The sequence below is a fragment of the Hyperoodon ampullatus genome (genome assembly GCF_949752795.1).
Source record: "Hyperoodon ampullatus genome assembly, chromosome: X".
Lineage (NCBI taxonomy): Eukaryota > Metazoa > Chordata > Mammalia > Artiodactyla > Ziphiidae > Hyperoodon > Hyperoodon ampullatus.
The window spans coordinates 60436150-60558764 of NC_136913.1; the positions used below are offsets into that span (position 1 = coordinate 60436150).

Genomic DNA, 122615 nt, shown 5'->3' on the forward strand with positions numbered 1-122615 from the left:
AAATACAAAATAAGTGAATATTCCAAGCAGCACATAGGACATGAGTAACTGGAGGAATTAAGGAAGGCTTCCTGGAGGAGGAAACATCTGAGTTTGACAGACATGAAAAGACAAACAGGAATGGAAATGGGGAAAGGTAATTTCTTGCAGAGGGAATAGCATATTTAAAGTCATCCAGATAAGAAACAGCATGATATTTTTAGGCAATTATCACCAATTCAGGTTGTGTAGTGGAAGTGCTTAGAGAAGTAGCCTGGCTGGGGATGGGCAGATGAGGATGATCCTTCTATATTAAGCAAAGGATCTTTGGTTTTATAATGTAGACAATAAGAAGCCACTGAAGGATCTTCAACACACACACACACACACACACACACACACACACACACACAGAGGCATGATCAGATTTGTGTTTTAGAAGGATTATTTTGGAGGCAGCATGGAAGATGTATCTGAGTTGAGTGTGACCAATTATGAGTATCTATTGATACAGTAGTACTTGGAATCAGATGATGGTGGTGGGAATGGAGAAAAGGGAGGAGAGAAGGCTGAGACTGAGGAAATAAAATAGATAGGAGTTGTATCTGATAGATATGGTGGTAGTATAGTGTAGGGCTTAAATGTGTGAGCTATGGACTTAGGCTGCCTGGGTTTAGATCATTGCTTCCTAGATGTATAACCTTGAGCATGTTATCCAACAAGTTTTCCTCCTCTGTAAAATGGAAATAAGACTAAAAGCTACCCCTGGGGCTTTTGTGAGAATTCAATGAAATAAAATATGTGCAAATAGTAAGTCCTCAGTAACTATTAGCTATTATTACTATTTGATGGGAGAGAGAGAAAATAGATAAAATGACTCCTAGGTTTCTGAGGTAGGTAACTATGTGGATTGCTGGTATCACCAATCAAAATTGGAATTACAGAAAGAAGAGTGAGCTTGGGAGGGAAGACAGTGAGTTCAATTTAGATAAATCTGGGGTGTCTGTAGGACATCCAAATGTCCAGGAGGCAGCTGGAAATACAGGCCTGGAGCTCGAGGGTGTGACTAGAATTAGAGATTTGGGAATTATTAGCATAGAGTGTAGAAAGAAAAATGTGAAGAGGCAAGGACAGAATATTTAAAAATTGATGAAGGCATGCAATGTTGATGAGAGTGTAAATCTGTACAATCTTTCTGGGAGGCTAATTGGCAGTATGTATTTTTTAAAAAAAGAAACCTTTGACCTCAGGAAACTTGTAATACTGGTTGTCTCTGGAGAGCAGAACTGGAGAACTGGAGTCAGGGACAGCAGGGAGAGTTGTTTTTCATTTTCATTTAATTTATGTTTAAGTGCCTTTGTATTGTAAAAATATTTTAAATGGGAATTCCCTGGCGGTCCAGTGGTTAGGACTCAACTCTTTCACTGCTGGGGCCCGGGTTCAATCCCTGATGGGGGAACTGAGATCCTGCAATCCATGGGGTGCCGCCAAAAAAAAATTAATGTTATTTATCAAAACTTTTGGCTCAAAATTTTCACCTCGATCATAAAACTCAGTGTCTTGTGTAAATGGCCAAATTCAGGGTTCTCCTATGTATCCATGTAAAATAATGTTCTTATATTCGTTGATATGGAATGATGCCCACGAAAAAAGTGAAAAAAAGCTGATAAAAAAATACTGTAGACCATGGCGGTCAGCAAGAACAAGCGCCTTACAAAAGGCAGCAAAAAAGGAGCCAAGAAGAAAGTACCATGATTGAAGCTCACGTTGACGTCAAGACTACCGATGGTTATTTGCTTCATCTATTCTGTGTGGGTTTTACTAAAAAATGCAACAATCAGGTTCAGAAGACCTCTTATGCCCAGCACCAGCAGGTCCACCAAATTCGGAAGAAGATGATGGAATTCATGACCCAAGAGGTGCAGACAAGTGACTTGAAAGCGGTGGTCAATAAATTGATTCCAGACAGCATTGGAAAAGACATAGAAAACACTTGCCAATCTATTTATCCGCTCCATGGTGTCTTTGTTAGAAAAGTAAAAATGCTGAACAAGCCCACGTTTGAATTGGGAAAACTAATGGAGCAACATGGTGAAGGTAGTAGTTCTGGGACTTCCCTGGTGGCACAGTGGTTAAGAATCTGCCTGCCAATGCAGGGGACACGGGTTCGATCCCTGGTCCGGGAAGATCCCACATACTGTGGAGCAACTAAGCCCGTGCGCCACAACTACTGAGCCCACGTGCCTGGAACCCGTGCTCCACAACGAAGAGTAGCCCCCCACTCTCCGCAACTAGAGGAAAGTCCGCGCGCAGCAACAAAGACCCAACACAGCCAAAAATAAATTAACTAATTAATTAATTAATTAATTTTAAAAAGGGGAAAAAAGGTAGTAGTTCTGGAAATGCTACTGGGGATGAGACAGGTGCTAAAGTTGAATGAGTTGATGGATATTAGCTGCCAGTCCAAGAATCTGTTTAAAATTCAGACTTTTAATGGTGACAAGTAAAAGATCTTATTTGTGAAAAAAATATTGTAATATGATACCATTTGTATTACTGTATATGATATATATAATAATTTTTAAAAACTAGAAGCATATAAATTAAAATGTTAGTGGTAGTTACCTCTGTGTGGTGGTGGGCTTTCAGTTTTATGTTTTTATTTATAATTTTCTAAAGGACCTGATTTTTAACAATAAACATGTACCTTTTTTAATCAGAAAAAATAAAACTATTTCCATCTGGGAAAAAAATTAAAGGACAGGCACAGGAAGAGAAGCTTGTGAAGGAAACCCAGGAAGGAATTTTCGGAGAGGTAGAAAGAGAACCAGGAGACAATAGTGATCTGAAGGGGTGGGATAAAAAATGTTTCCAAAAGGAAAGTAGGTGGTTAACAGTGTTTAATACAGTAGAATGGTCAAATAAAACCTGGGAAATGTACACTCAATTTGACAATTACCTAAAGATGAGAGGTTTGGTAGAGCGCTGGGAGTAGAACCCCGATTGCAGCAGATTAAGAATTGAATCAGAGGTGAAGTGGAAACATTTAGTACAGACTATTCTTTAAAGAAGCTTGCCCAAGATTTGAGGAATGTGGTAGCTAGAGAGCAATGCATTGACAAAGAAGGATTTGTTTGTCTGTTTGTTTAAAGAGAAAGGAGGCTTGAATATGTATAACGACTGGGGTGTGGGGGGGAAGAATTTCATAGAAAGAGAGAAGTTGAATATACAGGTAAGTAATAGGAAAAGGCTTAAAATCAAATAGCCCTTGGAGAATTGCGAAAGTTAAATTCACAATGAGGTGTAAATACACGGTCTTTTTTTTTTTGAGAAAGATTTGATAAGGTGGAGAGGAGAGCAGCAGGGTACTGGGCTAATTAAATCTTTTGCAGTAATAATGCAATTGACAGCTGTTATCAGCTGGCTCCCATACACACACACACACACACACACACACACACACACACACACACACAGAATAGAATAGCCAAGGCAAATCTCTTGGCAAACAGGTGACATCAGAGCATGATGTGAGAGCAATGCGCGTTTTCCTCTCATTGGATTTCTTTGACTATGTTCATTCTTTGCCAAAAGGAGTCCAGTGTTGGGAGGGGAATGAGAGAGATTTAGGATCCTCAAAATGGAAGGAATCTCATTAGTTCATCCTCCTGCCCACAGGCAATACTGGACCTTAATCAAACATACATCTATCCATCTTTCTGCCTTTAAATTTTTCCCAAAGGAGATTGCACAATTTCCGAATCAGTCATACACAATCATACTGACAAGAACTTCTTTCTAGTCTCTATTCAGACTGTCCTGAGGAATTGGCAAATCAAGAGCCCCTACAATTTGGAGTGTTTGTGTTCTTGGGAGCAGGGGCCTGGAACTGCAGGGAGGGAGTAGGGGGAGGGTCTGAGTGTAAAAGAGGTAGTGCAGAGAGGAAATCCAGAGAGCAGGGCTCATGACATACGGTCTACTCCAGGGAATGTTGATCCAGAGTTTACCTGCCTTTCCATGGAGCCCCGCTCTCTTTCTGCACACATCCATCCAACTGCCTACTACTAGTAGTGACTTCTCCTCTTGAAGTTCCTTTAACCCTAATTTCACCTGGTGCCTCCCTAGGGATCGTCTCTACTTTAACTAGATCCCTTCTGAAAGTTGGATGAAATGTTAATGAAACATTTCCAATGTTGATGAAAAGTCCTTTAAATACTCAACTTGTCTACTTAAGTTGGTGACTGTATTTACTTTACTAAAGTATCTCTCAATCGCCTAGGGGTGAGGGCAATCTGAGGAAAAGTGGTGTGGCCTAAGTGTGTGAGTATCTATGCATGTTTATCAGGTGTTACTAAAGACCTAACCCTTTAGCTGACAAGAGTTTCCATACAGGTGTTTGTTAATTATATAATGAATCATCTAGCAACAATAAAACCTGGAAAGATGATAATGTTGCAATTAGCCAGCTTTCTTCCCTTAATAAAAGCTAACATTTATTGAACACTTACTATCTGCCAGGCACTCTTTTAATCACTTTATGTATTTTAACTCAGTTAATCCTCAGGACAATCCTATGACATAGGTGTTATTTTTATAGCTGCATTTTACTAATGAGGCACAGGCAGATTAAGCAATTTGCCCAAAATCACACAGCTAATAAGTGGTAAAGTCAGGATTTGAACCCAGCCAGTCTGGTTTTGGAGCCCAGGTTTTCAACCTGCCTCCCAGAGAAGATCCTTTTAGCCCATACAGGGCTAAAAAGGAGTCATCATAAAAGGAGTAAGATGGAAAAAGAATTAGGAGAGGAAAAAGGAGAGAAATAAAGACCAAAAGAAACTGTTTAGGGGGTAGAATGTCACTAACCACAGCTTAGTAACATTCTGGTGTAAGTTGCCTGCTCCTGCCTAGTTGTTCTTCATCTGGCCTTTAATCTGAAACTTTTTGTATTGAAGTCTATCTTCTTAATACCTATGATAACTTCAAGCCTATTTAATTTCTGCCCATCCTTCAAAGCCCAGTGCAGGTCCCACCTCCTCCATAAAGCCTCCATATTCATCTAGTCTACAGTAATCTGTACTTTTGAAATTTTTTACAGACTTCTTGTCTGTAGTGTTCATTGGCTCTGACTCGCATTTTTAATTAGTCTTGTGTACATTTATGTCTCATCTTACCAACCATACCGTAAACTCCCTAAGGGAAGAGACTATGACTTTTATTTCTCTTGCATCGTGTATCCCCCATAATGCCTAGCATGGTGTATCGCAAATAATAGGCACTCAGCAAATATTTGTTGGTTAACTAATTGATTGGGAAAGGTCAGAGACTACATCAAATCTTGGTTAACCCCTGAATCATTAGTGAAGAACTATGCACTCAATGTGTACTCAATAAACATTAATGATGATTACAAAATCATTCAAAGAGTTTTTATAGAGCTTCTACAGTGTGTAGAGAATGGTGTGTGGGGATAGAAATTAAATACAGGATACAGCTTCTACCTTTGAATACCTTAGCTTAGTCTTTTCTTACTACTTCAATGCACACTATCTCCTTTCTCTGAATTCCTGCTGCATTTGAAGTCAGGACTAGCTATCACTCAGTTGTTGTCTCCCCCAATTCGATTGCAAACTCCTTGAAGGAAATGGATAACACTGTGCTGGGACCATAATGGAATCACTGAATTAGAAAGGACTTTCGAGATTTCCCTATTGTCAAACTTCCCACCCAACGCAAAAATCCCTTTTGCAACAGCCCTGATTCAGCTCTTATTTAATTATATACTTCCAGTATCAAGAATTAATCAATATAGGAAGCATAGGAGGAAGAATAGGTTCAGGAGCTACATAATGAGTTGGATTCTGACTACGTGCAGTTTACTGTGATTGTTAGACAACCAAGTGGAGACAAACAGCTGAAATTCAAGTCTCAATCTCAGGAGAGATGTCAGGACTGAAGATAGAGACTTGGAGTCTTGGGTATGGAAGTAGTAGTTGAAACACTAAGATTAAGACTACTAAGGACAAGAGAACAAAGCAACCAAGGACAAAATCTCTGAGAATTCCTCTACTTGGAAAATGAGAGGAGAAATCAATGAGGTGAGAGAACTGGAAGATGAAGAAGAGAGTTTTAAGCAGAGACTGGTCACCAGAGTCAATGGAGGATGGATCAATGAAATTAGAAAGGATAAGACTGAGATAAGGTTATTTCATCTGGTGATTAAGAAGCCAGACGTTTGATGACCTTGAAGAGAGAGGTCTCAGTGAAGTAGGGTGTATTTTGACTTTACTCTTGTTACCTATAATGCCTAGTTCAATGCCTGGTTCAATACATATTTGTTGAATAACTGAATAAATGGTTGGAAGAACTGTAGTTCCTGCTAAAAACAGGAGCTAATGGGGAAAAGTAAACAAGTTAGCCTTTCTTTTTCTCTGAAGCAAGAGGAGAATATGGGTCATAATATAGAGAAATGTTAAGGTGAAAAAGAAAGGGGCAATGATTTTCCCCCCAAAGTGTGAAGTAAGCTCATCTGAGATTCTCTCACAGGTTTGATGGAATAAACTCTCAACCGGTAACAACTATAAACTCTGGACAAAATACACAAAATACACACACACACACACACACACACACACACACACACACACACACCTGAAAGCTCCAGAGAGGAAACAAAAGTAGGCAGATATTGGATGGAGGTTGGAACTTAGAAGAAGGGAACGGCAGGGGCCAGGAGTCCCATTTTTATGGATTTAGCCTGAGGGCATGCTGTAGTCATCAGCCACAACGCTAAAACTACTACAGGAAACCCTCATCTTTCTAGCCTAAAGAACCAGAGGACAGGATCTGGGGAAACGACAGTCTCTAGAAAATGAGGGGGTATATCAGAAAGACATCCTGAGGAGGAGCCCTAAATTATCTGTATAAATTCCTCCCAAGACTTATCCTAAACCATGCATGCACAGGGTGGACTGAAAACAACTTTCATCTAAGACTAAAAGAATGGAACTGAGATTTGAGCTGCCACCCACCACAGGCAAGGCAGGGTTTTTAGTTTGAATCTAACCAAGTTAATTGCCTGCTGAAACAAATTCATCCTCACTCTTCAGAGAAGTATAACAGTATCCAGAGACTCCACAAGATAGCATTCACAATGTCCAGTAAACCCTCTAAAATTGCTCACTATATGAAGAATCAGGGAAATGTGGCCCATTCTCAAGGGAAAGACAATTAATGGAGGCCAACCCTGAGATGATGATGCTCGATGAGGAGAGGAAAAATGCCCTGGTAATGAATGAAGAGATAGGAAACTTCAGCCGAGAAATAGAAAATATAAAAAGGAACTACATGGAAATTCTAAAACTGAAAAACACAATATCTGAAATTTAAAAAATTAACTAGATGCACTTAATAGCAGAATGAAACACCAGAGGAAAGAGTAAGTGAACTTGAAGGTACAGCAATAAAATCTATCCAATCTGAAGAAGAGAGTTGGTTGAAAAAAAATGAATAGAGCCTTATAGACCCATGAGAGAACATCAGTGGTCTAAAATATGTGTGATTAGCATCCCTGAAGGAGAGAAAAGACAGAATGGGGCCAGAAACACTATTGGAAGAAAAAATGGTTGAACACTTCCCAAATTTGGCGAAGGACATATATTTAAAGATTCAAGCTCAGCAAAGCCCAAACAGGATAAATATGGAGAAAATTGCCCCTATGTGTATCATAGTCAAACTGCTGAGAACCAAAGATCAAGAGAAAATCTCGAAAGCAGCCAGAGAAAAACAGCACATTACATATAATGATTCAAATAACAATGGACTTCTCCTCAGAATCTATGGATGCTAGAAGACAGTAGGAAAACATCTTTAAATTACTGGGGGAAAAAAATCACTGTCGACCCAGAATTCTATGTTCAGTAAAAATATTCTTCAATAACAAAGGCAAAATAAAGACTCTCTTCAGATAAAGAGAGTCTCTCTCATGCTTATAAGCCTTTATTCTTGCTGTTCCCTGTGTCTGGAACACACAGTCTCTCCTCTAGTCCCCTCCCTATCTTCAGCCTGCTAACTCCTACTCATCCTTCACAACTAAGCTTAAGCACCACTTCCTCCAGGAAGCCTTCCTGATACCCCAAGTCCAAGTTAGGTGTCCCTCACTAATACATCAATAGCCCCCCACATTTTTCCAATCTTAGCATTTATCATGCTGTATGTAATTACATGAGTTGATTGTCTGTGACCTTCACTAGACTATATGTTCCATTAGGGCATGCACCATGTTTTCCTTATTGGTGTATTTACAGTGCATGCAATAAGCACTCAATTAATATTATTGAATAAAGAAAAGAAAGTCTGATTCCAAAGTATTTTTTCCTTTCTACTATGCCAGGCTGTCATCATCGAGAGGGAGGTCCTGACACTACTATAAGACTGACTACTATTATACTGCCTTAAACTTTATGGAGAAATCTACTGTGCTTTGAAAAACTGAAGCTTTCATTGAACTATCATTTTCCTGTGATTTCATGGGCAATTACTGTTTGGAGGCTATCCATATGTGCTTAACATAGATCCTTGGTAATCAATGCTTGTGAAAATCCTCATTCAATACCACTTCAAGCTAAATGACGAGTAACGTGGAAATGATTAAACTATGGTGCATTCAACTTATAGAATATTATGTAGGCACTAAAATTATATTTATAAACCTGTGTAATCATTTGAAAACACACTTATATGTTAAGTGGGAAAAAGACAAAACCAAAAATACAAAATTGTATGTATAGTGTGATTACATTGTTTTTGTAAAAAAAAAAAAAATCTATGTGGAAGGGAAAAATAATGCTGGAAAGAAATATAGCCAAATTATTGGCTGTGGTTTTCACTGGGTGATGGAACTACAGTTAGTTTAAACAATTCTTTTCTGTATTTCACAATTTTTCTTTAATAAACACATTATTTAAGCAGCATTATTCCTATAGTGAGTGTGGGGAGACTTTCTTTTTTAAAAAGTTTAAAATAGAAAGTCTAAGGGTAGGTAGAGGTCCCCTGATATACCAGACGACAATCACAAGTAAAACAGGACTGTGTTTAAGCCTCCTTTCTCTTTAACTTGTACCTTAATGGCCTGATACCACTCATAGATTAACTAAGTGCATGACCTTGTTGAAGGATGCTATAAGACTGGCCTCAGGAAAAGAAGAAAGGGGATCAGCAGTGGAAACTGCCAGAGGCAGAAGGAGAAAGAGACTAAGCAAAGAGATCAGAGAAAGTAAACATAAAAGAACAGGAAACGGGAGGGGGGAGGGAAAGATAAGAGGATAGGTATATGTATATACATACTTTCATACATTGGCACCCGCATGAAGAAGAGGAGCTGGTCATGGATTTTTATTACAGGCATAGCTAGCATATTTTTCATGTTATTTTATTATTATCTGTATTAAGAGTATGTGTGTTTGTGCCTCGTGCCTCACTATTCCCCAGGGGCACACTATGTATTTCTTCAGCCCACATGTGCTGTCATATCTGCCTGATGTTGCCAGGGAAGATCAACTGGACACTAGGTCTGGACATTCTGGAGCCTACTCTGGGAGCAAATTGCATAACCACGTGCCTATCTACGTGAGCTATAGATTTAGCAGACTATGTGGGACAGTCGGGAACATTCTGGGTGATAAAGGAGATCTGGATGGGGATTCGGGAAGTCCCAGAGGCATTTATGGAAAACAAGAAAGTAGATTAGTTCTCTCCGGGTCTAAACCCATTTATGACAAACAACTCGACAGCTCATAGCCAAGATTGTTTTTGTTAAGATATTCATATTATTCTGTTGACTTTGTATATTGCTTCCGTCATCCTTGAGACTTTGACTGGGCTAGTGGGATGGCTGATGGGGGGGGGTTCGATTATTAAATGTCATGCGAGAGTGTTGGAATTAGAAGTTAATTTCTACATGGTTTGGTTTGAGTATAGTCATTTCCCAGAAAGGATTTCTAGCAACCTTGTCTTTTCTGTATGATAATCCATCTTTTAACCCACCTGGAAATCAGGAACAAGGAGACTTAAAAGTAGGACATGTAAAGGGACTAACACAAGATCTTACATCATTCATTGACCTTTAGAGGGTGGATGCAATTGTCTTAGAGCCCCTGATGATATAATTTGTAGGGTAAAAACTGTGGCTTCCATTACCGTACGCTAGAGTCTTGCACCATCCAATACAGTAGCCACTAACCACATGTGACCAAATTTAAATTAAATTAAAACTTCAGCTCCTTAGTTGCCTGGCCACATTTCAAATGCTGAATAAGCACATGTGGCTAATGGCTACTGTATTGAACAGAGCATATATAGAATATTTCCATCATCATAGAAGGTTCCATTGGACAGCACTGTGAATCTAGACTCACAGGATGGTGATCTGAGGATCAGGCATCTCTGCGTCTGCATGTAAAGTGACTTTTAAAAAAATTTTATTGGGGTATAGTTGATTTACAATGTTGTGCTAGTTTCAGGTGTACGGCAAAGTGAACCTGTTATACACATAATATATCCACTCTTTTTTAGATTCTTTTCCCGTATAGGCCATTACAGAGTACTGAGTAGAGTTCCCTGTGCTGTACAGTAGGTCCTTATTAGTTCTCTATTCTATATATAATAGTGTATATGTGTCAGTTCCAATCTTCCAATTTATCCTCCCCCCCCCTTACCCGCTGGTAACCATAAGTTTATTTTCTATATCTGTAACTCTACTTCTGTTTTGTAGATAAATTCATTTGTAGCCTTTCGTAAGATTCCACACATAAGTGATATCATATATTTGTCTTTCTCGGTCTGATTTACTTCACTCAGTATGACAATCTCTAGGTCCATCCATGTTGCTGCAAATGGCATTATTTCATTCTTTTTTTATGGCTGAGTAATATTCCATTGTACATATGTACCACATCTTCTTTATCCATTCCTCTGTTGATGGACATTTAGGTTGCTTCCATGTCCTGGCTATAGTAAATAGTGCTGCAATGAGCATTGGGGTGCATGTATCTTTTCGAATTATGGTTTTCTCTGGGTATATGCCCAGGATTGGGATTGCTGGATCATATCGTAGCTCTGTTTGCAGTTTTTAAAGGAACCTCCATACTGTTCTCCATAGTGGCTGTACCAGTTTACATTTCCACCAACAGTGTAGGAGGGTTCCTAAAGTGACTTATTTTTTTTCTTACTTCAGTTTGTCTCTTTGCATCAATGTGCTCCGAGTGACACCAGGGAAACTAAGGCAGTTTAGCAGACCTACTAACCCTCTTGCCACACACACACACACACACACACACACACACACAAACACACACACAGATAAGAATTCTCGCTTGGGGAATGGCTAAATAAAATGTGACATATTCGTTAAATGGAATACAATACAGCAGTTACAGGGAATGAGCTAGAGGTATCAATAAGGATAGATCTCAAAAACATTTTTGTGTGAAAAAAGTCAGTTGCTGAATGTAATCATTTATTGCACACAAAACAATACTACATTTTTACTATGTAAGAGTATTTTTTTAAAAGGTCTAGAAGAGTACATATCAAACTAATGACAGTGCTAACTTCAAGGAGGGAGGAAAGGTGAATGGGATAAGGGACCAAAGGGATTTTTTTTTAAAGGGATTTTTAGATTTTTCTGTAATGTTCTAAAATTTTAAAGAAAATCTATTTATGTATTACTTGTGTAACTATAATTATTAAAACAGGACACAAATTTATATACATAACGTGAATATAAATATGTAAAAATATGGTGGTGAAAAAAATAAGGGAAGTATACAAAAAATCCTAACGATAGTTGTGTTAAGATGGTGGGTTTGTGGGTAATTATTTTATTCTATTTCTCTATTTTTTAAAAGTTTTTTTTGTTTTATGGCTGTAATGTTAATACAATAAAAATTCTTAAATAAAAAATGAATCCAGGGACTTCCCTGGTGGCACAGTGGTTGGGAGTCTGCCTGCCAATGCTGGGGATACGGGTTCGAGCCCTGGTCCGGGAAGATCCCACATGCCATGGAGCAACTGAGCCTGTGTGCCACGGCTGCTGAGCCTGCTCTAGAGCCCGCGAGCCACAACTGCTGAGCCCGTGTGGCACGACTGCTGAGGCCCGCGTGCCTAGAGCCCATGCTCCGCAGTAAGAGAAGCCACCACAGTGAGAGGCCACGCATCGCAACGAGGAGTAGCCCCCCGCTCGCTGCAACTAGAAAAAGCCCCCGTGCATCAACTAAGACCCAACACAGCCATAAATAAATAAATTAATTAATTAATAAAAAAAAATGAATCCACCTTTATTTTGCTGACATAGTATTATCACACATTAGATGTAGTTCTTAAGAGGCAGTGGGCTCTGGTATACAATTAGTGCCAGAAATAACTGCTCAATCTCACTTATGTAAAAAATTTCAATTGTCCTTGGTGACAGTCTCCAAGATTCAATTGGTCAATATAAAACCCCATTCTGCAGCTAATTCATACTGGCAGACACACTGAGACCCTACAGTTCCTAAAAACAGAGGGTCCATTGGAATATTTACGAGAATTCCCTTCTTATGCCCAGGACACCTGACTGGTTATGGGCTTTGAAAATTGTTCAGATCAAAAATGCCTCCTCTGGGGGCTTCCCTGGTGGTCCAGTGGTTACGACTCCGCACTTCCAGTGCAGGGGGTTCGGGTTTGATCCCTCGTCAGGGAACTAAGATCCCACATGCCATGTGGCATGGCCAAGGGGGTAAAAAAAAAACCCTCCTATGTGGTGTGGAACTCAGTTCCAAAAGCTGTTTCCTAAGAAAAATCTGGCTTCACCTGCACCCTACCTCCATGGGGATGCAAGGTCAACTTCCATGCAGGCAACAACACTGGTCAAGCTTCTCAACTTTCAAGCCAGAATGTTAACCCTGTCACCCAACCACCTGTTCATCTGGCTTCCAAAACATATGGATCCTGCCTCAGTCAACAGCAGAGCATACCAACTCTTCTGGGCTTCATCAGAGAATAAATGTAGTCAGCCTCTGAGGTCCTGTCAAAACATGGCTGTGAGAAGAGATATTTATGGAATATATTATAAGGGACATTCTATCCATCCACTTCTTTAGGTGGCATTTTAAGTTGTGTCTTCAGATCAAGTTAGAGCACCAGAAGGTTACATGCCTGAACCATATTAGCTCGGCCCCTGCAGAAATGCTTTAATGTTATACCCTTGGCTTTTAGCCAGGGCAGTTACAAGAAAGTAATATGAAAATCTCTTCTGTGTGCATTATAAAACTGTTACTGAGGACATTGTCCCTTATGGTAAATCCCACATGAGAAATTTCTTATGGAATTTAGTGTCAGCGATGAACCATTATGTAGCTGTTAAAAATTGTAATTCTAGAAGACTGAATATGAAAACGTGTTTATGATATGTTCATTGAAAAAAAAAACACAGAATGGTACATAGAGTCTAATTGCAGCCATGCAAAATTATTTGTGTCTGTGAACAAGGACGGAAAGCTATAGGCAAAGATGAAAATTGCATGAGGGCAATGGGATTACAAATCTTTTATTTTTTTCAAAAAATTTTGTTTGCTGTAGCCCTGTCTTTTCAAGTGAGGGAAAAAAGAATTTAGTGACGAAAATCTCTATCTCTCTTGAGGAATTGCCACGTGTCTTTCTTTCTGATAAGAAGAATTGTGTAATTTACTGTGTTTTCCCCATTCCCCTGGGCGGCCCAGAAGATTAATTTAATGTTCAGTCATCGCACATTAGCTGCTTTTTCCTCTACATGCCTCTGATGTTCTACTTCTATAATCTGATGACATTTGTACTGTTTTTTTTTTTTTCTGGTAAAGTGCCTCAAATCCCTTATAGAAAGAGCAAAACATAAGGCATTTCCCACATTTTAAAAGTTATACACAAAGAAAATTGGAAAAATATAAGAAAGTAAAAAGAAAAAATAACCACTGTTAACACTTTTGGGCATTTCTTCCTATTTTTTTCTCAATGTATTTTAAACAAAACTATGAGCATATAGCATATAAAGCATCACATCTAGCTCTTTTCATGTACTTTTAAAATACAAGCATCTTTTTGTGTATTGGAAGCTCTTCTGGTAATAAGCCTAGTAAGTATCATGCCATTAGAAGGTTGAAACCATAGAGGCCTATAGGAATGGTTAATGAGAAAGCTCAAAGGTCGGTTGAAAGAGCCAGAAACCTGAGAGATGAAGCTTTGTGGACCTTATTCCTGCAGGGGGCCAGGACAGAATTTGTGTGGGTGTGAAGTGTAAGCTCAGGGCAGTCTAAAGCCAAAAGGGCAATCTGGAGTCTTGTACCCATATCAAACATCACAGAAAATAGGATTTTAGACCTAGGAGAGACTTCAGAGATCACCTAATACAGTATTCCCATTTTACAACGGAGAAAAACAAAGCCAAAGAGGTGAATTGATTTGTGTAGGCTCTGGAGTCGGATGGCCTGGATATGCACCTCTGCCCTACCACTTAGTAACTCTGGATCTTAAGTAGGTCCCTGTACCCTCTCTAAGTCTCATTTTCCTCTGTGAAATGAAAATAGCAATAGCATTTAATTTACATGCTTATTGTGTGGATTAAACCAGATAATCCATGTAAAGCACTTGACACGGTGCCTAATACATAATAAAAACTCAATAGATGTTACTTATTAACAGTAGTGTAATTATCATCATTATTCAACTAGTTTAGTGACAGAACAGCGACAAGGACTCAGATCTCCTGACTCAACCTAGTGCTCTTTTTACTACATCAGACTGACTTCCAGGGTTTGGAAAGGACTGAAAGCTGCCTTGATCTTAGTAGTGGTGCCAACTCAAATCTACTTGGGGCTAAATCTTAGGACTTTAGTCTGGGGTGTACTTTATGCAAAAGCACGTAGCCTGGTGTCTGGAAATGTAGGCTCTTACGAAATGTTTATTAACTAAAAAGATTTTTAAAAACAACGACAGGGTTGGGAGGGTGTTGTTGGCTTCTACAAGAAGAACAAGAAATCTTTCACGGAAACACATAAAAGAAGGATTTAGGGAAGAGGGCTACAAAAACATGGATGTTCCATACACGTCTGTGAAGACCAGGGACAAGCTGAGGTTCCTTGAGCTTTCTCATTGTTATTTTTGTTAACCCCTTCATCTTTCTCTGTAGTTACTAGCAAAAACCCTATGCAAACCCTAGATGGGGGGAGGGGTGTTTTCAAAGCTGGGCAGGGTAAGAAAAAAGTGGGGAAATGTCTATCTCAATTCAAATGAATAAAGCCGGTTTGGCAGCAGGCTTGGGGGGTGGCACCCAGGTAGAAGAGTGGGTGGTGGCAGTGAAAGAGGCAAGAGAGCCAAACACCTTTGACCTTCAAGAGGAAAAAAACACGTGGGAATGGGGAGCCAGTTGAGATCATAAACTCTGGGCTTGCAACCGGGAAAAAGGCCTGTGCCCCCCATATCCTACCATATTTCTGTTTGTAACTTATAACTATAGCAGTTTTCTGGGGGCCTGCTGTTGGTCCTCTTTTTTTTTTTTAGTTTTATCGGAGGATGGTTGGCTTACAATGTTGTGTTCAATTTCTGCAGTACAGCAAAGTGACTCAGTTATACATATATATATATATATATATATATATATATATATATATATATTCTTTTTCATATTCTTCTCCATTACGGTTTATCACAGGATACTGAACATAGTTCCCTGTGCTATACAGTAGGTCCTTGTTGTTTATCCATCCTATATATAATAGTTTGCATCTGTGTTGGTCCTCTTTCATGACCAATGTCTCTTCTATTTTCCAAGGCCACCTTGCTGACTCTCTCTCTTGACTAATATATATTCCAACACTGCCACAGTAATGAAGTGCATAATTCTGACCTCTCTGGATTCATGCTTTAAAGTCTTGGTGTTCTTACCATTCCATCGATCCTTCAGCTCACCCTCCTAAAGCATCTGGAGGTCCTGTGGTTTATGATCATTTTCATCTGTCCGGAGTTACAAGGTATACCTTCATCTTAACAGTAAAGGCTCAATAAGCATTTGTGGATTGACTGAAGAATTTATACTCTAGTTGGGGAGACAATATGCCCTCATGAAATGAAAAGCCATGTAACCCTAAGCACAAAATGAAAGAATACAAACTGAGTTCATAGAGGCTCAGGAGATGCAAAGTTGTTAAGTGATCTGTCGGGTTGGGCTAGTTGGGGAAAGTTTCCAAGAGCATGTGAGCTTTGAGCTTTGAATTGGAAATTTAAGGTGATGGACATGAGTTGGTAGAGAGGTGGACCTTTTCAAACAAATGCACAAGGGGAGGCAACACAAGATATAACTCAAGCCACGACAGGTGCCTGCCCCACCCTGCCATTTCCCTGTCTCAGCAGCTCTTCATGATCTGCCACCACACCTGTTTCAGTTAGAAGAGAGCTCCTTGTGACCTAGTGCCCACCAGCCTCCCTCTTCTACCAAATTCACCACTCGTGCAACACTTTCCAAGTACTCCAGGCTGTGCTGGAAGAGGCGTAGGCAGGAAATGTTCGCAGGCATTGTGAGCAACTATCTCCTGTCCCTCTAGTCTGGACCTCAGGTGGGAATACACAGTCTTCTGTTTACCCTCTATATGACAAATGCGTGTTGGAGTAGAAGAAGGCAGGAATACGTAGAACCAAGATGGTTATGTTACCATGAGCAGACTAATATCACTTTGAAGGTCTAATGTGCTGCGGCCTCTGAAAAACTCCAGGTGGTATGGCTTTACAACCGTGATGGGAGGAAGGCCTGGTCATCACAGGGCACGTATCAAGCAACACTGCCAATGGTATAATGCTAGGCACTATACAGATAAGTTAAATTACAGTCCCTACCCCTAGGAGCTTGCCGTCTAACAGGAAAAATGGGACATGGCCAGGCAGTAAATAAATATGATACGTTTATTAAAACGTTATCAAATGCACAAGTGCAATGGTCACTCAATTCCTGACCTCATTCATTCAACAAACATTTATTGAATGTCTGTTATGTGGGCTCACAGAGATACATAAAACTTGTCTCTGCCTTCAAGGAGTTCACAGTTTAGTGGAAGAGACATACATACACATAAGCAAATAATTACAGTATAATATAGTTTATGCTATATAACACAAGCCTGCACAAAATGCTTGGGAATGCATAAAACAGAGAACTAACTGTACCTGAGGGAGACCAGGAAGGCTGAGTAAGAGTTTTCCAGAAGAAGAGAATTGGGGAAGGGATGATGAGAGGGAGGACATCCCTCTGGAGGGAAAGGTATAAAAGGGTATGTATGGCATTTCCAGGAAATTGTGTGAAACTCAAACTGGTCAGAACTTAATGTGCCCAGTGAAAGAGGAAGCAGGAAAGGTGGCCTGAATCTGGAGAGACCTGTATGCCTTGCTAAGGAGTTTGAACTTTATCACATAGGCAATGGGGAAAATCAAAGGAAGTTTTAAGCAGGGAAATGCTATGATCACATATAGGTGATATTCCAGTTCTCCTGCCTCCTAGCTGTGTGACTTTGGGCAAGTCACTAAATCTCTGAGCATTAGTGTCTTCGTCTGGAAAATGGGGATGACAGGGGTACCTACCTCACAGGGTTGATTTGAGGAGTAAAGGAGCTAGTTTATATAAAGCAGTCAGCACAGCGCCTGGCACATAATAAGTGTTCCATAAATTTTAGTTATTACCAGGAGTGTTTCTTAGAAAGGTTACTTTGTTGACAGCACAGAACATAAACTGCAGTTGGGAAAAGATTCATGGTGGGAGGTCTGATTAAGACGATGCTGCAATTTAGTCCAGTGATAAATAAGATCCTGAACTGGGATTTGGATGTGGGAGGTTAGGGAGATGAAAAGATGAAGGGTAAATCTAGCTTAGGAGACTGGGTAGATTAGGACAACCATTAACCAAATTCAGAGATAAGAGTATCCAGAGGATAGGGGTGTGGGTGCAGGAACAGATAATGAGTTCTGTTTGGAACCTGTTGAATGAGAAGTGAAGCCGCCGAAGATGGGAACCTGGAGAATATCAATATTTGAGGAGAGGCCAGAAGAGCCAGTGGAGAAAACTGGTTAGCAACCGCACTATCAATGGGAACTGCGTATGGGGAGTCGAGAGCGGTGGGGGAGACACCATCATCAGCTAACCATTTGTTTATGTTCCCCAAGCCCTCCGCCCATCTCCTCAACACGAAAACAAGCCTATTCTTTAGTCAGTTCTTTGCTTCATGCTTCTCGGTTTTCTGCTTCTTGCAGGGACCGCATTTTTTCCTTTTGCCCTCTTCTGACGGAAAGACGGAACGGTCTAACATCTCTCGACACGCTCATCTAGGCGATCCCGAATCACAAGGGAGGAGGGGGGAAGGGGAGAAAAGGAAGAAAATGATTTTTAAAGAAAAGAAAAAGTCTGCGACGACCTCTAATAATTAATGTTCCCCCTCTCTATATCCTGCCACGCCGCTCTCCTGCCACCCAGATCGGGCTCCTGGCCGCGAAGTAGGACGGGAGATGTAGTCCCCAAGCCCGACCAGGCTGGCACGACTAGAGAACTCTGTTTCCCAACCCGCTCTCCAGGCGCGTGCGCAGATGGCTGCCCCGGCGAGTGGTAAACAGAGACGTCAGGCGGGGGCCGCAGCTTGGAGCAAAACAAAAGGGAAACCCGGGGGGCGGGGGGTGGGGGGGGTTGATAGGGGGATTGGTGCGGGAATTCAAGAGGCTGGGGCCGCGGGGACGTGGACCCGAGTAAGAGGTGGGGGGAGGGAAGAGGCGGGGGGAGGGGGAGTCAGGGGAGGGGCGAGTGACGCGGGGGAGGGCAGTGATCCGGGTGGAGGAAATTCGGGAGGAGTGTCCGGGGGGCAGCAACTTAAAAGGGGGAGGGAACTGCGGCTAAAGAGACGTTCGGTGATGGGAGCGCGATTTGTGAGGGGATACGGTGCCTCAGGTTTAAAAGAGCAGGAAGCTGAGTGAGAGGTTGGGGAAAAAGTGCCTTCGCTAGGCGAAGGTTACAGGTGGTGTCTCGGAAAGAGCTCCGAGGCTGCAGGCTGTTGTGGAGGAGAGGATCAGAGAACTAACTGTGTGCAAGGGACAGCTTAGGGGCTAGCGTCCAGGGGCGAGGGGGAAGTTCGAGACTTTCTGAGGACTGGCAGGAATGTGCCTCCTGGCCCTCGGTGCTTCCCCCCTGGGGGGAGGCATCGCGAGGGACTGTGGCAGGCTCCTCTGAACGCTGAGCGGCGGAGGTCCAACTCCACGTATGGATCCAGTGAATGAGAATTCAGCCAGAGAGGCTGCCGCGCTCGTAGACCTCGATCCCGACTTCGAACCCCAGAGCCGTCCCCGCTCCTGCACCTGGCCCCTTCCCCGACCAGAGCTCGCTCCCGAGCCGTCCGAGCCGGCCGAGGTGGAGTCAGGTCTGGGAGAGAAGGTACACACGGAGGGGCGCTCGGAGGGGCGCTCCCAGCCGACCCTGTTGCCCTCCCGGCTCCCTGACCCGGCAGGGGGCCCCCAGCCTGGGATCCTGGGGGCCGTAACAGGTCCTCGGAAGGGAGGCTCCCGCCGGAATGCCTGGGGAAATCAGTCATATGCAGAACTCATCAGCCAGGCCATTGAAAGCGCCCCCGAGAAGCGACTGACACTAGCCCAGATCTATGAGTGGATGGTCCGCACAGTGCCCTACTTCAAGGACAAGGGTGACAGCAACAGCTCAGCAGGATGGAAGGTAACTATGACCCCCTTACCTCCGTCCCAATACCCGTCTGCTCCTGGTCCCCCCAGTCTCCTTACCTTTACTCTGGGGCCCCTTTTACACCCCTAGCCCAGAGGTCCACCTTCCGTCGTCATTTAGACAAACATTTACTTAAGACATAGTATATGCCGCTGGGTGCTTGACGCTGGAGGATCACAGATGAATAAGACACTGTCCTTGCCCTGGAGAAAATTGAATTCTCTGCTCACTGCTCAACACTCCCAGCACTTTGGCTTGGGCTGCCCCAAACACTTATCCCCACAGAGAAGTCTTTATCCTATGTACAGCAGGAACTGTGTGGATTCCCCACAGGAACCTAGCCTTCCCTCCTCCCCCACCTCCCACCCCAACACCTTTTCTCCCATTCCTGTGGGATCACTTGGATTCCCTGCTTGCCTCCCAATACCTCAGGGTAGAAGTACTGTTCTAGGACTCTGCTACCCAAGAAGATGGAGTGAAGTGGCGAAAGGTAAAAAGAGTGATATCCATGTGGTAAGGTAGCAGATCTTATGCACTAAGAAAAAAGGGGGGGGCTGCCTCGGTTTACCCTATATAATGCCAAGAAACTCTCCTTAGTAAGGGGCTATCCAAGTTGTGGGGGGAAGTTTTCATTTACTGTTGAGGAATATTCACGGAAAAGATAGATAGGGCTCTGACTTCAGAGCACAAGGTTGGGAGTTCCCTTGGCCTTCCATGAGGAAACTGCGAGGAAAGATCTCGCTAGATGCTCTGAAAGCTTGTCCTGAGAAATTTGGGACTCTAATCACAAGATTTGGGAGCTTTAACTCCTTTTGACGCCTTGTGCCCCCATAGGTGGTGAGATCAGCATGCAAGGAAATACAGAGGGTTGAGTGAGCAGAGGAGGGTCTTCTCCTAGGTATAAGAGATCAAGGGATCGGATCCGCAGTATCCCTAGGGGTTGGGCAGAACAGAAAGCAGGACAGCTGACTGAGACCCTTGGCACTATTTCTGGGTAGACTGCCACGCCACAGTCTCAGCTCATACAGAGCTCCCCTCCTTGGACCCAGCCTACACAGCTGTTTTTCTTTTCCCTTAGGTTCATTTTCCAGGGTAGAAGAAATAACCATGAGTTGTTAGTTATGCTGTGGTAGTGTAGTCCCTCCTTAGAATTTACACGTATACGGGGTTTTTTAGTTTACAAAGTAATTAAAAATTTTAATTTCATTTATCTTCACAGCAATTCTGAGATTCCACATTTTACATATTAGGAAACTAAGGTGCAGAAAGGTTAGGAAACTCGCCAAAATCGATACAATGAGGACTTGAACTCAGGTCTAACTATAAATCATATGCTCTTTCTGCTAATTCATGCTGCCATGGAATGATGGCAAAGCCAAATCAGGCCAAATCTGGGGCCTCCAAGGCCCTCACCTGCCAGTCCCCACCCCCACCCCACTCCAAGGGGGAGACCTCAAGACTGAGCTGGCTTCCCTGGTGATGTGCCAAGGTTACTACCACTCCACCAGGGGGCGGCACTCACCTAGAACAAGAAGGCTTAATTTAGGTGGCTGGGGGAGCAATTAGCAGTCGCCCCCCTTCCAACAGGTTAGAACGGTAGACTTCTAGGGAGCCGACCTCTCCAGGTAGGAGGCTGTACAATGTACTAGTTCCAAGGCCTAAAGAAGAGGGGATGAACAAATGGCACTCGTGGGTACTGAGTAGTAGGGAAAGGAATGAACCTTCTCAGTAGACCCAGAGTTAGAGGATGGAAAGGCAGGGGGTGCGGGGGGGTGGGTGGGAAATCACAGTGCCAAAAGTCACTGTGGTTCTCAGTTACTAAGAGCCCAGGCTGGATGGACAAGTGTGATTCCTTGAAGGAACCAAAAACACTAACGCAGCCAGAGGAGTTGGAATGCCATTACTACAGACAATGACTTCTAAAGAGCCCTGGAGCAAGAGGCTGCTTAAGCATCTTTCCCCAGGCAAAGGGTCTCCTTATCTAGAGCATCAGTCTGAAGCACATGAAGTGATTTCTGACTGTCCATAGCCTCAGCCTGCTAGTTGCTCCAAGCCCTTCTGGCCTCCTCCCAAGTTTCTAAACACTAAAGACCTTTGTGTGGGAGGTCAAATGCCCCTAAGGTTGGAGATCCTATGCACAAATTCCTGAGGAGAAGTGGGGAAAAGGAGATAGGAAAGAGAAGGGAGGTTCCTGGAGGGTGGGGTGGGGCGGACACAAAAGGATGGTGTAACTAGCCTGGAGCAGCCAGTAGAAATAAGCTGCTCTGGGGGCTCAAGAAGCTGCCAATCTCAGCTCCCTGGGCCCCTGGAGAAAAAAACTTATCTCTAGCAGAATATCAGCAGCGAGGGAGGAAGGAAGAACACAGCTTCTAATACTCAAGGCACTCAAGAGCTGACGGAGCCTCAAGGGGAGATTCACCATCCGTCACCAGAGGGCCACCCACCAATCAGGCAACAAATATTGATTATGTACTGGGAGATTGGCATTCTGAGGGGGGCACTGCTGGGGGCTGCCGACTTGGACAACATGTCCTGGCATTTACACTTGATAAGACGAATTACTTGAAACCATCAACAGCATAATATAGATTAGGGAAATTTGCGGGGAACAGATGAAAAATGCTGTACAAGAAATTTGGCTGCAGAAGTCAAGCAACCACTTTAGAAAAGAGAGAGGACTTCAGCTTGATCTTGACAAGCTAGTAGAATTTAGAGAGGGGAGATCCTTCCCCGGGAGAAGGAGGGAGGGAGGGGAGGGATGGGCCTGGTGTATTTGAGGCACAGGGAGAAGCCTGGCCTGAGTGTACTTGAGGGTGTGTGTCCAGGAATTGGGAGAAATCAGAAAAAAGGAATCTGCCAATCCTATAGAGAGCCGGGGCCCAAATGCCCTGTACAGAGTGGAGCCAGTTCAGAGGACTGGCTCAGGACAGGGTGGGTCTGTCCTGGGCTGCTGTTGCACCACTGTCCTGTAAATTCCACCCAAGCCTGCACTCAAGGAAAGGGGTGGAGCTGTGGAACGCTCTTTCCCACTTGAGCCTAGTTCTTGCTGAACCAGGAGTGCGTCTTCCCAACGCCCACAAGCCCCAGACAGCCACCAGAGACTTGGGAGGGGTAGAGCGCTGTGAGCTCTTGGGGGGGGGGGCGGGGAGGGGGGCACGGTGCCCTCTGAGTAGCTCATTGCTCGGGTGGGAACTGTGTGTGGTCTCATCCCCTGCCACCATCCCCCACCCCTACCTTCGCCTCTTTTCCCCCTGGATTTGACTAGCTTTGCGTCTCCAGGAATGCCCCCGCTGCATCCCAGCGTCCTTTTAGACTGCACTGCCGGCCGCTGACCTCCCTTTCCTGTTGCCTCTGCCCCCTCCAGAACTCGATCCGCCACAACCTGTCCCTGCACAGCAAGTTCATCAAGGTTCACAACGAGGCTACCGGCAAGAGCTCTTGGTGGATGCTGAATCCAGAGGGAGGCAAGAGTGGCAAGGCGCCCCGCCGCCGGGCAGCCTCCATGGATAGCAGCAGCAGGCTGCTCCGGGGCCGCAGCAAGGCCCCCAAGAAGAAACCAGCTGTGCTGCCAGCTCCGCCCGAAGGTGCCACTCCGAGGAGCCCTGTTGGCCACTTTGCCAAGTGGTCAGGCAGCCCTCGCTCTCGAAACCGCGAGGAAGCTGATGTGTGGAGCACCTTCCGTCCGCGAAGCAGTTCGAATGCTAGCACTGTCAGCACCCGGCCCTCCCCCAGGAGGCCAGAGCCTGAGGTGCTGGCGGAAGAGGAAATGCCAGCCTCGGCCAGCAGCTATGCTGGGGGTGTCCCTCCCACCCTAAAAGAAGATCTGGAGCTGTTAGATGGGCTCAATCTCACATCTCCCCATTCCCTGCTGTCTCGGAGCAGCCTCACTGGCTTCTCTTTGCAGCATCCTGGGGTTTCAGGCCCTTTACACACCTACAGCACCTCCCTCTTCAGCCCAGCAGAGGGGCCCCTGTCAGCAGGAGAAGGGTGCTTCTCAAGCTCCCAGTCCCTGGAGGCCCTGCTCACCTCTGATACGCCACCACCTCCTGCTGATGTCCTCATGACCCAGGTAGATCCCATTCTGTCCCAGGCTCCGACACTTCTGTTGCTGGGGGGGATACCTTCCTCCAGTAAGCTAGGCACAGGGGGTGGCCTGTGTCCTAAGCCCCTAGAGGCTCCAGGCCCCAGCGGTCTGGTTCCCACCCTTCCGATGATAGCACCAGCACCGCCTCCAGTCATGGCGGGTGCTCCCGTCCCCAAGCCCCTGGGGGCTCCTGTGCTCACGCCTCCTACTGAAGCTCCAAGCCAAGACCGAATGCCTCAGGATCTCGATCTTGATATGTACATGGAGAATCTGGAGTGTGACATGGATAACATCATCAATGACCTCATGGATGGGGGCGAAGGACTGGACTTCAACTTTGAGCCAGGTACGGCACCTCCGAATCACGGTAGCATCTCACAACCTATACCTCCTCCTAGGTGTCCAGCTAGTCCTGTGATTGAGCAAAGGAGAGGTAGAACAAGGGGTAGCCGGAGGTCCCGGGGAATTGGAGGGACGATGTCATGTTAGAGTGGCATAGTTTCCAGATGGGACCTCCAGGCCCCTCAGCAGTGCTCACCCCTACAAGGTAGCATGGGAGAGGTGGGGAAGGGGCCGTCTCTGTTTTCCTTGGTGTGGACCTTGATGGTGGAAAGTTGTCATGCCCCAGAGGAGCCTCTTACGTTGTCCTCCGTCTTCTCTTCCCACAGATCCCTGAGCCATTGGCTGGCAGCTTTATTCCCTGCTTCAGAGACGGAGCCAGGCGTGCCCATATCCACTCTTTACCCTTGACCCCTCCCTGGGAATTTGGGACCCTGCTTTAGAGCTAGGGTAGGGTCTGCTCACCTGGGTGTTGAGGAAATTATAAAGCTGGGGGTGGGGAGGGAAAGGGGAGGGGAAAGGGAGAGGGTTTATTCTCACTGTGCCAATTAGGGGGTAAGGCCCCCCTCTCAGGAGCCATCCTCAGGCCGCCCCCCATTCCCACCCCATAGGTTTTGTAGCAGGGGCGGGCAGTACTGTTGGAAATGTGAAGTCACCAGTGGCCTTACCCCTGCCTTCGGGAGCAGGATTTTTTGTAGAGTCTTATCTGAGCTGGTCCAGGCTGGGTTGAGCCTGGGATTTTTATGCAGTGGCCCCTTGTGCCAGTGGTGTGGGATTGTGCGGGGGTGGTAATGGGGAGCTGGAAGGGCCAAGGTCTGAAGCCTGGAGTGGCTCAGCAGGCCAAATCGCCCTTGGAAGGCTACAGATAACAGAAAGGCTTTTTATAAACTTTTAAAGAAATATAAACACAAATATAGAGATTTTTAACAGTGGCAAGGTGCTAGTGATGGGGAGAATGCTTTTTTCTTTCTGAAGGCTTTGTCCTAGTGACCTGATGCAAACACTACAGACATTACTCCGGGGAACATGGGGGAAGTAGGGGAGAGAACCCCAGGTCAGCAGAGAGCAGGGGGCAAGGGGAAGAGCTCCCGTGAGGACCAGCTGTAAAACACGGCCTACACGGAACTAGCTTGGAGTTTCCCTAAGCCAGGTCCCCTCACTCTGTCACCTTGTGCCTGGGAGTGTGTGGCGTTGGGGCACAGTCACACTCTCGCGTGACCCCCTGTGGGTTCGCGCTGTGGTGGGAGAGTGCGTTGAGGGCCAGGAATGAGTTTGTGGCCTTGGAAGGGGGTGGGAGGGGGGAGAAGTGAAGGAGGGAAGGATTTAGGGCGATAAAGTTAGGCACAGAGACCTCCCTGTTCAAGGCCCCAGACAGCTGTCCCTGCCCTTCTTCCCCTTGCCTGACTGCAGGGGTTATGTGGAAGTGTGTGCAGTAGCAGGCAGGGGGAGGGGCGGAACAGGGAAAGGGGAGCTGGGGAGCTTGGCTGAGGGTCTGGGAAATGAGCAGGGATGGAGGGGAATGTGGATCAGGTTTACTAGCACCTGCTAGGAAAGGCCATCTGGGGCTCCTTCTCCACCCTAGCCCCCAAAGCAGCCCCTCCCCCAGTCCCCTCTGCATTGTCCCCTCCCCCGCCCCTGCTGTGGGTTCCCATCATTTCCTGTGTCAGCGCCTGGCCTACCCAGATTGTATCATGTGCTAGATTGGAGTGGGGAAGTGTGTCAAATCAATAAATGAATAAATTCAATAAATGCCTATAACCAGCTCTGGTTTCTGCTGCCTCGCTGTTCCCCGCGGATATCGGAGGGGGAGGTAGGGACTGCCCAGAGGCAGACTGGTGGGGGGGTGGGGGAATTTCAGACGGGGACTTGGTGGAGTGTGGTGGGGGGAGGGAAGATGCCCATCCGTCACCTAACCCCAGCAGGAGTAGGCGGGCTGTGATAGGCCTCCCAGGGGGAGGTAGTCTGGTTGGAGAAGACCCCACCCCCCACTCTGTCCCTCAAAGGCTCATTGTGCTGGACTTCGCTGTCTTTCCTCACCCCCCACCCATGTGCTCGCCCTCGCTGCTCCTACCCACCCTGAGCGCCTCCACAATGCCTGGCGCAGACTTAAGCCTTGGTGCAGATATTGGGAGAAGAAGTCTTTCTTGAAAAAAGGAACCTCACGTTAAATGCCAGTAATTTCATACCTAGTATCGCTGCTCTCACTTGGTCACTTTATTTTGTTAGCAATTTTTATCCCTACTACGGATAAAGTTCGCTCTGGCCTTAAAGAGTGGACCACTGCGAGTGGTCCCCTCTTCATCTGAGTGTCCTGATGACTTGGACTGGAAAAGGATAGGGTCAGTAAGTAGAGAAAGAGGCCCCTGCAGGGAAGCTGTTTACAAACTAGGGCCGAAGGCAGGACAAAAGAGGTGAGAGGCAGGTCTTGGGCATGGATGTTGGATTTGGAAAGGAAATTCATCCCAGAGGGCCAGGCTGGAGGAGCCTTCGGTAGACTGGCGGGGAAAGGAGGCTGCCGGGACAGACCACGTTTGGGAAGTGTTACTGGGAGGTTCACTGACTGGAGTGAACTGGAGCGACTTTCTTGGCTTCTTGTCTTCTATGCATTTTCATTTTACCCCTCTGCAGGAGGTCACATTGTGTATGCAAGGCATCTAGGAACCAGGAAGAGGCACCCTCACCTCTGAGGACTGGAGACCTTCCCTTCCCATCCTGTCCCTCCCATCATTCAAATGATCACTTGGAGTAACCGGGCCTAAAGCTAGGCTGAGGAGTGACCTGAAGGTGCCTAAGCTTTGCTCTTTTCAGTGGCAATCGGGACACCAAGACTCCAAGAGCGAAAGGTGAAGGGAAAGATGGGACTGATGTGGTGGGGATAGGGAGATGTACTGAGGAGATGGCTGAGAAACAGCGAGGAGGGATGAGTGACACAGGCACACTGCACCTGATTTGAGCTAAACCTCCCTTCTGAAGTGGCCCTAGACCCTATTCCCCTTTTCCTAGGATCTTGTGATCCTACCTGATGGACTACACCAGCCCCACCCTATATTCTCCATCACCCACCGTTATACGGTACCCTCCATGTGCCTTCTTCCTCCATCACGCTCCTTACCAATTAGCTTGGGTTCTGGGGTCTTCAGGAGGGGCACAAAAGCTCTGTAGACATTCTCAAGTCCAGTTCCTGTGAACACGGCAGTGCACGATCCCCAGCCCCCGTCACCCAGCCTCCACCCTTCCAAAGCCCAAGATTTCAGGACCCTAACACTCAACACTACCTTGAGCTGGTGTACCTTATTTTCTCCCCTCTGGTCCATCCCTAGGTCAGGTCAGGGGAGGGGGGGAGCGGTGCATAGAATGTGCTAACCTAACCAATGTCATAGAGGCAGTGCCCTTCCTTAGGCTGACTAGAGACGGTCAATTTGGATCTGGTTGAGGGGCCCTATTTGAAGGACCAAGTCCACAGTCCATCTTTGGGGCCTTACTCTATCTCTGGGGAATGCTCCCAAGCCGCTACCTGCTAACCCATGCTCCAGCCTACAAACGTAGTAGGTGTTTCGAGCTGTGAGGAATTTGTTGGCATAGTCTCCAAGGGTCTTCATCAGGAAAAACAGCTGCATCGTCCCCATTGCATCACACAAATCGATGGTGTCTGGAGGGAGACCACAGGGTAATTGGGGCAGCTAAGGAGGGAGAGAGGGAGCAAAAGAGGCCAGTGATCCTATTCAGAACGTGTTGGAGGAAGCTGTCGGGATTCAAGGAGCTCTCTTCTTGCCAGGAGGAGGACTCGAGGGCTAGAGATGACCCTGCTACTTCTGACCCTTGGCCATGAGTCCCCTCCCCACACTTCTCACCTGTTTTAGGCAACCCCACTTCATGATGGACATAATGCAGCAACAGGAGGACAGAACAATTAGTATTGGCCAGAAACTGTTGATTATCTGAGAAGAGATGGCACACGGGGCATGCGGTCCTTCCTCACTTATACCATCTCTGTGATCTCCACTGCCCTCCAACATCCCCAACCCTACACATGGACTCCAGCTCTGTGATACCCCTCACCTCCATGTTTGATAAAGATGAACATGCTCTGAAGATCTTCTCACTCTTCAGAGAGTCTTAGTAAGTCATGGCAGAAGGAGGGTGTTCTAGAGGCCTTGGGGGGGCCAAGTGGGCCCATAAGGTCGGGGAACTGGAGAGGAAGATGCATTAAATTGGCTGAGGAGGTCCAGACTGGGCAAACAGGAGAGAGCTATGGGCAGTTGTGGATAAGCAGCATCCCTAGGGGTGGGGCCTGAGGCTGCAGCTGAGGGATTATGAGGTCAGGAGTGGTATGTGTGACAGAAGGTGAGGTAAGGCTAAGGAGAGAAGAACCTGGGTGGGGTCTATAAAAGATTTGTTAAAATGGGGGCAACAACAGCAACAAAAGAAAATGGGGGCAGCATGGTAAATCTAACTCTAAACTGGCCCTTAGAAGGAGTGTAGGACACATAGAGAAAAGTCCGTTTCTGGAACAGCACTCTTTTCGAGTGAGTCTGTAGTGCCACTGCCGCCGCGGCATGAGTCAACCGCGCCTCTTTCCTCCCCTCGGCACCATGCCTCCCACTCGCATTGCACCCCACGTTTCCCTTGCTCCCCCCCCCACAACAGCAGACTTCCTTGATGATTATCAACAGAACTTTTATTTCTCATTCATTCCTGGAACAGTTGAAGGGTAGATGGAAAGGGGGAGGGAGGGAGGGACAGCAGAAGCAATGCTGTGAGGAGGAAGGGCTGGGCTGGGGGAGATGAGAAACATGGACAGGGCAAAGGGGCAATTCTCAAGTAGGAGATATTGAATGAGAAGGCAGTTATAGGGGGCACAAAATTCAAAATCAGCCACAGGGGGGCGAGGTGAGCACTGGACCCAGGTTGGTTGGATGAGGGCAAGTTAGTAAAATTTAGGGCTACAGGGCCCTGGGGTTCTGTCAGGGTGTCAGGGCTCAGGTTTCAGGGTGTAACATGGAGGAGCCCAGTAGGGGCTATGCTGGCTGCAGGGGGAGCCCCCAGGCCCTTCCCCTCCTTTTGGGGGGATCTCACTGACGTGGCAGAGCCGTTCACTGTAGTCTGGCTGCAGACTTTCTGCCAGTCCCTTAGACACACCACTCCAGGCCTAAAGACAGATATCTCCAGGTCAGGGCTCAATTAGAAGCAGGAAGCAAAAGACCCAGGCTCTGTGCCAGGGGAACTCTCCCAAGATCTGCAACCACTGTGATTACAGAAGGGACACACACACTCCTGGGCCCTCAATACCACTGTTTCCATCTGCCTCAACCAATCTAGGATCAGTTCTTCTGGGTGTCTCTCTGCGTCTAGCCCATCCCCCAACTGGTCGGCCACATCCTGTTAGCGCAGGCCTCCCTCCCCTCCCCTCCCCTCTGCCCCCCATGCTCTGTCTGTCTAGCTGGCAGGCGGTTGGCCATTGACAGACCGCAGTCTGCCTATGACAATGTTCTCACCGAAAAGTTCCCGTGGTATTCAGTAACCAGATCCTCTAGGTTCTTGAGGGTAGGAATTCGGGGCATCGTCCTGAGTGGGGAGAAAGAGGGAGCAGGAACACATCGGTTACGCTCCTTTATTACCCTTCTCGCAGTTCTCCCACATGGAATGAAGTGATTCTGTGTTGTCTGCGCCTGCATCTTCCTTCCATCACCTTGCCCACTTGGGTGATCCCTCATTCCTTGCTGTCCCGCCCTCTACTCCTGGAGACCCGGTAATAACCCTCTTCCCCTACTCCCAGCCCCCACCTCATTTTTCTGGGATTCCGAATTCTCACCGTTCCAGCCAGCAGTACAAACAGATGAGGATCACGATGAATGCCATGGAGACAAGGGGGATCAGCACAGTTTTCTGTGCAAACAACGAAGGAGTCTCAGGATTCTCAGGATTCTCTATGGAAAAGAGGAAAGGAAAGGAGACCGAACATTTGTAGTGCCCCTACTACGTGCCAACATTTAGAGCCCCAACTTGGTGCCAGACACTGTGCTAAACGCTATCTGTATACTTAATCCTCATAACTCCTGAGCGGGGCGGGGAGCAATTATTATCTCCATTTTACAGATGAGGAAACAGAATCAAAGAGGTGAGTGATGTGCCCAAGGTCAAAGACGTAGGAAGTGGCAGAGGCAGGTTTAAACCCTAGATTTGCCTGATTCCAAAGCCATCTTTACCATGCAGGCTTTCCGGGAATGCTGCAGGGAAATTTTATACATTCTGTATCCCCTTTGAGGACCCCCTCAGCCTCCTTCCCAATCCACACCCCTACTGTAACAACACACTGATCCAACCCTACACAGAAAAATCCTGCTTCCTGGGGGTTGGAGTTGAACAGGGAGGGGAGATGAGCCACCAAGTTTGGGGGCTTAGGGGTAGGGAGGTAGGGCAAAAGACAGTGGTGCTAGAAAGGTTCCTGGGCTCATGGGTCGGGGTGATGTATTAGGCCCATTTTACCCTTTGAAGTATTGCTGCCCCAGTGGATGGGGCAGCTCCAGTCACTCCAATGCTGAGCGCTTCCACAGAGTGGGTTATAGCGGCTTCGAACACGGAACATGTAGAATTTCTGTGCATCCACGCTAGGCAGAGAGAAGCTGTGTCTGTGACCCACGGCTTGTTCCTTGAGGAGAAAGAGGGTGAGGGAAAGATGGGTGTCTATAAAAGAAGGGAGAATGGAAACTGCTGCCCCCCACCCCCACCCCAGGTCATCTTCTGGTTCTTCCCAGTTTCTCCCTCCTCTCTTGACTACTCAAGCCACACTGCTCCCTTCACTGCCTAGAATTTAATGCCTCCTTAAAGGCTTGCTTTTGTTTACTTGTCTTTCTGGCTTTGGGAAGAGCATGGGTAGGGAAACCTTGAGGAAAACTCACCGGTGATGAGAGGGAAAGGAGTCAGAGGAGGGTGGAAGGTGGGCAGGGGAACTGGGAGGCACAGAACAGGAGCTGGGGATCAAACTTGCCTGTTGGCTAATTGAATCCTTCATCCCCACTTGCTCAGCCTGAGCTGCTATCCCCACGCACTCACAGTCCAGCTATGGTCCCGGTCACTCCGGTACTGCACCAGGTGCTCCAAACAATGGTCCAAGTGTCTGTTGCTCCAGCTCAGTTCTAGCTGGAATTCACTCAGGTTGCGAAGTGTCAGGTTCTCCGGAGCCCAGGGGATCACTGGAGATATGTGTGCGTGTGTGGTCATTCCCCTGGCCTAGACAAGTCAGGATCCTGAAGGTAGTGTGCCTGAGCCCTCCTCCCTTCCCCATTCTATTCCTCGCCTCTTTTCTGCCGAAGTACCCTCATGGTGAAAGAACACTAGTTTATATACCCCTTTCCTCAATACCCCACAATATACTCTGACCCTCCTTTCCAAATTACCCAGATCCTGCAGCTTTAGCAACTGTTCGGGCTGCCTCCTGTGTTCCCGTGGGTCCTGGAGCTGGACAACAAATGTTTGGTAGAGATGGATCTCCTTTTTTCCAAACCAACAGCCAGAAGTGATCCCTTCAGAGAATAGATAGAGGCCACACTCTTGGAGTTTATCATCATCATTAAAGTTCTTGTACCTAGAGAAAGATTTCAAGGAAGAAGAACAGTGGGGTAAACTTGGGTACTCCGGATTTCCACAGCCCAGCCTCAGCTCCTCTGAACTGACTTATGACTTACCCCTTATGAGAAAACAGGGGGGAGCCTGGGATACTCTTGGCCCCCACGCGGTCTCTCACACCTAGCCCACCTCCTCTTCCTCCCCCGTGCGATCCCCTCTCCCCTTCTCATACCCATAATGCAGAGTCAGGTTGGTGGGCTGGGGCTCAGAGCTGCTGTTCCAGGTGCAATTCATGTACTCGACATTGAACACAAAACACTGAACCTTTGGGAGGGGCAGAGTGGGAACACTGAGGGTCCCAGGGGGTGTAGAGGTCAGGAAGAAGTCTAGGTTGGGGAGAAAATGAAGTGGGGGAGGGGAAGAGAAGACACGATGGTCAGAAGCAGCAGCGTGAGGCAGGGAACCCTTCCCCTTGCCCTCCCCATGGTACACTTAAAACTCTGCCCGCATCCTTCTAATGTCCAGTGGCAGGTTCCAGAATTCAGTAGGACCCCTTCCCACAGCTCCCCTTCTCACCAACCTCCTCCAGTCCCAGGTTTCCCACCAGCTGTGATGTCTTCATTCCCATTGGGCGTGAGGACCTTTGGCTTCAGCCCCACCCCCAGCAGAGGCAGCTGCAGGAATAAGAGGGATCTGAGTGGCAATGGTGGCTTCAACATGGCGCTTACTCTTCGTTCCCTGGGTGTAGACTGTGTCAGGAACCTGGGCCCCTTACCCACTACCCCTCCCCACCCACACATTTCCTTCTGTCATAACTTCCGGTGGAAAGAACCTTAGAAGCCAGAGCTTTACGGAGGGTGTGGTGAATGTGTGCTATGACACAGGCTAAATCCTCTGGGAGATTAGGTGTTAATCTAATCTGTAGAAGTAACACCACCGCTGTAATGTGGTGTTTGTTAGGTAGAGACTCAAGCTGGGTATCCAATATTGTCACAGACCCAAGAAGCCTCAGACTACCTAGATCCTGGGAAGGATCTGCTCATCACCACCCCTGTTCCCGGCCACCTTCTCATCTAAATTATTTTATCCCATATAGTGGAGGGTCTGAACCTCCCTCCATCCTATGCTATGCTCCTTCCTTGGTTCAGTCACCCTGAAACCGCTATCAAAGCTCTACTGTCTTGGCTGGATGGAAATTGCAGTCTTGGCTCCCATGGGCACATCTATAGCTATCTTTCCTCTGACCTTATCCAAACCAGAATAGCCACCCTTAGCTGTTGCGAGAGCTGGGTCCCCACTGTGACTGGTGAGGGGGTCTGACTTAGAAGTAGATTCTGGAAATGAAGGAACAACAATACTGGCTTCAAACTCCTCATCTTCCCCTGAATCTGCTTCTCTTCCTGTGTTCTGTATCTCAGTTAATGGTATCATCACCCTCTCAGTCACCCAGACTTCAAACCTCAAAGTCATCTTCGATTCCTCCGTCTCTCTCACCCTGAGACTCCTATCAGCTCTACTTCTGTTGTGTTTCTCGCAGTCGTGTCCTCCTTTCCATGACCACAGCCACGGTGCTAAATCAGCCTTTCATTCCCTGTAGTCACGATTAGTACTAGAACCCACTAACTGGCCTCTCTTTCTAAAGGCCCCCTGCTCTCTAATCCACTCTTTATTCTGTTGCCAGATGTATCTTCCCCCAAACGCAGAGCTGATTGGAGACACTATTTACACAAATAGTTTATTTAGTAAACATTTATTGAGCCTTTAATATGTGCCAGGCACTGTGCTCATGTTCTAACCCACCCTAATTTTCCGTGGGTTTAAATTCCTCAGGGTTAGCGCAAATGTTACCTCCTCCAATGTCTTCCTCTTCCCAATCAGAATTAATTTGTCTTTCCATTGTGATTCAATAGCATTGTGTTATTGTTACTTTTATTTATGTGCTAGTTTTATTATTTTTTATTTATTGTTATTTGTTACTTTTATTACAGCACTCTATCTTTTCTCTAAAAGGCAATACCATCATAGAAAGAATATCAAGAGTCAAGAAAAGTATGATATCACTTATATGTGAAATCTAAAAAAATACAACAGGGAATTCCCTGGTGGTCCAGTGGTTAGGGCTCCCGCGCTTCCACTGCAGGGGGCACGGGTTCCATCCCTGGTGGGGGAACTGGGGAACTAAGATCGTGTGAGCCGCGCGGCCAAAAAAAAAAAAAAAAGATAAAAATACAATAAAGTAGTGAATATAACAAAAAAGAAACAGATTCACAGATACAGAGAACAAACTAGGGGTTACCAGTGGGGAGAGGGAAGGGGGGAGGGGCAATATGGGAGTAGGGGACTAAGGTACAAACTATTATGTATAAAATGAGCTACAAGGATATATTGTACAACACGGGGAATATAGCCAATATTTTATAATAATTATAAATGGAGTGTAAACTTTAAAAATTGTCAATCACTATGTTGTACACCTGTAACTGATATAATATTGTACATCAAATACACTGCAATTGAAATAGGCAGGAAAAAAAGAACAGCAATGAGATGATATACTACTTTAAAGAGAGAGAGTGAGAGACAAAAATCCTAGTCTCAGCTCTGTTACACAGTAGCCATATAATATAGAGCAAGCAAACTTCCACTCTTTGAAAATCAGCTTCCTTGTCCACAAAATGGACACAGTAATAATCCCTAACTCATAGGGTTTTTTTTGCGGATTAGAGGAGACAATGTCTGAAAAGCATCTGACACTCAGTAGGTGCCTCTTTCGATACAGCGAGGGTTAACCTGGAGTTCATGGACCCTTAGGGGATATGTGAGTGAACTTCAAGAGGGGGTCTAAGAATCTCCCTGCAAAGTATCTAGCATTTTGTATATCTCTACGTGCATTTTTCTGGGAAGAAGGGCCATAGCTTTCATCAGCATTTTAAAGGGACTGTGAAGCAGAAGAGGTTAAGAACCTCAGAGCCGACCTTTCAGGGTTTAATTGCTGCTTTCTTATGCATACATAGTTTCTAATTAAGATTAGAGCCGACCTTTCAGGGTTTAATAGGTGCTTTGTTATGCATACATAGTTTGTAATCTTTGGCAACAGTCCCTTGAAGGTGTTAGTACACCCATTTTTCAGATGCAGGAACTAAGGAACAAAGAAGCGGTTTGCAAAAGGCAGAGTTTCTAAGCAACGCGCAGATGATAGAGCACTTATTCTAGGCCGAGAACTGAGCGAGGCGCTGGGAATCCAGTTCCAGTCGGAGCTCAGCGCCGGGACCGCCTCCCGCCTCGCAGGTTCGTATCCCCAGCGCCTGGCTGGCGGACGTTGCAGGGATCTTGACTGAGTGAAATCGATTCTCCGGCGGCCGGGGCGGAAAAGATCCCGGCGCGCGGAGCTCCGCCCCACGCCGGGCTGGGCCCCGCCCCCGCTGCGGTAGGTATTGTCCGACGGTTCCCGGCGTCCCTCGGTTTCCCTCGGTAGTTTCCGTCAATGATCGAGAGTTGCTAATGTGCCCCCTTGTCTCTCGGCTGCCGTCCTCGCCACCGCCGCCCCCCTTTTCGGCTCCCTCTCCCCCTCCCCCGCGGCCGGGCCCGGCTGGCGCCTCTGGCGCTACGGGCTGGGCAAGATGGCGGCCTTCGGGATCTTGAGCTACGAACACCGGCCCCTGAAGCGGCCGCGGCTGGGGCCTCCCGATGTATACCCTCAAGATCCCAAACAGAAGGAGGTGCGTTCAGAAATCCGGGCTCCCACGGGGCCAGGGGCCAGCGATCGCCATAGGAGGAAGAACTGATGGCTCGGGGAAGGGGGGGGCGGGGCGGTTCGGTGGGAGCGCAAGTCCCGAAAGGGGGAAGAGTAAAGTGGGCTGGTGTAGAAGAGGAGGACCTAGTGGGGGTGGGGGTGGGGGTTGGTTCCTGGGCGCGAACCGGGAGTGATGTTGGGGCCACGCTGGAGGCGCCCCCATCTCCACACACACACACACACCTCAGAAAGTTGTCTGAGGCGGCTGGGTGAGCTACGGCTGCTTGCCAGCTCGCAGGGGCAGAGTGCTGTTGAGCGAGCTCTGGGGAATTGGGAATCTTAGTGAGGGTGGGGTCCAAATGAATATAAGGGCCTAGCTTTAAATCACAATCTGTTCTCCGAATCCTCCTCCTACCTTTTTCCCCCCCTTGTTCCTCCCTCTTCTGTCCTCCTCTCCCACCACCCCCACCCCCACTCCCACCCCCAAGGGAAAAAAAAAGCTAAAATGTTGTTTTCCTGCCTCAGGATGAACTAACGGCCTTGAATGTAAAACAAGGTTTCAATAACCAGCCAGCTGTCTCTGGGGATGAACATGGCAGTGCCAAGAACGTCAACTTCAATCCTGCCAAGGTGAGACAACCCTGCCAGGCTGAAGGAAAAGGCTGGAAGAATCTGAGAAGGAGCAAAGGCCCTGGGTTGGGAAGACTTAAAGGGATGACCTAAATGGCCGAGTTTTCCTTCATAACCTAATGCTACCACATTGGCATTTGCCTGTCAAAGGCACAACCACTTCTTTGCCCCTTCTTCCCACCCTGAGGTGTAGTTTTCTTCCCTCAGATCAGTTCCAACTTCAGCAGCATTATTGCAGAGAAGTTACGTTGTAACACCCTCCCTGACACCGGTAGAAGGAAGCCCCAAGTGAACCAGAAGGACAACTTCTGGCTGGTGACTGCACGATCCCAGAGTGCCATTAACACCTGGTTCACCGATCTGGCTGGCACCAAGCCACTCACACAACTAGCCAAAAAGGTGAGGTACTGTTTCTTGTTCTTCAGGCCAAGGAGGGGAGCGCGGGTACCAAGTACCTTCTGATTCCCAGATGAAGCTACACGGGTGCCAGCTCATGGGGGTGAGAGAGGTCTCAACTATTTGCGATGTCCATCCAGGTCCCCATTTTCAGTAAGAAGGAAGAAGTGTTTGGGTACTTGGCCAAGTACACAGTGCCTGTGATGCGGGCTGCCTGGCTCATTAAGATGACCTGTGCCTACTATGCGGCGATCACAGAGACCAAGGTTAAGAAGAGACATGTCATTGACCCTTTCATGGGTGAGTAACTCCTAATACCAGAGGTCCCGCCACTGATCGCTTTAAGGAGTGGTAGAGAGACCCTTGCAATTATTCTCCTTCCTCATCTGTATTCCTTGCTTCTGCTTGTATCTTGCATTCACTCAATTAGTAAGCATCAAGTATCTTGAGTATCTACTGTGTGCATGTACTGGGCTATAAAGATGACCACTATCTAATCCCTGCCCTTAGGATGCTTATAGTCTAGTAGGGATGCTAAGGCATATGTACGAATCCCATAATTAAATATAGAAGCAGGCTTCCCTGGTGGCGCAGTGGTTGAGAGTCTGCTGCCAATGCAGGACACACGGGTTCGTGCCCCGGTCTGGGGAGATCCCACATGCCGCGGAGCAACTAGGCCCGTGAGCCACAACTACTAAGCCTGCGCGTCTGGAGCTTGTGCTCTGCAACAAGAGAGGCCGCGATAGTGAGGGGCCAGCGCACCGCGATGAAGAGTGGTCCCCGCTTGCCACAACTAGGGGAAGCCCTCGCACAGAGAAACAAAGACCCAACACAGCAAAAATAAATAAATTAATTAATAAACTCCTACCCCCAACATCTTCTTTAAAAAATAAATAAATAAATAAATATAGAAGCATAGTGTCAAAAGTGGAGGCAGAAGGTTCTTTGAGGGCTTCCCTGGTGGCGCAGTGGTTGAGAGTCCGCCTGTCGATGCAGGGGACACGGGTTCGTGCCCCGGTCCGGGAAGATCCCACTTGCCGCGGAGTGGCTGGGCCCATGAGCCATGGCCGCTGAGCCTGTGCGTCCGGGGCCTGTGCTCCGCAGTGGGAGAGGCCACAGCAGTGAGAGGCCCGCATACCGCAAAAAAAAAAAGAAGGTTCTTTGAGAATTCAGTGAACAAAACTATTACTTTCTTTTGGGGACACCTGGGAAGGCTTTAGGAAGGTGGCATTTGTTTCTTTGTTTGTTTTTCGTTTTGTTTTAACTAATTTTTTTGAAGTATAGTTGATTTACAATGTCATGTTAGTTTCTGGTGTACAATGAAGTGATTCAGTTTTACATATATATACATATATATATATACACTCTTTTGCATATTCTTTTCCGTTATTGTTTATTATGGGATATTGAATATAGCTCCCTGTGCTATACAGTAGGACCTTGTTGTGGAAGGTGGCATTTGACTAGAGCCTAAGGGGATGAATAGGATTTAGAAGTATGGTGACTGGGGGTGGGGGACAGAAGGTGTTCTAAGCAAAGGGACAGTATAAAATAGCCCTTTTCCCATCTTTCCCCTAGAATGGACTCAGATCATCACCAAGTACTTATGGGAGCAGCTGCAAAAGATGGCTGAATACTACCGGCCAGGGCCTTCCGGAAGTGGGGGCTGTGGTTCTACTATAGGGCCCTTGCCCCATGATGTAGAGGTGGCAATCCGGCAGTGGGACTACAATGAGAAGCTGGCCATGTTCATGTTTCAGGTAGGAAGAAGGCATGTCGTGTGGGACGTGGCATTGAGCCTGACCTCACACTCTGCCAGCATAGAACAGAATCCGCCTGCCACCTTGCCCAACTCGTGGTTCTCTTCATTCTTTCATTTACTTTCTCTGCCTCATCTCTAATAGTCCCTCGGCAAAACTAATCCTATTCCCATCCCTTGTACCCATAGGACGGAATGCTGGACAGACATGAGTTCCTGACCTGGGTACTTGAGTGCTTTGAGAAAATCCGCCCTGGAGAGGATGAATTGCTTAAACTGCTGCTGCCCCTGCTGCTTCGAGTAAGGCCTAGGATTTGGGGGGTCTAGGGAGGATGTGAGGAGATATAAGACGTGAAAGCAATGTCCCTTGGAGAGAACTGTTTTTTGTTTGTTTGTTTGTTTTCCTAATATTTATTTATTTATTTGGTCGTGCCGGGTCTTAGTTGCGGCTCCAGGGTTCCTCAGTTGTGGCAGGCGAGCTCCTTAGTTGTGGCATGCAAACTCTTGGTTGCAGCATGCACGTGGGATCTAGTTTCCTGACCAGGGATCGAACCCAGGCCCCCTGCATTGGGAGTGCAGAGTCTTATCCACTGCGCCACCAGGGAAGTCCCCAACTGGGGGGTTTTGATCGTCGTGTCTTCACAGTACTCTGGGGAATTCGTTCAGTCTGCATACCTCTCCCGCCGCCTTGCCTACTTCTGTACGCGGAGACTGGCCCTGCAGCTGGATGGCGTGAGCAGTCACTCATCTCATGTGATCTCTGCTCAGTCAACAAGCACACTGCCCACAACCCCTGCTCCTCAGCCCCCAACTAGCAGCACACCCTCTACACCCTTTAGTGACCTGCTTATGTGCCCTCAACACCGGCCCCTAGTTTTTGGCCTCAGCTGTATCCTTCAGGTAGGTACTAGGTGGGCCCATGGAAGTAGTAAAAGGCATCTTGAGAAGACTCAGGTGCCTGTCCTGGAAAATGGAAGTGGTTCTAAATTGGAGGCGAGAGTAGGCACTGAGTACTTGCTTGGAAATTGTTGGCTTCTCATTTCTGGGGTGTTAGTTCCTTTTCAGTTAGTTCCCTTCCAGGTCTAGATAGTAGGCCCAAAGCCTTTTAGGAGAGTGGATGAGGGGAGAGGCTCAGAGATGGAGTGATGCCACCTCAGGGGCTCAGAATAACTTTGGATCAGAAACTGAAGGGTTGGGTCTTATAATGGGCTTCTAGACAGGTAGCCGTGATAACTGAGTTTGACTTAGCTGTTCCTGTCTGGCAGACCATCCTCCTGTGTTGTCCTAGTGCCCTGGTTTGGCACTACTCGCTGACTGATAGCCGAATCAAGACTGGCTCACCACTTGACCACCTGCCTATTGCCCCCTCCAACCTGCCCATGCCAGAGGGCAACAGTGCCTTCACTCAGCAGGTAAGTCTGACCAATAGCCTGGTGCTCCCAGGCAACTGGGATGTGAGAGGCTTAAGTTACTCTTTCAGAAATAGTGACTCGGAGTCTGCTACTGTTCTTTTAGCCTGGAGCCCTGGCCTTTTTCTGTATGCCTTGCTACATCCTTAAAGCCTTCCTCTTTGCAGGTCCGTGCAAAGTTGCGGGAGATTGAGCAGCAGATCAAGGAGCGAGGACAGGCCGTTGAGGTTCGCTGGTCTTTTGATAAGTGCCAAGAAGCTACTGCAGGTGGGTGCCAGAGGACAGACAGTAAGAAGGATGCTTGAGGAAAGGATGGGGAAGGTAAGGACTTATAGATCTGAAAGTTGGAGTACATCGGGCCTCTAGTTAAAGTCCCCTTTACCACGTTTCCTCCTCAGGCTTCACCATTGGACGGGTGCTCCATACTTTGGAAGTGCTGGACAGCCATAGTTTTGAGCGCTCTGACTTCAGCAACTCTCTTGATTCCCTCTGTAATCGAATCTTTGGATTGGGGCCTAGCAAGGATGGGCACGAGGTAATAAGCAAGAAGGGGAAGAGAATAAGTGAAAAACAGCAAGAGCAACAGTATATATGTGGGGAAGGCTTGGCAAGGCATTGAAACCAGAGGATGTCTGAAGAGACAGCCGGTCTTACTGGGCCTAGGATGTTTTAAGATGGGGCCTAGTCGCTGGGAGACTGGAACTCGGTTCTCTGTCCCCAGCTCTACCTTACTCACCCCTTTGGTCTTCCTTTGGTCTCCAGATCTCCTCAGATGATGATGCTGTGGTATCATTACTGTGTGAATGGGCTGTCAGCTGCAAGCGCTCTGGTCGTCATCGTGCGATGGTGGTAGCCAAGCTGCTGGAGAAGAGACAGGCAGAGATTGAGGCTGAGGTTAGGGGGCCCATGGGGCAGTGGCAGCTGGGGTCGGAGCCACACTGAGCTGGTAGTGGGACCAAAGTTGAAGTTGTGAGAGTGAAAAAGGGGTAGAGAATGTACAGGAAAGTTGAGGACATAAGGCAAAAGTAGAAAGGAGTGGATTGATGTCAGAGTTAGAGAAGTGACCAAGGCTGCAGCTGGGAGACGGTAAAGAAAATGGGAGTCAAGCGGGGGAGGGTAGAAGTGAAAAGCTTGGGATGGATCCAAAATAGGCAGTAGTTCAAGGATTGCACATGGGCGAGTGAAGAAACAGGTAAAACCCAATCCTACGGTTTGTTCTCTCATCTTACAGCGTTGTGGAGAATCGGAAGCCGCAGATGAGAAGGGTTCCATAGCCTCTGGCTCCCTTTCTGCTCCTAGTGCTCCCATTTTCCAGGATGTCCTCCTGCAGTTTCTGGATACACAGGCTCCCATGCTGAGTATGGACCCCTGCCACCCTCTGGTTACCTCTGCCTAGACTCACCCATCCCTGTCATCAGAAAGCATATGAAGGGCCTTCTGGATATATTTCTGTCTTGAGCTCTATGCAGAATGACTTTTGGACATAATCCTAGCCTTTGCTCATCTTACAGTTTAACAGAGTAGAGAAATAAAGAGAAGAATAAAAGCAGGAGCATACGATCGAAGCATTTTCACGTATAAATAGCAGAGATGCTGTATTCCTTTATGAGATGGTGTGTGGGGCAGGAGTTGGGGTAACCAACCACACTTTATCCCTCAACAGTTTTGGTTTTATTGTTGTTGTTGTTTTTGGTTTGGCTTTTGGTTTTTTGGGTTGTTTTTTTTTTGAGTCATTGCTATTCTTGCCTACTTCAGGAACCCTAGGAGCACCATGCCTTAGGTGTGTCCCTCTCTCTTTCTGCCCATCTCTTCCGTGCTCCCCTAACTCATCTTTTCTCATCCCCTCTCTCCAGCGGACCCCCGAAGTGAGAGTGAGCGAGTGGAGTTCTTTAACTTGGTACTGCTGTTCTGTGAACTGATTCGACATGATGTTTTCTCCCACAACATGTACACTTGCACCCTCATCTCCCGAGGGGACCTTGCCTTCGGAGCCCCTGGTCCCCGGCCTCCCTCTCCCTTTGATGACCCTGCCGATGACCCCGAGCGCAAGGAGGCTGAGGGCAGCAGCAGCAGCAAGCTGGAGGTGAGGGGGCTTTTCCTCGCCCTAGATCATTTCTTCTGACAGTCCCATCTTCCTGGCTCCTGGAATCCTCTGAGAATCCTTTACCTGGTGACAAGGGTAAGATTTGCTTAGTGCTTTGCAGGTTAGCAAGCACTCTCATGTCAGTTTTTGTCATTGGATCCTCACAGCAGCCCTGTGAGGTATTCTTTTTTTTTTTTTTTTTTTTTCTTTTCTGGCTGTGTTGTGCGGCTTGCGGATCTTAGTTTCCCCACCAGGTATCCAACCAGGGTCCATGGCAGTGAAAGTGCTGAGTCCTAACCACTGGACCGCCGGGAATTCCGCCCTGTGAGGTATTCTTATCCTCATTTTAAAGCTGAAGGAAACCAAGGCCTGTGGAGGTTAAGGGACCAGTCAAGGCTTGCATCTGGAACTGGTGCTTTTCCCAATATGGTCTCCTCTCTTTGACTCCCTGGTCAACTTTTCTAGATGGTGGGGAGCAGCTCCTCGGGGCTAAAGCAGCTTCGCTTCTGTTCTCTGCCCTCAGGATCCAGGCCTCTCGGAGTCTATGGACATCGACCCTAGCTCCAGTGTGCTCTTTGAGGACATGGAGAAGCCTGATTTCTCAGTAAGTTAGATCCTGGTGTGGGAGAATCCAGCTCCTGAGGTCCTCCCGTTATGCCACTTTGGGGAGTTTCTTTGTGCCCCCTCATCCCTTTGTCTTCCTCTAAATGTTCTGCCCTTTCGCCTTTCTCTTAGTTGTTCTCCCCCACTATGCCCTGTGAGGGGAAGGGCAGTCCATCCCCTGAGAAACCAGATGTTGAGAAGGAGGTGAAGCCCCCACCCAAGGAGAAGCTAGAAGGGACCCTTGGGGTCCTTTATGACCAGCCGCGGCACGTGCAGTATGCCACGCACTTTCCCATCCCCCAGGTACCGTTCCCCAACACCTTGCGACCATCTGTTCTGAGCCCAGGTTTCTGTCCAAGGACTGTGCTGAGGGGTTGGAGCTGTTCTTAAGGGTGTGGTATGCTGGGAAGGGCTTGAGCACTGGGGTGCTGAGAGGGGCATGGGGCATGCTTTTAAGAGGAGGGAGAGCGATCCGTGCTGGAGTCTGATGGTGCCGCTGGGATGCAGGAGGAGTCATGCAGCCATGAGTGCAACCAGCGGTTGGTCGTACTGTTTGGGGTGGGAAAGCAACGAGATGATGCCCGCCATGCCATCAAGAAAATTACCAAGGATATCCTGAAGGTTCTGAACCGCAAAGGGACGGCGGAAACTGGTGGGTTTGAGGCGCCTTAAATCGATATCCCCCCAAAAAGCGCCCTAGTCAGTCTTCCCTTCCCCAGTGTAGGGAACTCCCAGTCATGTCCCGATGTCCTGTCTCTTGGAGTCTCCTGAGAGCTCTAGTCCTTTTGAAACTTCCCCCCTCATTCCCCCCCTCTGCAGACCAGCTTGCTCCTATTGTGCCTCTGAATCCTGGAGACCTGACATTCTTAGGTACCTCACAGTAAGCCCCATACTGCCCGCCCTCCCTCTCCCTTCCCTCCCTCAACCTAGCACCTCCCTGTACATATTCCTCTAAGGTCCACATAGTCTGTGGTCCTCCAAACCTTTGCTTCACTGTCCCCTTCCCTTCATCCCTCCCCGCCCCTTCCTTGACCCTCCCTTCCCGTCTTCCCTCTTCCTTCCTTCCCTCTCTCCCTCCCTCCCTTCCTTCCCCTTGCCCCCCACCCCAATAGCCTTCTCTCCACACACCCCCTCCCCGCCCCCAGTCGCCTAGTTATCTTCCCTGTCCCGACTGGTCCCTTTCAACTGTCCCCTCAGGTGGGGAGGATGGGCAGAAGCGGCGGCGCAACCGGCCTGAAGCCTTCCCCACTGCCGAGGATATCTTTGCTAAGTTCCAGCACCTTTCGCATTATGACCAACACCAGGTCACAGCTCAGGTGTGGGCCTAAGTCTAGCCCCCTTCCCACATTCCGGCCTCCTTGTCCCGTTTTCCTTTCCTCCTTGTCTTTTTGCCCCCCTCAGGCAGGCTAAGCCTCCTGGTCTCAACCCCTTCCACTATCCTTTCCTGCTTCCCTGGTTCTTCCCACCTCTCTCCATTCCTGTCTCACTCCCACTGCCCTTATTAGGTCTCCCGGAATGTTCTGGAGCAGATCACGAGCTTTGCCCTTGGCATGTCGTACCACTTGCCTCTGGTGCAGCATGTGCAGTTCATCTTCGACCTCATGGAATATTCACTCAGCATCAGTGGCCTCATCGACTTTGCCATTCAGGTGGGGAAGCTGGGGAGATGAGGGTGGGGGAAGGAGCTTGTGCTGTACAGGGTCATCAGGACAGGAGGAGAGGCTCAAGCCAGTGTCCCAGGCTATTTGGAGGGACCGAAAGACTAGTGTGGGAGGAGTGGCCCATGAGCTAAGCCAGCAGGAGTAGAGACTCAGGTGCTCCCTGAGGAGACCCGAGAGACGGATTAGAGCACTGGGCACACACAGACTGTCCTCCCATCGTGAGGTTCATAGGATTGTATCCCGGAGACTGGTTAGATCACTGACATGGCTTGTCGTTACTAGAATAAGGGACAGTGGCATATGGTACCAGGGCCCTTCCAGGCTGAGGCAGCTCCAACAGGAAGGGGCTCCAGTTTTCTCCCAGGAAGGGGGGTTATGTGTAATACTCAAGGCCTCTTCTCATTTGTCCACCCCTGCTCACTCTGCTCTAGCTACTGAATGAACTGAGTGTAGTTGAGGCCGAGTTGCTTCTCAAATCCTCGGATCTGGTGGGCAGCTACACTACCAGCCTGTGCCTGTGCATCGTGGCTGTCCTGCGGCACTATCACGCCTGCCTCATCCTCAACCAGGACCAGATGGCACAGGTCTTTGAGGGGTAAGCAGGGCTTCAAAATGCAGGGCCCTGGTGAATGCTGGTGGAAGTGGCCTGCGAAGAACATGGGGGGCTCTCACTGTGCGGAAGTGCATGCCATTCAGGTGGGGAGGGGAGAGGGTATTGCCAAGGGACGGGAATCTTTGCGCCCCGGCCTGCCATTGCTTCAGGCACACCTCCCGACCTTGCCCCTTCGTGACAGGCTGTGTGGCGTAGTGAAGCATGGGATGAACCGGTCCGATGGCTCCTCCGCAGAGCGCTGTATCCTTGCTTATCTCTATGATCTGTACACCTCCTGTAGCCATTTAAAGAGCAAATTTGGGGAGCTCTTCAGGTAAGAGAGGTGGGAGGTAAGGGGTAGAGAGTGGGACCTCGTCCCGTCTCCTTCCCATTACTGCCCCACTCAGGAGCAAAGCACAGCCCAGGACCCTGCTGCCTCTGCGGGGTCATTTGGGGATGGTGTCCTCTGCGTGTTCTTGGTTCCTGAGAGTGGGCCTCCTTCCTCATCAGCCTTGCCTCCAGCCCATGTCTGCAGGGCCCACACTCCTCCTCCCTGCCTCCAGAGGCCCCTGTGCCTTCTTCTCACTGGGTTCCTTTCCTGCCCAGTGGGTCTGCTTTGTCCCATTTCCCCTTTTCTTGCCCTAAGGCCCCTTGTCCCTCACATTCTCCTTTTTTTTTCTCCCCTTTCCTGACCATCCCTCTAGCTCACTAGCCCTTCCTCAACGCTGCTCTCTCCTTTCACCCACCCCTGCAGCGACTTCTGCTCCAAGGTGAAGAACACCATCTACTGCAACGTGGAACCGTCAGAATCCAACATGCGCTGGGCACCCGAGTTCATGATTGACACTCTGGAGAACCCTGCCGCTCACACCTTCACCTACACAGGGCTAGGCAAGAGTCTTAGTGAGAACCCTGCTAACCGCTACAGCTTTGTCTGCAATGCCCTTATGCACGTCTGTGTGGGGCACCATGATCCCGATAGGTATGGGGCGTACTGAGTGAGGAATGGGCACCACGCTCCCGCCTGATATTGGGAGGGATGAGATGCCTGGGAGGTACTGCAACCTTGGTTATGGCCGGGGTGGAGATGAAAAGTTAATGAGTCTGAGGTTTTGCCGGGAACAAGGTTTTTCCTGAGGGCATTTGTACTTTTCCCCAGGGTGAATGACATCGCAATCCTGTGTGCAGAGCTGACCGGCTATTGCAAGTCACTGAGTGCAGAGTGGCTGGGAGTGCTTAAGGCCTTGTGCTGCTCCTCTAACAATGGCACTTGTGGTTTCAACGACCTCCTCTGCAATGTAGATGTGAGACTGGGGGTGGTGGAGTGCCGGACACCGGGCATTTCCCGGGGCAGGGGTCTGCTCCCACCAATCACAGGAGCGGAGGGACAGAGTTTTGCAGAGTGGAGGCCAAGCGCTCTGAGTAGCCGCCCTCTCTCCACACTGAGTCCTGGTGTCTGTCTGCTTTTCTCCTCCAGGTCAGTGACCTGTCTTTTCACGACTCCCTGGCCACTTTTGTTGCCATCCTCATTGCTCGGCAGTGTTTGCTCCTGGAGGATCTGATTCGCTGTGCAGCCATCCCTTCGCTCCTTAATGCTGGTGAACTACCAATCCATAAGCCCTAGAATGTCTAGACCCCCCAGTCTCAATACACACTGGACGGCCGCACTCTGGTTGTTCAGTGTGGGGCTCCTGGTGGCACCAGAGGCCAGTCCTGTGGCGTGCCTCAGGCTGGGAGGGGCGTCTTTCTAACCCTGCATTTGCAGCCCCGATCTTTCCGGTTCCCTTCCAGGTACTCCCCTTATACTGGAGAACAGTTTGCGAGCCCACTTCTCCTCCAGTGTTTTATCTCTTCTCGCCTGGCCTCAGCTTCCCTTTTAGCCCCTCACCACCTACAGACCCACATACAGTTCGCCTTCATCCTTTCCCCTCTGCTTTGTCTTCCTCTCTGTAGCTTGCAGTGAACAGGACTCTGAGCCGGGGGCCCGGCTTACCTGCCGCATCCTCCTCCACCTTTTCAAGACACCTCAACTCAATCCTTGCCAGTCGGACGGAAGTAAGTGACCTTGATCCGAGCCGGCCAGCCGTGGAAAGTGTGGCTACCCCACCCACACCGTTTCTACTTTTGCTTCCCCTGACTTCAGCTGTCTCCCCAGACAAGCCTACGGTAGGAATCCGCTCCTCCTGTGACCGCCACCTGCTGGCTGCCTCCCAGAACCGCATTGTGGATGGAGCTGTGTTTGCTGTTCTCAAGGCTGTGTTTGTACTTGGTATGGGGGTAGGAAGGGAGTGGTGCCAGAAGTGTGTATAGGGTGGAGCGCCAGCTAAACTACAAAGGACAGTCTTTCTCCCTCCTGAAGGTGGTCTCTCTGACCTTTGGGGAGGAGACGAGGGAGGGAAGTATATTTCTGTCCCATAGGGCAGGAGCTGGGGAGTTGCTGCTTCTGTGGGTCCGGGGTGGGTCTCCACACAGCATTCGGATCTCACTCTGCCCTCCCTATCTCCTGCCTCTGAACCACAGGGGATGCGGAACTGAAGGGTTCAGGCTTCACTGTGACAGGAGGAACAGAAGAACTTCCAGAGGAGGAGGGAGGAGGTGGCAGTGGCGGTCGGAGGCAGGGTGGCCGCAACATCTCTGTGGAGACAGCCAGTCTGGATGTCTATGCCAAGTACGTGCTACGCAGCATCTGCCAGCAGGTCAGTCTCACCTTCCCCCCACCCCTCCTAAACGCCGCTATATAATATAGTCCTGTTTCCTGCCATGATCGCACCACCTCCCTGCCATACATCATGTCCCTCACCAACCCCCCAGTCCATCCCCCTTATTCCTAACCTGCTTACTGGTTGCCCCAGTCCCCCGATTCTTGGCTTCCTCAGGAGTGGGTAGGAGAACGTTGCCTTAAATCGCTGTGTGAGGACAGCAATGACTTGCAAGACCCAGTGTTGAGTAGCGCCCAGGCCCAGCGCCTCATGCAGCTCATCTGCTACCCACATCGGCTGCTGGACAATGAGGATGGGGAAAACCCCCAGCGGCAGCGCATTAAGCGTATTCTCCAGGTAGGCCAAGGCGATGGGGGTCTTGGAGGAAGCAGTGGGGCCTGAGCCTGGGGTGAAACGATGGGAACCTTGAGAGAAAAAGAGAGAGGGAGTGAAGTAGGAAGGCGAATGAGGATGTGGGTGAAAGGTGGTGAGAGGAACAGCTCCAGCATGGGTTTCGAAGTTAAGCCAATATGGTCTAGACTGGAGAGTGAACTGTTGGGTGAGTGCACAGCTATCTGGAGTAGGACTCTAGCTTATCAGTGGGAGGCATAGCATCTGGGAGGCCTAGTTTTTGGCCTTGTGTGTTTGGCATGTTGGTCATGGCTCTGTCATGAGTAGTAATACTACCGAAGAGCTATTACTTATCGAGCGGCTGCTTCATGTGGGGTACCGTGCTCAGCACTCTACGTAGATGTTCTCATTTACTCTTTACAGCCCTGCGAAGTAGGTAAGAATATACCTATTTGACCAGTGAGGAAACTGAGGCTTGAAGAGGTTAAGTAACTTGCCCAAGGTTCAGGAACTCACACAGCTAGGGAGTTTAGAGTCAGTATATGAGCCCAGGTCTGCCTGTGCCCTTCCTGCCTCACCACGCTGCTGCAGACATTCATGTGACTGGAGGGTGGAAAAATAAAGCCGTTGAGGAAAAGCTAAAGGAATGAGGCCTCTTCAGCCTGGAGGAGATAATGCCAAAGAGAGATTAGCTGAGACTAGCCTTCGGGTCTGTAAAGGACTTTGAGCAGCTGGTTGGAAACAGGAGCGGCGAGCTTCAACTTCAACATCAAAGATTTAGGTTAAGCATTAAGCAGAACTTCCTGATGCTAAGGAATGTGAGGCTCTGGAACAGGAAACGGGGGAAAGATGTGAAATCTTTCCAGAACCGCTTTTAAAATAGGATAGACTTTTCAGTCATTTTGGACTATTTAGGTATGATCTTCCCTAAAGAGGGGACATAGAGGTCCCTTTCAGGCCTCCAGGCATATGTGATTCAAGGTTGTGAGAGATCAGGAGCTGGCATCGGGGTGCTGAGTGGCTGGGATGACACAATGATGACTAGCTTGTGGGTGGGGTCTCTGTCACAGAACTTGGACCAGTGGACCATGCGCCAGTCTTCCTTGGAGCTGCAGCTCATGATCAAGCAGACCCCTAACAATGTGAGTGGTGCCCGGGCCCTCTCTTTCCCATGCTTACTTCCAGCGACACATGTCAGGGAGGTGGGCCACCATAGAAGAACCTAGGTCCTACCTTTGGGTTCTGGAGATCAGAGAGGATGGGAAGATGGCGGACGTTTGGAGCCGATGATAAGGGACACGGGTTGGGAGTGTTGGGGCTCTGGGCCATGGGGAAGGTTGGTGGCGGTGGCCATAGAGGCTGTTCCTGTGGCCACAGCTGTAAGGAGGTATGTAAAGGAGAAGACAGTGGGGCATTGGAGAGGTACTACGAGGTGCTGGAGGACACGACACCCAGCAGAGTTGTGTCCGTTACCCTCCTATCAACCTCCATGGATGCCTTCCTATGTCCTCATCTCCCAGCTCTCCTACCATCTCTTTGCCTTTGCCGCCAGCTACCTATTGAGCACCCCTGTGCCTTTCATCCTCCTCAGGAGATGAACTCCCTCTTAGAGAACATCGCCAAGGCCACAATCGAGGTTTTCCAACAGTCTGCAGAGACAGGGTCGTCTTCTGGAAACACTGCAAGCAACATGCCCAGCAGCAGCAAGACCAAGCCCGTGCTCAGGTTGGGTAGAAACGTCTTAGGACCCATCCCCTTCTGAGTTTTCTCCTCTGGTAGTGTAAATGATTTCAGCCACCTGGAGATGCCAGGCATGTCCATCAGGAAAGGAGAGGATGGGTTGTTCCAGCCTTGCCCGGCTCCTCTGTAACCCTGTGCGCGCCATCTCTCCAGCTCCCTAGAGCGCTCTGGTGTATGGCTGGTGGCTCCTCTCATTGCCAAACTGCCCACCTCAGTCCAGGGGCATGTGTTAAAGGCTGCTGGGGAAGAATTGGAGAAGGGCCAGCACCTGGGTTCCTCTTCGCGCAAAGAACGCGATCGACAAAAGCAGAAGAGGTAAAGCGGCTACGAGGGGGCCGGGACTGAGGGGTAGAAAGGAGAGGAGGCATACCCAGGGAAGAAAAAAAGTTGGGGCAAAGAGGTGAGGATCAAAATCAGAAAAATGGACAGAGGATAAGAGTGATAGTTGAGCAAGAGGCTAGATCTTAAAAGAGAAGAGGCTGGGGCTCAGAGGAATGAGGCTGGAAGTTGCCTAACCTACAACCCACGGTCCTGTACTTTTGTTTTTCTTTTCCTCCCATCTCTAGCATGTCCCTGTTGAGCCAGCAGCCCTTCTTGTCCCTGGTGCTGACGTGTCTGAAGGGTCAGGACGAGCAGCGCGAGGGACTCCTTACCTCCCTCTACAGCCAGGTCCACCAGGTACAGGTCTCTGGGCCCTGGAGCCGGGCAGGAGGACAGAGAAGGATGCAGCCAAGAGGCCACTGAATCTTCGGTGTTTTCTGACAAGAACCCCCTGGGTGCTTTGGCATGGAAACGAGAAGATCCCTGAGCTGTGTGTTGTACTTGTTTTTATCTTAGATTGTGAATAATTGGAGAGATGACCAGTACTTAGATGATTGCAAGCCAAAGCAGCTAATGCATGAGGCGCTCAAACTGCGGCTCAACCTGGTGAGAGACGGAGCTGGGGAGAAGAAGGAAAGGGGTGGGGCTAGGACTGCAGACAACGAAGCCCCAGCCCAGGGAGGCGAGGGTGAGGATGCAGGGCCCAGGCTCTTCTGGGTCTTCACGTATTAGCCCAGCTCTCCTAAAGGACGCAGGACCTGAAAGTGGTTAAGGAGACTGGATCCTTGCAGGGACCTTGCCTCAGTATCCTAGATTCTGGCTGGGCCCGAGAGGCCCTAGACATCTATTGTGAAATGTTGAATGAGATCCTGGACATCCTTTGGTCCAACTTCATCATTTTATAAGTAAGGAAACCAAGGCCGAGAGTTGTCAAGAATTAAGTCGTTGGCCTGAGATCATGTAGCAAATCATAGGTACAACTGGAACATTGACCTCAGGTGTCCCGAGTCACATCCAGCCCAGGTTCTAATCTAAGCTTTCCTTAAATGCTGCACTCCGCCCCTGAGCCATCTGACTGACTTGTTGTGGCCCTGGCAGGTGGGGGGCATGTTTGACACGGTGCAGCGCAGCACCCAGCAGACCACAGAGTGGGCTGTGCTCCTCCTGGAGATCATCATCAGCGGCACTGTCGACATGCAGTCCAACAAGTAAAGCATCCCCATCCCCTCCCTCCAGTTTTGTACCCGAGAGGATCCCCTTCCCTGACACCAGGTGCACGACCCGCTGCAATCGGTGTGGCTCATACTGCGGACTCTGCGGTCCGGGGTTCCCCACACGGTTTTGGTGCCCGCTCCCTGCTCGTGTCCAACCCGGCTGTTTCCGTCTGTCTGAAACTCTTTCTCCTCTGGGTCCGCCGCCGCCGGCTTCCTGCCCCAGTGAGCTCTTCACCACCGTCTTGGACATGCTGAGCGTGCTCATCAATGGGACCCTAGCTGCGGACATGTCCAGCATCTCCCAGGGCAGCATGGAGGAAAACAAACGTGCTTACATGAACCTGGTGAAGAAGCTGCGGGTGAGAGGAGGGGGCGAGGGCGAGGCCTAGAGGCCTAGGGTCTCAGCTCCCGATTCCCTGACCTCGCGTTTGCGGTCCAGCCACAGTGGCATCGTCCTGCCCAGAGCCCGCTACCCTTCCCTTGCACGTCCGTGTTTTCTTTGTTATTCATATGGTAAGGATTTACCGAGTGTCTTCTTCGTGCCAGCTTCTGTGCTGTCCCCTGAGACTTCCCGTCCCTCTTTTCCTGTGTCCTTGAACTCTTGTCCTACCTTTCTGTGCCTGCAGAAGGAGTTGGGGGAGCGCCAGTCAGACAGCCTGGAAAAAGTTCGCCAGCTGCTGCCACTGCCCAAGCAGACCCGAGATGTCATCACATGTGAGCCGCAGGGCTCCCTTATCGACACCAAAGGCAACAAGATTGCCGGCTTCGACTCTATCTTCAAGAAGGAGGCATGTTCCATTATCTTCCCATCCCCTGCTCCCCGCTCCCCCCACCTTTGTTCCCCTTTGGGTCAGAGCCTCCCCTGCATTAACCTCTGTAGCTGCAACAGGCTTATCAGGCTCTGTGGGCTAGAGCCATCCCTGGGGTGTTGAGCTAATCACTTAATTTTCCTCACATTTCTTCTTCCCATCTTGGGAGTCTCCCTCTCTTTCCTTGGTCTCTCCCTTCACCCCTCTGCACCTCCCATCACCCCCATCCACCTTTATACGTGCCACCCATTTCTCAGCACACTACCCTTCTCTTTCCTCTGCCCCACCTGCCTCCCATACTGCTCCACCCCTTTTATCCCTGCATCTCTCTCCCCCCAACCCTGTCAACCCATCTCTGCACAGTTTTCTCTGTCCCCTCTCTTTGTCAGTTGCAGTATTTGTTGAGTAACCATAATCACTGTGTGAGTAGAGGGAGCGGAGAAAGAGAACCCGGAGTTACGCGGAGTTCAAAAGCCAAAGTCCGACCCGTTCATATAGCATTACTCTTCGTTCTTTTCCTGGCTCAGTGTGTCTCTGTCTGTCTTTCTGCCTGGCTCTGTCTCTCTCTCTCTCTCTCTGCCTGTCCCTCTCTTCCTGTTTTTCTCTCTCTCTCCCTGTCTCTGTCTCGCTCTCTGCCTGTTTTCAGTCTCTCACTGCCTTTTCTTTCTCGGCCTTCCTGTCTCTGTCTCTGTCTCCCTCTGTCAACGTCTGTCTCTGTCTCTGTCTCCCTCTGCTCCCCCCCATCTCCTCTTAACTCTCTCCCCTGTGTGTGTGTGTGTGTGTGTGTGTGTGTCCGTGTGTGTGTGTGTCCGTGTGCCTTCCTTTCACCATCTTCCCTGAATATACCCGTGACTTTCTTTCTTCTATTGCCAACAGATACTTTTCCCTCTCCTCCAAGCCCTCAAGTGTTCCAAGTCTTCTGTTTTCCAAGTCTCAACAGCTCACTGTTTCTCATTTTCCGGAGCAGGGTCTACAGGTTTCCACCAAACAAAAGATCTCCCCCTGGGATCTTTTTGAAGGCTTGAAGCCATCAGCGCCACTGTCTTGGGGCTGGTTTGGAACAGTCCGGGTGGACCGGCGCGTGGCCCGCGGAGAGGAGCAGCAGCGGCTGCTGCTGTACCACACGCACCTGAGGCCCCGGCCCCGCGCCTATTACCTGGAGCCGCTGCCGCTGCCGCCGGAAGATGAGGAGCCCCCAGCCCCCGCCCTGCTGGAGCCTGAAAAAAAGGCTCCAGAGCCCCCCAAAACTGACAAACCTGGGGCCGCTCCCCCCAGCACTGAGGAACGCAAGAAGAAGTCCACCAAGGGCAAGAAACGCAGCCAGCCGGCCGCCAAGACAGAGGTGAGCGCCGCTGCCACCTCGCCACAGCCCCGTCGCGCCCCTTCCCCGGCCCCTCTCTCTTCCTGATGCTGTCGAGCGACTGGTTTGTGGGAGGGCTGGGGGCATCTGGGGAAGGGGTACCTTTAGAATTAGAACAGGGAACCACATACATCCAGCTCCTGTTCCCCCCTCCTACCCCACCTGACCCCAGCCCTCTCCCCTTCCTCCTGTGCCGTTCACACAGGACTATGGAATGGGCCCAGGCCGGAGTGGCCCCTATGGAGTGACAGTGCCTCCGGACCTCCTGCACCATACCAACCCTGGCTCCATATCCCACCTTAGCTACAGGCAGGGCTCCATAGGCCTCTACACCCAGAACCAGCCACTGCCGGCAGGTGAGTGCCAGCTACTAGGCACGAGGGACTGACCCGAACATGCCTTCCGCCTGAGGGGCGATGCCACTCCTCCCAGGAGCTGTGGATGCCCGGGGCGCTGAGCAGGGCGCAGAGGGACGAAGAGCCTAAAGAGGTCAGCCTGCTCCCCTTTCCAGGTGGCCCCCGTGTGGACCCGTACCGCCCTGTGCGGTTACCGATGCAGAAGCTGCCGACCCGACCACCTTACCCTGGAGTGCTGCCCACCACCATGACTGGCGTCATGGGACTGGAACCATCCTCCTACAAGACGTCTGTGTACCGACAGCAGCAGCCTGCGGTGCCCCAGGGACAGCGCCTTCGCCAACAGCTCCAGGCAAAGATAGTGAGAGGGGCCGTAGGGAGGGCCGTCAGGGAGAGGGGCTTTTGAGGGTCCCAGGGACTGGGATCTTCACAAGGACACACAGAGTAGGAGATACAAGAAACGAGGTGGCAGAAAGCCCTTCCTGAGTTTGAGTTTGTCTCCTTTTTCCCTCTAGCAGAGTCAGGGGATGTTGGGACAGTCATCTGTCCATCAGATGACTCCCAGCTCTTCCTACGGTTTGCAGACCTCCCAGGTAAGGGCATGAGATGGTGAGAATCGGGGAGCTTGAGGCAGGCTGCACTGCACAGTCTTGACCCTGACTCCGTCTCTCTTCCTTCCCTCCAGGGCTATACTCCTTACGTTTCTCATGTGGGATTGCAGCAACACACAGGCCCCGCAGGTACCATGGTGCCCCCCAGCTACTCCAGCCAGCCTTATCAGAGCACCCACTCTTCTACCAATCCTACTCTTGTAGATCCTACCCGCCATCTGCAACAGCGGCCCAGTGGCTATGTGCACCAGCAGGCCCCAACCTACGGACACGGGCTGACCTCCACTCAAAGGTACCCAAGGAAGCCGGGGGTTGTGAAGACACACTGAGGCTTTTGATTGTGGAAAACCTGGGCCTGGAGGTGATGGGACTAGTCAGAACTTTTGGAGGCGTCAAGAACACTTACCTGGCCACCTGGCCTGTCACCACAAAATCCCAGAGCTGGAAGGGACCCTGGCGGCCAGTGTTCTCACACCTGCTTCCCAACATTTCTTCGAGGACCAAAGAGGGGAAATCATTTATATATGACTATGAGAAGGAAAGATCGGGGGCTCATAGATGCAGTGTGTGGTAAGGAGTCATCCAGCCACTATTAGAGCAGTTTAGTGCTGGAATGGACCAGAGAGCACATTCTCCCACCGTGCTGAATGTCAGTCAGGCCTTAGTTAAGACTTTGGAGTCATGGCTTGAGGCTCTGCAGCTTAGGGTTGAGAACACTGCGGGGTGGACCAGAAGAAAAGTCCCTTACTTAGACGTGCCTTAGGCCCACTGTGTGGCCAGCACTATGCTAGGACCAGGTGGGGTGAGGAAAGCTATTTGAAAAAAATACAAAGCCCCTCACCACAGAGAATTTCTACTATACCTGGGGAGAGGAGGCTTACTCAGAAGAACACTTAGGGAACACAGTGATGAAAGATATAATCAGCTGTGCAGTTGGGTGCTGTGAAGTAAATGGGAATTCAGGAAGAGTACGGGATGATATCATTGTGGGCCTGAGTCATCAGAGAAAGTTCTGTGAAGGAGGTCAGACTTGAGTTGGCCTTTGAAGCATGGCTGTGATTTGGATTTGTGGGGAGGAGGAGAAGGAAGGGGATCCCAGGTAGAGGACGTAGCATGAACAAAGACATGGGGACGCGAATGAGTAGGGTGGCTGGGAGGACAGGAAGGAGAAGAGCTTGGCTGGAATGTAAGACTTGTGCCAGGGAAGGAGTAGGGATAGGCTGGAGTGTGCAGGTTGAGAGAGAGCCTTGAACATTCGGTGAAGGACTGAGACACAATCCCAGAAAGCACTCTTTTTTTTTTAAACAAATTTATTTATACTTTATTTTTTTATCTATTTTTGGCTGCGTTGGGTCTTTGTTGCTGCGCGCGAGCTTTCTCTAGTTGCGACGAGCGGGGGCTACTCTTCGTTGCGGTGCGCGGGCTTCTCATTGCAGTGGCTTCTCTTGTTGTGGAGCACGGGCTCTAGGCATGTGGGCTTCAGGAGTTGTGGCGCACAGGCTCAGCAGTTGTGGCTCGTGGGCTCTGGAGCGCAGGCTCAGTAGTTGTGGCGCACGGGCTTAGTTGCTCTGCGGCATGTGGGACCTTCCCGGACCAGGGATCGAACCCGTGATCCCTGCGTTGGCGGGCGGATTCTTAACCACTGCACCACCAGCGAAGTCCCCAGAAAGCACTCTTTTGATCAGGAAAGTGATGTGATGATTTGGGCGTGTTGAGAGATTAACGTGGAATTCATGGAGAGGATGCGTACGGAAGGTGACAGAAGACTTGAGACGGGCCCAGCCAGTAGCCTGTTGCAGTGAAGTACAGATTGGGGTCAGGAAGGTGTAAGGAGCAATAGAACTCAACAGTCTTCAAGACCCTGATGTGTTACTGGGGACCAACAACAGTGATAAGCAGGACAACCTCAGTGGTGTCTATGGAATGCCTAGCCTGTGCTGAGACTGTGTTTCATTTTCATGAGAGAAAACCAGCTACAACAGAATTGAAAAATTCCTAACCGCGAAGGTTAGGAGACACTAAAATGGGGTGTTGTCTTTGCTCCTTATTCCCCCAACCTAGAAATCTGTCAGAAGCCAAAAAGGCTCTTCTGGTTGGTGACAGGAGGAGTGAATGAAATGGCCTGTTGATGTTTCTTTGGGGTCAGGGACCTGGGGCTCATCTGCCCCCACCTCCCCGCAGCCCAAGCCTTGATCTCTGCGCCTCCTTGTCTTTGTAGGTTTTCCCACCAGACACTGCAGCAGACACCCATGATAGGCACTATGACCCCACTGGGCGCCCAGGGTGTCCAGGCTGGCGTCCGGTCGGCTTCCATCCTGCCTGAGCAGCAGCAGCAGCAGCAGCAGCAGCAACAGCAGCAGCAGCAACAGCAGCAACAACAGCAGCAGCAGCAACAACAGCAACAGTACCACATCCGGCAGCAGCAGCAGCAGCAGCAGATCCTGCGGGTAAGGCCCTAGATTTTCGTCTGGGACCTGGGAGCCCGAGGAGGAGGAGGAGGAGGAGGAGGAGGAGGAGGAGGAGGAGGAGGAGGAAGGGGACTGGGAGCGGGGGAGGAGGAGGCGGAGGAGAGGCACAGGCTCTTCCAGGTGGTTTTCGACACTGAATGAGGCAGTGTAAGGGCATACCCCAGCAGGGCAGCTGGCACGTAGTGGGGGCTTAAGAAGCCAGTTCCTTCCCTCCCCCTTTTTCCAGGGGTCCTGGTGGGAGAGAGTTGGGGGTTATCTGTTTGGTGCTCCAGATTTGATTTTCTCTGCAGCTCTCTGAGCGGGGAGGGCAGCGGACCCAGAGTTCCCACCCTGGGCTTCTTCCCCCATCCCCATCCCTCCACCACTGAGGTTCAGCCCCTTGCTCTCCTTAGACAGATCTCTTCTGTCTTCACAGCAGCAGCAGCAGCAACAGCAACAGCAGCAGCAACAGCAGCAGCAGCAGCAACAGCAGCAGCAGCAGCAACAGCAGCAGCAGCAGCAGCAGCAAGCACACCAGCAGCAGCAGCAGCAGGCAGCTCCTCCCCAGCCCCAGCCCCAGTCCCAGCCCCAGGTAGCTGCTGGACTCCAGCCCCGGGCTCTGGGACAGCGGCCCAGGCTGGGGACAGTGTGCAGCCATGTCGAGGCGGGAGGCAAGGCAGGGCCCTCCGCCGAGGGCTGGGGACATGAGGACAGGGAAGGAAGGGGAAGGTTCGAGTTCAGTCTTCCACTTCCCGTTTTCACCTCAGTTCCAGCGGCAGGGGCTTCAGCAGACCCAGCAACAACAGCAGACAGCAGCTTTGGTCCGGCAGCTCCAACAACAGCTCTCCAGTAAGCCCGCCTTTCTTCCCAAGGAGAGCCCCACGGAATAACTGGGGGGCTGGCGGGGCGGGGGAGGCCAAAGTAGCTGAGGTGATTGCTTCAGGCCCCGGTTGTGAGGGGAAGCGTTGCCTTCCATCCCTTCCCTCGGTGCCTGAATGGCTCTCCTCAATGCAGACCGCCACCCCTGCTCGGCCTCCCAACCCTGATAATCTCTGGTTTTTCACAGATACCCAGCCACAGCCCAGTACCAACATATTTGGACGCTACTGAGCCACCTGGAGGAACTGCTTGTGCACTGGATGGGGCCCCACCCTTTCCTCTTAATTCCCAGTCCCCTTCCTGGGCTAGCACCAGTAGTGGTTGGGGCTCTTCCCTCAGGCTCCATTTTTAATGAGTTTTTAGTATTTTTGTTAATGTGAGGCATTGAGCTGTTGGGTTTTGTATATTATTTATATAGAGACCCCAGAGCTGTTGCACCCAATACACAGAGCTTCTTTGCAAAGGGACTGTGTGAGTCTGCATATCCGGGAAGGGCGGGCTCTCGGAAGGGTGCGGGCCGGACCAGCAAGTCAGCACCTTCATTCTGTTCAGATCACCTCCCCTGTTTATCTTCCACCCCCTAAATTTCTGAATCCTAATTGGCTTACTACCCTCTCTTTTCTCCAACCTGGCAACGTGTTAAGGGTTGGGGCCTTAGTCTCTCAGTAAGGGCGGCTCGCCTTCTCAGCTAGATGGTGCGGCTCCTGTATAATTTGTCTCCATGGGAGGATACACCTCTGGGATTCGTGGGGGGCCGCTGGGCCAGAGGAAAAGTCACTGGAACCTGATTCTCCTTCCACCCATCCCACATGCTGGGTTTTGAACAAGCTTCGGGGTGGGGGGTGGCAGACACTGCTTACCCTTTTTGCCACCTTCTGTGGTCCCCATAAGGTTCCAAGTGATATCCTAGATAGAGAACTTCCCTGAGTCACATTTCTGGGATGAAACATTGCCTTCCATTGGCAAGTGTCGCCACCACATAGGTGGTGGAAGGACAGTATGGTTCTAGGAGGAAGAGAAACCAGCAAAAGGAAGCACCCTTTTCTCTCTCTGCTCTGTTGCTGGAACTGCTTGTTTTCACACGACCCGCCTTGGCAGTTACCCAGGGTGACCTGCTCACTCCCATTTTACAGTAGAGAAAACTCAAAACTGTTGCTCCAGGGTCACGTTTGGAACTGTGGCGGGGCCATTCTCGGCCCCCTTGCCTTCAGGTTTGGGGCCCTAGATCTAAGGCTATCCAGTAGAGCCAACTGGTTTACTACCATGGAGTCTTCTGGTATGCCCAGGCTGGAGGTGGAAGAGGGCCAGCCCCAGCCTCGTGGGTGGGTGGTATCAGGTGATTTGACAACTTCAGGATACCGTCCAGGCCATAGTTGCACTCTATTACTGGGAAGTGTCAAGTGTGCTGGTAAAACCAGGAGCACCAGTCAATACCCGAGTTACAAAAAAAAAAAAAAAAATTCCCTCTTTGAGGTCCATGAAGTCCTTGCTCAGATGGGACTTACCAAGTTTAAGAGTTGTGTACACAAGGAGTGGAACTCCCCGACAGGGTAAAGTCGAACATGATTGAAGCTCTCTTCTGCCCTGTCCTATCCTGACAGAAACATTCTGAGGAGCTATAGGGGTAGAGGCTTGCCTGGGATAAGGGACACTCAGGGGGGCTTGGGGTGGGGGTCTACTGAAACTGGACAGGTGCACTACACACAGAAACACAGGACACAAAGACAGCCAGATCTGGAGGGGGGAGACTGAAATGGTCCGACAACTGGCACACTGACAGCCGGAGTGTGACTTACCCCAGCAGAAAGGAACAGCACTGACCTTTGGGAAAGTGACAGGGTGAGGGCAAAGTGCCCCTCCCCCCCCACACCTCCTGGGTGCTGCTTGAGTGGTGCTGGTGCTGAGGAGAGGTGAGGGATGCCAAGTGAGGTGGAGGTGGGTCTTCATGGAGTGTGACTGGGGACTCCTGCAGGCAGTGCCTCAGTTTCTCCCTTTGTTTCAAGGTCTCAAGCTTTGCAGGTAAAGTTTGGACTAGCTGCCCCGGAAGATCACCTGACTGTGACTTGAGGGGTGTGAGAGAGAGAGGGTAGGGAGAGAGCTTGAAGAGCGTGCTTGAGCCTGGGAGGAATTGGGCCATGCCCCAGGACTTGAGCCATCTCTGGCACAAAAGGAGTTAATGGCAGGGACCGCGCCCCCCCGTGTCCGGGCACGCGCAGCGCGCCCCCTCGGTGCGCGGGCACAGCAGCCAGGCTGCCGGAGAGCAGATCTCGGGGATTCGGGTGCGGAGCCCTTGGCCTGGAGGCGATATGGGTGGTCCGTGGCCCGGTTCAGTCGCTCGCAACAGCCCGGGGAACAGGTGAGGCCGCCTGCCCCGGTCTCTCATCCTCTAGCTGCCCATACCTTGCCCCGATCCTCTCCCCCCCAATCCTGGGGTGCTCCACTTCCCATCCAGTGCTCCCCATCCGTCTCAACCCCACGTTCTCCATCAGCACCCCTGACCCCCCAATCCTCCCCTGCTTTTCTCCTCCACCTCCTCCCTGAATCCCGCACCCTTATCATCCTCCCGCCCATGGTCCCTCTATTTCCACAGCCTGGCCCGCATGCTCATCAAAATACCCCTCCTGAAGGCCCCCAGCCCCATTCCTGTATAGTACATTGCCAGTCCCCCCTCCCCCGCAGTGCAGCCCCATCTCTCTTCCATCATAGCATCTCACAGCCAGGCTCCCTCCCCCACTCTCTGCAGCCCCCCCCCCAATGGAGGCCTTTATCCTATCCTCCCCCATTCCAATGCAGCTCCGTCCCCCAATACCATTCCGAACCCGCATAGCCCCCAATACTGCAGTTCTTGACACCAGTCCATTCCCGCACAATGCCCCTAGCCCAATACTGCTCCAGCCCAGAAAGTACCCCCAGATGCCATTCTAAGCCCCGGCATTGCCGCCTCCCCTTGTCTTCTCCCAAACTGCAAGTTGGACCAGGATGGAGATCTTGGCCTTGAAGACTCACAGTGGGTCCTAGGGTACAGAGGGCGTTTGGGGGTCGGTCGATTTGTCTAGGTGTTCACGGGGGGAGGGGCTGCAGGAAATTGACTCAGAGGAGAATGGCATTTGGTGCTGAAGGGTTACTGGAGAGGGAGGCATCCCGAAAGGGTTAATGGAATTTGAGGGGAGGGGCGGCACCGAGGGGGTTAATGGTGTGTGTGTGGGGCGGGGGTTGCTGGCGGGGAAGCCGTGTGAATGAGCGGTCTGTGCCCCAGAGTTGCCATGGAGACGGTGAATGGGGGGATTGTGTGAATTCAGCTGCGGACTATCCCCCCCCCAAAACACACACACACACACACACACACACACACACACACACACACACACATACACACTCCCTCCTGCCCCACCTCCCTACTCTTACCCCTTCCTTCCCCGTCCCCTCCTCCCCTCCACCCGGGTGCATTCTGGGCAGCGTCTGGGATCTAACCACCCATACTTTGCTCCCCTTTTCCTCTGAGCCCCCACCCCTTTAGTCGCTTTGCCCGCCCGCCCTCCTCCTCCTCCTTCTTTTTCTCTTTCCCTCTCTCCCTCTCCCTCTCCCTCTCTCTCTCCCTCTGTCTGTCTCTCTCTCTCTCTCTCTCTCTCTCACACACACACACACACACACACACACACACACGAGACACACACACATTCTCATTCCCCTCTCTCGGTGGCCGATTGCCGGGCGTTCCCAATCTCCCTCCCCCCACCCCTTCAGCCAGTTCTTAAAGGAGCAGGCCCACAATCTTGGAAGGCGGGAGAAATAGGGGGAAACTAAATTGTGTGTGTGTGTGTGTCCATGCGGAAGTGTCTGTGTGTGCCTGTGTATATATGTTGACTGTACAACTGTTTTGTCAGAAGGCCTATGTGCCTCGAGTGTGTTGCTGTTTCTGTTTCTGTCTCCACCTATGTGTCACCATTATGCTGCATGTGTCTCTGGATATTTACCTATGCGATGTGTGTGTGATTATGTTTCAGTAAGTCTCTGCGAGTGTCTCTGAAGGTATCTCTCTGTGAGTCTCTGGCTCTGTGAAGCTCTCTGTCTCAGAATGTGAGACTATATGAGGCTATCTCTGTGGGTTTGGAATGTATGTCTCTGTGAGTGAACATCACGGTGTCTGTGGTCCCGGCTTGCTCTCTCACTCCCTCTTTGAGTGTTTGTGAGTTTATTTCTATGAGTCTCTGAGTGTGTGTCCCCCGCACTCTGCTGTTTATTTTACACTGGCTGAACATCAACAATGCCTAGGGTGCTAGGCAGAACGCTTTCTGCCTCAGTCTCTGGCACCCCATGTGAATTAGGGATAGCTGACAGAAAGGACCGAGGCTTAAGGATGTGGGAGCAGTGAGGGCTTTGAGAAATGTACAGGAGGGTCTGGGGACTCTGGTGAATGGCTGTCCTGCCCCCTGCCCTGCCAGAGGGAGACGGGGTCTCTCTGGGGGCCCCTTTGCCTATCTATCTGCTGTGTTCCCTTCTTCTGCCTTAGTCCCAGAGTGAGGTTCACGATCCTACCGTCTCCTGACGTTGAGGTCCCTGTGTGGGGTCATGCATCTTGGGGGGCTAGGAGCTCAGTGTCCACGCAGCGTGCCCAGGAGCCTGAGCTCCATTTCCTGTTCTCCCATCGCCTGCTACCATATGCTACTCTGGCTCCAGCTGACCCCGATGAGCTCCATTGGTTGAAGAGTTGAAGTCGGGGACTGGCAACTTGCAGTGGCAACAGCTGTCAATCTGTCGACCCCCTTGGCTTTTCCAACCATGGCCCGGACACAGCGAATGGCTCTGACTGGCAGTGGAGATCGTTTGAGGGTCCCTGGAACCCCGAGCATAGGAAACCTCTCCTAACTGTAGGAGAGTAGCCCAAGCGCAGCAGGGCCCCAAAGACCCACTCCATAGCCCTCTGCGACCATCTTGGATGACGCATACTTCCCTCTTTCCACAGGCCTGTCTGGCCCTGAGGGAGTCCCCTTTCTGAAGCTGTGGTGCTTGGAAGACCTGCTCTCTACGTTGCCGGGCACCTGTAGGTGTCCCTCGAGAGCTCAGTTTTGAGGTTCAAGTCAGTGTGGCCATGAAGGGGCTGCCTATTGGGCTGATGCTGTGACCCCGGAGTCTGCCTTTCCTGCCAGTCCCCCGGCCCGGAACATGTGGCGGCGGCTTGGCCTGCCCTCGCTGTCCCTGAGCCCCAAGCCCACAGTTGGCCGGAGCCTGTGCCTCACCCTGTGGTTCCTGAGCTTGGTGCTGAGGGCCAGTACCCAGGCCCCAGCACCCACAGTCAATACTCACTTTGGGAAGTTAAGGGGTGCCCGGGTACCATTGCCCAGTGAGATCCTGGGGCCTGTGGACCAATACCTTGGGGTGCCCTACGCAGCCCCCCCCATCGGCGAGAAACGTTTCCTGCCCCCTGAACCACCCCCATCCTGGTCGGGCATCCGGAACGCCACACACTTTCCCCCAGTGTGCCCCCAGAACATCCACACAGCTGTGCCCGAAGTCATGCTCCCTGTCTGGTTCACGGCCAACTTGGATATCGTCGCTACTTACATTCAGGAGCCCAACGAAGACTGCCTCTACCTGAACGTCTATGTGCCCACGGAGGATGGTGAGTGCGGCCAGGCACTGTGCCCTCCTTGCCTCCCACCCGCCCCGCTGTGTTTGTGGCTGGCATGTGGTGGTGTGCCCTGCTGCATGCATCTGTCTGTCCGTGAAAATGCTTCTAACCATCACTCTGCTTGGCCTCCCCCTTCCTCCTCCCTGTTCTTTCCTCTCCCAGCATTGTCTGAGCTCCCATGTGTGAGTGACACTGTTACCAGGAGGGGCCTGGCCAGGCCTGAGAGCTTTGACAGGTCTAGGGCCAGGTGCTGGATGGGGGTTCCCTGGGGGAGTATGGGTCACTGCTGGCAGCTGCCCGCGGGAGGATGCTGGCGCCACCGGGCCCCCCTGTTGCCATTCCACCTGCTCGGAGAGGTGGTAGGTGTGTGTGGCCAAGGGAGCTGGGTGTGTCTGGGGGGCAGGGGGCAAGCCTGGTGGGCAGTGCTTAGGTGCCTCCTCTTTCACTAGCTGACGCCTCCTCCCGCGGGGGTCACACTAAGGTAAGTGACAGAAGCAAGGAGATGGTGGGACAGGCTCTCTGCCACGTGCCGCCTGCAGAGCAGCTCTTGGGGCCTGGGAGGGTGCGGGTGCATGCCCCTGGGCAGAGGCCTCCTGTTATTTTTTAGTTTTTTATTCATTTTACAGTAAAGCGGATTTCCAAGGAATGCGCCCGAAAGCCCAACAAGAAAATTTGTAGGAAAGGAGGTAGGTAGCGAGCCGGCGGGGAGGGAGAGAGAGAGAGAGGGAGGGCTGCCTGCCCACCTGCCCTTGCCCCCGAGGACCCAGCCTTCCTTCAAGTAGCCCAGGCTCAGGGGGCGGTCGGTGAGCAAGCATAAGCTCCATCTCGTCCGAGGGCCCCGGCTGCTCTTCAGGGAGGCTCTGGTGGCCTAAGGCAGTTTCAGAGCAGAAGCAGCAACCCCATTTCTTCCAAAACTTCCCAGCCCCAAAGTCCACCCTAAAGTGTGTGCCAAAGACAGAGCCAGTGGTTCCCTCTGGGACACCTCAGGAGAAACTCTAAGCCGCCAAGATGGAGCCAGAGGCTCTGACCTTTGCCTGGTGAGGGAGCCACCAGCTCATCCTTCCGTGCTCTTTCCCGGATTGAAAGTCGAGAGTCAACTCTCCAGCGGTGGAGCTTAGACCAAACTGTAGCCAGGTGTAGCAACCCTGCCCCCGCCTCACCACCTCTGGCCAGGGCCTAGCTGAGTGACCCGAGCTAGCCTGGTGGCAGACCTTGGGGGTCTCCAGGAACTGTGCACTCTGAAGGAGGCGCGAGATCCCGAATTGCAAATTGACCCTCTTTCCGGGAGGAATTTGTCGCCCTCCACCAGTGTAATAACTCTTCCTGTTCAAATACCACTTTATGTTTTCTGCAAAGCGCTTGCATACTTACCTCAGAAAATCCGCCCCCCCCCACTTCTGTGGAAGCTTATGAGGCAGGAATTGGTATCCCAATTTTACAGATGAGGAAACAGGCCCAGGGGAGTGACTTGCTGCTGCTCAAGGCCCCGTCGCTGGTCTGTGGCAGGGCCTGGACCATAACCTGGGTCTCTTGACCCTCAGGGCCGTGTTCTTTCCACTGTAGCATGCGAGGCAACTCCCATCTGGTCATTCCCACCTCCCCTACTCTGAAACAAATGGTGAAATGTGGATGGGTTGAACCGAATTGGAAACAGTAACACTAAGGAACAAGTGGAAAAGCACAGCCTGGTCCCTACCCTTTGGCAAGCTTGGAGTTTGTTTTCCTTTGAAAATCATAGGGCGGGGTTCCCCCAAGTGGGGCCGTCAAGATTCCTGGGGCTGAGTGCCCTCTACTAAGTAAGAATCTCTGCGGGCAGAGCCCGGCGATCTGCCTGTTGCACTTTTGATGCTCACTGAAGCTTTGAGTGAGGTCTGCTGCCCTGGGGATAAGCGTTACACCACCTCTCCACACCCAGCCCAGGACCTCACACTCAGAAGGCAATCAGTAAACATGTTTTTGCACGAATGAAGACGCATTGCAGTGCCACAGAAAGAGTATGGGTCTGGGAGCCACAAGCCTGACCGAGTCCCAGCTCTGCTGCTAACTCACAGTGAAACCTTAGACAAGTCTTTTCCTTTGAGAACCTCTGTTTCTGCATCTGAAGGTGGTAGGGGACTATTCTGGTCTTAACATTCCATTCACGTATAAAAGATTTCAGGAAGAGAGTCTCTTAAACCTGCTGCTACTAGTTACTTGCTTACTTGGGTGCAGGGTGGCGGAGGGGGAGGCGATGACATTAACCATTTCCTAGGAGCAGTGATCCCCCAGGGCACCATTAAGAGCCTAGGGCAGTCCAGTCCAGTCCAGTCCTGAGAGTTTGGCTAGAGAGCCAACTGGACGCTCTAGTCAAGTTCAAACACTTACCAGTCGTGATTGTTGACTATGGGCAAGGCCACGTGCTAGGTGCTGTTGGGATGTGGAGGGATACGAGGTGGAGGAAAGATTTAGAAATAACTGAAGACCTGATCGCTACTCTGAGGAAACTCCTAGCCTAGCGTTGAAACTCAGCTGGTTTAGCTAAGTTCCACAGGCCGAGCTGGGAAGTGGGTTCCAGACAGCGTGGGAGAGGGCATCTGGTCATTTAGCTGCTCAAATGAGTTCCCTATCCAGGGCCTGTTGGCCATTTGGAACAGACTTTAAAAGTCTGCCTCTCGGGGGAGACCCGTCCCCAGAGGTGGTTAGAGTTGTGATGTGTGCAGGGCAGGCAGGGCTGGCCCGGTTGGGCTCCTGCCGCAGCACAGTGTTGGGCTGGGGGACGGTGGTCGACCTGGCCTGGGGGTGGGGGACAGGCGTGGCAGCAAGGAGTTGCTCAGCGAGTGCTAAGCTGAGGGAGCAAATGCTTCTGTACGGAGGAGGCTGGGACAAGGCAGCAACCCAGGGACATTCCCAGAGGGGGGCAAACGGGACGCATCTTCTAAGTCGGGGTCCAGGGGAAGCAAAGGATTTCCTGGGGAAGATAGGCCCTGTCCCCCAACCTCCACCCCCATCAAGTTGGAGGGAATTCATGTTTAGGGATGGATGATTCCTTGCCGTTCGGGGGGCTGTCTGCTGTGTGGGTGATGACGCCCCATGTCCCACAGGGTTTCTGAGGGCAGCACCGTCGTCATCAGGTGTTAAGACGGTAGGCGCCACGGGAGGTTCGGGAAGCCGGAGGCAGTTTCTGCCCCTCAGGCTGGGCTCTTGCCCAGGTTACAAAGCCATTTTGTAATTGGAGGGCGGCTCCTGTTTTGATTAATAGCTGTAAGGGAACCCAGACCAGCTGAGAAAGAGGGCTATTTGCTGCCTCCAGGCCGAGAGTATCTGACGTCTTAGACAAGAGGATAAGCCCTGGGGTGCCAGCAGAATGACCTCCGTTTCCACACACTGACTAGCACCCAGGCAGTGGGTCCTCTTTCTCAAAGCCGTTCTCAAGATGAACTTCTCATCTCCTTAGAATGAGAAGAATTGGGGCTAGCTCACCCAGGCCCTAAACGTCTCTCTTCTCTCCTCGGGTCTCTTCTTTTCTCTCCTTCCCTCCCCTCCCCTCCCCTCCCCCCCCCCATGCTCCACCTCTTTCCTGACTTATTTTTTCCCTTCCCTCTCCCCCATCCCAGAAAGGTGGCATGGTGCAGTGGAAAGACCATGGGCTTTGGAATCGAGCAGACCTGGGTTTGGATCTCACCTCTAGCACTTCCTAGCTGTGCAATCTTAAGCAAGTCACTTTGTCTCTCTGAACCTCAGTTTCCCCATCAGTGAAACAGGAATAAAGATAGTCCCTCCCTCATTGGGGTGTAAGGATCAGACAGGATGGCAGAAGTAGAGTGTCTGGCACATGGTAACCATTCGGTACATGGTAGGAGCTGCTACCATTATTCCTATCTCTGTTTTTTTTCTCTCTCTCTCCCCCTCTCTCTCTTTTTCTCTCTCTCTCATGTCCCTTTTCTCCTTTTCCCCTTCCTTCTCTCCCTCCCTCCCTCTCTGGCTCTCTTTCGATCTCAGAGCAATGCTTGCTGCTCTCAGGCCTGGTTCCTGTGGGCAGGAACCCCATTTGCCATTACCCAGAGCAGGCCCCAGTGAGGAAGACCGGAGGGAAAGCTGCATCTCCCATTTTCTCCTGTGGGAATCAGGGTCAGCTGAGGCCCAGCTGGAGCCTGCCCACTGGGCCCGAATAGCTCAGGGCTGGGATCCCTGGCTCTGCCCTAACAGCTCATATCCGTATCTACACGTGCTGGCGATGCCGCCTCTCACCTTTGGTGCCTGTCCCTGCTCTCCAGCTCAGCCTGCCTGTGTACACACGTGCAGCCCCTTCCACCCGGGAGAAGTCCTTCCCCTGAGTGGGTCTCTGGCTCTGTGCCCTGACCCACCTGCTGCTACCTCCTTCCTAGCTGGGAAGGTGGTTGGTTGAGACAGGCTGTTGGGGACAGAGAGGCACAGGGAGGCCAGCCCAGCAGGGGCCTGCAACACTATCATCCTGATGAAGGTCTGGGCCTCAGCCCACCCATTCCCTCAGTTCTTGCCATCCCTCCTGCCTGTCCTGGGCCCAGGCCCAGAGCTGGCTTGCTGGGCCACACTGCAGTCATGCTGTTTTTGAATTCTCTCTCTGTTTTGTTCTCTGTTCTGTGCTGTTGTGTCTCCCCGTGTCTGGTCCCCAGGATCCGGCGCTAAGAAACAGGGCGAGGACTTAGCGGATAATGACGGGGATGAAGATGAAGGTATTTGGGGGCTGCAGGGCGTGGCGGCTGGTGCATGGCACAGAGCCCCTCCCCCTCTCGATGGGGAGAAGCCCCGTCTGTCTGTCTGTCCGTCCGTTGGTGTGTTTCTGTTCCTGTATGAGGCCGTTGGGCTGTTCATCCATCTTTGGCCTGGTCGGCCACTGGGAGTTCCAGGGTGATGGACACGGCTGGCGGGAGCAGGGGACCACGAGCAGAGCCATGGGGAGGGCATCCTCCTCGCCCCGGTCCCCACTGCCCAGAGACAGCTTCCTCCCCCATCTTCTGTGGTTCACGGGCACCTGCCCCTACTGAGCAGCAGTGAGAGTGGAGAGAAAGCAGGACCGAGGGGGGCGGGGGCGAGGAGAGGCACAGAGGAAATGGAGTGGCGAGGAGCCCCTGTGTTTCTGCGGGGAGGCTGGCTCCTGGAAGAGGGGCCCAGCAGGATGCTGAACTGAGGAGTGAGGCAGTGACAATCACAGGGGCTGGGGAACGGCGCCACCTAGAACCTCCTTGGCCTTCGCCCAGAAAGAGAGAGATGGCCTCAGGGCCAGGGGCTGCGTTAGATTCAGGACAGGGCCACAAGGACTGGGCCAAATCAGCAGGCTGAGGCCAGGACACCACAGCCCAGTCAGTGGATGGCATAAGATCCTTGGGTGACGGTTGAACCAGTCTTCCTTCCTCCTCAGGAAAACAGGTTGTGTTTGCTCGGCAGCAGAGAGCATTCCCTTCTACCTCCACGCCCCAGGCCTGGCCTGGGGGCCACACAGCTCAGGGGCGCCCACTGGTGGCTGGTAGGGCTGTGCCGGTGTGGCAGAGTGTGGTCCAGCTCACAGGCCGAGAGGCTTCAGGTCGAGGTGATCAGGCTGGGAGCCTTCTCGTGGCCGCCCAGCCCTGTCGCCGCACTGCTCGGGGCTTGGGAGCAGCCGCTTGAAGGTCTCTCGTTGAGTGGCCTCTGCGGAGGCTCCATCTTCATCTTAAAGCTGCCTGGGGGCAGGCTCTCTCATCCTCAGTTCTGCCCCCACCTCTTCCCCATCCCCAGTGTTTCCAGATAAGTCTGCCCGATGCCCGGGGAGAATGGGGTAAACGAGCACATGGCTGAGAAACCATGTCAGTGAGGTTCTCCCCCCCACAACACACACACCCCATCTCTGCCATTCACTCCCCCGTCCCCACATTCTCCCTTGTTCTCTTCCTGTGCCACCCCCTATTCCCGCCCCTCTTGTCTCTGTCTGCACTGGGGGGCCAGCTGCTGCCAATGGCCGTATTTCCATGTAACTGGTCTAGTCCTGGGGGTTTCAGGGCTCCCCAGCCCCTGCTCTCTAAAGCCATGTCAGGTCCCAGGACTCCTGGGTGCCCGGGGCAGGGACTCACTGATCCATCTAAGGGACCTGCCCTTTCTCTTCCTCCCTCCCCCTGTCCCCCAGGGCCCAGCCACGGCCTCTGTAGACCTAGCTGTATCAGGAACGCCTGGCTGCCTTCTACTGGGAGGCACCTGAAACCAGAGTCTTTAAAAACATCACCGACGTCCAACTTTCTCTGGCTGATGCTCAAGCTCCGGGCTGAACAGCCCCATGAGTCCTGCCCTCAGAGATGGCGGTGGTGTCCTGGCACCTGGGATAGCTTTGCTGCCCACACCCCCCCACCCAGGGCTGGCGGGGGTGGGGGAGGAAGGGCAGCCTACCCAGCCTGTGTCTCACCCCTTCTCCTTGCAGACATCCGGGACAGTGGCGCTAAGCCTGTCATGGTCTACATCCATGGAGGCTCTTACATGGAAGGGACAGGCAACATGATTGACGGCAGCGTCCTGGCCAGTTATGGCAACGTCATCGTCATCACCCTCAACTATCGGGTTGGAGTGCTAGGTATGGTTCCCTGCTGGGTGCCTAGAAGGAAGCCTGGGTTCTCAAGGAGGGAGGAAAGAAAGCTGAGGAGCTGAAAACAGGCCGCCTTGGTTCTCTAGCTGGTGCTAACGACCATGGCCACAACGTTGTTATCCCATAGCCCCTACCCAACTGCCCGGGGCTTCCCCACGGCATCCCTAGGCCCGTTCCTGGAATGTTGAGATGCCACTGGAAATTCAATTCAAACTTCACACCTTCTCTTAGGTCTCCAGCCAGGTCTCTGGTTCCAGACTTTTGCCTGGCTGAGTTTTGTAGAGTCAATTCATTTTCTGGTGTCCTATCCTCATCCCTACCCACCCACCCCACATCCCTAAACACCCCACACATGCACAGATACTCCTTCTAGCCAATCACATATCCATACACCCACGTACCCTCACATGTCCACCGTCCACGCTGCCCACATCCACCAGCATGCATCTATTTCTCGCTCACCCCCCCAAGCACACATACATACCCACACACATACAGACCCCTACTTCTACATCTACAGACCCCCTCACATATATGCACATTCCCCCACCACTCCATACACACTGCACACGTATAGTCTCCCTGATGCACATATCCACATACCCAGATGCCTCTCTACACTCCACATCCACACCGCACACCTACACAGATCTCTCTCACCTTCCATGGACGCGTACACACACACACGTTCCCATGTATCTCTCCCTCCGCATCACTGTATCCACATCTGTGCCCACATACACCACACGTGCCCCCACGCTCACGCTTTCCTCTACCCCCATAATACACTCTACACAAAGACCCACACCCTGCACGTCCACATCCGCGCCCAAACCCCACATATATATACCTTGAATGTACACAGATATTCCTTCCACACATACACGGACAGACCCACGTCCCCCTACACACCCCACATCCACCTCTCCTCCAACAGCCACACACATACCTATGTCCCTCACCTTCCGTGCACAAACACGAACCAGCGTTCCCCTCCCTACACATGCGGGAGCCATGCCTGCACGTCCACACCTCCCCAGCCCACAGTACACAGATACTACGCACATACCCCTCATATCCCTGCTTCCACATCTACATACACATCCCATGCACTATGCTTACACGTCCCCCCTTATACACACACCCACAGGCCCCGATACACGTACCCATATCACATACACACACACACACACACACACACACACACTCACACACTCTTCCTATACACATCTGGCATATATATGTCCAATACATACATATTACATATTCCTACCCCACGAATATACACGCATCCATATCCCCACACCTGGTCATCCATATCCATACACGTATACACACTCATGCACACCCCACACTTACGTATCCCACATACATACATTGCACATTTATTCTACTCTCTCCACACATACATCCCCATACACTCCCACCCATTACACCATCTCCCTCCCACACACACACACTTACTTCCCAAATACCTCCTGATACACACCCATATGCCCTTCCCCACACATACTCTGTCACCCACACGCTTATTTTGGTGATTTAGGCTGCCCCTCTACCCTGTGCCTTCCTTGGTAACTGTTAATGCCTAACTGTGGCCAAGGTCTTGAGGCAAACGAGTGCCTCAGAAAGGGCGACCAAGCACACACGGCCTTGCTCCCTTTCGGATGCTCACCCAGGCCTCTGAGGGCACACGCGGCCCCATAGCCCTGGAGTGGCACAAAGAAGCCAACTTCCTGCCCGGAGGGCTGGGGTCCTGAGCCCCAGTGGGTGTCTGGGCTGTTTCTCAGGTCTGCAGGCCTGGGTGCTGAACGAGCAATTAGGCACGGCTTACTCCAGGGCTTGTTGGCTGACAGGACCCTATTTTAATTTGCTTTTGAGTATGTGGCTTTGGTAGTTGGCATCCCAGAGGCCCCAGAGCTGCGTTTCACTTCTGGGTGCATCTACGTACACGGAAAGGCAATCTTGTCTTGACTTCCCCTTAATACTATGTGGGATAGCAAGACACCTTTTGGGGGTTCAGACGAGAGAAATGATATTCCCGGAAAAAAGTGGAGCCTGCGTTCCCTTCAGCGGCATCTGGATGCTGGGTGTGACATATGCAGGGCGTCTCCCTGGCCTCTCCACAGTCTAGTGGGCTTTGGGTTTCATGGTTCTGCCACTGCTCCTCTGTCTCTCTGAGTTGCCACAGACATCATGGCAAGGCCCTGTTCTGTAAGCTTTTCTGGCCTGTTGAGAAAGGGGATCTGAGTCTCTGATAGTAAAAATGGTACCATGAAGGTGGCTGCAAACCCACATGCTTGGGCTGCATAGTTCCTGAAGAGTAATGCGTATACAGACGTAATCACACACAGAGACACAGGCACAAGTGCATGGTAGTTGAAGGCCAGAAGTAACTGTGTTACTTTATTTTCTAAATGAGAGTGACAGGAAATATTCAACTCAGTTGCTTTTAAAAATTATCAAGACAAAGCTCCAGTCTCTAAGGATCAATGGAAAGCACGGAGAATACTAAGAATATGCTTCAGTTCCAGATGATCGGACCAGGTAGGAATGAAACAAAAGAGAGAGTGGAGCATCGGGGGAAAAGAGAGGAGAAAATAAGGAAGAGAAGGAAAGGACGGGAAAGAGAAAAGAGGATAAGAGTGACACACAGAAAGGAGGCAGAAAGGAGACAGAGGAGAGACTCAGGATTTGGAGTGTCAGTTGGGAGCTGTGGGCTGCACGGAAGGCTATTATTGCTGGCGAGCGCTCCCTATGATATCCTGGTTTGCTGATTACTTCACAACCCTTCAATTGCTCTAATCCTTAAGCTTGTATATCAGAAGTTCTTAACCTTTTGGGGAGTCTTGGACCCCTTTGAAATTCTGATGAAAACTATGGACTCTTCCCCCCAAAGATGCATGTGTGCGCGTGCGCGCACACACACACACACACACACACACACACACACACACACTTACAGAACTTATTTAATGGATCCCACTGAAACTTATCCACGAAATTCAGGTTAAAAGACCCCACCACCACCACCACCTTATAACCTCCTCTCGTTTGGATAACCAGAACAGCACATCTCGGGGTAGGAGTTTTATTCTTTGGGCTTAAATAGTTAATGATCAAACTAATATTACCCAAACCTCAGAAGGAGCCATAAACTGAGATTTGGCCAGAAGTTCCCCACCACTTCCTGTGTACCCTTTAGTGCCTGCTCTGGAACACAAATGTAATCAATAAGCCGCTGATTGGATTCTGGGTACATTCAAGATGTTTTTGTCTCTTGGCGCCAGATTTAGAACACGGGTTTGTCCCTGAATCTTGGGGATTTTGCTGTAGAGCTGAGGCTTTGTTGTTTTGTTTCCCAAAACATCCCAGAACAGGTGGCCAGTTTTGGACCTCAATTATATGCATTCATTCACCCTCCCTCCCATCAGCTTCGCTGAGCCCTGAGCCCAAACAGACGGTTTCCTCCAAGGTGCTTCTTTAGACATCTTGGTGATTCATGTATTTGGAGAATGTCACAGGCTATTCCATGGATTCCCATCCAAGGCAGAGGGGTAGCTATAATTGGAGAAGCCCCCACTGGGCTTGAGACCAACAAAAGAAAGGGACCCCAGCAGGATACAGGATGTGGGTATCCCTGGGGCTGAGGAAGTAGGGGCTTGCCGAGTTTTATTCTGGGTTTCAGAATTTAATCCTACATTCTTGCTCAGGTACCCTTCAGGCAAGCTGAAAACCTGGTAAATGTCAAGCCTTGGGTGACACAGATACCTGGTTTTGATACAATGTGCCAGATTCCCCTGTCTTCTGTTGACAAGCAGCTTACCATGCACTGCAGTATAAACTTGGGCCCAGGGAGACTGGCTCAGATTTGCTCTAACAGTTTATGGGGTTTGGTGTTTCAGCCCTCATTCTCACATGGTTTCTGTGGGTGACTGAGTTACTGGGGAGGTAGTAGCGAGTGATCGCTCTCCCAGACTGACAGGTTTTTGTGTGCTTGTGGTCGGCGACGTTTGCTGTATCATCTGCCTGAGACTGTTGCATAGAGCACTTCAAGCAGGACGCTTGTAGTAGGATGGTTGGCATGACATCATCCACAGGCTTCAGTGCCTCTTATCCTGAGGTTTGTGGGATCTGAGGGAGCAGAGAGTGATGGTCAACTCCTCCACCCAGCCCTTTCAGACCTTTGTTTCTAACCCAGGAGATTGGTACATGTTGGAGAAATCTACTGCATCCAAATGCAGGCTCTTCCTGCTGGTTAGGACAGACGTATTTGACACATTTCACTGAACGATACCTTGGCAAAGACTGAAGCCAAGTCTGCTATTGCGAAAATAAGAGAAAAGGAAGAGAGAAAACGGGGGAAGGAGAGAGGAGGGAGAGAGGACAGGCAGGCTAAGAGAAACACATAGTGATTTTTGCTGGAGGGTCGCAAGGCTTGGACAGCTGGGATGGATCTTGGTCAGCATACTTTAAGACTTGCAGGAGCAACTTCAGCTTGTGAATGAGCCAGGCAAAGGAGAAGCTGGTTCTCTTGCCTAGAGGAACAAGAGCTCCTCCGTTCATCCTCATTCAGGCTTTCTCTAATTCCTTCTCATTTCCTCATCGGGAACCTGGGGCTAAAGAGGGCTTGTGACTAGGTCCTGGGAGGAATAACTAAGTACTTTACATACTTAATTGCACCAAAGGTAAATTAATAACACACTTGAAGAGGGTGAAATGAGCTCTTTTACAGAAACTAGAAACAAAAGGACTCAAGAAAGACAGTGATGGGGTCTTGTGCCTGCTTGAGTCTGTTTAAGGTCAGCTTCTGCCCGTGGACTACCAGGACCGTCAGAGAACTCTCTGTGAGCTGAGGGAGCCTCCTCAAACATGGCCTCCCACAAAGTTGATCCCAGGGGCTACGAATGAGCTTTTAACTGTGGGGTCAAAAAATACTCACCCAGGTATAGGTTTCCAATGTGTAGGAGCACCACAGCTACCCACTTGGAAAGAACCTTTCTAACAGCCTAGGACAGGAGAAGATAGAGCCTTCCAAGGAGCCTAAGGATCAAGGAAAAGAGAAGAAATGAAGCAGCAAGATCAGACTAAAATGGAAGCAGGGTGGGGGGGGAATATAGGACATCTCTGTGGGATAGCCAGCAGGTGGGCGGGAAGGTAGTTGCCATGGCAACAAGTCTCCACAGCAGCAAATCCCAGCAGGTGGGTGGGAAGGTAGTCTCCATGGTGACATGTCTCCTCAGCAGCAAATCCCAGTGGGTGGGCAGGAAGACCTGTTTCTGTGGTAACCGCTCTGCACTGACTTCCCCATTTCTCCACTAGACGAAAAAGATGGTCTAACCCAGTGGTTTTCCAACTTTAGCAGGCCTCAGAATTACCTGGAGAGCTTGTTAAACACACGGATTGCTGGGCCCCATCCCCAGAGTTTCCGATTCATTAGGTCTTGGAGGAGGGGAAAGTGAGGACCTGCCGTGGGAATGAAGAGAAGGGGGCATCCGAGACCCTGGAAGGAAGTGGAAATGGACGAACTTGGACAGGAGGGGCAAGGAGGGCTTAGGAATTGTAGCCTCTTGGGATCTTCACTTCCTCCAGAGACAGAAGGATGGGGAAAGAGAAGTAACTATAGATGTGTAATGTGCTGAGCATATTCGAGATGCTTATGTTCCTTTTATCCTTGTTACAACCCTTTGAGGTATTTTATCCCCATTTTACAGAAGAGGAAACTAGAGCCCAGAGATTCTCAATAACTTGCCTAAAGCTACATGGCCAGTAAGTGGTAGAGCCAAGACTCAAACCAAACTGACTCCAGGGTCCCTGCTCTTTCCACTCTATCTTGCCACGTGCTAGGGTAATGTCCCGGCTGGTACATCAGGGCAGAGGATGCTGGGTCCTGGTCATTTGCAGTTCCTGCAGTTTAAGTCTCCCAGCTGGAGACATCCCTTTTGAACGGTTTGGAGACCTCGCCTTCCAAACTGGAGAATGGGTGGGAGGTAGGAAGCCGATCCTTCCTATAGTGATGGCACTGGTCCTTGCAGAAAGGAGCAATGGTTAATGCTAGCTGGGTGGAAAGAGCTGCGCTGCATGCTCATCCTCCGTCCTCATGCCCCCTACTGTCACCGTCATCCAAATCCTCCATCCCTCCACCTTCACTGTCCTCGTGCCCTTTGTTGAATCCAGGTTTCCTGAGCACTGGCGATCAGGCTGCCAAGGGCAACTATGGGCTCCTCGACCAAATCCAGGCCCTCCGCTGGGTGAGCGAGAATATCGCCTTCTTCGGTGGCGATCCCCGCCGTATCACCGTCTTTGGCTCGGGCATTGGCGCGTCCTGTGTCAGCCTCCTCACGCTGTCGCATCACTCTGAGGGTGAGTAGCTCTTGGAACGAAACAGGAACTAGACAAGTGCTGGCCACTGACCCTGAGCCCCAGTCCCTCCAGGGTGCCCAATTCCATGTCCCAGGAGCATCCAGGGGGGTCAGCAGCCCTCACCTGCCAGCTCGGTGTCCCTTTGGGGAGAAGTGGAAGGGAAATGTTTCTCGAGGGGAGGATGTAATTCTCCCACTGTGAGAGAGGGAAGGAGAGAATCCCATTTACATCTTGAGAAAGGAATGTTCTCCTGATGTGGGAGTCTTATTGAGGAACGTGGGAGTAGAATGTCTCTCTCTGAAGGACAGCGGCTCTTTTTGGGTGGGGGGAAGTCTTTCCGTGTGGGAAAGACACATGACTTCGGGTAGAGCTCTAGAGAGGAAATTAGATTTTAGGTGTAAGAAACATTCTCTGCCTTTCGCGCTGAAGAACAAGTCTGTGCAAGATGGGAACTGCCCTTGACGGGGTGGGGGGTGGGGAGGGCGATGGGACCGAAGTGAGGATTACAAACCTGCGGGTGGGCTTTGCCTGAGGGATGGCGAGCTCTTATCAGACTCCAGACCAGACCTCTCCCGCCCCCGGGCTATACAACCCCCTCTAAGGGAGACTTTCATTTTTAGCCCGAAGGGAAACCTCTCTCCTTGCTGTGGGTCCCCCTGCCAGTGACCTTTCCAAGGGGGCCAAATAGGGCCTTTTTTTTTGCTCAGCAGGAAGCGTTCTCTTCATTCTCTTCACCTCTGGACTATAAGAGCCCTTTCTACCTCTGAGAGGCAAAGATGAGCTTCTCACAAAGAAGAGATTTTCCCAAAATAAGTGTCCTTCGCCAAGATAAGGAAGGCCGTAAGAGAGGACACGGATTTTTACTGAAATCAACCTTATGAGTTAGTGATATTCTAACAGAAAGACTTGCAGTCTCTCTTTGAAGAAGGCCTGTCTTTCTGAAGGAGAAAAATCACCTTCTCTGACCTAGAAATTCTGTCTCTATCCCTCCAGGGACTCCGTGAGGGAAGACTAAGGTGGGATGTAGGGAATGTCGGATGTACATCCCTCCTTTAGAATATGTTTCTAGGTGACAGTACAGGAACAGGAATTCCTTTTTTCCACCAAGGAGGGTGAAGTGACTAGTTGTGAGGGTGCCCCTGTTTGGAAAGAGGAACGGTGCCTCCTCTGATTAGGGACTATTTCCCTGGGAGGAGAAGGCCTTTCTTGGTGTGCTGCTATTCGCTGTCTCATAGGGGGCTTGTGTCCCTGGAGACCTGGCTGCTTTAAAGATTTATTCTCTTGGGACTTCCTCGGTGTTCCAGAGGTTAAGACTTTGCCTTCCAGTGTAGGGGGTGCGGGTTCGATCCCTGGTCCAGGAGCTAAGATCCCACATGACTCGTGGCCAAAAAACCAAAATAGAAAACAGAAGCAATATTGTAACAAATTCAATAAAGACATTTTTTTTAAATCTAAAAAAAAAAAAGATTTATTCTCTCTGTTTTTCTGTAACTGATTAATGGAGAATACTCTTTCAAAAAGTGAGATTCACTTAAGTACTCATCTATATTTCTCTCCCTCTCTTTTTCACCCGTGCAAACTCCCTTTCTCTCTCTCTCTCTCTCTCTCTCTCTCTCTCTCTCTCTCTCTCTTTTGGCCACACCATGCGGCATGCAGGATCTTAGTTCCCTGACCAGGGATCGAACCCGTGGCCCCTGCATTGGGAGCATGGAGTCTTAACCACTGGACCACCAGGGAAGTCCCGTAAATTCCCTTTCTCTTAGAGGAACAGAACTGTGCACCTGAGAGCCAGGTTCTCCCTTACTTGGGAACGTTGGGGCCAGAGAGAGAATGATACCTTTTTTCCCTAGGGGGGAAGAATCATCTACTTTTTGAGTTTGGGGGACTGGTTCCCTCTCACCTAGGGGGAAATCTGGATCTGAGGCATCAGTAGCTTCAGGAAAAGGAAAGTGTCTGTGGAGGTTACAGCCTGGGAGGGCACGTTCCCTGGAGACTTTCAGACCATAGGGCCTTTGCCCTCGGGAATCTTTCCCTAAACTCTCAGAATGTGAGGCTCTCTCCTGCCTGCATTTCTCATCTCTCATGAAAAAGACCCCTTTGTGGTGGAAGCGCCAGCTCCCTGGTGGTGTGCTGGCACAGAGCTGGGCCCAGCTGGGCAGGAAGCAAGAGGGGAAGACAAGGAGAGATAAAGAGAGGGAGCATAAGGAAGCTGATGTCTGGGACCCAAGGGGTTAATTCTTCCTGGCGTTTCCTTAACCCCCAAGTTACCAACCATCACCCAGAACAAGGAAGCAAGAAGCAGGCAGGGGACCAGTCAGGAAAGGAGCCCAACAATCCCTCCTCTCGTCCTAACCCATCATTCTAGCCGAAAGGGTTACTCGTCCTTTGCAGTCCATTCAACCCAGAGGGCAGCCTCAGTAACAAAGGAATGAGGAGGTGTTCAATCTGTCCCCCAGGGACAAGCAAGGGAGGCTTAGGCTGTGAGAGACATGACAGATCTGACCTGGTGCTGCTTATTTTCTATAGGGCTTTTCCAGAGGGCCATCATCCAAAGTGGTTCTGCTCTGTCCAGCTGGGCTGTGAACTACCAACCAGTGAAGTACACCAGCCTGCTGGCAGACAAGGTAGGCTGTAACGTGCTAGACACCGTCGACATGGTGGACTGTCTTCGGCAAAAGAGTGCCAAGGAGCTGGTAGAGCAGGACATCCAGCCTGCCCGCTACCATGTGGCCTTTGGCCCCGTGATTGACGGTGATGTCATTCCTGATGACCCGGAGATTCTCATGGAACAGGGCGAGTTCCTCAACTATGACATCATGCTAGGTGTCAACCAGGGTGAGGGGCTCAAGTTTGTGGAAGGGGTGGTGGACCCTGAGGATGGTGTCTCTGGCACTGACTTTGACTACTCAGTCTCCAACTTTGTGGACAATCTGTATGGCTATCCTGAGGGTAAGGACACCCTGCGGGAGACCATCAAGTTCATGTACACAGACTGGGCAGACCGTGACAATCCTGAGACCCGCCGTAAAACACTGGTGGCGCTCTTCACTGACCACCAGTGGGTGGAGCCCTCAGTGGTGACAGCTGACCTGCACGCCCGCTATGGCTCGCCTACCTACTTCTACGCCTTCTACCATCACTGCCAGAGCCTCATGAAGCCTGCTTGGTCAGACGCAGCTCATGGGGATGAAGTACCCTACGTTTTCGGCGTCCCTATGGTAGGCCCCACTGACCTTTTCCCCTGCAACTTCTCCAAGAATGACGTTATGCTCAGTGCTGTCGTCATGACCTACTGGACCAACTTTGCCAAGACCGGGTAAGGAGAAATTGGGGGGTTCTTCTTTGGGACCCCAGCATGCCCTCCCCTCTGCTCCTCTACCCAAACCTCTTCCATCATCTCCCTTCCTAAGACAGTCCCCAAATCTTGATTTGTAACCCCTTCATCCCTCTTCCTACGTCCCCCTTTCTAGTCTTTCATGCCATTTCCTTCCCTTAAAAATTTTTCTTGAGGCTCAGAACTCAGCATTAAGATTGAGCAGGAGTGAGAGTTACTGGCAGCACTATGGGATTCAAGGTTAGATGGTCGGAGGCCATGTGAAGTGGGAATAAAGTACATTCAGAAAGAGCTTTTAAAGGGCTCTCAGAAAAATTAGGCAGCTGAAAAGATTGATGGGTGCCCTGTAGCTTGTGAGAAGAAGCAGCGTCCTATAGGTTGATCTCACAGGATGGGCGTAGGGAAGGATGAAATGGTTTCCATGATGCCACGGGCAATAGGAGTTCAAGGCCTGGGGACAAACAGGGGTATGGACAGAGGGAAGGACCCTGAAAAAGATGGAAATGGTGGGACATTTTGGACTGGGAAAGGGGTTTAGGGCTGGGTGTGAGAGGAAGAATCCTGGACCCTTTCCTCGTCTAGGTAGAGTGGTGACCCCAGATTTCCATGTGGTATTTCAGGGATCCCAACAAGCCGGTCCCCCAGGACACCAAGTTCATTCACACCAAGGCCAACCGCTTTGAGGAAGTGGCCTGGTCCAAATACAATCCCCGAGACCAGCTCTACCTTCACATCGGCCTGAAGCCAAGGGTCCGCGATCATTACCGTGCCACTAAGGTGGCATTTTGGAAGCACCTGGTGCCCCACCTATACAACCTGCATGACATGTTCCACTACACGTCCACGACCACCAAAGTGCCGCCCCCGGATACCACCCACAGCTCCCACATCACCCGCAGGCCCAATGGCAAGACCTGGAGCACCAAACGGCCAGCCATCTCCCCCGCCTACAGCAACGAGAACGCCCAAGGGTCCTGGAACGGGGACCAGGATGCAGGGCCGCTCCTGGTGGAGAACCCTCGTGACTACTCCACTGAATTAAGCGTCACCATCGCCGTGGGGGCCTCCCTCCTCTTCCTTAATGTCCTGGCCTTCGCCGCCCTCTACTATCGGAAGGACAAGCGGCGTCAGGAGCCCCTGCGGCAGCCCAGCCCTCAGAGGGGAGCCGGGGCTCCTGAATTGGGAGCTGCTCCCGAGGAGGAGCTGGCAGCACTGCAGCTGGGCCCCACCCACCACGAGTGTGAGGCGGGTCCCCCCCATGACACCCTGCGCCTCACTGCACTGCCCGACTACACGCTGACCCTGCGGCGCTCCCCTGATGACATCCCACTCATGACCCCCAACACTATCACTATGATCCCCAACTCCCTGGTGGGGCTGCAGACATTGCACCCCTATAACACCTTTGCCGCAGGGTTCAACAGTACCGGGCTGCCCCACTCACACTCCACCACCCGGGTATAGCTGCAGCCCAGAGCACAGCATATATCCCGGCTCTGTCCCTCCCGGATCCACGAACACACACACACACACACACACACACACACACACACACACACAGAGACATATATGTATACGCACGCACCCACACCCGACAGCAGACCCACCTGCACAAACATAGACAGATGTGGGCATGCACCCGCATGTGCAACAACACAAATAAGGAAGTAAACCTGAACAAACCCTTCAAATGGGGACGCAAACGAGTCCTTGGGGAACCGAGGACCCGTGGAACAGCAGCTGAAGCCGGCTCCCCGAGCCTGACCACAGACACTACTGGGGAGCCTGAAGCACCAGCTGGACACCCCCTTGGTGCTCGCCTTCCACCTCTCTTGGAACTGCACCACCGACCAACTCCAGACTTGGGAGCTTTAAAGAGCAGAGTAGCTCTTTCTCCCCCAGACTTGGTCTTTTTTCTGGGTCTTGTTTTTGTTGATTTTTAAAAAAAATTTTGGAACAAATGCTTCTCCAACCGATGGGTGCAAAGAAGCTCCGGAAGGGAGGGCTTCAGGCCCAGGTCTCTCTGGCTCTGGAACTCCCAGTGCTCACACAATCCGACCAAGGAACATGGCCCCCAAGAAAGAAACAGTTTCCAGCAAAACCATGGGGAGAAGGAGGAAGGGGCTCTCATTGGATGGGGTTGGAGGGCCTTAGGGGGCAACTTGCCAGCCACCTCTGTATCTCTGTGGAGGGCTGCAGAGACCACAGGGTGACCTGCGTCCCCCAGAGGCCAGGAGCATCGGCCTAGATATACCAGGCAGGGGACTGCAGATTTGGTGAAGGAGGTTTTGTGGAGGCCATGTGATTATCGGTGCCCCGGGTACAATCTGGGTTCTGCCTCTGCCCTTGGGGTAATGCTATCAGAAATTCGCCCCATTTTCTTTACAGAGTCTCTTTTGTGTCTGTCATTTCTCTTTCAAAAAGGTGGTGTTTTTTGTTGTTGTTGGCTTTTTTTTTTTTTTAAAGAAAAGTTCTTAAAACACTAACGGAAACCCACGGAGTTTGTCCTTTGTAAAAATTTTAAACACAGTGTCTTGATATAAAAATAAAACATCCAGTTAGCACTCCCAACCTGCCTCCCTTGCACAGGCCTTGCCCAACAGACCTCCCGGCAGGGCGCCTCCCTCTGCATCCCGTGCCTTTAAGCTGATACAAGTCTGGGCAGCACACTACCGGCCCCCTGCATGAAGGCCTCTCCAATCTTAATCAGGTTGCAGTCCCCACCCCCCTGCCCCTCCCCCCCCACCAACGCTCTGGGTTCCTGCAGCTGAAGCCTTCTCTCAGCACCTCGGGCCTCCTAATGAAACATCAAAAGAAACACTTCCTTCTTCACTGCACCACTCTGCTGCCGCCGCCACCACCCGCTGCTGCCTCTGTCACTGCCACCATTGCCACCACCCTGCCCTCGTCCTGGACTGGGGGCTGGGAGGAGGTCTGCCCTCTAACGTGCTGAAATTCTTTTTCGTGTCTGAATCCAGTGCAGCATCAGATATGTGGACTCCCTGGCCTTGGGTGACTGACAGAGCAGGGGCCCTCTCCTCCCCAGAGATACTGGTTTCCTGGTCTATGAATTAGAATTGGAGAAGTCACTGGGGCTCTGGGAGCATTCCTCTCCAGGATGGTGATCAGTGGCTCCCTGTCAACCCTGGGGGACAGATTCAATGGGCTCCACAGAGTTAGCATTATGGTATCGTATTATTCTCAGTGACTTGAAGGACTGAACCAGGAGTCTGCTCATCAAGTGTGACAGTTGGGTGGGGTTGCTGACACCTCAGAAACCAGGAATAGAATTCTTCAAAGTGACCCTGACAAAATGAGGGAGATGAACCAACACAACAGGATGATGTTCAGAGGGCACAAACACAAGGCAGTACAAAGACCAAAATCGAGGACTAATATACTAATATGGTACGTGGGGACAAGAGAGATGGGCAATGATTGACTTGACCCAGCTTAGTTAAAAAAGAAAAAAGAACTGGGGGGAGGCTGGCAGGGTGGGTCATGAGTTGAATGAGTCTGAGTCCGTAGTGTAGAACTGGTTTTCTCTTCCCTCCCTGCTCCCTCCCACCCTCTTCTTTCTCTTCCTCCCTCCCTCCCTCCCTTCCTTCCTTCTTTCCAAAACTAACTCAAATACTAGCATATCATAACAAAAATTTAGGATGGAGTCACTGGGAAGTAATCAGAGTCCGAATTTTTAGAATTAGAAGTAACCTCAGAGTCATGTAGTCCAACCCACTTATTTTATAATTGGGTAAATGGGCTCAGAAAAGCACAATGTCACAGTGTTAGAAACAGATCTGGAATGCAGTCCAGTAACATATGACCTTTCTCATGGTCCTCAACTTTCTCCACTCTACCTAGTATTTGTTAGGCCTTTGAAGACAGTCGTGGGTCTGCCCTTGGTCAACACATTTTCAGTATATGTGGAAAAGCTGCAGAGGGTCTGGAGAAGAGCAAAAACAATGTGCCAAAGGACTAGGGTTTGTCTGTTTTTTTAATTTAGAAAGGAAGAAGCTGATGAAGTAACATTCAATAATTGTAGAGCACCTACTATATGACAAGTGTGCTATACCATCTTCAAAAATGTACCTCCTAAATCAGGACAGAGCTGGTGATCTCTTCTCCATTTCTTCTGAGACAGATAGAGGGGAAAAGATTGTTAGACACAAGGCAAAACTTTGCTGTAGATAGGAGCTGATCACGGCACGTAGTAAGTCCTCAATAATAGTTGCCAAATTGAGTGAATGACTAAGGGAAGCAATGGTGCTCACTTTCCTGAAGGCAGAGAGGGCTGGGTTACGTGACCATTTTAGATCAATTCAGAGTCTTTGTTGTCATGATCCTTTCATTGCTCCATGTCGGATATTACCAAATTGGGCCTCCTCTTCTGGGGTGTGTGTGTGTACCTCCAAATTAGGAGGCTTTCTAGTTGGGAAGATTTAGACATTGCTTCTCCTCTAAGAACTCAAGGTGCCATAGCAAACCCAGCTCCAATCCTATTTGGGACCCATCAGTGAGAGATTACAGGTGGTCTTCACACCTTCAAAAGGTCTGAGTGACCTCCAAGGCAGGCAGGGTTTCAGTCTAATTGACAGTCAGTGCTGTCCCGGGGTGCCTTGAGTGTTCTTGGCCCCCTTGTTGACCGCCAGCCCTGAGCCCAGCTAAAAAAAGTCCAGGTTCTTGTTTAAAGGGCCGAAGGTATAGTTGTATTTGATTTCACACTGCAAAAATCATTAGTGCCTAGACCAGGTCCAGCCTGCATCCCTAGATTTATCTAGTTTCTATATTAGTCATTTGAGGAGCTGGACATAGCTATCTTGGGATCTGAACTTGTGGTGTGTGTGTGAAGGGCCAGAGGTTGGTCACTGTGGAAAATCTCTGTTGGAAGTGAGGATGGTTATCAGGACTGTAGGCCAGGCCCTGTGCTGGTTTATATACCATGAGGGATAAAACATACCCCTTTTGGTGTGCATACTGTCAGGAAGACAAAACTGAACTATGATCATATGAGTGACATGCATAATCTCTGTGACTTCAATTGTATGATAAAGGTTACAGGAGTTACAGAAATTGCAAGAAAGGCTATGATGAGATCTGGGTGGATGGGTGGAATAGTGGGCATTCCAAATTGGGAGAAAGTCCTCAGCCAGAGCATGGAGATAAGGTCTAGATGTGCTTGAGGAGCAGTGAGGGAACTGACTTGACCGAAGTAGAGGGTTCAAGTTAAATGGTGGGAAATCAGATTGGAAAGGCAGGTTGTGGAGGTCTTCATAACAGCTGAGGAGTTTGGATGTTACCAGATGAGTGATGTGGCGCCCTTTTTCATTTGCTAATAGTTTTACAGAGAGGAATCAAAACCTCCTAGGCAACCCTTGTGTTCCTTCTCTTCTGCAAAGAGAAGGATTTTCAAAGTCAAAGGGACAAAGTGAGCCCCAGAGAGAGGCTCCTCAAGGCAGTCTAGTCCCAGAGAGCCTTTAGCTGCTCTGAGCAACTCCATCTCATAGTTTAGGTCAATAACAGCCCAGGGCATTATGATGACCTGCAGCTCAAGTTGCAGGACAACTGGTGATGTCTTTGAAAACCCCATGGAGGGTGAAAGGGATGCACACTGCCGTGTCACTGAGATCAACGAGTTAAATATTGATTGAAGGCAAGATTCGAGAACCAATTATTAAAAGGAGGATCGGTGAGCACTTACAAACGGAAGAGAAGATCACTCAGCCCCTGCATGGATTCAGGGAAAACAAATCATTCCCCACTCAAGCTCATTTCCTTTGATAGGGTGACTCGATGGGCAGATGAGGAGAATGCTACCCCTACAATGTATTTGGAGTTCAATAAAACGTTCTCTCACCATACTCTTGAGACAATATAAAGAAATGTGGGGATTCTAAGCGATTCTTAACCAGTTGAACGACCACACACAAAAGGGTTCTTTCTGTTTTAATGTCACTAGATCAAATTTGAAAATTACGCATAGCTGGGAGAGAGAGGGCCAAAATGTGAGATGACAGAATAAGAATTCGTAGAGCTGTCAAGAGGCTGGTATGATATATACCAGTCATGAGGCTGGACTCGCTATAGCAAAATCAAAGTTTACAGGGACAAATATGAAGTCACCTATTTGAATTCCAAAATGTAACAGGACAACCGTAGGAAGTGAGAGATGTTGCTTAGAGGGTTTTAGAATAAATGAAAACTCATCATGATCCATGAGTCAAAAGCACGGTTTGGTTGTTACAAAAAGTATTGTGACCTTGGGCTGTATTAATAAGAGTATAACATCCAGAATAAAGGAGGTGATCATCTTGTGCTACTCTGCGCTGGTCAGACCACACCTGAGGTCCTCCGTTCAATGCAGGCATCACACTTCAAAGGAAATGTCAACAAAAGTATAGCCAGAGAAAGAGTGGTGAGAATAGTGAGGGGACTAGCAAATCCCCAGAGAAATTTGTCTACTGTCAGCAAATCATTACTGGGCTCATGGTGAAGAGGAAGCTGTAGATTTATTCTGTGTATGACTCCAAGGGCTCTGAGATCTAATGGGTGGAAGTTACAGGAAAGCAGATTTTGGTTCAACAGAGGGAAGAGGCTTTTTTCTTTCCTTTTTATAATGAAAAAAATGATAATAAAAGTTTTGGCTCATGATTCCAGCCTCTTGAAGTCCTTTAAAAATTTATTACCAACAGTTTCAAAAACAGAAAATAAAAAATTTCCTAATCTCAACAGCCTGATATAAGCATTTCGCTGTGTTTAGGAAGAACTTTCTAATGATTAGTAATAGTCTCTGAAATTAGAATAGACTACCCCAAATGGTAGGCAGCTCGCCATCACCAGAGATATTCAAACAGTGACTGGACAATCACTCCATGTGGGTGATTCAAAGGCAAAAAAGCATCTGATAAAGGACTGTGCCGGATGACCTCTAGAGTTACTGGGATTCTATGATACGTGAGCTGGAGAGTCTCATGATAAAGTATTCAGAAAAATATTACTGGAGTCTCTGTGCAGGGCAGGCTGGAAGCAGAGATAGTAAATGGTTGGGAGGTACCTACTTTGAGGGCCACAACGATTTTCACCTCTGGCCCCCACCCCTACCCCTGACTTGAATCCCCAAATTACAGTGTCAGAAGCTGACTTAATGATTGCCTAATTCCTCACCCTTATGATCTGATGCTTGATCCCCTCTGCAACCTCTTTGCCAATAGTTATCTTGCCTCTCTCTGTTTAAATACCTCCAGTGATGGGAATATCTTGTCCTTTCAAAGCCGACCATTGCATAACATTTGGTCATCTTGAACCATCATAAAGCTCTTCCTTAGGTTGAGTCAAAATATGTTTACCCAGAGCACATGCCTTTTGTCCCTCTTATCGAGCAAAACAAGATGACTCTTTCTTATATATGATGAAGCATCCAATATTTGAAAACTTGATCCGGATCCACCACATCCCCTCTTGGATCCCTTCTCCAGGTTCATAGACGATGATTCTAAAATCCCCTCACACTCCTGGTCTCCGTCTTTTGTGCATGCTCCAGGTTGCTAATGCCCCTGTTCTTGTGTGGTGTCCAAGGCTAAAGACGGTCCTCCACTGTGGTCTAATGAGCAGAGAAGAAAGCACAACTGTAATCTCCCACATCCTAGCCCTGAATTCATTAGCATTGCAGGCAGCTAATGTCAAAAATAATGAGCCTACAGGCACCTCAATCACCTGAAACCTTTTCACACAGAGTCACGTCTCTCCTCCCTTGCACTGAAGCATTTGGTTTTGATGAACTAGACTATGAAACTTTACATTTCATTTTCCTCGTTCATTATGGCCTCTTGGGATCTTCCTGAAACCAGCGTCATTTACAAATTTGACCAGCATGCCATCAATGTCCTGATCCAAGTCGTTAATTAAACTACTGGACAGGCCAGGGACCTCCCTTCAGGCCTCCAAAGATCCACTAGTCACCGGCTGTGAATACACCTTTACTGTCCCATCTTCACCCCACATTTTTTCTTCTTATCCACAAGGACATCTCACACCAGGACATTCTTAAATAAAGTAAGATTGCATTCTGAAATCCTCTTTGGAAACAAGGGAAGGGGGAGAGAATGGAGCAGAGATGAAAGGAGTTTGACCTTTAGATCTTCCCCTCCCTTTTCCCCAGTCCCATGATGAGTTCCATGACCTCAGTCTCCAGGAAGGAATTTCCAGCCACCAGCTCAGGTAGAGAAAGTTGAAAGAACTGAATTTAGGGTCAGAAAAACTGCATTCAGACCCTTCTCCGCCTCTTCCCAGCTGTATGACCATGGGCAAGTTCTTTAACTTCTCTGAGTCTGTTTGCTCACCTGTAAAACAGGGATGATAACACCTACCTCACAGGGTTGTTGTGAGGATTAAATGGGAAAATGGATGTGAATGTGCTTTGTAAACTGTAAGCACCATACAAATGTAAGATATTGTTATCATTATTTATTGAGTGCCTACTCTGTTCATCAGTACAGGGTATAAAAAAGATACATAAAATATGGTCGTTGCCCTTGGGGAGCTCATAATTTTGTAGGGGAGACATGTTCACAAACAACTATAACATAAAGTAGAAGAATAGGGCAAATGGCACAAGTTGTTATGGTAACTTAGAAAAGTGGAGGTCCCTTCAGACTGGGGGAAATGAAGGAAGGCTTCATGGAGCTCTATCTGCACCTCAACAAGTGGCTTGGATCTGACAGATAGAAACAGCTGAGAGTGGACAGAATTCCAGGTGGAGGAGCCTGGGAATGGGGATTTATGGAGCGTGTCCGAGGGGCTGGAAGCAGTCCTGTTTGACTGTAAGAGGCCATGAGGCTGGTTGGCCACATCACAGCTTGTTTAGACATGGTCATTCCTAGCATGCCCATGACAGAGCACTGAGCCCTTCAGAAGGGGGCCCAGGATTTGAGCAGAGCCGCCGAGGTTTGATGTCTGCTACTCCTCAGCTGACCACCTTGAAGAAAAACAACTCTTCTGGAGGGTGGAGGCATCTGAAATGATTCCAGGAAAGTCCCATTTTCCTTATCTGCCGCTGAGAAATAGGTCTCCGGGAAGGGTGAGGACTGAGGCTGCATTTAAATCCTTGGAATCTTCAGCTGGAAGATTAAAGATTCAAGCGTTTTTATTGAATGAGAGTTATCCACCATATCTGAAAGGCTTCTTATTTTTCAATTCCACGTGGGGAGCGGGGAGGGAGAGGAAAATAGTTCAAGGACTCTCAAGGTCCATTTCCTGCCGGTTTCTTTGGATTTATGGTTATACTTTGGTGCCACCTGGTGTCCGAGATGGAATATAGCAGCCTCCTTCCTAAGTTGAGAGCACTGGACCGCCGCCCAGCATCTAGGATGAGGCAAGCTTCCTTCCAGTAGGGTAGAGTCACTCTGGGGTCTGGGTAACAGAAAAGAAGAGGGAGAAAGGGAAAATGCTGCTCCAGGCAGGCCTCATGGCCATCCTTTCCTCTATCATAAAAGCTCCAGTTTCCCCCAGAGTACCCCTGGAGATGTGTGCTTACCCAAGTACTACAGGACTATGTTTGCTGTGTCCCCCTTCCTCCACCCACCCCCCACTCACACACACTTTCTCACAATGGCTTGAATATCCGTAACAGATGCTACAAGATCTCTCTTTCAGATCTGACCAAGAGACATTGTTGTCAGCCTCTAGGGCGGCCAAGGGAGGAACAGTAAAGAGGTCTGGTTCCCCCATGAGTTCACCTCTGTTTCCTCCCGTGTGAGTTATACTGTTCTAGAATAACTGAGCCCAAACTCTTCCAAGAGAAATCTGTTCCCGGAGGCTATACTTAGGCTTCCTACAGCCCTTCTAAAAGGTTAGGGGAGGGAGAATGGGGGTGCCTCAGAGAGTAGAACACATGGTAGCCCCTTTTGCCCTCAAACCCCATTCCTGAATAGATTCAAAGCGATCGATAAAACTAAAACCGAATTGGTCTGATGATGCCTCACAATGGGGTAATCGTAGAGGGTAGATTGAGGGGTTCGCTTGAATTGGGATGGCCGGAGCTGAGTAAGGACAAGACCGAGCTAGTGAAGAGGTGAATCCCTCTGCCACTGCCTGCATCCTCAGGTACCCCTGAAGGCTGCTTTTCTGTTGTGCCCTCATCTTCTCAGGCACAGCTTTTGCAGGCTCCTCTGAGTGCTGGGAATCCTGGGAAGCTCTCAGTTTGGATTATGGATTGTGGCTGGGAGACTGAAAATGGCTGAAGTGCAAATGGAAGGAATCAGCTAGATTAGAATGCTTCCATTCTCAGATCACTACTTTTATATGTCCCAGCTCTTCCCTGGTCCCTGCAATACAGGGCGGCATGAGTGGAGGCCCCCTAACGGGACTGGCCAATAAGTTTAAAAATCCCTTTTTATCCTGTAGTTTAGCTACAACTGGGTTGCCAGTTTTTTTTTAAGTAACATCTGCTAGGAAACAGATAAGAAGACTAATAAAAGAACATACAAACAAATGGGTTTAGGGGTTAACTAACATTCCTTATCCTATCCTGGATCAGCTAAAGTCTAACTGTAGGTGAACTTACCTGGTGCAAAGTACAGGGAACCCAACAAAGTCCTTTTGTGTCAGGGCAACCTTGCAAAACAGGTGAGAAGCCAGAAGTTAGATCAAGCTGCCTAGACTTTAGCCTAACATAGATCTGGTGAGATTGGCAGTCCCAGGCAGAATCGGCCTCCCACCTTGCCTTCTGGAAGGCACCCAGCTGCCTTCTGGTTGTGCAGTCACCCTGACCCCTGGGATCTCCCACACTTTCCTGCTCCCTGAGAGAGAAGAGCCCCGGTGAAGCTCCACCCCTTCCCATATCGTTTTTATGTTTTTTAGGACCTATGTTCTGACAAACCTAAGTGTGCTTATGAGTTTAACTGGCAAAAAAATATTTGGATTCGAGACTGCTTCTGAAAATCTGAATCCTTAGTTGGCTGTTCCTACCATTCTCACTAGTATTTCGCTTAGTCCCCTAAAGTGGCCACGCGACCTTGATGGCAAACGCCATCTTCCCAAGCAGCCTGCCTGCGGTGTATCAGACTCCTCCGACTGCCGCTCGCGCTCTGTCTTTTCCGATTTCAAAGCCTTACGACCGCCCACTGAGACCCTTTTTCCGGTCTGAGAAGCCTGGGAGGCTCTCAGGTCATTTGTGGAGCAGACGTGATTGACACGGTCTGTGCCTAATGAATGCTCGCCTCCTTCCCAGCTTAGATTACTTGTTCCGCTCTCTTTCCCAGCTTCTTTTTGATGACTCATCCCTTAAATTCTTCGCTGGCGCTCCTTCTCTATACCCGCCCCGCCCGTCTTATCTCTCTTGGCTCCTAGGTGTCCCCCACCTTCGGGGGAATGGTTTTTGTGAATCCTATCAAGTGTGGTTTTTACAGTGTACTTGAAACATACAGAAGCAAAAAACGATTTCCGCGCAGGAACGGGAAGGTTCGTTTCCTTATAAGGAGCTTAACCCGTCACTGTTCTTTGAGCTTTCTTTTTCTCGTGAGAAATGATGATGGGGTGATGGGGGCTGGCTTCTGCCTCTGTTTCCAGTTCAATTCCAAACCCCAGGCAGCTCTGAGTTCCTAGCAAAGGTCAAGCAGCCCCGCTTCAGCGGCTGGCCTCGCAGAGGGAGGACTCCAGGGGAGGCGCGATTAGGGTTGGAAGTTTTCAAACATTTCTGTGGGTCTCTTGGGCATCTGCATCAGACACATATGACAGCTGTGCTGGGGACTACGGCCCTAAAGGGGAAACAGACTTGGAGTCGTTAATGGTGTGGAGAGGGAAGTGGGCGGTTGGGGGTGGGGGGGCTGTGAGCAAAACAAGTAGGGGGCTGAAACTGAACTTAGAGACTGTCCTCGACCCAGTCCATTTAAATAAGTGAATGAATGGAGTTTCACCTGGGCAAGTGTCCTCACAGCATGCTTTCCCGGGTAGGGTGAAGTGACGCCAGCAGATCTATAGTAGGAAGTTGGCAAGGAACTGGCTGAATTTGTCCCCTTTGGGCACGTGTAGGCTCAGTTGCTCTTTCATGCTCACACGCTCATCACCACTTCTGTCTCTTATGCCACAGCTAAAGCCTGTTTTTGAAAGCTTCAGTTTGCCTAGGTTTAACACTGCCTGTATAGGGCTTTGTGCAGAGTGGGTGCACAACAAATTCCCTGGAGTCTGAGTATCATACCAAAGGCTAGAGACTCAGGGACCACTCAGTCCGCAAAGTGCTCTCAGACTCGGGCATCTACTCAGAGGGAGCTTATGCACTTTGGTATTGTGTCTCTGGGAGAAGAGAGTAGTTTGTTGCTTGGGGAAAAGAAGATGCTGAGAAATATGTAAGGCACCTTCCTTTACTGTTCCCTCCTCGGCAGCCCCGCCGCTCTCCCTTTGGAGGCCCCTTGGCTAAGTCCCATCCACACAGCTCATTTGCATTGTCCAGGCTTGCCCCTCTGGCCTCTGAGAGGAATGTAGCCAATGAACAAGAAAGAGGCAGCATGCTTTCTGCCCCTGCTGAGGTGAAGAGTAAGTGGGGACACAAATACTGTCCCTTTCTCAGCTTCTGCTTCCACCTTCTCTCCTTCATCTTCATCAAAAAACAATTCGGAAGCGTTCCTTTGTCCAAAGCTCTGTCTATCCTCATTAGTTTGCACACAGTCCTTGCCCTGACCATCGAAGGCAACAAGGAGTGAATGACACCGAAAATGCAGAAAACACTAACACATGGAGACGGAAGGGGAGAAGTGGGCTAATGTGGTAAAATGTGGAGTCCAGAGATGTTCATGCCAGTGACACATCTGGGGATCAGTGCCGTTTGTGGCTAAGGAATCAGGATAAATGCATGTAATGGTGATGAAAGTGGGGGTGGGCAGTTGTGAGAGTTTTAGATCTAGGTAGATTGGGACAAGCAAAGCTATTGGCTCTTAATTGTAAGGGATTCCTAGAGGAGGTGCGATTTCAGAAATAGCTGAGTGACAGAACCAAATGGCCACAAGGTATTTACATCCTGAGGTGGGAGTGGAATTTGCAGATGGAGCAGACTTTGATCAGGAAAGCTTGAATAACCACTGATTGTTACTCCTTTTCCTCCTCCCTTCTCAACACACACTTGTTGAATGCCAACTCTGTCCTAGATACTGGGAACATAAAAATAAGAATGACAGCAGGGGCTTCCCTGGTGGCGCAGTGGTTGAGAGTCTGCCTGCCAATGCAGGGGACACGGGTTCGTGCCCCGGTCCGGGAAGATTCCACATGCCACGGAGCGGCTAGGCCTGTGAGCCATGGCCCCTGAGCCTGCGCGTCCGGAGCCTGTGCTCCGCAGCGGGAGAGGCCACAACAGTGAGAGGCCCGCGTACAGGAAAAAAAAAAAAAAAAGAATGATAGCAAATAGTTATTGAGTACGTGCTATGTGCCAGGTACTGTGTTAAGCACATTATCTTATTTACATCTCACATTGGCCTTATGATGTAGGTATCATTATTATGTCCATGTTGTAGATGAGAAAACTGTGGTTCAAAGAGATGAAGTGACTTGCCTCAAGATCACACAGCTGGCTGTAAGTGGAAGAGGTGAGATTTGAATCTAGGCAGTTAGAGTCTAGAGCCCATGAATTTAATCAGTACTCTTTACCTAATCTTCTAGTTGGACAGTGATAGAAATGGAACTCCTTTGATGGCAGGGGAAGCAAAACAGGGAGGGCCAGGACTCTGAAAGTAGACCAGGTAAAGCAGAAGATCTCAGAAGCGGCAGCAGAGTCCCCAGTCAGCTATTTAAACAGGCAGGTAGAGCAAGCATCAGGGTAACCAGGATACAGCAGACACTAGGACGAAGCCCAGATAGGCAGGTGGTTGGCAGCCAGAGTTTCTGGCAGCCAGTGACAGAGGCTCTGCCATGGGGCTTGGGCTTCCAGAGCAGGATGCCAGATGTCAAAAGGTCTGGCAAGAGCCAGATGAAGCACTATTCTAGCAAAGACTAAGGTGCCAGACAGGGCACCAAGGTAGGACTAAGGAGCTGGGAGCACCTGAATGGGGCTTAAAGGTATGGGCTTCTATACAACAAACCAGGAAACAGCCCAATAATTAGAGCTAGGAATCAACTCCATTCATTCATCCTCCCATCTCTTCTTTCAACAACATTTTTTGAGCTCTCACTAGGTTGTAAGTGCTGTGCTAGGCTCTGGGGTAAGACACAGTCTAGTGGGGGGAACCAGACCTATAAAACGGATAGCTACAAAACGGTGATTAGTTCTATATTAGAGGAACAAACAGACTCTGTGTGTGGAGGAGGGAGGAGACTAACTTTCCTTGGGGAGTTCACAGAGAATATTAACTCTGAGCTGGGTCTTCAAAGAAGAGGGGAAATTTCCCAGGCTCTGAGTGGTAGAGAGGATTTCAGGCAGAAGGAATACCATGGGCCAAGGCTTAAAGTTTTGAAAGAATAGGCCACATTTGGGGAACAAGAAGCAATTCATACCAGATCATGGGGTATACAGTAGGGAGGGGTGGGGAATATGAAGCTGAAGAAGACCTGAGGCCAGATTATGAAGGCTTTTGTGGGTGCTGCTGACAATCTTGGACGTTCTCCCACAGGTAAAGGAGACCCAGCTGCAGTCTTTATGTTGACAAGTGATGGGATTGCACTGAGGTATTTCAGGAAGACTGCATGGGAAATAGTGCCCAGATGTACTGGAGGCAGGCAGATCACTCAGGAGGTTATTGCAATTGTGCAGGCAAAAAATGATAGGAGCTTGAATTAAGATAGTGACAGAGAGGATTAGTTCAGGAAAATATTTCTGAGGGAGAGCTGACAAGTCTCAGTGACTAATGTGGTGAGTGATGGGGAAAAAATGAGTCATGGACGATGCCAAAGATTTCTTGCTTGACAACTGGATCTGTGGTGACATCATTCACATAAAGATTGGGAATATAGGGTAAGGAGTGGGTTTTATGGGAGGAGATAAGGAGTTCGGTTTGGGATATGCTGAGTTGGAGGTGCCCGGTGTTGTGCTGGTAAATGTTTAACTACCAGCTCTGGAAGGGGGGGATCCTTAATTTACTGATTTCTATGGTGTAAATACACCCACCGTAGCCAATTTCAAGCTACCAATGTGACGTCAACCCACTCACAAAATTCCTGAAAATTTAACAGTCTCAGCGCCCCAGAAAGGACTGTGCCAGGTAATCTGGGGCACAGGCTTCTGATGGCATTACTTCAATAATTTTGAGACCATACCAGTGGACTTAGGATTTTCAGAACTCCAGTGGAGAAACTAATGGGTTCATTAAACTGCTAACCCAAGATCAAGAAGAACGAGAATGAATTATATGGCACTGAATGAACTGATGAAGGATGATTATAGCTTTTGTTTGGAATATTGCTGCTGGGTTCAAGGAACCCCTTTCTCTTTTCTCTTTAGTTAGCTATACTCATGACAACTAGTATATTGTACTTTTGTAAACAGAAATGAAACTTATATTTTCTCCCTAACTGATCTCTCCAGAATTTTTTTTAATTTATATTATTTATTTTTGGCTGCACTGGGTCTTCGTTGCTGTGCGCAGGCTTTCTCTGGTTGCGGCGAGCGGGGGCTACTCTTCATTGCGGTGCATGGGCTTCTCATTGCAGTGGCTTCTCTTGTTGCGGAGCATGGGCTCTAGGTGCATGGGCTTCAGTAGTTGTGGCTCACAGGCTCTAGAGCACAGGCTCAGTAGTTGTGGTGCATGGGCTTGGTTGCTCCATGGCATGAGGGATCTTCCCAGACCAGGGCTCGAACCCTGTCCCCTGCATTGGCGGGCAGATTCTTAACCACTCTGCCATCAGGGAAGTCCTCTCTCCAGAATTTGAAAACTCTTATTGAGTATTCTTATTTCCATGGCAATATAATCATTTGCATAAGTCCAATAGGAATCTGTCCTCCTTGTAACAGGACATAATTAGAAACATTGCATATATAACCAAGACATTGATTGGAATGTCATAACTGAAAATGATATGCACAGAATCAGATATGACCAGACAGCTTTAAGGAACTAAGGTTGACTTTATGGAGCCAATACTTACAAAGTCCTCTTGAGAAAACTGGCCTGGTACCCGGCTTACAGGTTTCCCAGACTTACAGGTGAGTAAAGAAGGTCACTTCTTGCAAAGAAGGCCCAGGAATCTTGGGCTATTTTGGAGACCTCAAGAAAAGAAGAATTCACCCACATCTATGGGTATTGCAAATGAAATCTGATGGCAAGTTCTCAGCTTGACTTCCAGAAGGCTTTTGAAAGTCTAACATGAAATTCTTCATGAACAGTTCCAGCAAAGAAAACTTTAAAAGGCCTATGTGTTCAATTACCATTTCTTTGCTGCATTTATGTAAATAATCAGGCCAAATCTAATGAGATGAGATGTATTTTTTAAACAAGAATCAAAAAGGTGGGGTGGCTGTAGAGAGAAATGTCTGCTCTCAGGCCACAGTGGAATTAAAATAGAAAACAATAATAGAAAGCTAACTGGAAAATCCCAAAATACGTGGAGACTAAACAACACACTTCTAAATAACACAAAAGTCAAAGAAGAAATCTCAAGACAAATTTTTAAAAGATTTGGAGCTAAACGAAAATGAATACACAACTTATCAAAATGTGCGGAATGCAGCAAAAGCAGTGCTTAGAGGGAAATTTATAGCACTGAATCCTTGTATTCAAAAAGAATAAAGATCTAAAATCAATAATCTAAGTTTCCACCATAGGAAACAGGAAAAAAAAAAGAGCAAATTAAATCCAAAATAAGCAGAAGAAAAAAAAAAGAAGTAGAGCAGAAATCAGTGAAATTGAAAACAGGAAATCAATAGACAAAAATCAACAAAAACAAGCTGAGTCTTTGAAAAAAATCAGAAAAATTGATAAGCCTCTGGCCAGGCTAACTAAGAAAAAAGAGGGAGAACACAAATTACTAACATCAGAAATGAAAGAGGGGTCATTATTACAGATCCATGAACAATAAAAGGATAATAAAGGAATACCACAAACAAATCTATGCCCACAAATTTGGCTACCTAGCTGAAATGGACCAATTCCTTGAAAGACACAAGCAGCCAAAACTCACACAAGGAGAAATAGACAATCTGAATAGGCCTAATTATTAATGAAATTAAATCAATAACCCTCTAAAAACAGAAAACACCAGATCCAGATGAGTTCACTGGTGAATTCACCCACACATTTAAGGAAGAAATTATACCAATTCTTTACAATCTCTTTTAGAGGCTAGAATGAAAAGGAGCACTTCCTAACTCATTCTATGAAGCCAGCATTACCCTAATATTAAAACCAGAAAAAGATATTACAAGAAAAGAAAACTACAGACAAATAGCTCTCATGAACACAGATGCAAAAATCCTCAATGAAATATTAGCAAACCAACTTCAACAATGTATAAAAAGAATTATACACCATGATCAATTAGGATTTATCCCAGGTATGCAAGACTGGTACAACATTCTAAAATCAATTAAGGTAGCCTATCACATCAATAAGTTAAAGAAGAAAAATCACATGACCATATCAGTAGATGCAGAAAAAGCATTTGATAAAATCCAACACTGATTCATGATAAAAAAAAATCTCAGTAAACTAGGAATAGAGACAAACTTCCTCCACTTGATAAATGATATCTACCAAAAACCCTACAGCTAACATCATACTTAATGGTAAGAAACTTGAAGCTTTCCCACCAAGATTAGGAACAAGGCAAGGATGTCCCCTCTCACCACTCCTTTCCAACATTGGACTGGCATTTCTAGCTAATGCAATAAGACAAGAAAAGAGAAGAAAATTCATACAGATTAGGAAGAAAGAAATAAAATATATTTGTCTGCAAATGGCATGATATGTAGAAAATACAAAAGAATCAACAATGACAAAAAACTCCTGGAACGAATAAGCAATTATAGCAAGGTTAATATACAAAAGTCAGTCACTTTCCTAAATACCAGTAATGAACACATGAAATTTGAAACTGAAGACACAATACCATTTACATTAGCACCCTCCAAAATCAAATACTTAGATATAAATCTAACAAAATATGAACAATATATGAGGAAAACTACAAAACTCTTATGAACAAAAGTGAAAAAGAACTATATAAATGGAGAGATCCTCCATGTTCATGGACCGGAAGACTCAATATTGTCAAGATGTCAGTTCTTCCCAACTTGATGTATATATTCAAAGAAACCACAATCAAAATCCCAGCAAGTTATTTTGTGGATATCAGCAAATTTATTCTGGGCAATAGACCCAGAATAGCCAACACAATACTGAAGGAGAAGAACAAAATTGGAGGACTGACACTACCCAACGTCAAGACTTACTATAAAGCTACAGTAATCCAGACATTGTGGTATCGGTGCAATAATAGACAAAAAGATCAATGGAAAAGGATATAAAGCCCAGAAATAGATCCACATAAATATAGCCAACTGATCTTTGACAAAGGAGCAAAGGCAATACAATGGAGCAAAGACAGCCTTTACAACAAGGGCTGGAACAACTGGACATCTACATCCAAAAAATGGATCTAGGGACTTCCCTCGTGGTCCAGTGGTTAAGACTCCACACTTCCATTGCAGAGGGCACGGGTTTGATCCCTGACCAGAGAACTAAGATCCCACATGCCGCGTGGTGTGGCCAAAAAATAAAAAATAGGGCCTCCCTGGTGGCGCAGTGGTTGAGAGTCCGCCTGCCAATGCAGGGGATACGGGTTCGTGCCCCGGTCTGGGAGGATCCCATATGCCGCGGAGCGGCTGGGCCCGTGAGCCATGGCCGCTGAGCCTGCGCGTCCGGAGCCTGTGCTCCGCAACGGGAGAGGCCACAGCAGTGAGAGGCCCGCGTACCACAAAAAAAAAAAAAAATAAAAATAAAAATAAAAATAAAAAATAAAAAATAAAAAATAAAAGTAAATAAAAATAAAACTCCTAGGAGATAGCATAGGCAAAAACCTAGATGACTTTGGGTATGGCAATGACTTTTTAGATACAACACCAAAGGCACAGTCCATGAAAGAAAGAATTAATAAGCTTAAAATTAAAATGAAAAACTTGTGCTCTGTGAAGAATGTCAAGAGAATGAGAATACAAGCTACAGACTAAGAGAAAATGTTTGCCAATGACACATCTGATAAAAGACTGTTATTCAAAATATACAAAGAACTCTTAAAACTCAATGATGAGAAAACAACCCAATTTAAAAATGGGCCAAAGACCTTAACAGACACCTCATCAAAGAAGATAACCAAGTGGCAAATAAGCATACAAAAATATGCTCTACATTGTATGCCATCAGGGAAATGCAAATTAAAACAACAATGAGATACCACTACACACTTATTAGAATCCTCCAAATCCAGAACACTGACAATACCAAATGCTGGTGAGGATATGGAGCAGCAGGAACTCTCATTCATTGCTGGCGGGCATGCAAAATGGAAGACAGTTTGGTGGTTTCTTACAAAACTAAACATACTCTTACCATACAACCCAGCAATCACACTCCTTGGTATTTACCCAAAGGAGTTGAAAACTTATGTCCACTCAAAAACCTGCACTGAGATGTTTATTACAGCTTTATTCATAATTGCCACAACTTGGAAGCAACCAAGATGTCCTTCATTAGGTGAATGGATAAATAAAATGTGGTACACCCAAACAATGGAGTATTTTTCATAAAAAGGGATGAGTGATCAAGCCATAAAAAGACAAGGAAGAACCTCAAATGCACCTTACTAAGTGAAAGAAGCCAATTGGAAAGGGCTACATAATTATGATTTCAATATATAACATCCTGGGAAAGACAAAACTTTGGAGACAGTGAAAAAAATTAGTGCTTGCCAGGGGCTGGAGTTGGGGGAGGAATGAATAGGCAGAGCACAGAGGATTTTTACAGCAGTGAAACTACTCTGTATGATACTGTAATGGTGGATATATGTCATTATACATTTGCCCAAACGCATACAATGTACAACAACAAGAGAGAGCCATAAGGTAAACTATGGACTTTGAAAGTACCACTCTAGTGGGAGATGTTGATAATGAAGTAGGCTATCACGTGTCAGGGCAGGGAGTATACGGGAAATCACTGTACCTTCTTCTCAGTTTTGCTATGAAACTAAAACTGCTCTAAAAAAAATTGTCTTTTTAAAAAATTAACAACCGACTGCCAGTACAGGCTGACTCCAGCATACCAATAGAGGTGCCTGAGGAACATCTAGGAGATATTTAGAAGGCCGTTGGAAACACAGGTCTAGAGCTAGCAAGGTCAGGGCTTCTCTACCCTTGCCTCGGTCCTTGCCCTGGCCCAGCTCTTCCTGAAGGGCCTGCCCATACACTTGCATTCTTGGAATAGCCTCCCTTAGCCCTCTCCTAGATACCAGCAAGTCAGGATCAGGAATCCGTCCTCCACAAACCCTTTGGATTGTAATTTAATCTTTTTTTGCAACTCAATGCAAGAGTGTCTTGCTAGACTCTCCCAGGACAGTTTAGCCCAGTTCTCACCTGAGCACTCTGGCAATATTTCCCAAGCTTTAGTCATTCAAGAATAACCTTCACAATTTTTGACAGATCCATGTGACCACTTGTACTATTATTTACTTAACATGTTTCTTTCAGTTGCCTTTAAATCAACTCCTCCTCCCTTTTTCTTCTTCCCGAGCAACAGTAGTTAAACCCACCCTTTAAAAACCCACGAGGAAGATATCACGCTGGAGACCAACATGCTTTATCTCAAAAAATTCAACAGAGCTTGCGACAGATTGCTGTTTCTTTCTTTTCTTTCTTTTTTTTTTTTTTTTTGCGGTGCGCGGGCCTCTCACTGTTGTGGCCTCTCCCGTTGCGGAGCACAGGCTCCAGACGCACAGGCTCAGGGGCCATGGCTCACGGGCCCAGCCGCTCCGCGGCATGTGGGATCTTCCCGGACCGGGGCACGAACCCGCGTCCCCTGCATCGGCAGGCGGACTCTCAACCACTGCGGCACCAGGGAAGCCCAGATTGCTGTTTCTTGAGCTGAGCCATTGATGAAGTTGTACACACGCAGTTAGGAGCCATATTGTTGGGAAATCTGTAAATTCAACCCCCACTTGGTGTCATGAGATTCCTATGGGGCTGGAGAGCAATTTGGAGAAAACGTTAGATCCACGTTTCCTATAGTACCTCACTACAGGGTGGATTGGGAATAGTGGCGGGCGGGAGGTGGCAAAGGTGGGATCTGGACTATTTAAATATTTTTCTCTCTCCCTCTCTAAATCGTTAGGTGAATTCATTCATTTCAGTTTAATGTGCTTATAATGGACACCACTATATCCACAAATAATCACTGTCTGATACACTCACAGGAGTGCCCAGCAACTTTGCCCTTCACCATAGCATATAAATGGATCAAAAACCTTCCCAGGGACTTCCCTGGTGGCACAGTGGTTAAGAATCCACCTGCCAATGCAGGGGGCACGGGTTCGATCCCTGGTCCGGGAAGATCCCACATGCCGCTGAGCAACTAAGCCCGGGTGCCACAACTACTGAGCCTACGCTCTAGAACCTGCGAGCGACAACTATTGAGCCCACGTGCCACAACTACTGAAGCCCACTCGCCTGGATCCCATGCTCCGCAACAAGAGAAGCCACTACAGTGAGAAGCCCGCACACTGCAAAAAAGAGTAGCCCCCGCTCTCCGCAACTAGAGAAAGCCCCTGTGCAACAAGAAAGACCCAGCTCAGCCAAAAGAAAGAAAGAAAGGAAGAAAAAAAACCTTCCCAGATGTGAGGTGAAGACTATATATGGAGATATATTCATCTATTGACCTTGCAATAGATTCCAGAAGAGGAGTATGCGAGTTTGCAGAGAAATGGATGTTCACTCTGGGAATAGCTGGAATGAGCTGGAGGGGTGGAGGAGGAAAGGAAACATCAAAACCTGAAATAGAGCTCTAGGAGTCATCAACAAACAGATGGTACTTGAAAGCAAGAGAGTCAAGTAAATCACTCAGCAAGAGACTTGGAGTAAGAAGACACTGAGGCTAGAATTCTGGGCAACATCTACAGAGATGGAGAAGCCGGAGGAGGACAGTGCAGAGTAAAATCATGAGCATGATATTACAGAAGTCAAAGGAGGAGTAACTTTCTAGAAATGAGATTTGTTCTTAGTATCAAATACTAGTGAGAAGTTCCCTCTGAAGTATGTCTGTGGCTTTTCCAATATGGAAGCCACTTACGAGCATAATGAAAGCTGGTGGTTGGGGCAGAGACCAGAATGCAGGGATTGAATTATGGTGGGAAGTAAGGAAGTGAGGATAGTGAGTGTGAACTATTTTTTCTGAAAATCGGAATCTGGGCATTTCTTTTCGCAGTAGCAATACCAGTTACCATATGTTAAATAACAAATATACAGAAGGTGAGTATTACAATTTCTTTCAACTCCAGCAAACATTTATTGGGTGCCTTCCTTGGTCGTTAGGGATATGAAGAAGATCAAGGTGAGGTCACTGTCCCCAACGTGCTCATAGTGTAGTAGAAGACAGACATAGAGGTCTGGGAGCACAGAGGAGGCAACATAATTTCTGTTGGAAGAAGGGGTTGGGAATCTGAGAAGTCTTGACGGAGGAAATGACATTAGAGCTGGGATTTGAAAGATGAGTGGAAGTTCTCCTGGTGACAGGCAGGGAGGGTATTCTAGGTAGAGGGACACATAGGCAAAGGCTTATAGACAGCAATATCTCTGCCATGTTTGGGGATGACTAGTGGCTCAGTACAGATAAGTGGCATGTTGGTGAGTTTGGACTTTAATGGAGGTAATGGGAAGCTTCCAGAGTTTTTTAAAGCTAGATTAGTCACATGTCCAGAATTGGAAGGGTCAAACTGCAAGTGGACTTGAGAGACTTTCATAACTGTCTGATCACGAGGGGCTGAGAACCTGTTCTGAAAGAGTGGCAAGATGTTGAAGGAGAATTAAACAAATAGCAAAGTAACGCAGTTGAGCTGATTTAGAAAATAAAGATGATGACTTTGTGATTGATTGATCATAGTGAATTATTAAGCTCTCGAGCTCTGGAATCAGGAAGAATCCTGGTTCTGCAACATTCCATTTGTGTGATCTTAGACACGTTATTTAACATCTCTGAGTCTGTTTCCTCATTGCATAGTGGGGATAATAAAATGCCTACCATATAGGACAGAATAGAGTAAGTACTCAATAAATGTTAGCTATTATGTTTAATATTATTACTTTTACTGCCAGCTAAATTTCAGTGACTGATGGAAATGCCTAACAGGCAGTTAGAAATGTGAACTGAAGTGCAAAAGGAAGGTATGGACCAGAGATTTGGTTTTAATAAATTTATTTATTTATTTATTTTTGGCTGTGTTGGGTCTTTGTTGCTGCGCATGGGCTTTCTCTAGTTGTGGCGAGTGGGGGCTGCTCTTCATTGCGGTGTGTGGGCTTCTCATTGCGGTGGCTTCCCTTGTTGTGGAGCACGGGCTCTAGGCACGCGGGCTTCAGTAGTTGCGGCACGTAAGCTCAGTAGTTGTGGCTTGCGGGCTCTAGAGCACAGGCTCAGTAGTTGTGGCGCATGGGCTTAGTTGCTCCGAGGCATGTGGGATCTTCCCGGACCAGGGCTCGAACCGTGTCCCCTGCATTGGCAGGCGGATTCTTAACCACTGCGCCACCAGGGAAGTCCCTGGACCAAAGATTTTTGATTCACACCAGAGATTTTTTTTTTAATTTCTGTATTTATTTTTGGCCACGTCGGGTCTTAGTTGCAGCACGTGGGATTTTTCTTTGTGGTGCATGGGCTCTTCGTTGCGTCGTGCGGGGGCTTCTCTCTAGTTGTGGCGCATGGACTCCAGAGAGCATGGGCTCTGTAGTTGCAGCATGTGGGATCTTAGTTCCCCAATCAGCAATCAAACCAGCATCCCCTACATTGGAAGGCGGACGCTTAACCACTGAACCACCAGGGAAGTCCCACACACCAGAGATTTTTGAGTCACCTTATAATCTCGGAGACTGGCTGAGCCACTGTGAAGAGCAGAGAATGGAATTTTGCGGAATATTGTATAGGAAATTAGTGGTGTGAGAGAGAGGGAGAAGTCCTTACCTTGGAGAAGATCTTTTTATTTATTTATTTATTTTTAAAACTTTTGGCCACACCGCATGGCATGTGGGATCTTAGTTCCCCAACCAGGGATCGAACCCGCGCCCCCCGTGTTAGGGGCATGGAGTCTTAACCACTGGACCACCAGGGAAGTCCATGGAGAGGATCTCCTTAAACTGCTAAATGCAGTGGCTTCATCTAAGTCCTCAATTCCTGACACCTCTGCACCACTGGATGCAAGGGACCTCTTCAAACCTTCTTTTAGAAACTCTCTTCTTCAGTTTCCATGGCATTCTCTTCTCTTCTATTTTCTCTGATTATGCATAGGATGTCTCAGCCTTATCGCTTACATGCGCCAACCCCCTCATTTTACAAATGCGGAGACGGAAGAGCCAGAAAATGGAAGTAGCTGGTTCAAGGTTCACAGTCTGTTGCTCCTTCCTTGCCTTTTTTTTCCGTTTTCTCACTTCCCATAGTTCTTTGCTCTTTCCTCTCCTATGCTCACTTCCTTTTTCTATAAACTCATCGGTTTGCACAGCTTCTAGGATTGCCTTTAGGTTTTTTGATCACCAACTTGAAATCTCCCACCCTTGCCTCTCTCCAGAGCTGCTCTCCCACCCTTTCAACAGTTAGTCAGATGTTCCACCAACACCTCATACTCAGCATGCCTGAAACATCATCCTTCCTCACAAGGCTAGCTTCCTTCTTTGACTCCATCATCATATCAATGGCACCTTCATTCTCCAAGACAGCTAATCCCTTACCAAATCTGGTCAATTAGTCGTATAGGAGTTAAGCACACTGCCCCTAGACACAAGACTGCCTGGGAGCAAATCCTGGCTCTGTGATATTGGACAAGTGACTTAGTCTGAACCACAGGACATTAGAGCTGGAAGAGAACTTGAAGATAATTATTTCTCTAAGCTTCATCTTTTCCAGAAAAGAAACCTGAATCTGTGAAAGGTAAATCCCCATGGCCTGTAAATAGGAGTCAGGACTGGAACCCAGGGCTATTGGAGCCCCCAGTCCACAGGCTTTGTCCTGCGCCATATTGCCTCTCGCAATCTTATTGGATCTGTCACCACTGCCACCTCCCAAGGCTGAATATTTCTAACTTCATGCCTGGATTATTGAAACAGCCTTCTACCTACTCTTGCAACCTCTCTTTTACCCATCCCCAGTTCATTCTGCCACATTAATCTCCCTAAAGCTTCATTTCCATCTTGTCATTCCCCTCATTGAAAAGCTTTTAGTGGTTCCTCATTGCCTCCAAAATAAAATTCAAATGGCCAAGCTAGGCATCAAAACTCCTCCAAAGTCGGCTGCCAGCCCACCTTTCCATGCTTCATTACCCACACTACCCTTTTATACTTCATGACCCAGCCATGCCCAAAACTCTGTGTTCTTTGAACAACTCATGCACTTTCATGCCCTGTTGCCTTTTTGCATAATGTTCTTTCAACTTTGAGTGTCTTACTTTGATTTCCTCTTGTCAAATTCTTATTCATTTTTCAAGGCCCAACTAAATGTCCTAGTGCATGAATACTTTTCAGATTTCCCCAGTCAGAATTGATCTCTATGATAACATATGTGATAGTAGTTGACAACATAGGTAAGTGTTCAGAGAGTTCCTGTCCCCCTTTTTTCACCTGTGTTCCCACAACATATTGCTTATACTTCTGTTTAACACATTTCACTCATTCACACTGGTTATTTAAACAACTAATGAGACTTGTCTCATTCATCTTTGCATCCTCCACGGCCCCTAACAGAGTTCCTGGCACACAATAGGTACTTAACGAATATTTATTGAAAGGAATGAAAAGGAGAGGAAAACTTTGGAGCCAAGTCTTGAGACATCACATCATTAGTAATTCAGCAAGACCAACTCCTGTTGCTGAACATGGAGTGACATGTTGAGAGAAGAAAACTCTGGGAAACCTCGTTGGAAAACCTTCAACAGTGTGCTTCGGAGAAGCCTTGGTTCAACCTGACAGTTTGCTTGAGGGTGATAAGGTAGGAGACGTGACACAACTCAGATAAAGTTCTTATCCACACATTCTTTAAAATAAGCTGAGGTCAATGCAGGTCCATTGTCCCCGGCCAGTGGGTTTACAAATAGCTGGAGAGAGCAGAGACTGGTGCTGAAGAGGGGAGGAGGTGGAAGCAGAACCTCTTTGGAGCCTTTAGCAAAGGGAGGCTATCATGATCCAGAAATTAATCTTTCCCTGAAAAAGGATTCTTTTTTTTCAAATTGAAGTGTAGTTGATTTACAGTGTTGTCTTAATTACTGCTATACAGCAAAGTAATTCAGTTATACATACATACATACATATATATACATTATATATATATACATTTTCTTTTTTTTATATTCTTTTCCATTATGGTTTGTCATAGGATATTGAATATAGTTCCCTGTGCCATACAGTAGGACATTGTTGTGTATCCATTCTAAATATAAAAGCTCACATCTGCTAACCCCAGCCTCCCACTCCACGCCTCCCCTAACTTCCACCCCCTTGGCAACTCTCAGTCTGTTCTCTAGGTCCGTGATTCTGTTTCTTTTTCATAGATAGGTCCATTTATGTCATATTTTAGATTCCACATATAAGTAATATCATATGGTATTTATCTTTCTGTTTCTGACTAACTTCACTTAGTATGATAATCTCTGCTTGCAGCCTTGTTGCATTATTTTGTACTTTTTTATGGGTGACTAGTATGGAAAAGGATTCTTGATTGAGCTCCCTGGATCACTTCCCTTGGAAGAGTGGGTAACTGTGATGGGTGATGCAGACCAAGTAGGTTGGCATGTGTGACACTTCTTTATGGTCTCTCAGTAGCAGGATCTGTTCCACGACATACTGGACGCAGCTTTTAGCTAAGGCCACTCTGCAGATCATCCCAATTCTGGAAGTGATGCCTGGAGTAATGCCTAGATAAAAGACGATTTGCATTCTCATGTTTTTGGCCGCACCACGCGGCTTGTGGGATCTTAGTTCCCAGACCAGGGACTGAACCCGGGCCCTGGGCAGTGAGAGCGCAGAGTCCTAACCACTGCACTGCCAGGGAATTCCCTGCATTCTCACGTTGACAGTTTAAGGACAGGTTGAAAACCTCAACTTCATTTTTTGTTGGCCACCTCCATCATTAATTCAATTGTCACTCATTAAAATTTTTCTAAATACCTACTACGTGCCAGGTACCTAGTACTGATACATAGATGAATGGTCTCTGCCCTTAAAAAGTATTAGTCTAGGGACTTACCTGGTGGTGCAGTGCTGGAGAGTCTGCCTTCCAATGCAGGGGACACGGGTTCGAGCGCTGGTCCAGGAAGATCCCACATGCCGCGGAGCAACGAAGCCCGTGCACCACAACTACTGAGTCTGTGCTCTAGAGCTCAAGAGCCACAACTACTGAGCCCGCACGCCTGGAGCCTGTGCTCTACAGCAAGAGAACCACTGCAATGAGGGGCACGCGCACCACAACAGAGGGTGGCCCCCGCTCGCTGAAGCTAGAGAAAAGCCCACGCACAACAACAAAGACCCCACGCAGCCAAAAATAAATAAATTAATTAATTAATTAAATTTTTAAAAAAAGTATTGTTCTAGGGGCTTCCCCGGTGGCGCAGTGGTTAAGAAGCCACCTGACAATGCAGGGGACACGGGCTCGAGCCCTGGTCCGGGAAGATCCCACATGCCACGGAGCAGCTAAACCGGTGTGCCACAACTACTGATCCTGTGCCCTAGAGCCTGCGAGCCACAACTACTGAACCCACGTGCTGCAACTACTGAAGCCCACGCACCTAGAGCCTGTGCTCCGCAACAAGAGAAGCCACCGCAATGAGAAGCCCGTGCACCACAACGAAGAGTGGCTCCCTGTCACTGCAGCTAGGGAGAAGCCCGTGCGCAGCAACGAAGACCCAACGCATCCAAAAATAAATAAATAAAATATATAAATTTATATATAAAAAAGTGTTATTCTAGGGACTTCCCTGGTGGCACAGTGGTTAAGAATCTGCCTGCCAATGCAGGGGACACGGGTTCAAGCCCTGGTCAGGGAAGATCCCACATGCCACGGAGCAACTAAGCCCGTGTGCCACAGCTACTGAACCCACGTCCCTAGAGCCCGTGCTCCGCAACAAGAGAAGCCACTGCAATGAGAAGCCCGCGCACCAGAACGGAGAGTAACCCCTGCCCGCCACAACTAGAGAAAGCCCACGTGTAGCAGCGAAGACCCAACGCAGCCAAAAATAAATAATAAAATAAATTAATTAATTAAAAGAAAAGTATTATTCTAATAGAGGAGAAACACAAGTAAACAGACAATATGGTGGACTATGATAAGTGCTATCACAGAGATATACAGCAAAGAGGAGGAACTGAGGGATAGAGAAAGTGGACGGAGCCAAACCTAAACTCCCGAATTTAGCATAAAAGACCACTGGCTACCTCTCACCTCTCCTCAACCTTTGTATGTGAAGGACAGACCATCTGAACTGAGTTTCAAAGAATGAAGAGTTGGCAAAGAAATGGGGAAGAGGTGTTATAGGCAGATTTTATCCTAAAGGCAGTGAGGAGCCAATGGGGCATTTGAAGCAGGGGAAGGATATGATCAGATATATATTTTAGAAAGATCACTCTGAATAAAGTTTAGAGAATGGATTGGAAGAGGCCATGAATGGAGGTAGGGAGACAATAAGGGAACTGGTTTGCTAATCCAATCGTAAAACTATCAGAGTCTATACTAGGGCAGTGGAAGCGGAATAGAAAGAAAAAGAGCTGAAAGATACAAGGAAGCAAAACCTACAGGGTTTAGTTATGTATCGAATATGGAGTGATAGGAGGGTGAACAAGGGGAGGAAGCTAGTGCTAACTCCCCAGATTCCTGGCTTGGGCAATTGGGTGGATATGAGACCATTCAATGGGATAAGGGAACACTAGAGGGGCGGCAGGTTTGGGAGCAGAAGAGGTGAGATGGACATCATATATATATTTGGAGACCAGGAGTGAGGTCTGGCCTGAAGATACAGATTTAGATCTATCTGAGGTTGAAGCTATGGGTTAGATGAGCCTACTCAGGGAGAGTCTGAAAAGTGACAGGAACAGAGAGAGTGGAACTCTGAGGAGCATCAACATTTTGAGTGGCAGAGTAAAAGGAAAGCATGGAGCGATCAGAGAGACAAGAGAGAGACCAGTAGAGAAAAGTGTAACAAAGTTCAAGGGAGGGGCTTCCCTGGTGGCGCAGTGGTTAAGAATCCACCTGACAATGCAGGGGACACAGGTTCGAGCCCTGGTCCGGGAAGATCCCACATGCCGCAGAGCAACTAAGCCCATGCACCACAACTACTGAGCCCTTGTGCCACAACTACTGAAGCCCACACACCTAGAGTCTGTGCTTTGCAACAAGAGAAGCCACCACAATGAGAAGCCAGCTCACCACAACAGAGTAGCCCCTGCTCACCAAAAGCCCGCACGCAGCAATGAAGACCAAACGCAGCCGTAAAAAAAAAAAAAAAAAAATTCAAGGGAGACTTTGTAGGTGTTAAAAAATATGTTTTAGAAAAATATTTAATGACATTTTTTAAATGGTCATGATATAATGGCAAGTGAAAGAGGATATAAAATAATACATATTGCAGAGAGCAGATTGGTGATTGCCAGAGGTGGGGGGTGGAAGGTGGGCAAAAGCATGAAGGGAGTCAAAAGGAACACACTTGCACTTACAAAATAAGTCATGGGGATGTAATGAACAGCATGGTAACTGTAGTAAATAATACTGTATTGCATATTTGAAAGTTGTTCAGAGAGTAGATGTTAAAAGTTCTCATCACACACAAAAAATTCTGTACCTATGTGTGATAACTAGAGTTACTGTGGTGATCATTTCACAGTGCATACAAATATTGAATCATTATGTTGTACACCTAAAATTAATATAATGTTACATGTCAATTATACCTCATAAAAATAATATGCACTCTATAATGACAATTTTATTTTAAAAGTATATGTATATATTTTCATTGAAAAACAACTAAGGTTTCACACCTTGCAGTAATGGTTATCTCTGGGTGGTGATGTTACAGACTATTTTTTTTTCTTTTTTCTTTATTTATTGGTCGCGTTGGGTCTTCGTTGCTGCGTGCGGGCTTTCTCTAGTTGTGGCGAGCAGGGGCTACTCTTCGTTGCGGTGTGTGGGCTTCTCATTGCAGTGGCTTCTCTTGTTGCAGAGCATGGGCTCTAGGGATGTGGGTTCAGTAGCTGTGGCGCACGGGCTTAGTTGTTCCGTGGCATGTGGGATCTTCCCGGACCAGGGCTCGAACCTGTGTCCCCTGCATTGGCAGGCAGATTCTTAACCACTGCGCCACCAGGGAAGTCCCTAGAATAACACTTTTTAAAAATATAAATTTATTTATTTTATTTATTTATTTTTGGATGCATTGGGTCTTTGTTGCTGCGTGCAGGCTTCTCCCTAGTTGCGGTGAGCGGGGGCTACTCTTTGTTGTGGTGCACGGGCTTCTCATTGCGGTGGCTTCTCTTATTGCGGAGCACAGGCTCTAGGCGCGTGGGCTTCAGTAGTTGTGGCTCGCAGGCTCCTGTTACAGACTATTTTAAATTTTATCCTTATGATTTGTTTTGGTATTTTCCAGTTTTCCATAAGGAACGTGCATTATTTGTGTAACAGCAAACATAAAAAAAATAATATAGGGCTTCCCTGGTGGCGCAGTGGTTGAGAGTCCTCCTGCCGATGCAGGGGACACGGGTTCGTGCCCCGGTCCAGGAAGATCCCACATGCCGTGGAGCGGCTGGGCCCGTGAGCCATGGCCGCTGAACCTGCGCGTCCGGAGCCTGTGCTCCGCAACGGGAGAGGTCACAACAGTGAGAGGCCCGCGTACCGCAAAATAATAATAATAATAATAATAATAATAATAATAATAATATAAAAGGGAAAAAAATCAAAGAAGGAACTTTAGAGAAGGTGGGAGTGGTCATCTGGATCCAACACCTCAGAGTCAGTAAGACTAGTTCTGAGGGATGTCCATTGGATTTAGCAACAAAGTGACCCTGGTGAAAACTATTTCAATGGAGTAGGGAGCAGGGGCAGAAGCCGGACTGGAGAGGAATGGAAGAGTGAATGGGAGATGAAGAAGTGTAGAAGACAAGTATAGACATGTCATTCAAAAAATGTGGTTAAGGGCTTCCCTGGTGGCACAGTGGTTAAGAATCTGTCTGCCAATGCAGGAGACACGGGTTCGAGCCCTGGTCTGGGAAGATCCCACATGCCACGGAGCAACTAAGCTTGTGCGCCACAACAACTGAGCCTGTGCTCTAGAGCCTGTGAGCCACAACTACTGTGCCCATGTGCTACAGCTACTGAAGTCTGTGTGCCTAGAGCCTGTGCTCTGCAACAAGAGAAGTCACCGCAGTGAGAAGCCTGCGGCACCGCAGCGAAGAATAGCCCCCGCTCGCCGCAACTAGAGAAAGCCTGTGTGCAGCAAAGAAGACCCAACACAGCCAAAACTAAAAATAAGTTAATAAATTAATTTTTAAAATGTGGTTAAGAAGGAAAAGACATAGAGCAGAAGCCCACTTTCAGATATCATCCAGTTTAAGACTCCCACACTATGTGTGGTGGCTTTAAGCACCCTGAAGAGGGGTAGGTTATGAAGGTCTTCTGACACTCAGATTTTCAGTGTAAGGGGTACAGCATAGTGTGGAATTGGAAGCAACAGCCAGCTCAAGGAATCAACATCAGAAATTGCTCTTCTGGGCTCAGAGACAAACTTACCATCGTTAGAACTGAGTGAAAGACTCCAGTGCTACGTATGTGGCTACCTAATTTAAAGTGTGGGTTAATACTTGGAAAAGAGCCTTCCCCCAAAGCTTGCAATAAGTGTGAAATCATTGTGGAAGTTCTTGTGACTCATGTGATAACAGTCAGGGCTTCTTTATCAAGGTGTGTAACTCAGTTTTGTAGACAATGTTGTTCTCCAGGAATAATGCCAAACCTCAGTGCATGCTACAGCTCAACCCATCCCCAGCACTGTGAGGTGAAATGTCAACAGTGAGAAAGAGCAGTTTATGTTTATTAAAGCACCAACACAGATTCAGCAATCAATAACCGCTTGACATTCTGAAAAGCGCCCTCATGCTGGCAAATCCAATGCCACTGAACACCCATTGCCTAGGAGACAATGAAGTGGCTCAATCACCCTTGTCTTTTGTAGGAGGAAAAATCAACCAAAATGGAGGCCTCTTCAGAGAATCTGAAGCTCTTACTTTTTTATCTGAGGCAGAGGCCCCATAGATTATGGAATCCTGATTCAGGATGTGTCTGCTTCTGGGGCGAGCAGAGGGAGAAGGATCCTAGGGGCATCCAAATAGAAGAGGTTTTCACATGAGGAGACCCAGAGCAGCAAAGCCATAGAGGAGAACCATAATCTTTAGACAAAAGGCAAGATGAGGATGGACACAGAAGGGAGACAAAATCTTTGTCTGAGAGGCTTGGGAGCAGGGTTGTCCTATTCAGGTGCAAGGAACAAATTAAGGAAAGTAGGCAAGTTAGAATGAAGGCTGTAAAGGATGAAGAGGTATGAGAGCTCCCTCTTTTATACAGTGCTCAGAGCCTGTTGCAGGGACTGATTTGGCAGTTTAAAGAAGGTATATAGGAGTAGATCCTATTTTCTCCTTGTGACATGCGCGCGCGCGCGCGCGCACACACACACACCCACACACACCCACACACACACACACACCCACTGTATTGGCTGGGGCTGGAGGTGAGTTGGCTCAAAGCATTATGGATGAGAGTTAAGGTTGGACTCAAGCTCCTAGGGGTACCCCTCTGACCCACAGTTCTCTCCCTGGAATCCACGTTGGTGGGGCTATCCAGGAATCCCTGTAACACACATGCTGGCTCCCTATCCCTGGTAGGGTGGATGGATGTACATGAACAGGAACAGGGGCAGCTTTAGGCAGAAGCAATGGGGTTCATGATTTCAGGGGTCTGAATGGGCCTAGGAATCAGTCCTTTAATTGGCAGCAGAGTTGACTGGGGCAGGTGGAATTGGGGGGAAAGTGCCTGGGTTTCCTACCTAGACAGCCTACCATCCCTCCTATGAGCAATGCTTGTCAACAGAAGCCTTGGCCTTCAGGGTGTCATCAGCAGCCTGGCACTCCCCTAGGTATTGACCTAAGAGCATTGGGTGGTTCAGAGAAATAAGAGAGGCAGTGGCTCTGATTGCTGAGGCAGAGGGATTCTGGATGAGGCATTCATGGTGTTATTGTTGACAAACTTGGGTGACAGAGGGAAGAGCAGAGAAGTCCAAAGATTAGACAGAAATGATGAGCCTCGGGGCTTCTATTTAGGGCCTGATTTACATGTTTTATTGGATTATCAGTTTGAGGGGGTGGGTGATGAACCAATACATTTCTACTTGGAAGTCCTGGAAAAGGATCCTATGAAAAAGAAATCCCCTTTATATACAGTATGATTTCAGTGATCAGTGTACATGTAAAGAAAGGAAACTGGTGGGAATTCCCTGGTGGGCCAGTGCTTAGGACTCCACAGTTTTCACTGCTGAGGGCCCGAGTTCTATCCCTGGTCGGGGAACTAGGATCCCACAAGCTGTGGAGCGCAGTCAAAAAAAAAAAAGAAAAAGAAAAAGAAAGGAAAATGAAAAGAAAGTACTAAACTATTAACAGCTTAATGGGCAGGGCGTCAGCTCATCAGGTTGGACAATTGGCAAACTTGGACAATTAATTCGCAGAACAAGCTAAATTCTCCTGTGTCCTTTTTGCTTCACCCTTCAAACTTGACTCTTGGCCCCATTTTTCTGGCTGTAACCTGGACTCCTCTCTGATTCCTCACTGCTATCATGCTACGTCTAGACACCTTGGGATTGGATGCAACCTAGGAATTTTCTTCCCCTGCACCGCTCCCTGGGTCCTACAGTGCACTGTACCCCAAAGCAGAAAGATCAGGAAATGGACATCAAGCTGTAGCATTAAGATGGGAGCCCCAAAGTTCCAATTTCCCATTACCCTTGTTTCACTTGGCTACCTGAAATGACGTGGAATTTTCTGAAATCTTTTGCAAGCATACCCTCTGTTGGTGCAGTGCTCAGACGCCAGTGAAATACAGTACCATTCCTCAAACCCCAGGAATTCGGGTCTTGATAAAATACAAAAATGGAGGCAAAGTGAATTTCAAACCGCAGGGAGCGGATGTGGTGCTGCCTAATGATCTTACTCCCAAGAAATCAATAAGCTTTACTGTTGGTAGAATGAGTGCACTATCCTGATCGTGTGGGGCTGGTTTCAGGATATTTTACACTCTTAGGTTTTTTGAGGGGGAGGGCTGGAGCAACTTTGCTTTGTTCCCTGCTCCAAACAGTCCTGAGAGCAAAAGGTATATGCTTAATGTCAAGTGAATTGGTGCACTATGTGTGTCCAGTTGTTCAGAAACTCTCTTGAAAAAATATTGATAACTCCCCCTTCTTGACCTCTTCTAAGAATATGAATTCCTGAGGCACAAACTCATTCATATAATTATGTGTCCTTTAAAAAGGATTTGTGACAACCAAAACCAATTATGAATACAGGACAACTTCCATTTTTCCCTAGCAGCCCTTATGGAAACAGTTTGCATAACCTTCCACAGCCTGAGCTGGGGTGGGGACTTTTGAAATATTCTGCAGATTTTCAGGGTTAGCCATTTCCTTAATCTTATGGACCCATTTGGGAAGATCTTTTTGGCCTGTGTGTCTTAAGCAACATTTATATGGGAAGCTGTCCCCTTTGATTGCTGAGCCATACAGCAATGCTGTCTCATTGATCAAAGCCATACAAAATGCCACATTTTGTTCGGTAATGAGGCCCAGGGACGGACTGGATGATGGACTCCACATGCAAGTCAGTACTGCTGCAGGCCATCCCGGGAAGCCTCAAGATCGCTGTGCTGAGGCAGCCGGCACTGCTCTGGGGTGTAATGAGCAGAGCTCCCACTGGCCTGCTGATTCTGTTGATGTGTTCAGAACCTCTGAACTATGACCATGTTGCTGGTGAAATGTGCTCTGAAATAAAGTGATCAGTTTTTTCCAGCAACTGTCCTGGTCCTGGGTGGAACAGAACGGGGAAAGCCCTTGTTTGGGCTAATGTCTGAGCCACGCCGGAGACAGCAGGCTTAAGTTTAGGGCCTCTTATCTTGTATGTTTCCAGATCTAATGAAGATCTCCCTGAGTGAATCTGAGGAAATAAACAGTCTGATGTAAAAAAATTTTAATATTCCCCCAAAACGTCCACTGTAAGAAGGAGGTCTGCTTAGGATTCAAGGCAGACGCTGTTTTCAGCTGCTTACCAGAAGCAAATGGATTTGCACTGCTCCCTGCAGTACAGTTTTCCTCCTCTCCTCTCCGTTTTCCTCCCCTTTCCCTCTCCCTTGCTCTCCCTTCCCTCCCCTCGCCTTTCCTCTCTCTTGCAGCAGCACCCCATCCAGAAGATGTATTCAAGCAGCAATAAACAGGCAGAGGACAAGTGGCTTCTAACAACAGTATTTTTTATACAAATACAAACTACTCTAAAAGACTTCCTGTAGCCTAGAACTGCAAGCACCCTAGAGAAACCATGCCCGAACTCTAAGAAACAATGAGTACACACTGATATTGACCTGTATTTTCCCTTCCTAGGAGCTCTGTTATAGGAGCTTTCTCTTCTGGTCAAACAGGTCTGCCCAACATTCCCTAAACATCTCACAGCTTCCTGTCACCTGGAATGCCTGGCCTCTCTATCTCTTTTATGACCCATGTCCCACTCTGCCTCTTCCAATAAAACCTACCTTAATACTCCGACATCTGAACGCCTTCTGGCCCCTCATATCTACGTATGTCATTTAGGACATACTCCCTTGTTGTAGGTACTCGGGTATACCTCTCATCTCTCCTGCTAGCTTAGACCCTTCTAGAGTCAAGGACCAGTTTTCACTCAGATACTCCATGGGACCTATAGAGCTCATCAGCTGTGATGTCATGGTTAAACTAACAAGCTCTGGTGCCAGACTCCCTGGGTTCAAATCTTGCTTTGTCACTTGCTAGCTGGGTGACCTCAGTTATGTCACTTATCCTCTGTGTGCCTTAATTCCCCTGTAACATGGGAATATTAATAACATATACGGCAGAGGGCTATTTTTTTAATTAATTAATTTATTTTTTATTTTATTTACTTTTAGCTGCGTTGGGTCTTTGCTACTGTGCATGGGCTTTCTCTAGTTGCAGCAAGGTGGGGGGCTCTTCGTTGAAGTCCGCGGGCTTCTCATTGTGTTGGCTTCTCTTGTTGCAGAGCACGGGCTCTAGGCGCATGTGCTTCAGTAGTTGTGGCACACGGGCTTAGTTGCTCCACGGCATGTGGGATCTTCCCAGACCAGGGCTTGGACCCGTGTCTCCTGCATTGGCAGGCAGATTCTTAACCACTGCGCCACCAGGGAAACCCACAGAGGGCTATTTTGAGAATCAAAGTGATACTTGCAAAGCACTTTGAACATTGCCTTTCACCCATTAAGTACTCAAGGAAAGCTAGTCCTCTTTATCTACTCCAACCTGTACTCTCAGCAGGAACTGCCAAGCGCCAAAAAATGGCATTCAGCCTGTCCCCCATGGTGTCTAGCTCAGTTTTGCCTTATACCAAGTTTACCAGACACTCACTGAAGGAATTCCCTACCTGACTTTAAATATCCTTCCTGCTCTGAGCCCCTTAGCTGACTGATGGTATTGTCCACAGCCACCCAACACAGTCTTGCCTCCTTTCTGTCTCCCAGACATACCCTACTCATTCCTACCTTTGTGCCTTTACTCACAGTGTTCCTCCCCGGAATGCTAGCCCTACCCTTCACCTTTCCAACTCCCACTCATACTTTACTCTTTTTATGTATATTTACACACACACACACACACACACACACGCACACAACTTATTTATTTATTTTTGGCTGCTTTGGGTCTTTGTTGCTGCCCACGGGCTTTCTCTAGTTGTGGCGAGCGGGAGATACTCTTCGTTGGGGTGCGAGGGCTTCTCATAGCGGTGGCTTCTCTTGTTGCAGAGCACGGGCTCTAGGCACGTGGGCTTCAGTCGTTGTGGCATGTAGGCTCAGTAGTTGTGGTGCATGGGCTTAGTTGCTCTGTGGCACGTGGGATCTTCCTGGACCAGGGCTCGAACCCATGTCTCCTGCCTTGGCAGGCGGATTCTTAACCACTGCGCCCCCAGGGAAGCCCCCCATCCTTTACTTTTCCACTCAAGCCTCACCTCCTCTAGGAAGTCTTCCCTGGTTACCTCAATTTACCCTCATCTTCCCCTTCTTCAAACTCTCTCAGCAGTCCAAGTCAGAACCACATAACTGAACATACACTAATATTTTTCACGGCAACTTTTTTTTTTTTTTTGGCTGAGTTGGGTCTTCATTGCTGCAGGGGGGCTTTTCTCTAGCTTTGGTGAGCGGGGGCTACTCTTCGTTGTGGTGCGCAGGCTTCTCATTGCCGTGGCCTCTCTTGTTGTAGAGCATAGGCTTTAGGCACGTGGGCTTCAGTAGTTGTGGCTCACGGGCTCCAGAGCGCAGGCTCAGTAGTTGTGGCACACGGGTTTAGTTGCTATGTGGCATGTGGGATCTTCCCAGACAAGGGTTCGAACCCATGTCCCCTTCATTGGCAGGCAGATTCCCAACCACTGCGCCACGAGGGAAATCTGTCATGGCAACTTTTGAGTCTTGGTCTTGTCTCCTCCGGAAGTTGATAAATTCCTTAAGAACAGTTAGGATGTTTGCCCCCCTCCTGCCATCTGCCCCTGGCATGTAACCAGTACTGGGTACCCAACAGGTGTCCAGTAAAGACTTATCAGTTGATGTACCCATATGCCCGGGTTTGGCCAAGGGAAGCCGGAGCTCTGGCTCTCTTTCTGGCAGTGAGCTTGGGCTGGGGTGAAGAGAAGTCAGGGGACCAGTTTCTGCTGACTTCACTTATTTCTTCACTGCCACTCAGGTCACAGAGTTAGCAGGATCTTCAGGTAAACCTTCCTTCAAACTGGACTGATCCCTCAGTTAATGGTTGACATTCTCTGTTTACCTTAATGATTGCCAAGATCTGTCGCTGCACACGATACATTTTGTGGTTCAACTGCCTTGGCCCCGAGGGTAGAAGGCAATTCTGAAGAGGTTTTGGGGTTCTGGGATGGGATTGGAAATACTTTGGTCCATCCCTAGCCACCCAGGGCATGGGCAGTAAACAGACGGCCACAGAGCACCCTGGTACTGCCATGTGGGGGAAGCACTGCTGTCTCTCACCTCAGCCTCAAGGGTCCAGTGAGCATTGCCCATGGCTTTTTTTTTTTTTCTCCCCATAGTCATATCATTTTAAAGACTGGGAGCTGGAAGGGATGGAAGGGATGGCACACATTGGATCTACCTATGGCCAGGGGTGGGGGAAGGCTGAGGGCTGAGCCCAGGTCCAGTTCAGCCTCCCAGACTGGGCTAAATATGCATACATGGGTGACGATGATGCCTCTCTTCCTCTGGGACAGGGCAGTAACTTCAGGCTATGTGATTTGTGTCTCCAAAGCCACTGGGAGCTCAGGGGATCAATCTTATTTAATGATTTTGTGTGGGAGGAAGTAGGGCTGGTTAATGTTTGTCTGGTTCCTCTTGGGCTGTGGGCCATATCTGGCTCCAGCCCTGGGCTCTTTGTCCCTCCCCTGGACTGGGCTGACAGTACCTAGTGACATAGTGCAGACACGCTTGCAGACATTCCCTGGGAAAGGGCAGCAGCAGCCAGGTGAGGAAGCTGGGGGCTGAGGGAGGTGGGCCCCGGGGGCTGGTGTGGCCCAGGAGGGCAGAAGCGGGGGCTGGGGAGAGGCCCGGGTTTTGCCTTCTCTTGGGCTCAGGATTCAGCCACTTAGATCCCTTCTCTGCTTCCTTCTGAGCTGGGCTGAGGCCCCTCCTGCCAGGCTTGCTTAGTTTCTCTCTGTAACCCCCAACTCATCCTCTTTCCAGGCTCCGTGTTGCTTCTGCTCTCACTCTTTTTTTCCCCGACAAGAATCCCCCTCATCTCCACAGGGTCAAATCCCTGGAAAGACTTGAGGGGCCCCCACCAAGCTCAGGGTGGCCAAATTTATCTCTTTAAGACATTTCCTGCCACACAGGGTTAGGGTTCAGTGGGGCCTCTGGGCACTGCCCGGTGCTGTCTTCCTTCCCTGATTGGAAGGTAAACCAGGCGTGCAACCAACATGGGGGCTGTCAGCGGATGAATACAGTGCACTCAGCAGGCCCAGAGGACCAGCCAATGGGGCCAAGATTTGGGAGCATGCGTTTCCATCTTCTTGAGGGAGACAGGGAGACTCAAGCTGAGCTTGGTGTAACTGATGATTGGGAGATCTAAAAGACGGGTGGCTCCCCCCCCAGCTGTTTAAAAGTTGTTCCAGCTGTTGGGAATGGCACTTCAGAATGCATGGACTTTTAGAAAATGAGATGGGGAGAGGAGAATAGAGACAAGAGGGGTTTGAATGGAGAGAAGTATATATGAGGATGCAGCAGAGCAATGGGGAAGGGACCCAGGCTTTGGTGAGGGGCCAACATGAATCCTAATCTGAGCTCCAGCACTGGCTTACCAGCTGTGTGATAAGTTACTCAGCTTCTTTGAGCCTCCATCTCCTCCTCTGTGAATTGCAGACAATAACCCACAGCTCACAGGGTTGTAGTGAGGATAAGAGTTAAGGAACAGACCACTTCTAGCACACAGTAGGTATTTCATAAATGGTGGCTGCTATAATAAGCCCAAGTAGAGAGCAACAGGAAGTCAAATAGCTGATGGAGGCATAAGAGGGCATAGTCCGAACAGTGACGAAGGGAGCTGATATTAGCAGCAGTTCCGTGGAAAGACCATGGCAGAGTGAGAGAAGAAGAAAACTGGAATGAGCTAGATTGGCCCTGACCCAAGCCCGGCCACAGAATACGTATGGCAGCGTGGAGGGAACAGTGCAGCGACTGAGGTGCTGTGGAACCACAGGGGGTAGGCGGTGAAGAGAAGCAGGTGAAGAGGCAGAGGGCCGGAGGAGTTTGGTCTTAGCCAAACTGATGAAGGCAGCCCAGAATTCAGAAGAAAATCTCAAAGAAAGTTCCCTGTCCTTTCCTGGCCAGAGGCTGCCTGTGAAACAGGGGAGGGAGTGTGGAGTCTGAAGCTGAGTGTAACCTCAGCCAGCCCAGCCGGGCCTCTCTTCCCCAAACCAGAAAGGCACAAGGAGTTGGAAGGAGGCACGGGGAAGAGGTGGGAGCAGAAAGAGAGAGACAGACTTGATGAAAGTGTGTGTGTGTGCACGCATACCCACGCATGCTGGCACACGTGGAAAGGAGTATACGTTTTTGAGTTATGGGCCTGGTCTCAGAATGCAGTGTCCTTTAAGGAAGGGAGACTGCCAGTGTACAAAGGCTTTAGGGTCAGAGGAGAACAAATTTGAAATTTGACTCTACCATTTAGCAGCAGTGCAGTTGTCATTGAGGTAAGTTATTTAACCTCTCTGAGCCTCGACTGCCTTGTCTGAGAAGCGGGTATAATATTAGTTGGAGACACTGAGGACGATCTCCTGATTTGGAACTGTGCTTGAGTGCTTGGGCAAATTTGAATATGAGGGCAAGGCCAGAGCCTGACATGGTCAGAGAAGTCTTGCCCAATTAAACATGAGAGCAAAACACTCCTGGAGCAACACAGAGCATATCAATACACGGACTTTAACCCAAAGTCACAAAAACAGTTTGGATTTCAAAATCAGGTAAGTCCCCTGGATGTTTTTGAAATGAAACCCTTGAGGTATTGATGTTGACATAGGGATCAGCTCTCCTTCCAAAGGGAGAGCAAAAACTGAGATCCCAGTGCCTGCACAAGGGTCCTTAGGGGCCCCAAAGGGAGCTCCTGGCTATGTCCCAGAGGGCTCAAGAAGATGGGAGGCGGAGAGCTATAAGAACCTAGAAACTCAGGGGTGGCCAGGCTGTCTGTGGGGCACCGCTGAGGGACAGAGAGAAGAGAACATATGAAGTTTGCTTTGAGGTTTGAGGAAGCAGCTGGAGAAAGGTAAGGAAGGGGAAACAGAACAAATCAGGAGGCCGCCGAAAGCCCTGGGAAGGGAGGAGAGGAAAACAGCTGTCAGTTATAGGAAAGGGGAGAAGGGCTAGAGAAGAATAAAAGCCAGACCAGTCTTCGATCTCTCTGTTTCTAAAACACACTCATAGAAAGAAAAATGATCATTGTAGCTGAGGCAGTAAAGCCTTATGGGAAAGAGTATGGGCTCTGGAGTCAGCTTGACCTGGCTCAAATCCCAGCTCTGGCACGTACTCACTGCATGACCCTTGTGACACTGGGGTAAGTCCCTTCACCTTCCTTTGCCTCAGTTTCCTCGTCTGTGACATGAGGATTACAAATAACACCTCCGTCACGGGGTTGTTCTGAGATTCACGTGAGATCGTGTGCATGCAAGGGCCTGGCCCATAACAGGGGCTCAGGAAATGGTTATTCTTTTTTTTTTTTTTTAAAGAAGATGTTGGGGGTAGGAGTTTATTAATTAATTAATTTATTTTTGCTGTGTTGGGTCTTCGTTTCTGTGCAAGGGCTTTCTCTAGTTGCGGCAAGCGGGGGCCACTCTTCATTGCGGTGCGCAGGCCTCTCACTATCGCGGCCTCTCTTGCTGTGGAGCACAAGCTCCAGACGCGCAGGCTCAGTAGTTGTGGCTCACGGGCCTAATTGCTCCGCGGCATGTGGGATCCTCCCAGACCAGGGCTCGAACCCGTGTCCCCTGCGTCGGCAGGCAGATTCTCAACCACTGCGCCACCAGGGAAGCCCCGGAAATGGTTATTCTTAATAATGCTCCTCGACCACCTGTTTTTGACTCTAACGTGTCTCACTGGATGAAGCATTTCTTCCCGGGGTACCTCCTGTAGCAGCTCTGCCTTCAGAATCCCAGGCTTGGGAGAAAGGGCACCTGCATCCCTGCTTTTCCCACACTGGTTTAGGCCCACAGCATAAACTGGCTGAGGCTTTTTTGTTAAGCTAAATGAAGAAACCTTGTTCAGGGAAGTAATCTATCTCCCATGGACCGTCCCTTCGTCCCCTAGTTCCTGTCATTCCATTCCGTTCCCCACAGCTTTTCCAGCTGCTAATACCCTACCCTTTCCCCTACAACAACCACTGCCCCTGCGTCCAGGCCTGTGTGCTCTCACAGCCAGTTCCCGGCTTCCAGCATGATCTCCTTGCAACTTAATGGCAGAAGTGGTGGGGAGGCCTTCTTTGCCTGCCTAAGGGACAGAGGGGAATTTCTTCCCTAGAGCAACCGGCAAGCTCAGGAAACCAGGAGTTACCATGTATGCTTGACTTGGGGACAGGGCAGCAATGGAACAGTCTGTTCTGTCTCAGAGAGACACTATAGGTCAACAACAGCATTGGGAAGGAAAAAAGAGGGATATTGGGTTTGGCAGATCACTTAGTTCCTCCGAAGCCACATTGTTTTCTCTTCCTGATAAGGTTTTTCCTTCCCTTGATCACCAACTATGAAATTGGAGCTGGGCTAAGAACTTTTGCAGGTTGCTTCTTTGAACCTCACCATAACCCTGGGTATTAACCCCATTTATAGATGAACACGGCAGACTCAGAGGTTCGGTAACTCAGCCCAAAGTCGTAGCCAGTGAAGAACCAGTATTCAGACCCAAAGCTAGGTGACTCTTACCTATTCCATCTTCTAACTTTCTGTTTGCTTGCTTAACGTTTGCTTTCTCCTCCTGGCTTGTCCTCACCTGGCCACCCTCGATATGGGCTCAAGGAGGGATGGTCAGGGTTTGCTCCATGACACTGGAGTTGGACTGTACTCACTGGTCAGCAGCTTCCTTGTTTCTTGTGCTTTTATGGGTAGCATTAGCTTTTGCTTCTGTTGCTGCTGCTGCTGCTGTTGTTGTCATTAACGGCTAGGCTTCGCTTTTGTGGACACCATCAGCAAAAGCACAAGGATTATACCATGGAAAGAGCCTAGACTTCTGCTGCGGATACCTTTGTGTTTCATCTTACTCAAACACTTCAGCTGTGTGATCGTGAGTGAGTTACTTAACTTATCTGAGCTTCAGCTTCCTCAGCTGGAAAGACTGGGGTAACAGTCCTTAGACGCTTGCTAAATGGGTCAAAAGAAAGAATGTATGG

General features: G+C 49.0%; 5 protein-coding genes and 1 pseudogene across 10 annotated transcripts; 4 read left to right on the forward strand and 2 right to left on the reverse strand.

Annotated features, from left to right (window-relative positions):
- The first annotated feature begins 1730 nt into the window (after positions 1 to 1730).
- LOC307069028 (small ribosomal subunit protein eS1-like) lies at positions 1731 to 2486 on the forward strand (annotated as a pseudogene). The gene is made up of 2 exons: positions 1731 to 2076; positions 2367 to 2486. The product of its transcript is annotated as a small ribosomal subunit protein eS1-like (transcript).
- Positions 2487 to 19261: 16775 nt separating this feature from the next.
- FOXO4 (forkhead box O4) lies at positions 19262 to 24317 on the forward strand (the record flags this gene model as incomplete). Its single annotated transcript, XM_079728049.1, has 2 exons — positions 19262 to 19738; positions 23109 to 24317. Exons 1-2 carry the CDS (start codon positions 19274 to 19276, stop codon positions 24315 to 24317), a joined length of 1674 nt encoding a protein of 557 aa, XP_079584175.1. The 5' UTR covers positions 19262 to 19273.
- A 2072-nt stretch (positions 24318 to 26389) lies between these two features.
- Positions 26390 to 28251, reverse strand: LOC307069699 (uncharacterized protein CXorf65 homolog; the record flags this gene model as incomplete). Its single annotated transcript, XM_079728050.1, has 6 exons — positions 26390 to 26491; positions 26748 to 26821; positions 27280 to 27399; positions 27682 to 27816; positions 28019 to 28105; positions 28227 to 28251. The coding sequence occupies 6 exons, from the start codon at positions 28249 to 28251 to the stop codon at positions 26390 to 26392; spliced, it is 543 nt and encodes a 180-aa protein (XP_079584176.1).
- Positions 28252 to 29139: 888 nt separating this feature from the next.
- On the reverse strand, positions 29140 to 32452 carry IL2RG (interleukin 2 receptor subunit gamma; the record flags this gene model as incomplete). The annotated part of the gene is made up of 8 exons (XM_079727741.1): positions 29140 to 29316; positions 29663 to 29732; positions 29980 to 30094; positions 30654 to 30816; positions 31221 to 31360; positions 31565 to 31752; positions 31966 to 32119; positions 32338 to 32452. 8 exons carry the CDS (start codon positions 32450 to 32452, stop codon positions 29140 to 29142), a joined length of 1122 nt encoding a protein of 373 aa, XP_079583867.1.
- A 2901-nt stretch (positions 32453 to 35353) lies between these two features.
- Positions 35354 to 57849, forward strand: MED12 (mediator complex subunit 12; the record flags this gene model as incomplete). Of its 2 annotated transcripts, none has more annotated exons than XM_079726993.1 (45): positions 35354 to 35452; positions 35992 to 36096; positions 36304 to 36495; positions 36633 to 36792; positions 38071 to 38252; positions 38441 to 38551; positions 38897 to 39151; positions 39517 to 39663; positions 39828 to 39927; positions 40059 to 40195; positions 40423 to 40554; positions 40892 to 41018; positions 41514 to 41743; positions 42267 to 42347; positions 42479 to 42649; positions 42854 to 42998; positions 43166 to 43216; positions 43544 to 43662; positions 43852 to 43995; positions 44439 to 44602; positions 44802 to 44933; positions 45354 to 45581; positions 45759 to 45903; positions 46077 to 46197; positions 46553 to 46654; positions 46755 to 46868; positions 47120 to 47295; positions 47476 to 47655; positions 48720 to 48791; positions 49241 to 49374; positions 49543 to 49704; positions 49956 to 50067; positions 50227 to 50316; positions 50809 to 50918; positions 51148 to 51283; positions 51551 to 51712; positions 52701 to 53075; positions 53299 to 53449; positions 53605 to 53810; positions 53965 to 54042; positions 54135 to 54352; positions 56279 to 56507; positions 56956 to 57099; positions 57275 to 57356; positions 57574 to 57849. In XM_079726993.1, the coding sequence occupies 45 exons, from the start codon at positions 35354 to 35356 to the stop codon at positions 57615 to 57617; spliced, it is 6555 nt and encodes a 2184-aa protein (XP_079583119.1). In that variant the 3' UTR covers positions 57618 to 57849. The 2 variants fall into 2 exon arrangements, with proteins under 2 accessions (XP_079583119.1, XP_079583118.1); XM_079726992.1 differs by having other exon boundaries at positions 53605 to 53801; positions 56953 to 57099.
- Positions 57850 to 62549: 4700 nt separating this feature from the next.
- On the forward strand, positions 62550 to 80741 carry NLGN3 (neuroligin 3; the record flags this gene model as incomplete). 4 transcript variants are annotated; one of them, XM_079727002.1, is made up of 7 exons in its annotated part: positions 62550 to 63006; positions 63642 to 63701; positions 67647 to 67706; positions 69419 to 69568; positions 75758 to 75943; positions 78470 to 79259; positions 79898 to 80741. In XM_079727002.1, the coding sequence occupies 7 exons, from the start codon at positions 62550 to 62552 to the stop codon at positions 80739 to 80741; spliced, it is 2547 nt and encodes an 848-aa protein (XP_079583128.1). The 4 variants fall into 4 exon arrangements, with proteins under 4 accessions (XP_079583128.1, XP_079583129.1, XP_079583130.1 ...); XM_079727003.1 differs by lacking the exon at positions 63642 to 63701; XM_079727004.1 differs by lacking the exons at positions 63642 to 63701; positions 67647 to 67706.
- Positions 80742 to 122615: the final 41874 nt, after the last annotated feature.